The sequence below is a fragment of the Ciconia boyciana genome, chromosome 15 (genome assembly GCF_034638445.1).
Source record: "Ciconia boyciana chromosome 15, ASM3463844v1, whole genome shotgun sequence".
Taxonomy (NCBI): Eukaryota; Metazoa; Chordata; class Aves; order Ciconiiformes; family Ciconiidae; genus Ciconia; species Ciconia boyciana.
Genome location: NC_132948.1, coordinates 288,619 through 424,533, shown reverse-complemented (window position 1 = coordinate 424,533; position 135,915 = coordinate 288,619). Strand labels below are relative to the sequence as shown.

The following is a 135,915-nucleotide window of genomic DNA, read 5'->3' as shown; positions in this document are numbered from 1 at the left end:
GCCTCTGGGCTGTTTCCAGAGCCCGTGACCACCCCGCCAGCCCAGTGTGCAGCCTGGCTCCCTAGCTGGCCATTGTTCCTTTTGTGACTGCCTTTTTCCTGGAAAAAGTCATTTTCAGAAAGCCCGGGGTGAAAGTCACTTCGTCCCCCACGTTTACCAGTGCTGGCTTTTGTCTCTGTGGTTTTAAGGATGGTCTCACCACCACCCGGCTCCATTTCTCCCGCAGATCCCCCTGGTACCCCTCTCCCCAGCGCTGAGTATCGTCCTCAATATCTATCTGATGCTGAAGCTCAGCTACATGACGTGGCTCCGCTTCGCCGTCTGGCTGCTCTTAGGTGAGTGCTCCCGCGGCGGCGTGAGCCCCGGCAGGGTGGTGGCTGCTTCGGGGGAAAGGGGAGCAAGGCTTGTCCTGGCACTGGCCGCCGGCTTCGGCCGCTCTTCTCCCCTGGTGATGGGTTTATAAAGCGCATTGTGCCCCTTTCTGCCCCCGGTTCCCCTTCGGAGATGCCAGCCAAGGTCTCCCAGCATCCCCCTGACCCTCTTTGGTTCCCGGAGTGTTACGGCTTGTTCCTGTTAAGGTTTGGGTCCTCCTTCAAGCTCTGGACCAGAACCACCCCCTGCTCCCGAGGCAGCTCCCTGGGGCTTGGGAAGTCCTTCCCAGCAAGGGGCTTCCCCTCCCTGGGGACTGGGGGTGCCCCCTTGCTCTAACACTGCAAGACCCTTTTCCACCTGCAAGCAGCTCGTTTAAGCCCCCCCGGTGCTGTGGCTTGTGCTGCTCCGCTGGGATGCCATCTCCATCCGTGCCAGGTGCCGGCCTCCGCTCGAGCCTCCGCTCTCCCTGTCCCCCGCTGCAGGCCTGCTCGTGTACTTCGGTTACGGCATCTGGCACAGCAAGGAGAACCTGCGGGAGCCCCGGCCGCAGCGCGTCAGCGCCCGCTACGTGGTGTTCCCCAGCGGCAGCCTGGAGGAGAGGGTGCAGGCAGTCCAGCCCAGCTCCCAGCCGGCCGCCGGGCTGCCGGACACCGACACCGACGACTGCAAGAGATGACACCCCGGGGGACGGGGACACCTGGCTATGGGAGCATCTGACCCACTCCCCGTGGCGAGGCCAGGGACCCCCCTTCCTCCTCCTGGTCCCTTTGACAACAGAGCCACCGGGGCTGCCCTGGGCATGTGGCTCCATCCAGGGATGATGAGGATGCTCGCCCTTCCCCACCCACTCCCGCAGAGCGTGGGGAGGGGCTGGCTCCCTCCCTCCCCATCCCCAGCACTCAGGACTGGGTCTCAGCCCCCTCGGCCCAGTGCCTGCCCTGCTCATGAGGAGCCACATCCTTGCCACCTTCCCCCGAGCGCACCCAGGCACCGTGCAGCAAATCTCCTTTCCGCTGGCCGGTCCGCGCAGCCGGGGATGCACAGGGGTGCAGAGGGTCCCCGGGGCCCGCAGCCCGGTGCTGCCCGTCCTGGGTCTCATCCTGGCTGCAGCGTGGGCTCTTGCAGAAGGAGGCAGGGGCCAAACGCGCTTCCCCGCTGGCATCCCTGCTCTCCCCATCCCCAGGGCCGCTCTCCTAAAAGGCTGGGGTTGAGGGGGCCGAGGAGCAGCGGGGGACATGAGATGGAGAAGGGACATGGCCAGAGTGAGTGGCTGGGCCGGGACTCTGGGAAAGCCAGTGCAGGCTGGCACGGCAGAAGCCCGACCGCATCTTCCCAGCCGCTGGCATCGGCTGTTTCGGGGTGGGCTGGGAGCTGTGCCTGGCTGGAAGCCCGGCTGTAAAGTCATGCCAGGGCCAGGCTCTTGTCCCAGCCCTGAGCTGGGTGTAGGCGCTCAGGACCCCAGATTTGTTACCGTGTCCCCGGAGGTCCCCGGCAGCATCCCTGGGCTGGGCTGCCTGGAGCCGGCTCCCCCCTTCCCCTGCGCCCCAGCAGCACAGCCTGCACTGCCACCTGCCCCGGCATGGGGGCTCGGCCCCCCGTCATGCCCTTCCCAGGCTCTGTGTGGCTTGGGACGGGCTTGGTGGGTGCATTTCAGTATTGCCCCCTCCCCGGTGAGCATCCCCGTGCTCTGGGGCTCACCCCTGCTGCCGTGGTGTCATGGGGGCGTCCCCAGCAGCACTGCTGTGGCCACCCCTGGCTGGTTTGCCCATGGGCAGCCTAAAGTGGAAGGGAAGGGGCTTTTAGCATGTTTTGGAAGAAATACGTGGAGGAAACAATCAGTTCAGCACGAGGTTGCCGAACTGCCAGGCCTTGCAGTGTGGACACCCTGCTCCCTGCAGCCATGCTGGACATGCAATGTCATCTGCATCCTGCGAGGAGCTGGGGACCGCGGGCAAGCTGGTCCCATTGTTTCTCGCTGGCCAGTCCCTGGGGGGGCCTAGAGGAGCCATGAGGGGGGTCTCTGTACGATGCGCCGGCTCCCTGGTGAACCCCTCTGCCTGCCAGCGCTGCTCCACATCCTGCCTCACCCTTGTGCTGCCGCTACTGCTGATGGAGCGGCGCATCCCTGCCGTGCTGTGGCCCTGCTTGGCACCTCTGTGTAGTGGCTTGTGAGCAACAGGCTGACTCGGTCACCCTCATAAATACTGGTTCTGTTATGGCTCTGGTTGTTTGTGCTGTGTGTCCCCCACCAGGAATCCACACGGGGAAGCTGCTCGCCCAGCTGATGCTCAGGAAAGCCCCCTGAAAGCTTGGGGAACGTGCCACCCGCTGCAGCCCTGCAGCCACGCTCCTCCCGAGCCCTGCAAGAGCAGCAGTGGGCTGTGCCCGCGGCACACGGGCCCTGCCTGCGGCTGCTCTCTGGCATCGTGGGGCAGGAGTCGGGCACAGCGAGTCACCGGGCCGGGAGCCCGGCTTCCCAGCCGCCGGCATGTGCTGCCGGAGCAGGGCTGGCATGCATGAGCTGCACAACGCCCGGCTGGGTCCAGCAGGCACCGCTGAGAGCAGCTTTGCTCCTCTGGCACGGGCGTTTCGTTCACAAGGACGGGCTCTGGCCAGACCCCTGGAGGCTGGGACCCCCAGGGGACTGGGGCAGCCATGCAAAGGCAGCCTGGAACTTGAGCGTTACAGATGCATAAATATGACTATATGCACCCAGATGGGCCTGAACCCCTTTGTTAACAGCGAGGCTGATGCCGAGCAGTGCCGGGACAGGTTCGCTAAAGCTGCCAAGGGTTATGAGCTGAACGGATGGGAGAACTTGTGACCCAGTGCAAATAATGGGAGTTAAAGCATGAGCCACTTGAGATAACCCATAGACACCCCCATCCTCGCTGTCGCCGTTCACTAGGGAAGTTTCCTTCCCATGATAACAAAGTCATTCTTTATTAAAAAAATTAAGTATTCAACAGGTATCTGGGGAGGCAGATAGACTTAACTCTCCTTATCAATTGCCAGCTTTTAATCTCTGCTATAAATCCATTGTCAGCAGGATAAAGGCAAGTAGAAAGGACCGTAGTGATATATCAGGAGCAAGAGAGCCCAATGCAGGGTTGGGGAAGAGCAGTAAAAGTCCTAACAGAGCAGGACAGGCTGAGGTTCAAAACACTTTTCTGTTCTCTTTTGGAGGAAAGTCGATAGAAGTGGCATCGCAAAATACTTCCGGCTGTCGCCGGGGCCGGGCTCCCCCAGCGTGGGCTCTCGGTCGGCCTTTTAGACTGGCAAAGACCTAAGAGTTGTCAGATGAGCCTCATAACCATCGATATTTAATCTATTTAAAAACGTTCATTTGTAAAAATGCAGAGAAATTACTGCTAGGCTGTGCCATGAAAAGCAAGCGTGGATATGGGGTACCCCCCAGCACCAGCCGGGGAGAGGCAGGGAGCGATGGGGATGCGGCTGGCAGGGAATTAAAGGATTGAAACATAATTAACGGGAGCCTGGGAGGCGAGCACACTTGTGTGGGTTTTTTTTAAATAGGATTACAAAATTGTTCGGTTCATCTGTGCCATACACCATCCTATTGCAGTAACATGCCCTGCACAGGCGCAGAAAGTGTATTAATTGATTTTAAATTGGCTACCTGTTAAGGCACACACAGAAAAGGGGGGGTTGTCAGCAGCCATTGCCACCAAGGGAGCCCTCCTACAATGATTTGTTCCCGAAAAGTGTATTGGCAGGAAAAAAAAACACCCAAACCGAACAGCGTCAGCAGTGCTTTAAGATGGCAGCCTGTAATTGTAGGAGAAAAAACCACCAGTTCCCCCATCTGTACCCCATACGCGTGATCCAGCCAGATTTAAAACCAAGCCACCCCCGTGTGCAGCTCACAAAACCCTGTTTCACAGATCACGGGGAGACAGCAGCTTGCTGTTTTACTGTGGCTGATATTGCACTGATTTGCCATAGGAGTATCTTTCTCCACATTAGTTTAAAAAAAAAAAAAAATCATATTTTTCTGGGACTCGTGGAAACGGTCTAATCAGCCTAGCTGGGCTGCATGGAAATCAATCTAATTAAAATGCATCAGTGAAGTATGTAGGTCAGCGGTGTAATGGCCGGTGCTGGGGCTCTGGGAACCTGGCAGGGCTCTAGGGGCCACGGGGCATGAGCAGCTCCAGCACACGTGCTCCCGGGCTGGGTAAGAGGGTTAGCATGATCCTTGGATGATAATCCCCCACTTACAGCGTGGGAGTGGGCAGGCAGCGGCCAGGGCGGCCAAGGCTCAGCAGCGATGCTGCTGGACTGGGAGGACCGGTAGAGGAGCTACCAGAGCAGCGCTGGCTTGCCGTGCCCTGGGAGGAGAGTTCCCACAAAGTGGGTGCAAGGGGACAAGGAGAAACGCAAATTCCGAGGGGGAATAACACGGGATTTGCACTAGGGAGAAAATCGATGCTAGGGATGCTACCCACCATCGTTTAAATGGTAGAGATGCGGAATCAGCCTGTGTCCGTCCTCCCACAGCCCTGAAATGCCGCTTGGGAGGGGGTGTACAGACGGGACTGAGCTGATGATGATCTGGGAGGCTTCAGGAAACAGGCTCGCTGCTTTGGCCCACGCAGCCGCAGCGACGCAAGCTGTGGGAGCTCCCGAAGGGATCGCCGGGCTCTTGCACGGTGAAGCGCAGGGGGGTGGGAGTCGCAGGTGCATCCCAGCACTGTTTCAGAGACGGTTTAATCACAGATGCAATGCTGAAATAAGCAGGCGCTGACCCAGTTGCATACTTGAGCCCTGTCCGTGCTCGAGGGAGGAAAAGGGGAGCCCCGAGCACTGGAAGAGAGCGGTGGGCTGGCACCCAGGGAGAGCAGCTCAATGTCCTAATTAAGTCTCTTCCCAGCCTTGTGTTTCTAAATTATCCCTCCCCCCCCAGCTCTGAAAGCAGCACGGAGGAGCTGGAGGGCTCATTTAAGGCTGGCTGTAAGTAATCCTCTCATTATCCCCTGCGATCCTCCCCTCCTCCTCCTGCAGACACAGCCAGAGGATGAGGTAAGCACCGCGCTTCATCCCCGAGACACCAGCAGCAGCGTATCTGCTCCTTCCGCCGGCCGGAGAATGGCAGGGCATTAAAAGATGGCACAAACCCTGCATCCTGTTGTCCCCTCGTCCCTTCCCGACGCGCCGGCGGCCAGGCCAGCAGCCGGTGCGCTGAGCACAGGGGTACCCAAAGCATCGCAGGAGGGCTTGTGCTCATGCCTCAGCAGCCCCTGCGACCACGCTGCTTTGGGCCACGGCTCCTCCCTGTCTCGCCACACGGTGCAGACATTTTCTAACGAGTTGTATAAGCGCATGCATGAACAATGCGGTCCCATCTCAGCAGCAGAGGCTTCCTTCCGACAGCAGATGGGCCGGTCTCCAACCACGCAGCCACAAAAGCAAGGAGAATAAATCTTCACCACGTGCACAGGAGATAAGGCAAGAAGCAACGGACTTAAACTGTCATGAGGGAGATTTAGGCAAGAGACTAGAAACACTTCCTCACGGCGATGACAGCTTTGCCTGAGAGGTTACGAAATGTCCGTCAGATGCTGCCGGGAATGGGCTGCAGTGAGCTGCTCCTCCTCTGGAGCAAGGATAGCTAGTTTCTCATGATCCCACCTGCCCGGGCTTCCCTCGCTAGACTGGAGGCACTGTAGGGCATCACCGAGCACTGTGGGCCCCGGTCCTTGCTGGGACAAGAGCCAAGGCACCTTTGTGCATGGCAGCACACTCAATATTGTAAAGGAGATGAAAGTGTTCACGAAAAACTTCTCTTCTGCACGGGTGGAAAGCTAGGAGTCATGTTGTAGGCTCCTCTGCCCCAGCCCTGCCTCCAAATAATGCTTATTAGTAGCTACCATAGGTAAACCTTTTGTGGTCACCTATGTAACTTGCACCAGAAGAGTTTCACGTGGAATTCGGCAGCGACCTTCCCTGGAAATGAGCATTAATGCTCATTTTCCAGAAGTAATCAGGCAGCTGGAGAAGTCCCAGAGCCCTGCAGGAAAACAAGCTGGCTGATCCTTCAAAAAGGTGAAGGGGTGCAAGGAAATTCAAGGCCTCAAAAGGACACTGATCAAAATGAGAGCTGCTCAAGAATTAAGGAAAAAATATCATTAGTGGCAATTAATATGGATTTGTGTAACCTCTGGGCTTTGGTGGGGTCAGGAGCTTGGAAAGAGGCAGCAGTGCTGCTGTACCAGAGTACCTTCCGCAAGGCATCCAACTGCTACCTGGCAGTTTTGTGAAGAAACCAAAAAGGAACAATATTGAAATAACACTCGGACAAAAAAAAAAAAGAAGCCTCAGTACTGGAAATGACATCATGAACAGGGACTCAGCAAATCTTCTGGTGAGTTATTCCAAGATTAGTTCCTAACCTGAAAGAAAACACAACTGAGTTTGGAGAAGGAGGAACAGTGATACCAGCTGGGGAGGTTGCCAGGCACATTGGGAATAACTGGTATTTCGGGATAACCGTAATACAACTCTCAGTGTAACTCTCCATGTGTTAATTCCTCGTAACCTTTTGTAGCAGCTGCCAAAGCACAGCAAATTCCTACAGCTTCACACCCAAAACCTCCTGCAAGCCAGCTCCGGCTGCCTGCTCCCCCCTGCAGCCCTCCGGGAGGGCAAACCCTGCCTGCACAATCCTGCCTGCGCAATCCTGCCTGCACATGGAGCAGGCCAGTGCTCAGTTTTCCACAGCCACCTCCTGCTCTCATCAAACCTGCAGGACAACTGAATGTTCAACATACGTATCCCAGTTATATTACCCCGTAACGCACTGCTGGCTCACCTGGTATTTTTAGGTGCCCAAATGGTACGTTGATAGATTTATTGAGCTTAATTCTCACAAGAAAAAAACACCCAGCTCTGACTCCAGTGCCTAATGAATCTATATGTGGCAAATGCATCTTCTCTAGTTACACCGCTGGTGAATAAGGATGGATCTGGTGTGTAAGAATTCTTTACCCACCTTATTTTTAATACAATTTTAACTTGCATCTCTTCTTTGGAGGTCATAGGAAGGGCTAGGGGCAAAGGATGTAACAGAAACAATGAATGGTGACTAAATATTTTAAAATATAAGTACTTGCACCGATTTAAATCAAGCCCTGTAACAGCTTCTGTGGTCAATACACCGATTTTTCATCTAGAGATTGAGGGGGTGTCAGGATGGATCTGAAATTTCTACAAACCACCCATATTTACAGACCTTACAACATGGAAGAGACCTCTCCAAATGGTGTGAACAGACAGGTGTGAGTCCAAGGCACAGACATTATTTATTAAATACATAACTGTAAAATAATTTCCACATTTATAGGACAGACTCCATTAGGTAAATCATAACTAACTGCATAGAGTTATTTTCAAATAAAGAGGCTAAACCTCATCTTCTGCTGAGAACTAATGCTAACCGCAATTTCACAGGTAGGCACATTTATTAGGTAAGTGAAATACAAAAGTGAGCAAGGGGATTATAATGTTTCTCTTCTAGGGAAAAAAGCATAAGGCAAAACACAGGGCACCAGCCAGCTACTCTGGAAGGAGACTGGTAGAAGCCGTCTTGAATTTTGGCTCCTGCCTTTGCAAGCTGCCTTCTCAGAGAGGTGTCCCCACTGCCTGACAGGAGAGCACTGCCTGGATGTCCCCCTCTTTCCTACAGGCCCCCTTTAAGTACTGGAAGGCTGCTATAAGGTCTCCCCGCAGCCTCCTCTTCTCCAGGCTGAACAACCCCAGCTCTCTCAGCCTGTCCTCACAGGAGAGGTGCTCCAGCCCTCGGATCATTTTTGTGGCCCTCCTCTGGACCTGCTCCAACAGGTCCGTGTCCTTCTTGTGCTGCGGACTCCAGAGCTGGACACAGCACTGCAGGGGGGTCTCACCAGAGCAGAGCGGCAGAATCCCCTCCCTTGACCTGCTGGCCACGCTGCTTTGAATGCAGCCCAGGATATGGTTGGCCTTCTGGGCTGTGAGCGCACATTGCCGGCTCATGTCCAGCTTTTCATTCATCAGTACCCCCAAGTCCTTCTCCGCAGGGCTGCTCTCCATCCCTTTATCCCCCAGCCTGTATTGAAATGAGGATTGCCCCGACCCAGGTGTAGGACCCTGCACTTGGCCTTGTTGACCCTCATGAGGTTCACACAGGCCCACTTCGCCAGCTTGTCCAGGTCCCTCTGGATGACATCCCGTCCTTCTGGCCTGTCAACCGCACCACTCAGCTTGGTGTCATCTGCAAACTTGCTGAGGGTGCACTCGATCCCACTGTCTATGTCATTGATGAAGACAGTAAACAGTACTGGTCCCAGTACGGACCCCTGAGGGACACCACTTGTCACTGATCACCATCTGGACATTGAGCTGTTGACCACTACCCTCTGGATGCGACCATCCAACCAATTCATCCACCAGACAGTCCATCCATCAAATCCATATCTCTCCAATTCAGAGAGAAGGATGTGGTGGGGGACCGTGCCAAAGGCCTTACAGAAGTCCAGATAGATGACATCCATTGCTTCTCCCTTGTCCACTGATGTGGTAACTCCCTCATAGAAAGCCACTAGGCTGGTCAGGCAAGACTTGCCCTTGGTGAAGTCATGCTGGCTGTCTCAAATGACCTCCCTGTCCTGCATGTGCCTCAGCATAGCTTCGAGGAGGATCTGTTCCATGATCTTCCCAGGCACAGAGGTGAGGCTGACAGGTCGGTAGTTCCCAGGGTCCTCCTTTCTACCCTTTTTAAAAATGGGTGCAATGTTTCCCTGTTTCCAGTCACCAGGGACTTCACCTGATGGCCCTGACTTTTCAAATACCATGGAGAGTGCCTTGGCAACTACATCAGCCAATTCCCTCAGGACTCGGGGATGCATCTCATCAGGTCCCATAGACTTATGCATGTTCAGGTTCCTCAGGTGGTCACGAACCTGATTTTCCCTTACAGTGGGAGGGGCTTTACCCCCCCTGGTCCCCAACATGTTGTGCCCCAACGTCGTCAGTTGGTGTGCCAGTGAAAGAGGAAATCAAAACCAGCGCACACTGACATGCCTGGGGACAGACCAGGCTTGCCTAGCTGGAGCCACGGATAAAGCCAAGATTATTGCAAGCACTTTATCAACGAGGTCCACCAACCTTCAGGGAATGAAAGGCAACTATTTGTGTATAGCCACCAATAGCTTAAGGCAGCACTGCAACACCGCTGGGGTTTGCTGCCCTCTGACTGTGGGGCAGAGCTGCCTGCACCTCCAGCCCAAGCCAGACATCCAGAGCTGTTTGTGTGACCATCCTCAGCCCCTCTCCCGAACTGCAAGAAACTGCTGCAAGAAACCACTTCTTCACAGAGACCAGGAGAGGGAGAGTTAAGCCAGGCTGCTCAGAGCATAGCCATGATTCCTGCCCCCTGTCCACTGCTCCTCAAGGAGCTCACAATTTCCCCCCTCCCTGACCCACAGTGCCCAGGTGTCCCAGAGAGTGTAGGGAGGATCCACTGGGATCACAGAAAACATCCCAGGGAGGGGAAAGAGTTACACCCCATGTGCTGTTGTCATTGCTGAACTACCAGAGTGCCTATCCTATGTCCAGGCAGCTTGTAGCATCCATCCTATGTAACACTGACAAAAGCAGGAGCATGCATCCAGGAAATAAGAATGCCAGTCATGACCCAGGCCAGAGGCTCTACCCTGGAAAGCATGGGCTCCACGTGAGGCTAAGGAGCTGTGGTAGGAACCAGCTGAAAATGAGTCACCAGGGCATCTGACAGGCAATTCAGCAAAGGCAATCCTGGCTGTGTAACAGGAGAACCAGCCTAAGGCAGAGAGCATTTGTTCACAGCACATCTGTGGATAGGACTTTGCTTCTGACATTATAAGCGCACTCTCGGGCTGCACAGACCCCACTGCAGTGGGCTATGGATCCAAGCACCAGCAGCAGCTATGGCACATGATGTTCCACCAGACAAATGTCCCTACACACAAAGACAATGATTAAAAAGGAGCCCCTGGACTCTCATCCATAGGGATGCTCTTGCATGTGCTGGAAGAGACTCAGAGGTGGTCGTAGCAGAAATCTTAAAGCAAAAAGACAGAAAAAACTTCCAAGTGTCAGCAATGATGAAATAGCCAATATATGCACAAATCCTGCCTTAGCACTGCCCTGGCACGTCCTTGTGTCACGGGCTTGGTGAGTGGAACTGGGGTGTAGGCAGAGGTGCTGAATAAGCAGCCCCAAAGAGACTCATGTTAAGCCACTGTGTTCTGGGAATTACCCACCACTTTGGGCTAAGTCCGAAGGTCAACCTTCTATTGACTCTTCCTCTGCAACTTCATGTTTCCACCATGTCTGAGAAGAAGATTTGGGAAAAGTATTTTCACAGCATCACACAGCTCTGCAAGCTCTTTGTTCACAGGGATGTCCTGGAGGGAAAAATCACTACAGGTAAGTAAGCGTATGGTATGATTTACCATCCCTCAGAAAATAGATATTGCAACATATTCTGTGCTCTCTCAACCCAAACACAAAATTCTGACACAAGATTGTGAGATCTGGGGCTGTTAGCCAACACTACCATGTTACAGGCAGGTATGAGATTCAGCAAGCAGCAGCATCCTGCTCCCAGGGCAAGAAGCAAAAGAGCTAAAGTGATGGTGAAGCAGCACAGAAGTCAAAGGAAGATATGGGGTTTCATGCAAGCTGCTCACTGCACTACCAAAAGACAGTGAGCTAAAGTGGGTAAAGGTGGAAAACACCCGTCAAAAACAAGCAAACAAAGACCTGGAGAGAAAGTCAGGACAATGCCAGGATGGATAGTAAGCCCAGAAGAATGGTCTACAGGAAGAGAAGTTAAAACAGCTAGAAAGGAGGAGGTACAAGGGACAGGCACTGAATGACAGAGGAAGCCTCAACATTTCAGGGATTGTTAGCTCTCTCTTTAAGGCAGATGTCTGGATTGCTCGTAGCAAAGGGTCACAAAGAACAAGATCCACCTGATTAAATGCTGGTGACTGCAAGGCAACTGTTTCCTCTGAGCTCACCATCACAGACTCCCTATGCAGTCCACGGTGATACAGTCAATACAGAGCTGAGGTGCAAGTTTCCCCGTCCTAAAGCAGACCTCTACACTTCGGTGTGTTAATTTTGCCTTAAATACCATTGATTAAACCTCCATCTTCTATGAACAGATCTTGTGTAATCACCTCAGACATAGTCACCGACACTGTATATGAGGTAGGCAAGACAAATCCCTCCTCAATGAACAACTGAGTAACTGTCTTCTGTTTTTAGAAATTAAAAGTAGTTGCCAGCGAATTGATCCATTGGTGATTGGGCATTAGGTGGCCTGAGACAGAGCCTCTGTTCCAGGAGTGATGCTCTTTGGTAGGGCGAATGAGATGCCTTGTGCTGAGACCTACCTGGTGACAGAGGGCTGCCTTCACAGCTCTGGTACTGCTCACAAATCGCGTAGATGTTCAAGTGGAAGTTCTTGTGCCATGTAAGGGCCACTTAGCTTCATTAGAAATGGGACAGAAATCTTTCCAAAACTATGTGCGTCGTCAGAGCAGAGAGCTCAAGCTTCCCAGGGAATTTCTGAATTCACAGGTGGCCAGATTCCTCCCAGAGCTCCGCACCTTTGCACTGAGAGCTGAGCCCTGCTTCTTCCACACCCTGCTGCTGCCCAAAGCCTGAGCAATGCTCGGCTCGGTGCATTCATGCACCTTGGTGCTGCTGCAAACACACAAAGTGGGGCCTAGGCACATACAGACATGTCCATGTTTTGAAGTCAGGGGCCATTCCCTCCATATACAGTCCTCACTGGGCAGCAACAACACCAGAGCCAGAATCCCTCTGGCAGCCCTTTGTTATTCATACACCATGCGTTCAACCTCTTCCCTCCCTTCCCTCTTCTTTCTGGTGTAACACTTACTGGCAAGTCCAGGATCTCTATGCCAGTGCCAGAATTTGCCTGTAGAGCTTTGAGGACCCCACAGCAGCCTTCACTCTGCATGGGATTTCTGGTCATCTGCAGTCAGAAAAGAAACAGCAGGAGGATATGTGACATGGGGTTTTTTGTATGATCCTTGACGGTACCAGTGGTTCCCAGTGGGTGAGATACCAGCGCGGTTTACTTCAAGTGCCCGTAACAGTGGACCAAGGATTCTCAAGCAGCCATCCCAGTGCCACCCAGCATGCTGAGCTGGACACTACTGCTGCAGAAATAAGATGCTATCCATGCTGCAAGACATGACAGGACAGGCTGCAGTTCACAGAGTGGCAGGCTCACAGAAATCTCCATTCACCGAGGAAACTGCTGGATACAAGCCCTCTGTCTTCCCTGTTGCATACTGCAACCAGGGAAGCATGGGAGGAGACAGGCTGGGGCAAGCAGCTCCTTGATTTTGCTGTGGATTTGTTCTAAGGGGTTCCAATCCAGGACATACATGCACCAGTGATATTTAAATATGCATAAGAGGCTCCAATACCTTCCTAGGAAAGTTACTCACGTTCAGGCTTTTCAAAGTCTTGTTTTCTTTCAGGCCAGCTGCAACGTGCAGAGCTCCTTCCACCAAAATACGGTTGTTGCTAAAAACAGACAAAAGGCAAGCTTCTGAAGCTGAGCTGCACGTTTTCCATATCCATATTGCTCAGGCAAAGGATATGCAACTTCCTGCTTCACCCAGCACTGAAAACATGTTATATCCCGAGGGAATTTAGGGCAGCTCCTTCCAACTAAACAATTGTATTTGGGACGTTGGAAGCAGTGAGGAGTTGCCAAATGCCACAGGCTGATAGAGGTGAGGCCGACACAGCTCCATGCCCCCAGTAGTGAGGCTGACCGTGTATTTCCAATAGGCACAGACATAAATGTATGCAACGCATGCACACAGCTGGCCACACAGATCAACACAGACAGAAACACTCAACATTCACACCTCGTCCCTCTCTTTTCCCATGCTTGTTACTCCCCAGAGCACCTGGATCCCTTCCCTCACCCTTGGTTCCTCCCTTAAACATCCCCTAACAGGCCTTGTGCAATCCCCCAAATGCTCTTCCCCCGCATCCCGTAACACATCCCACAGCCCCTCGGCAGTGACCCCAAGTTTAAGGAGAGGAACTGGGATTTGGGATGAGACCAGCAGTGCTAGTATTTTGTAGCGCGCCCTCTGCCTTACGCACCTACCGCTCTCTGCGGGTAGGAGATCCAAATGGCTGCTGCCGGCTTTGCCCACCACTGCAGAATGGGAGAAAGCGTGCAGCAGGACTCACCTAATGTTGAGCTCTTCCAGCACGTTGTTGGCTTTAAGAGCCTCCCCCAAGGCAGCTGCTCCGCTGTTGCCAAAGCCATTGTAGGAAACATCCAGCACTTTGAGGAATGTGTTTGCCTGTGAGGTGACATAAACACACAACTGAAAATCTCCCTGTCAGTTGATACAACCTTGGAGAAATATCCTTTCAATGGACTACCGTCCTTTCTACTGTCATAAAAGCAGATGGAGGCTTGCTGCACTAGTGCTAGGCCGGCACATGTGATTTGCATTGTACAAGAGATGAAATTAAATTACTTCTGTGGCCCCTTTCAGCCTATGAAGGTGGAAGAACTGTTTCTTATATTAATGAGAAACTATTTTCTTTTAGTACACTAAAAACTGCATATGGAATACAAAACAATTTCTGTATTGATTTATGAATCAGAAGTGAAAGGAAACAATTCAAAACATTCATTATAGTAATTTTGACTCTAAAAAGGGAAAGAACTAGAAATAGAGAAATGAAAACATATGCAATATGTCAATAGACAATGGATGACTTTACTGTCTTAGTTCCAAGGTCTGTATCATCCCAGATCATAGATGGCTGTTGGACAGGCAAGGGCACAAGGCGAACAGCACATCTTGACATTCGCGCTTGTTTAAACAGATAAGGTGCTTCGTGTGAGTTCTCAGAATTTAAAAACAGGAGTGCAAACATCTCCTACCCCCAAGCCTTTGGCCAAGGCAGCTGCCCCCTGGCTATGGAAATGGTTCCAGCTGATTTTAAGTTCCTTTAATCCAATGTTTTCTGCTATTGCCGTTCCAAGAATTTCACCTAAGAAAGAGTACATGAAGCCAAACGGTTTAAGAGTTAAAAGGATTAAGTTTAAGAGTTAAAAGGAAGCTCCGGTTAGTTTAGGTATTTCTCTGCAACTGTCTGTATTACCTCTAGGCAGGCAATTAAAACTACAACATATTATTTTCTTGTATACCTCATTTACCAGAAGCTGTCAGACAATAAAGCATCTGTGTTCTCTAACCACAGGTTGCAAATGTAGCAAAAAAGGAGAGAAAACCACTCACCATATCACAAAGCCAGGGTCTGCTGCTCATGCGTGGAGATCTGACTGCACAGGCTCATTCTCCAGCCTGACACGAGTCTGAAAGCTGACACTAAGCAACCAGGTAGCTTCCCACAGTCTCTCACCCTTCCCCAGCTCTGGCCTCCAGCCAGCTGAAGTCTGCTCCTCTGTTCGGCCGGCAGAGAAGCCAGCTCCACTCTCTCTTTAACCCCTCCCAGAGCTCCTGTGCCATTATAAAATCTGAATAGGTTTCCTCAGCAAGTGTTCTGCGAGTATCCAATGAGGCAGGAAAGAAATTAGGTTGTCAACCAGCAGAGAAGAAAAGGAAGCCATCAGCATGCTTGAAGACCAGAAGACTGGGGAGAGCTGTTTGACTGTAAAGGCAGCAGGAGATGAGCAGGATATGGGTGGAAAGAAAAGCAGCTATTGCAGCCTCCAAAAGTAAAAATGAGGAAAAAAGCGGAACGGATTTGAGAAGGAACCAAGTGAATGGCTGGTGTGTTCCTAGTGGCCAGAAGAGGTGAGGATTATGGTCGTTTCCTCTCTTGTGAGCCAGAGAAGCCCACTGAAGACATGGAGGATCTTCAAGGAGGAGGCTGTAGCAGGTGAGATGTGTGACGATTAAGGGTTGTAAAGGAGTGGATGGAGAAAAGATGGTGGATTTTTCATGAAAGACACAACCAGGAGAGAATGTGGATCTGACAGACAGCATGGGATGTGGCATGGGAGAGGAAAAATTCAGTATCTCCCTTTTTGAGTGTGTACCCATCACAGATGGTGTTGGAAGAAGAGGGATTTGGAGCACAGTTGTAGGGTGAGACCAGGACTAGGGAGAAGATTTGTGAATCTTCAGCCTGGAGATAGTAGCAGAACACATGGCTGGGGTTGCCCAAGGACAGACATAGATGGAGAAGATGAAGCATGTGCCAGTAAGGTGCAAAAAGGAGATGAGTATAAAGGTTGATAAATCAGGGATTAGCAATGACATCATGAGGAGTGTTCTGCAGAAGTGGACACTCAGGAAGAAAGGATGGGGGAGTTCAGCCCAGCACAAGTGCGCCTGGTGAAACCAGTACAGACTAAGGCCCAGAGAGCAATAATTAGGTTTCATCCCATTACACAGCATCACAGGAGCACTGTGAACATAAAGATGTAACGATTAAATAACAGCGTGCTTAAAAATCAAGAGCCAAAGAAAAAGCCATATGCACTAACAAGGTCGAGACCAACAAGAACATGGAAAAGAAATAGCCAAAGTCATTACCAAAGGAAGCCTCCAAACCACAAGCTGTCAAGGGTGGCAAAGTATCAGGGAAGCACAACTGCCTGCTTGTTCCACTCTCACACCCTCCCCTTGGCACCTGCAATCACCTCTCAGTGACAGGGAGCTAGACAGAAGGACTGCTGGCAAACTCTGTTCTGCTGGCTTTTTTCTGCTCTTATTATGCATTTTACACACCTGTGAAAGCTGAAATAATGATCGAGAAAAAAAGCAAATGACAGTTCCGTGAAAGGAAGACCATCAGAACTTGGGAACTAGGAAGAACAGAGGAAAGAAACAGAAGAGGTAAAGCTTGCAATGCTATAAGAAAAGGCACACAATGAAGATGAATGAATGATGATAGCTTGACACTGGTTTTGCCTACAAAGAGCCAAAAATACTTTTCAGGAAACTGAAAATATTAGCCAACCCTGGTCTCCAAAGGTCTGAGGCAGGCAGCCCTCTCTGTGTAAGGTGCAGAGACAGCACTTCACCTGCTTTGTCATCAAACATGTTGTAACTCAGGTCCAGAATTTCCACTTTGCTGTTTGCTGTGATGGCATCTGCTAAATACTTTGCTGCATGATCATCAAATTCATTTCCTGAGAGCTGGAGGGACACAATTGTAGTATTTTCTAGAAGCATAGCGGAAAAGGCCTTAGCTCCTTCAACGCCTAATTTGTTGTCAGATAAATCAACAGCTGGGGAAAGAAAAAACATTATCAGATCATCAAATCATATCAGCACCTGACCTCTATGCTGCAATGGGAGAAGTAGTGCCAGACTTGGAAAATAAGGATGAACCTGATCTAACACAGTATTTTAGTAGGAACAAGTAGGAACTTAATTTTTGAATTCACAACCTGTCCCCAAGATAGACTCATTCACATTTTGCCACATGAATATGGGACACAAGACAAAAGTGCTCCTTGTACATCTGTGCTTCCCACTCCAGGCACAACCTACACTCAGCTAAGTTATAGCGGGTTTCTTGGTTCCTCGTCATGGCTTGAAAAAAAGTGTAGGCAGGGAGAGACAGCAACGCTAAATGTAAAACAGGAATGGATGTGAAGACAGACACTGAGACCCAAATACAAAAGCATGAACTTCCCTGCCCACCTAGATACAGAATGAATTTTCCTAGCACAGAAGTAACAGAACCCTAAACCTCTAATACCGAATCCAACCACTAGAGAACAAAAATAAGGAAATCCCATGTTAACAGGGGTTTCACAGCACTGAACTTGTCCCCTTCATGCATGATGACTTCCCAACAAAGCCTATGGGTTGCCTTAGTTATACAAGAGTTGTGTTCTCAGCTGTCTAAACTGACCTTGTTCTTTGTGGATAAAATACATCCTTCAGTGCAGCAACCAGCACGACTTACAGCAAAGTTCTGGCTGTATCCTAGCAGGGGCCTGGAGATTCAGACACTGAAAGAGGAGGTTAATGCAAGTGCTGGAAAATGTGACACAGACATGTGACAGGGACTCCACGCAGACCCATCCTGGGTCTCTGCTCTGCACTCTTCACACAGAAGCACAGCACAGGGACTCCTAGACTGTCTCTGCATGTAACAACCTCAGGTTTGGCAGAGTTTGTTAGTGCTTCTGGGTACGTGCTAGCACAACCAGCTATATCCCACCTAATTGCCTTCACTGCACCTCAGTTCTGTGGAGCCAGCGCAGGACCCTACCACGTGCAACCCACAACCCAGATAACCTGTCCACATATAACTGGGAGTTGCTACTTAAATTATGAAAGGCAGGAATATCAACCCTGGAAAAGCAGGGACTAAAACCATGATCTCTAGACACAACACTGCCTGACTGAGACTTAAATTCAGGAAGCGCTGCTCTGCTTTTGCTCCCTGTATCTGCAGTATCTGTAGAGGTATACTACAGTATACTACAGATGTATTAGACGTAGATGCATTAGATGTAGAGTATACTACAGAGGTATTAGACACATGAAACGTCCCTGGGAAGAGCAGACGTGTGCTGCTGCTAGAACAGAGCCTTGCAGATTCACTCTAGATGGGCCTCTCTTCCACCTATCCCTACTTAGAAGCTCCATTTTCTTAGATGCCAATTGTGCAAATTCAACTTACAAAGCCTTAACCATTATTATCCACATCCTCTGAATAGTCTAAGTTTCAGGTGGATGTTTCTGATCCACAATCAAAGCAGAAACTCGCTCTTTCTCCTGGCTTTCCAGCAGCTTCACAGGAATAACAGCACTGGGCTGACTCCAGTTAGTGGCATCCTAACTTCACAAAAGTGCATGCTATGAAAACAGGTGGAGAAAGGTGACAAAGCAGCACAGTTTTAAACACTCACCATTCAAACAGCACTCCAGTTCTGGTACCCTTTTCACACACACAGAGTCGCTATGACAGCGGGACTGGTTAAATCCACAAAGAACAATTTCCTCCTGCAACGCATCTGCCAGAGAACGGCAGACGGGAGAATACGAACCTGAAATGTAGCAGTTTTCTTTCAGCATCTCCGCAATTGCAGCTGCCCCTTCTCCCTGCAGCCAGTTGTCACTCAGGTCTAACGTGAGGATAGAGGTATCTACCATCAAGGAAAGAGCTAAAGCCTTGGCACCCTGCAACAAAAAAACCCCAAACCAGGTCATTTACAGTTTCCCTGGGTTCACAAAGCTCTTGTGAATGTTTCTGTTTCAGCTCCCCTTAGTCAGGCAGGGTGCAGGGGGGTTTCACAAAGCCATCAGCAGAATCGTGCAAAAAGATTCTCCTGACAAAATCATTTAAAGCTAGGCTGGAAAAGCAAACACTGAATACGGTTTAAGATATTTCATTTTGCTTACGTTATTAATTTCCCCTTCAACAAAATACTGAAATATGAAAAATACTTCTGCTGTCAATATTAACGACGCAGAGAAAAAGGAAAAGGTTCTGGCCCACTGTGCCTGATGATGTACCTCTCTGGACATCACTTCTACCTGGCAGTCTGTGAGTACAGCCATAGTAAGTGCCCCTTTAGTTTACTTACGGCTGCTCTGAATCCTGACCTCAACATTTAAGAAGCCTGTATTGCACCAGTATCCTGATCTCTGTCAGTGGGAATTCTTAACTTCAAAAATATTTACAATTAAACAGAAGTATGGCAATGACCTTGTGATTACTCAACAGATACTGCAAAATCAAATTATTTTCTCCAGCCTTGGATATCAGACACAGGAAAATTAACTGGAAAGGACCTCAGAGAACTATTCCAGATGAAATAAACTTAACAGAACAAAAAGGTTTATCATCAAAAACTAGTATGAAAGGCTGCACCCTTTTCATGGTCCAAACTACACATTTCCAAAATGCCATGCCCACTGAAAGAAGCATTCATGGGTGGGACTACCTGCCACGAACCAATGCGTGAATGTACAAAAGGTTTATAATTTCTTCCTAAAAATATTAATTTTAAAAATGTGGAGTACCCCAGGGGAGACAACACACTCTCAGGAAAAATTCTCAGCCCAAGGGGGAAGCGGGGTAATGACACACCTGCGCATCCCAGCCTCCCACCTCCCCTCCCGTGTCCGGGGAAGGAGATGACTCCTGTTCCTGAGCCCTGCAAAACAACCTGCTGACAAATCCCCACCGCTCGCCAAACACCAAACCTTGCGTGGCACAACGCTGGCCCCTAACCGCTATCTGAACTGCCGGCAAGGCAGGCAGAAGAGGGCCCTCGACATGTTCATGGCATAAAATTTGTGTTGCTCTGATACCTGGAGGAGTTACAACATTTTCATTAGTGGGAAAGACAAAACGGACAGTCCCTAGGTTGGGGTGTTTGCACTGGTTTCTGGTTCTGGTGAAGGACCACAGCTAGGCGTGACGGCAGGGTGACAGGGGGGGACAGCCCCGGCCGGCTGACAGGGCTTGCAGCCCCTCTGACGCCCCAGGGCCCCACGGCGGGTGTCCCTCCCTCACGCGGGGTGACGGTGCTGCCGTCCCTCACCCGCGGGCCCAGGCCACGGTGCCGCAGGCTGAGCGCGGGGCCCGGCGGGCGCCGTAGGAGGCCGGAGGCCGGGGTCACGCCGCAGGCCCGGCACGCCGCCAGGTACCGGCTCTCTCCCGCCGGGCCGCCGGCGTCCTCCTCGCCTGCGGGGAAAGAGCGTTGGAGAGTTTCACCGAGTGCTCCCACGAAGCCCCAGCGCCCGCCGCGTTGTTGCTGTTCCTACACCGCCACAGCGGGGTCGCGGCCAAGGCCCAGGCCCAGACCAGGCCGCTGCCTCCCAGGACCGGCGGGACAAGCCCGGCGTCCCCCCGGACCCACCCCGGGGACACCGCCCGCGGAGGCCGGGCCGGAGCCAACCCCAGCCGGCGGGGGCCCCTCACGCCGCACCCGAGCTCCCCCCGTCCGCGCCGCTCCCGCCGCCCCCCGCTGCCGCCGCCGCCATCTCCGCCCCGGGCCCGCCGCGCTGCTGCTATGGCGACGGGGCGAGGGGCGGGGCGGGGCTGCGAGGGGCGGGGCGGGGCTGCGAGGGGCGGGGCGGGGCTGCGGCGGGAAGCGGGGCAGGGCCGGTGGCCTGCAGTTCCCCGCCGGCCGCCATGGCGGGCGCGGCGCCGGTGGGGCTGTGCCGCGGCCTGCTCGATTACAAGACGACGAAGTTCGCGCTGACGCGGAACCGGCGGGTCGGGCTGCTGCACCGCCTGCTCCAGCTCGGCGTGCTGAGCTACCTGCTCGGGTAGGGCGGTCCCCTCCCGCCGCGGCGAGCCGGCCGCCCCCAGGGCCTGGCCCTGCCGGAGGCGGCGGGGCGGGCCGGGGGTCCCCTCAGCGCGCCTCCCCCCCCCGCCCCTCCACAGGTGGGTGCTGCTGGTGCGGAAGGGCTACCAGGACACCGACCGTGCTCCCCGCGCCGCCGTCGTCACCAAGCTGAAGGGGGCGGCGGTCGCCGAGGCGGGGGGCGCGGGCCGCCGGCTGTGGGACGCGGCGGACTACGCCCGGCCCCCTCAGGTACGGCCGGGCCCCCGCGCTGTGGGCGCTTCAGCCGCCCCGGGGGAGGGAGGCGGTTGGCAAAAGCTGTGGTAAAACCCTTTGGGAAAGGAAAGGCGACGCTAACGTTGCAAATTACAAAGCCCAGAAAAGAACATTTGTTGTTTGTTCTGCTGCTGAGGAGTGTGACGGTGTAAATCCCCTGCTGAAGGTGCCTCCTTGCCTCCTAGGGAGAAAATGTGCTTTTTCTGGTGACCAATTTCATCGCTACAGCCAACCAAGCCCAGGGCACCTGCCCCGAGGTAAGTGAGCTGTGCTGTTCCTTAGCACAGCGCTGCGGTGGGCCTAGATTTATAAAGCCAGTTAGTGCTGCTGCTCTGTAGCTGTACAGGAACTCGGCAGAACCCAGTGCAAGACCAGATAAAGGGAAAAATGGATTTTTATTCCAAACAAAATTGATTCCCCTCATTCTCATCGCTCCATAGATCTTACTCGCTCATTTGCACTTGCTCTGTCATACCTGCGTGAACCAAGACGTGTATCCAAGCAGTCTGGCCAGAATCACTTGTGGTGACCAGAAGGACAAGGGACACGGTCCGTTGGGTCCTCACCAGCTCTCTGGCCTTCTTGAGGGGTGGTGACACTCTGTGACCTTTACAGGCTTTCTACTGCTTTTGGACAGGGGATGCTTTGGGGAGGCTGAGCTGGGTTGCCCCATTGCTATTCCATCTCCACACTGCAGCTGGCATCAGCACTGCCATCCCCAGCTAATACCTCTGTTACCTGTGTTCCTTCTTGAGTCTCACACGAATTCTTGGTTTCTTGACCTGCTGCTCCATTCTCTTATCTCTGTTCTGCCATTTTTCCTGGTGCTTTTACACACACTCCATGGATACCTGTGTCATGTTTCCTTTATAACTCTTTGCTGCACGACTAGGATCCTCTCCCTCTTAGTGTTCTATTTTTAGGAGGAACGAAGCACAAGGTCTAGGTGGTTTTCCCAGTCAGCCAATGCTTAGTGGTATATGTTCTCTGAGAGAAATCTTCCCTTTAAGGCTGGATTCAGGCCAGCTGCTCAACTGAACTCTCCCAAGCTGGACCCTGCTTGGCAGACAGGAGCAAATGTCTTCATAGCTAAGCCACTGCTGGCACCTCGTGCCTGAGCCAAGCACTGTTTGTCCTAATGGTCCCTTCAGCTCTTGCTGTCGTCTTCTGTGCTGTGCCCAGCCTGATCCTGCTTCCCATCTTGCTCTGTGCTGCAGGCTGCTGGGTCGCTCTCTAAATGCAGCCCACGGGCTGCGGGACAGGAGGAGCAAACCCTGGTTTTGGGTCGGGGAAAATAGTGCTAATGAGCCCTCTTTAAAATGTTGAGAACTCCTAAAGTACTGATAGCTGCAGAAACGTCCCCAGGGGAAGACATGTGCCGTAGAGCATTTCAGCACTCTCACAGGCAGTCACGGGCATCTCTGAATGCTTATTTTTGCAGTGTGCAAGCCAAGGATAGAGAGCAGAGCGCTTCATCCCATTACAGTGCTGTGGTGTGTCTGGGTGCCCGTCACAGCCTTCACCCCCATGCTGCTCTCCAGTAGATTCTCAGTTTCTGGCTTTGGGGCTGTAGCTGACATTCATGTTTGGAAAGCTTTGAAGATTTAGCAGTGACAGCTTTTGACTTTGCAGGAAGTTCTGAATATTCTCGATTACCAAAATATTCTGTGCTGGCAGACCAGAGAAAGGTCTGTCTGGGGCCGGTGGCAGCACCCGAACACAGGATGGCTTCTTTTAGCAGCTGATGTCTATGTGGAGCTCACATCTGTGGTTGAGCTGTGACTTGCCTCTTAGGGAGACGTTTCAATGTTGATCTCAAATACTTTGAGTGGTTGGAAACCCTCTGCCTCTATTTGCAAGGTGCTCTGAAGGTTAATGAAGAAGATCAAAATAGACTTGGAGCCAGAAGGCATTAGTCAGTGCATCCACTCTGTCCAGATGCAAGCTCTGGGACTGAGGGACCGTTTCACTTAAATTATGGTCTTTAGCACATCTAGCTGTGCTCAGCTCTTACAGGTCCAGGTGCTGCTGATGGGTGTGCAGGTGAATGGCACTGGTCCCAGCCCCAGCAAGACAGGTCCGTGTCCTAAGGGGATGAGGGGGGTGCTGGATTTTGGGAGAAGCCTCATCCTTCTTTGCTCACGTGTGATACTACTGGTGGTTTACTCTCCAGGAAGGTTCACTTTGCTTCCTGCCCCCAGGTACATGGCTGCATAGCTGTCGAGGGCTGGGAATCAGCAATTGTTTCTGATAAGATTAAGAATAAAGTCATTCTCTACCCACATATTTGTGATGACAGAAAGTAAATAGAAACCTTTTAGCCCTGACGTTCCTAGTGTTTATGCATAGATCTCTGCTGTCAATGCAAGCACCTCTTTGCTGCCCCTGTCTGAAATCACTCCTGTCCCAGGAACACTAATGCTACAAACTATGAGCAGCATCTGAGCTCTGCTGTGAGCACCTTGGGGATGTCTTCTAAAAAGTGTAGTAGTTCACCTGCTTGTCAAGAAACCTGCTTTAAATGCTGGTGCGCTTATATTGCTGTCCCATTCCAAACCTGCAGTTCTTGGGTAGGTTCCTGGAAAAATTAGTTACTCCTAATTTTCCCAAGTTTTTAGACCCTTACACAACCAAGATGCAGCAATGGTTTAGAGAGTTTTAGGAGCACAGATCCAGCGCCCCGTGAGGTCTTTTAACTGAGTCTAGATCTCTTTGCTTCTCTCACAGTGCGCTTGTGGCACATGTAACCTGGTTTGGATCATGCCTGTGGAGAATGCCAACACTGACAGATTTTTCAAGGCTCATTTCCACTAAAAGGTGGTAGGGGAGGTTGAAACCTTCTTGGCCAGGTTTTAGGTTTTCTGTAACACCATCATAGAGTTCAGTACCTGAATTTCTCCCAAGCTTTGTAGCTTGCATGTCCTGGACACCCAGAAGTGTTTGTTGGCCAAGTGGCACTTGTCATATCTTGTTACCTTCAGAAGGGACTGATACGCTCTTCTGCAAATATCTGTTGTCTGGGTCCTTCTGAAGGCTGAATCCTTGACATCTGATTTGGATCCAGCATGACAAAGTTCTCTCATAAGTGCTTATTACAGCATTGTCAGGTGGGTGCTGCAAGTTATGAGTGGGCCATCAGTGGGGGTGAGGGGCATGAATCTGGTGTGACCCTTCTCCAGCAGTTGGGCAGGACTCTGTGGTCCCTCCAGTAGTCCTGCGGGCTTGCCCTTAGATACCCTGCCTTGCTCCCAGGCCACCTCCTCCCTGGCTCGTCTGGCCCGATGTTTGCTGTGAATCACCCGTTCCCATGCCCACCTGCACCCGCAGCAGCTGGCACCCAGGCACTCGGGTCCCTGTGACGACCAGTGGTCCCACTCCAGCTGCTGGCACTCAGACCCCCCATGCACACAATGTGCATACAGAATAGAGCCCCTCACCCAGGAAAGTAGTTAGAAATAGAGTTTAGTCCGAAGACAGGACAGACTGTGCTGATGGGGCAGGGCGTGGCAGGACCAGCATACTGACCAGCCAGCTCTGTACATACAACCAGTCCTCTGCATCCTTTTATCCCTCTTTTTTCCAATATTTGTTCCGTCTTGGATCACCTAGATCCCTCCTTTTCCGTGCCTTTTCTTCCTCCCTAAACATCCCATCCCCTAAACATCCTGTGCAATCCGAAAATGCTCTTCTCCTGCATCCCATAATGATTCCCATAGCCCTAGGCAGTGACCCCCCCCACCCACCCAGCCCAAAGGTGCTTCAGAGAGCTGCTCCTCTTAGCACATTGTGGTGGGTTTTACACCTGGAACAAGGGGCTGAGGCTGTCCTGGGAGGGCCTGGACAGATCCTGCTTCTTCTGACTCCACGACTGGGGTTTGCCCACCTGCCTTTGGGTCTCTGTGCCCCTCTGGGCTTGGGAAGGTGGATTTCTGATGGGCTGGTGACTCCTGCGATGGCCTGGGAGTAGCTGGGAGAGGGTGACCTGTATTTCCCCACCTGCCATCATCTCTCTGTGTTTGAATAGGAGCTTTTTGCTGCTCCTGGCAATCAGGTGGGTCAGAGTGAGGGTGAAGCTTCCCGTGTCTCTTGTAAAACTTGTGTTATGCTGTATTTAGGGTCTCTTCAGCTCTTCCCCGAGGGAACTGTGGTGGTGCTTTACAAGGTGCTTAATGGGCTCTGCCATTAAGGCCCTCCTGAACCCATGTGTGCTTGTTCCCAGTCCCAGCCGAAAGGTCCGAGCTAGCTCCTGAGGCTTCCTCCGCCTCTGAGGTGGAGGAGGCGAGTGCCCCAGAGAGTGTGGAGACAGGTGGGAAGGATTGCCCCTCGGAGATGCCTCTCTCCTTGCTGGCTGGAGGCTGCCCAGGTTCTGGACGTGGTGGATGTCTTCTGTAAGAGTTTGGGACGTGCTTGGAGAAACAGGAGCAGCAGCGCAGAAATGTGGGTGAGTGACCGCATGGCCTCAGGCGGCTGCACAGCGCAGTAACAGCACTTCTCTCTGTCTCTCTCAGAGCCCCTCTGTTCTCGATGCGATGTGCACAGAAGATGCAGACTGTCCCATGGGAAACCCAGTGGTTCGTGGCAATGGTACTGGGTGTTTTGCTAAAAAAAAAAATAAAATCATTTAATTTGTCATGTTTGGTAGCCAACAGATTCACAAAGGTGCCTGATTGTCCGAGTTCAGAGTTTTTGTAAGTGTGCACGGAAGTGCTCTCCAGCCATTTATTCTTGGCAAAACCTTACAGTGACCTGTCACAGCTGAACGAGCAGGTGCTGCGGGCGCAAGGCGCTGTCACAGCAAACACAGGGGTGCTTTGTTTCTGATGGTGGCTGCTGGAATTGAAACCAGTGTGCCATGTGACTGGCAGGTTTTCCTTTTGTAATAAAACCTGGTTTTTATTTCATGCTGATTAATATTAGCAGTCCATGTGAGTTCAGCTGGAAAAGGATACTTCAGCTCTAGGAGGTCGGTTGCCAAAGCTTTGTGTGCAGGATTGCCCCTGTGTTCCCACCCGGGGAGCAGGTTGATTCAGCAGCCATGGGGCAGGAGAGGCTGTGCTGGACAGACAGGCACTGGCAGCAGCAAGCAGCTTCTTGTCTTTGTAAAACAGCTCCTGTCGTTCGGCCTCAAGGGGAGGTTTCACAGGGAAGTTGTTGGGTGGGGAAAGCACTGAAGATGATCCCAGGGTTGTCTTTGTGGTTCAGGTTTTGAGAAGGCCAGAACAAGCCTGTGGCCAGGGCAGTATCCCAGGAGGGGAGCTGTGGAGAAGATGTTTCGAAAAGAAATAGTAAATTTCTTTAGTAGAAATACTATAGAAATAGAAATAGTAGAAATACATTGTCTCATTTCTAGGGATGAAAACTGGGAAATGTGTGATGTTCAACACCACCCATTCCACCTGTGAGATCTATGGCTGGTGTCCTGTGGAGAATAACACCCTGCCCAGGTATGGCACAGGGTCAGGGGACAGCAGGCGTTGAGAGCTTTGGTTGCTTCTCTCTGTGCTCTGTGTAACCAGGGGCCTGATTGTACTTGCCCAGGGGGGAGCCAGGCTCAGGGAGATCTTTGACATTGATCTACCGGTCAGTTAAGCCCAGAGAACTTCACGCAAGAGCATTTCTTGCAACTGTTTGTTGTAGCCAAAGTTCTGGGATCATGGAAGAGACTGCAGAGCGAGGGGAGTGGGGACATACCTTGGCTGCTGTGCAAAATTTGACTTCATTGGTGGTTGTTTTCCAGGAAACCTCTACTGGCTGAGGCAGAGAATTTCACTCTTTTTATAAAAAATACTGTCCACTTCACCAAATTTAATTTCTCCAAGTAAGTATGATGCTCCTCCAGCTGGCCTGTACATGCAACTCAGTCCAGCCTCTGTGCTGAGCTTGTCTGCCTAGGGGCTGAGCAGCCAAGGTGTCCAAGAAGCCGTGTGCCGTCCGGGACGGGTGGTGGCTTGGGCAGTTACGGTTCAGGAGGGTGTTCAGGAGAATGCCAGTCGTTTTGGCAGCACATGTGTTTGCAGATATAAGAGCAATGGGATGGGAAGCCCCTGGATAGAGGGACTGCTGAGCTCCCAGCTGTCTAGAGCACTGCAAACAGAGCACGACAAGGCCAGTCATTCCTAAGGTCTCATTTTACCCCATATACTTTTGCATTTTAGTCTCTGCAAAAGGGCTGCACTGGCCTCACAGCCCCAGACATGCTGACTGTGCTGCCTTTCTCTGGCAGGAGACATGGCTTGGGGCAGCTGAACTGCCCCTGTTATCACCCCTAGAGTTGTAACTCAAGCTGGGTCATTACATCTCAGAGCGATGGGAGCTTAGTGCCAGGAAAGAAAGAACCACAAAGGCAGAGGTGGAGGAGAGGAGCTGGGAGGGGAAGGACCATGGCAGGTGCTGTAAAGGGTGATAACTCCACATGTGATTCCTCTGGGCCAGTTTCCCTCCACCCTTTCTCCAACTGAGGCTTTAGGAGAGGCAATGACTATCTCGCTCTGAAGCAGGAGCTTTAGTGGTCCCACTCCAGCAGGAGGGTCTCCTTTCCAGTCCTGCAGCAGGGCTCCTTGTCCTCCCACAATCCACTCCACCTGTGACAGCTCCCTGTCCCTTTCCTGTCTCAGGTGCAATACTTTGCAAACCAATGACCCCACCTATTTCAAGAGCTGCATGTATGATCCGTTCTTCAGCCCCTCCTGCCCCGTCTTCCGTGTCCGTGACATGGTGGAGGCAGCTGGAGAGACCTTTGGGGACCTCGCACTGCTGGTATGTGCTTTTTCTTTAAAAGTATGGAAGATGACTGCAAATTCCCCAAGGGCATGGGCAAGGGGTGGGGGACAGGACTGACCCCTGAAATGCTAAAGGAATGAGGTGGTCTCTCTGTGTGATCTGTGAACACCTGAACAGTAAAGCACTCAGCAAGTCTCCGGTCCTCTGCTTCTCCTGCAATAAAATGTGTTTTGCAGGGTGGGAGCATTGGAGTTCGCATCGAGTGGGACTGTGACCTGGATTACCCTGCTGCCCAGTGCCAGCCGCAGTACTCCTTCAGCCTGCAGGACAGGAGGTACAATTTCAGGTGAGGGTGCTGGGACAGTGGCCAGATGGGTCTGTGGGATGAGCACGTGGCAATTGTCCGAGATCTCGGTTTTCCCGAGTGATGCTCTGAAAGGAGCAGCAGGGACATCGGGACATGGTAGCTCAGCGCAGGGTCTGTTGGTACCGGGGTGCCGTGGTAGTTCCCGCACCTTGTAGCTCTGCTCTGTTTGGAGCTGTGCAAGGCATTACCTGCCTGAGGGCAAGGATGTGTGGCTGTCCATGCCCATGCTGACCCTGGACTGGACGCAGCGGGAGCTGTGTGCTCCCAGTGACCCCGGGCTGGGTGCTGAGTGGATGCTGATGCCAAGCTAGTGAGCCATGGCAGCATGTGCATCACCCATGTCCCAGCCCGCTGGAGGACACAAGGTGTGCACAGGCATGTGGTAGCCCCAGCAATCATGCAACGCTGGCAGCCCTCTTCCCTCACTGCCTGTGCAGAGCTGCCGTGGCTTTCTGAGCCACATCCAATGTCTCCTGCAGAACTGCCTCCTACTACTGGGACTCCCAGCGGCAGCTCTACCGGAACCTGCTGAAGCTCTACGGCATCCGCTTTGACATCTCCGTGCATGGCCAGGTACTGTCTCCTCTGCAGACTCTGCATGTGCAGTCCTGGCGGCCTTGGCACCGGGACTGACTCCTCGCACCGCTCCCTGCTGCTCTCTCCTGCAGCCAGCCCCATGGCTTCCTGCTGGCATCGCTTCTCCCCACCATGGTGAGCTCTTCCCCTCTTTCCAGAGTTTTCCAAGCAGAGCAGGAAATAATGGTCTCTCCCATTTGAAGATAAACTTCTTGGTAATGCCCTGAGCAGGGAGGCTTCCCTCGTTGAGGATCGGACATGGGTGTTGTGAAGTGCTGGGTCCTGTAGGCAAGGTGAGCTTGTCGGGGCAGAGGGCCTGTGGGCATCTCTGAGGGTCTCGTAGTGGGAGCACTCTGGCAAAGATCAACCTGAATTTTTCTGAACCTGGAGAATTAATCCCTTCTTGATTACCTGTACCCTCAGGGAGAGGAGGCATGGGCATTATCATGGCTGATGCTAGTCTGTGCAGCATCACTGAAAAACTCAATACTCAACTGCGCAAGATGGAGCCTGCGTTAAGAGGGCTTGCCACCCTGAGAGATGTCCACAGCTGGTCTGTCGTGCTTAGCAGTGGTCTTTTCACCTGAAGAGGGTGAAGCATGCAGTGCAGGACAAGGGTGCACCACTTCGGGGTGGTGAGACCAGGTCTGGGAGGTGTGGAGTAGGAGAGAATAGCCAGGAGAGAGAGACAGGAACCCGAAAAATCTTTCCTCAGAGATACCCAACTCATTTGAGCAGAGGGGGCTGCATCACGTCAGGGCCATGTTTGCTGTTAGCTGGGACGTAGTTCTGTGGGTGGCAGCTGCTGGGGTCCTGCAGCAGGAGGGCAGCTCCCACTGTGCCTGCAGGGGTAGGCGAGTCACGACGGGCCTCAGTCCCTTCTTTGACAGCCAAAGGGGTTTTGAGTCAAGGCAGTAGCAGTCAGGTTCCTACAGCTGGGCATGGAGAAATGTCCCCGGTTTCCTCCAGCACCTCCCTGGCTTTAAGCACGCTGCCCAGCAGGGCTTGTCCCACAGCCCTCTCACCACTCTCCACCCTCTGTCTTCCCCCTCCACCCACTGTTTCTCACCAGGCTGGGAAGTTCAGCGTAATTCCTGCTGCCGTGAGCTTCGGCACCAGCATCGCATTCTTTGGTGTCGTGAGTACTCCAGATATGCTCTTTTCCTCTGATCCATGGGTTGGGATTTGCCACTCCTCTGTTGTTTACCCTGCCTGCCTGCCTGGGCGCAAGGCTTCCTGGGTGCCTGCCAGCCCAGGAGGGGAGATTGTCTGGCAGGGTGTTAGCTCCCCTTTTCCTGTTTGTGATCGTTAGCAGTAATGACACTGCCGGATCAAGGATCCTGAGCACTGTCAGGGGCACATCTCATGGAGGCCGGGTGTTTGTGTTGACCCTAGGAAGGCGCATCACTGGGGCATTGCTGGCTGGTCTGCTCCAGCTGTCTCGGCCAGGAGAGAGCACCTCCTCCCTGTGTTTCTCCCCTGACTCTAAAGGGAGCCAGTGTCCGGCTCCACTACAGACATGGCGCTGCAGTCATCGAGACGGGGCAGCCCCTTGTAGAGCCACCTCTGTGGCTCTTCCCTTTCAGCAGAGTAACAGGGAGCCTGGACTCCCCCACCTGCCCCCTCTTTCCTCCCAGAAGTGCTCGTCCCAGTCCCTTATGTGGCTGTGGTGGCGGCTCGCTGCTTGACCAGCCCTCACCCTGCGTCCGTGCATTGCAGCCCGGATGATCGCGTCTAACCTCCTGTGCAGCTAATGGGAGCAGGCTGGGTCAGAGAGGACTTGGTGGAGCTGCCTGGGTGGCCTGGGCCAGAGGCAGGTCAGGCTCGCTGCCCCCGTGCTGGAGTTTGGTCCACAGCCGGTTGCAGAGCTTGGTGGAGGCTGGGGGCAGAGGGCCTGGTGCTCCTGCAGGAAGTTTCAGTGCTGACTGCCCTGCTGTGTTTGCCTGTCTCCAGGCCACGGTGGTCTGTGACCTGGTTCTGCTCTACCTGGATGCGAAGGCTGACTTCTATTGGAAAGAGAAGTTCGAGGAGGTAAGGATAGGGCCGCTTTGGAGAGATGAGGTCGGAGTGAAGTTTTGTGAGCGTTTGTGAGCGTTTGTGAAGTTTTTATATGCCCTTTGGTTAAAACTCAGTTCACAAGATCTGGGAAAACCCCGGTGGAGTTGTTCTTAATCTCCACCTCTTGGGCTTGGTGGCTGGTCTGAACTGATCCTGACAGAGATTCAACTCCTACATGTTTAATGACAACAGGCGGCTGAGTGGAAGAGGGACCCAGCTGGTGCCCAGACTGCAGGGAAAGCTGCATGACCTCAACTACTGTTAGAAACAAGGAGTCCCCAAGGGGACCTTACCGTAGAAACCTGACCTAGCCCCACATTTATTCACCCTCTTCCAAACTGAATCTGTCCAAACTCCATGTGGAGAGAGGGCAGCTCTTCAGAGCATGCCCTGATGCTGTGTCGGTGCTGACGCTGCAGTTCAGTGACAGGTTTTCTTGCCGTGTGTGATTCCCACTTGGGCACTGCCCGGCCCTGGTGAATCAGGGGGCTGCAGGGTGTGGGCTGGGAGACCCCCACAGAGCGGGAAAGCTCTGTGGCTTTATCTTTGATAAAGATAAAAGATAAAGCTCTTTGGCTTTATCTGGTCAAGCCTTAGAAACCTCTGAGGACAGAGATCCCCCAGCTCCTGGTGAACTGCCCCAGGGCTGCACCATCCTACTGGGGAAAAAAAGTTGTTCCTATTGCCTGACCTCAAATCACAAGTGGAGTGGGGGTCTCAAACGATGAAGCCGGGTGCATGGGACTGAGCAGAACAGCGCAGGGCCACCTGCCTGGGCTGTCCCCTTGTCTAGTATACCAAGATGCCCCTATTCATTTCGCAGGCAAAACCCCCTAAAGGTAAGACTGAGGCTGCAGCTTAGGGACATCGGGAGTGCTCCGCCACACGCACTCTTCACTCCGGAGCAACCTCCAGGCAGATGCGATGGGGGCAAGGCTGCACTCCCCAGGTGGAGGTGGCCCAGTTCTGGCCCCAGTGTGTGCTGCTGGCGTTAGGGTCTGCCTTTCCTGGAGAAACACTTGCATCGGTAGAAGTTCTTGGCCTCTGGAGCACACATGTGCAGCTCCCAGCACTGATGGGCCAGTGACCGAGCAGAGCCGTGCTGCAGAGCTGCTGCAGGAACTAGAGCTTGCTGGGAAGTGACTGGCCCATGCTCAGCACAAGAGGCTTAAAGCACTTTGCATTTCTTCACATTCCCCATGGCCGTGGGCCTTGACTTCCCATGAAAAACAGGGATGCAATGAAATAAAGCTGTTCAGAAAGCAGGAGGTGGCTCTGCTCTCTCTAGCCCTGGGGGTGGCTCTGAAGGCTTTGTGGTGCCGCTCTTGTGCCTCACAGCACCCTCTGTGCTTCCAGCGGGCATGGCTTCACGGGAGCCCCCCACATCCTTGGGAGCTCCCCAGGGAGTAGCAGGGCTGCCCCCCGCCTCCACTTCAGCTAGGCTCAGGGAGGGTTAAGGCAGCAGCCCTGGGCTGGCACTTGCTTGCTGGGGGGTGCGGTGGCTCCTGTGACCCCTGGTTCCTGCCTCCTGCCACGGCTGATGCTCAGCGAGGACCAGTGCAGCCCTGGGGTGAGCCTGAGCCTTTCGGAGGTGCTGAACCCTGCACTCTCACCTGCCCCGGGCTGGGTTGGCCTGGTAGGGCCAACCTAGGGCCAATCCAGGGCAGGGACCAGCCTGGTCCACGTCTGTGGGGTGCTCTGGGAGCTGCCCAGCTCAAAAACACAGTGTGTGGAGGCGCAGCGGGGCTCTGAGGGCCGTTTAATGCTCCCTGCTGGGACTGACTGTGGGGAGAGAGGGGTCCCGCAGCATCACCCCTCCTCAGCTGCCTGTCCCCCCGTGCCCCACTGCCCAGGCCGTCCCCTGCCGCCCTCCTTGAACTGCCGCAGGTAGAACTGTGCCGCCAGCTGCTTGGTCATGGTCTTCAGCGCAAGGAAGGCAGCCGTGATCTCGGCGACGAGGAAGGCCAGGAAAAGGCTGTGCACGGCCATCTCCAGCGGCAGGCGGATGACATGGCTGTCTGTCAGCAGGAAGAGCAGGAGGGGGAGCTGGATCAGGAAGGAGAGGAGGAGGAACCCGGCCAGCTCAGGCACCTGTGGGAGCAGAGGCCAGCGGTGGTGTGGGGGGACCTCTCTGCCCCAGGAGCTCCCTGCATCGGCCACTCAGCTGGCCTCGGCACCCGGGTACCGGGCACGTCCCTGCCACGCAGAGCTGTGCCTGGATGTGGTCGGATGCTGCCAAGCCCAGTGCCGGAGCGTCGCACCCACAGCACAGGGGAATACAGCAGGAGAGTGAGCGGGTCCCCTTCATCCCATGCCTCCAGGTCCTGCCTGCACCCGCAATTCCCTCCCAGGACGGCTCCAGGCAGGACGCCAGGAGAAATGAGCACTCGGGTCCCGGGCATCCAGCATAGCCCCAGCTCCCCCAGCAGCGCCATCCCTCACTGAGCACAGGGGACTTGTGGCCAGGGCAGAGGGATGGCGCTTACCTTCTCCTGCAGGTTCCCCACGTAGCCCAGGTAGAGGCGGGAGCCCTCCGCCAGCACGAGGATAAGGAAGGCAGAGACCAGCAGGAACTGGTAGTGCCGAGGCAGCAGCTGGTACTGTAACGGGAACACAGCCTCATCCCAGCCGGCACCGTTCCCTGTGCCCCGTGCCCAGTTTCCCATCCCCTGCACTCTGTGCCCAGCTCCCTGTGCCCACTGCCCTGTCCCCTGTGCCCCGTGCCCAGCTCCCTGTGCCCTGCTCCCCGTGCTCTGTGTCCCGTGCCCTCCTCTCCATGCCCTTCTCCCCGTGCTCTGCCCGCTCCCACCGGTGCTGGTGCCCAGCCCTGCCCGCTCTGCCCTCCCAGTTTGACCTTCCCTGCCTGGGAAGTTCAGTGGTTCTTCTCAAGGTATCCACTTCTGGGAGCTGGAGACCAGCCATCTTGTCTTGTGGGGGACAGGGCATTTTGCTCACGTGTGCGGGGACCCATTAATTTTGAAGAGGCTCCCCTCTCCCCTGCTCAATGCCCAGGGAGGGTGGGTGGGAGCAGGCTCGCCCCCCCACCACGTGCCCCACGGGACAGTACCTTCAGCTGCAGCATCATCCCCTCAGCCAGGCACCAGGCCGGGAAGTAGTAGACGTTGAAGTAGAGCATCATCTGGAGGGGCAGGCTGGCCAGCACCTCGTGGGCTAGGCAGGGCAGGCAGGGGTGGGCAGGGCTGCCCAGCACCCCCAGGGTCTCGCTGCCCAGAGGGAACCCCTGCCTCGCAGCTAGTGGAGGGGAGAGCGATGGCCCCTGCCATGCCTGGGGACACAGCTGGGCAGCAAGAACGGCTGTTTGCAGCAAAGGCACTTATTTTTGCCCCCCTTCATCCATGGGTGGGTGCCAGGACCCTTCGGGTGCTCCCAGCCCAGAGGCACCCGGGTGCTTTGGTGATGTGCTGAGCAGGCTCGCAGTGATGAAGCAACAGCACCCCCCCCCCCCCCCCAACTGCTCTGCCGCCAAGCCCTGCTGCCCGTACCTGGGTGGTAGGTGTGGGCAGCGCCGCTGTCCCGCGTCTTGTTGTTGGTGAAGAGGGAGCTGCTGAACACCGCCAAGCCCCAGCGGAGGTTGGGGGGCAGAGGGGTGTGCGCAGCCATGGCCGCCAGCTGAGCCCCACTCGCCCCGGCCCGGCTCAGCCGGGATTAGCCAGAAGGTAATTAACAGGATGACAGGTCGGGCTAATGCGTAGGGCCACCCGGCCATTGGCTCCCCGGGGACAGGGCTGCTGAGCTGGGAGGAGGATGTGGGGAAGGAAAATTCCCCCCTGGGACACCAAGCCCACACAGGAGCCCCAAGGATACAGACAGCCTCCCCTCCGCAGCAGCTTGCGGGGGTGAGCAGCAGGCTGTACCCATCACCATGACAGGGACATGGTGGTGTCCCCCACCCGTACACCCTGCGGGCAGCACTCTGCTCCGCCACACCCTCTCCCAGCTGGGTCGTACCAACGTAATTATTGCTCAAAACTCCCCGACAGACGGGGATGCCCAGGGGATAGTGCTGATGGCCAGAAATGCTTCTTCAATGCCTCCAGACTCATGGAGCATTCTACCCATCACTGTGAGCTTCCCTGCTAACGGGCTGTCCCTGTGGGTCTCCATGCTGCTCAGCGTCCCCAAGCCCCATCCAGGCTCGGGGGTCCTGGGGAGGGCAGTGGGGATCGGTGTGTGCGAGAGGGTGGTTGAGCTGGAGGTGCATGGGAGGGACAGGGGATGGTGTTTTGGGGCCTTCATGGTTAGTCCTACCCAATAGGCATGGTCTCATCTCATGATCTTCAGCCTCCAACCCATCCCAGAAGGTGCATCAGAGCAGCTGCTGCAAATATTGGGGGAGAGAGTACCGTAAATGTGGTCCTTAAGGGCCAGGCACTGGCAAGGGACATGAGAAACCAAATAAAAAGAGGATTCTTCTGCTTGATAAAGCCAAAATGAAGCTGCAGAGCTCATTGCCATATGCTGCCAAAAAAACCACCTGGGGCCAAAAGCGTGGTTAGACCAATGCATGACTGGCTGAGTCCATCAAGGGCTTCCATGCACAAGGACCCAGTCTCTCAAGGCAGGTCCATGCTGTGAGCACAGCCCAGGGCGCGTGTCCTTTCTCCAGCTCTTCTGAGCAGCTGTGACACCACAGTGTGGCCCCACGGCCTGGCTCAAGGCAGCTGCTCCCCTGTCCTTACATTACTGGTAAAAAAAACCCCAAAAAACCTATGCAAAGTGGATTTCACAGAAAATCTAACCAAGTGTGGAAGAAATACACCCTGCTATAAGCATTGGCCTGTTACTAGATAAGGACACTGAGCTAGGGGAGGACAACAGATGAGCGGTGTGGCCCATGAGGTCCTTCTGGTCTATTTGGCCATGCCTGCACAAGACATCTGAAGATGCCACTGGTGAGAAGACAGATGCCACTGGTGAGAAGACAGTTGCCACTGCATCGGGGAGGGTGTTTAACCACAGCCTGTAACACCAAACACCTCCCAGCCTCAGAAGTGACACTGGGAAGACTTGCCTGGAGATGGTTGGCCACCACCATTCAGCTCGGACCAGCTCTAGCCAAGACAAGGGCAGACAGCTCGTGGGACAGGGGGACAAGCGTGCCACTGTGGGAAAGGAAGAAGGTGAAGCTATTTGTGTTGCCACGACCTCCTTGGGGGCTGTAAGAAGGAGCAAAGTGAGGTGTAAGTGCAAGTCCATGAGTAAATGCCAGTTCACCCAAGCAATGTGCAAGGTGCAAAAGCAAGGGCAGAAGGATGAGGCCATACTTAATGTCTGCGAAACCACCTCGTGAGGAGCAGTGATTTTTTTAAATGAAGGCTTAGGGCATGAGGGAACTAAAAATAAGCGTGTCACCTGGTGCAATGCCACAACGAGATGTCCAGAGGGGTTCTTGGGTGTGCGGGAAGGGAAGGTGTGCTGTGCCCAACACGTGGCTCCCTGGGTCCTGCCAGCACACGGGGCGAGATGCGGGCAGGGTGACAGGCAAAGCCCAGCATCTGAGGAGCAGGTGGAGGGCTCGGGGTCTGGGGGCATCACATCTGCGTGGGCAACCCAGGTGAGCAACCTAGAAGATACTTGGGCAATCTGGTGAAGCTAAATGTGGTGGGGCAATGCAGCTGGGGATCACTAACAAGCTGCACGTGCCCCAGCTGGGTTTAGCTAATGGTGCTCATTCCCGATGGGAACAGGCAGTTTCTTAAGAAGAGCTGGAAACTTTCTGTCCTGGCATGGGAGACTGCAAGATGTGCCTGGAGACGTGGCAGAGGAGACAACCCAGCCTTGCCCAGCTCCAGGATGCGCTCACCACAGGTAAGCGTTTGCCAAGGTCCTGGACGAGGGGTGCCGGGTCCAACACCATCCCGCACTGGTACAGAGGAGCAATGACCACAGGTTGGTGTCAGGATGCCCAGCAGCCCTGCCCATGACCCTGCACATGTCCTAAGGAAAGCCATGGTGGTGGCTGGGGTTTCTCGTGTCAGGGGGTGATGTTCCCAGGCCTGGCTGAAACAGCTCCTCTGTAAAAAGGGGGAATGGGACTTGTTCCCCACCCTGCAGCCGTAAGCTGGGGCAGAAGGTCCTTCCTCAGTCCCTGCATGGTCTTCAGCCCTGTGGACATGGGGGTGATATCTGCTGTGCATGGCTCATGCTTGACACTGGATGAGGCCCCAGCAGAGGCAAAAGAGTCAAAGAAAGAGTATCTTCCTGAAAAACGAAGCGCCCTGCTGATCTGCCCAGGACTCCAGAGGATGCCAAGCCTTGAGGTGAGCAGGAAGCCGGAGGCCTTGGAAAAGCTCATCCAGGCTTTGCTGGGGGAGCACATGGGGCACGGGAGCTGCCAGTCTCACCCAGCATGGAAGATGTGCCGGAGAGCCCAGGGGGAAAACCACAGAGCTCCGGGGGGTGCCACCATGCGGTGCCCCGGCGTCCCCAGGCACCCCCAGCCAGGTCCTCTGGAGAGCTGCCGAAGCAAAGTCCGACCATCCCACCAGCAAGACATGGGATGCAAAGCCACATCTCCCCAGCGAGTGTGCGGAGCTGGGGCAGCAGGCTGGGCAGCTGCCTGCACCTGGGCAGTGTGCAGGGCCCCAGCCCCTCTGCAAGAGACCTGCCCAGGGCACCAGGAGCTGAGCAGCCCTGGCCACCTCTGCCCTCCGAGAAAGCTCTTACCCGCACTGCACTGGGGAACAGGGACATCGACATTTGCCTTTTGGGACCTAAGATGAGACCTGCAAGTTCACATCCCTTTGTGGATCCAGGAGATATGTAACAGTTCAAGAAAAAGACCCTGTTCATTGCTGCGTGCTGGAGCATGCACGTCCCTGCCTACTGTCCCCTCTGGTCGCGCCACCTGCGAAAAACCTTGCAGTGAAACCAGAAGAGACCAACCAGAGATGTGACAGACGACGGGTGATGTTTCTACCCAGCAAAGACCAGAAACTCTGGAAATAAAAACAGGTGAGCTGGACGCAAGTGGGAAGCCTCCACAGACAGAAGAGGTGCTTGCACCACCCGGCTGACCAGCAGAGGTGACCCAAGGCCTTGGAAGGAATCAGAGATGATCCAGATCCCAAGAATAGTACTGCTTTAATTCACAGGGGGTGAATCAAATTAAAAATATAAATCCTCTTGCTTTGGTCTCAGGGTAAAACACTGGCTGCTGGGGAAGAAATCTCCCCCAGGACAGAGCACTGGAGGCTCTCCAAGGGGGGTTCTCGCCCCCCGGCTCTGCTGGGCTGATGGACATGGGGCTGTGGGCTGGTCAGGTCCACTCCTGAGCTGGAGGTAAGGCTCTTCTTCCAGCAAGGGACAGAAAACACGACAGCAGAGCACGAACATGGAAAGCTGAGATGAGAAATGCAGCCTTGTCACTAGGCGACAGGAGGAATGAGTGACGAAGGCCAGAGGACAGCCAGAAATACTTCTCTGGCTACTTTTCCTTGAGTAACGTTTCAGCAGCAGCACTAATCCTGCGGTAATCGTTAAGGAGAGAGACATCACAAGGCTGGCTGGAAGGACAGCCATCAAGCCTGGGGGCTGCTGTCCGGCTGTCGCACCTCTCCAGGGAGCCCCTGCTCCGCACCTCGGGGACTGACCAAGAGCTGCCAGTGCCCAAGCCCAAACCGAGCCCCGAGAGACGGGGAGCAGCGCTCCAGCCCCTTGTCTGCTCCGGGACAGGGAGATGCTGTGGGTGCTGGGACGGGGACCGATGAGCTCCAGAGCCCTTGGCTTGGGCAGGGACCCACCTCTGCTGGGGGAGCTGGACAGGGCGACCGGCCTGGAGAAGGGAGAATGCAAAACACAAACAGGCTGTACAGAGACCGCCCGGCGTGACTCCATCTCCCTGGCTACCCCAGGTGCTCCCCGGGGTGGGTGGGCACGGGGAGAGCTGTGGCAAGCGCTGCAGCTGTGTGGAGAGGGAGCGGACGTCAGGCTCTGCAGGGATGCGCATCGGAGCTCTGCCAGGAGAAAAGGGGATTTGGGAAGGGGCAACGTGCTTGAAAGCACAGGGAGCAATGGAAGGCACTCGCGCTATTTACAAGGGCAAGGGACGTGCTTGGGGCAGACCCGCCTGGGGACCCCCCGGCCCACTGGCAGCATCCACAGCCGTGTGGCGCCCGTGCCCGCTGCTGGTGCCAAACCCCGCTCTCTCTGGGGGCTGCTTTTCCAGCGTCCCATGGGAACTGCAACAGCAGAGCCCTAGCCCAGTAGGCGCTGGGGCAGAGGAGCCGCGGTGGTCTGCTGGGAAGGTAAGTGTGCAGTGACAGCCGCCGTGTTCATCCAAGTCCCAAAGGGAAATGACTCAGCCGTGGTGCTCCCGCTTGTCCCTGGAGCTGCCATCCCGTCTCCCCACGGTGAGCACAGCATCAGGAGGGCACAGCCACCAGCGGCGTTAGGAGCCTTTCCCAGTTAGCCAAGACATATCTCCGGTTCTGAAAAAGAGAAAAAAATCAGCAGTGCTGCGAGATGTTTCCCAGCATGTGCAAGCAAATGTGCTCAGTGCCTGGGCGCTGCCCTCAGCACTAGTCCGGTCACGGGTCACGGGTCCCCATCCAGCACCCGTGCTGCTCTGCGCAGAGACGCAGCCAGCCCGGGCAGGACAGCAGCACCCCTTCCTCCACCCACACTCACATGTCACTGAAACTGTCCAAAAACTCACGTGCAGATCCTCGATTCCATGTAAAACTGAGCTCAAACAGTATTTTTTTTAACTTAAAACAAGCCCTTCTGGCATTCAGCTGAAAAATTCATGGAAAGCCACCAAACGGCAGGCATCTCCCCAGCTGAGACCCAAAAGGCAGCTGCCCGTTCCCGGCAGATCTGTGCACCAACCAGCACCCTGCAAAGGGGATGTAGCAGCCATGCCCGCCCGCCCCCGGCATGGCTCCTGCCCCCCCCAGCACAGCGGCACTGCCAGCCCGCGGGGGGCGAGCGCTGCAAAACAAGCACGCAGCCACAACCAGTGTCCCCACACAGGACTTCGGGACGTGGCCCGAGCCGGGGCTGGCTGTCCCTCCTGTCAGCCCTTCACGCCCAGCACACCTGGGACCCCAATCCAAACGTACTTGCCGTGACGGACAAACAGCCTAAAAGGTGCGAAAGCAGCAGGAGACAGAGAGAAAAGACATTCAGGTTTAGGCAGTCTGGCTTCCTGTAGGCTCACCGAGCCCCACCACGGGGGCCAGCAGCTCCCCTCGCTGCCGGGCTGCCCATGAGATGCCACCTCCCTCCCAGCTGCAAACTGGGCGGCCAGCAACCATTTCCCGATGTACTGGAGATGATGGACACAACCCTGCCCCAGTCACTGGTGGCCGGGTGGTCCCTCGACATGCTCCCCATCCCAGGGGTGCCCGGGCTGTCTGAGCTGGCTCGGGCCTGCCCAGGGCTGGGAGTACTTCTTTCCCCGAGCTTTTGAAAAACTCTGCTTTTATTCCAGATGTGGAAACACCCCAGGGACAGAGACCCACATTCCCCCTCAGCTCTGATCCCACTCTAAGGCTCCTTCCCGGCTGTTATCACCTCCCTGGCATTTGCCTTCCAGCACAGCATGTTCTGCACCCACCCTCTGCACGCAGGGGTACACTCCTGCGCAAAGTCTTAAAAACAAACTGAAGGGAGAAAAAACGCACTTTGCCTGTGAGCTATGCCCCAGTGAACCGGAGGCTGAGACACCAAGGGCCGATGTCCCAGCACCATGAGCTCTCCAGGCGTTGCTCTTGCAGAGGGTTGTGCGGGGGCAGCACACCCCGCCCCTCTCTGCGGGTCCCCTCAACTGAGTGGGTGCCCAGGGGCACCCCAGCATCAGGCAGTGCTGCCTCGGTGATGTGCCAGTGCCTGGTGGCCATGAGCACCATGTCCCATCGAGTCTGGGCAAGGATTTGGATCCTGGTGTTTAAGACAAACCCCCTGTGTGCAGGATGCCAGATCTGGAGGCGGCTGGGAGGCAGCACTGGGGGGACGGAGTGAGCGGGGCAGGAAGGGAAATGCGAGAAGGGTACGGAGTGGGGAGCAGCGGGAAAGAGCTGCCCAGTGCCCGTGGGGTCCTGCCTTGGGGTGCTCAGCCCTGCCCTGCACCCCACAGCTGTGCTCGGCCCCTGCCCTGGCACTGCCGGCTCCCGCAGCACGTCTACTTACTCCACATCACGCTTCCGGATGATCCTGCTGGCAGCCAGGACCTCAGCCACCTTAGACACGATAGGGTCGTAGTTCATGCTGGCCACAGCCACCACCTCGTCGCTCCTAGGGCCGGGCAGAGCAGAGCGGTTAGGGCAGCCCCAGGTGGCCACAGCTCCATCACCCAAAAAGCAACATGCTGGAGAGAAGCGGGAAGCAAAGAGAAACACCCACTCCAGGGTCAGGGCCCATCCCAAGGCGTGAGCACCACGGGGACTGTGCTAGCGGTGTGGGACAAGGGACAAGAGAGGGCTCAGAGCTGGCACTGCAGGCTGGCCCCACTGCGGTCTCACTGATGCTCACATGCTGGCGCGGTGAGCATGACTAAGGCGCCCAGGGGACAGAGACGGCCCTGGGCACCCTGGCATCTGTGGGAAAACACCAGCAAAGGTTGGTCTGATGGTGGATAAAAACCTGGAGATCAGCAAGGATCCTGCCATCCTGCCAAGTGGATCCTGCCAAGTGGTTCCTGCCATCCAGGCAGGCGATCCCTGTGCTGCTGCCCCGTACTGAGGGGGTGGAGAAGCGGGTGGTCAGGATTTCCCTGTGGGACACTCGGTTGTGCTACTCCACATCCCTTTCCTGATCCCCACCTCCAGCTGGGCAGAGTGCCCACCTCCGAGCTGCTCCACAGGCATGCTCCTCCCAAAGCACCAGGACAGCTGGGGTGGCCGAGGCCAGGGTCCCACCAGCCCCAGTGATGAAACCCCTGTGTATATGGGGTATCCAGCAGCACGTCCCAGTCTGACTGACCATCACCCACCAGGATGCCAACGCTGGTGGCACAGTGCAACCTCAAAGGCTGAAAGGGAAACAAATGAAGCAGAAGGGAAGAGGATGTAAAAATGCTGGAGGAGCTTTGGCTAAAGGTCACAAGGCAAACAAGAAGGGTTCTTCTGCTTTGAGGTTTGCAGAGGTCAACCTGAGTGTAAATCTTCAAAGCCTGAACCCAGGAGATGACTCATAAACAGATAACTGAATAGACAACGTAAAGATCAGAGAAGGTGCGTGGGTGAGATATTAAACACTCAGGATATTGCTGAGTAAGTTGAAGAGTAGAAGCACCCAACAAATCAAGATCTGCTCTTCAATCTGCTGCCAAAGAGCTCCATGACCAACAGAGCAAAGAGCAGCCAGGGGGAGGGAGGAACATGTGCCTGATTCCCGGGAGGAGGAGAGCAGAAGCCATGTTTCAGAGGACACTTCAGGTCTGTGGAGCCATGGGAGTTGAAGCCATCTCTCATAGCTGTCTCACAAGCCACGGGGTAGCTCCATCACAGAAGATTCTTTCAAAAGGCTCTGATTCCTAAATAAGCTCTCTACAAATAAGGGAGAGCAAGTCAGAAACAGAGCAGTGGTCTGGCTTCCCCATCCCATGGGTGAGCACAGGTGTGCAGAGCAGACCAGGAGCCCAGAGTCTTCTCTGGAGCCACTGGAGCTTGTCCACAGCTTAGTTAGTCCACACCAGCCAGACCCAGAGATGGACCGACGCCGGCCAGGCTCCAGCACAGAGTGCTGCTCCACGGGAATGGCTGCGGGAAGGGGGAGCTGCTGCATTGCCAGGAGCTCTAGGACAAGACGTGGATGCCATTGGAAATCCCATCTCAAGCATCCTTGGCTCACTGCAGAGATGTGTACCTACAGCAGAGGGGATTTCTGCTAACCTGCGGCTCTTCCATCCAGCAGACGAGGTGAGAATAAGGAGTAACAGAAAGATGTTGACGAACAATACATTCACACCGGAAAACAGGCGTCCATGGCAGGCAGTGCGGACAATTAAGCATCCGAGAAGATTACAAAGCACATGTGTGTTCAGCTGAACTGCCTGCTGGGCTCTCACGTTCGAGGGCTGCTGCTGTGATTTAGAAGAGCTCTTCACTTTCTGAGCCTGCATCTTCCCTGCTGTGATGCTTGATATCCCGCCTGCTGTAAACGAGGTCCTCCACTCTCCACAGGACAGGACCCCATTCCCTAGGGATGCAACTCCGATTGTATGTGCAGGGACTCATGAATTTTCTTTACGGAAGACAGCCAGTCTCCTTCCAAGATGCTTGCAGCAGTACCTGATGGCACTGCAGTGCAGATTCCCTCTTCTCCTGTTGCCCCAAGTTCAGAAACACAAACTGCCAATGAGAACCCCGTCCCACCATGAACCACAGCCTGGGGAGACCCTACAGGCGGTTGTTTCCATCACACAGGGCCTCAGCCTTGGCTACTTCACCATTGCTTGACACCTCCAGTGCTCAGCACACAACAGGGGCTGATGCTTCAGGACTCCTGAGCGGCTCTGCACCACCTTCACACCACCCACACAGTCTTGAAGCTTCAGTGGTTTCCTCTACGTTTGGTTTCCTGAGCACAGCCAGCTCCCAGCTGGGAAACACGAAGTGCTTGGAGAGACCCATCCATTAAAACCAAACAGGGGGAGATGTGCTGTTCCAAGGGAACGAATAACCAAGGCGTGCAAAGGAAAGGAAGAACACAATCCCACCAGCCATCCACTGACTCAGCCTCAAGCCCAGCCAGTGCCTGACATGACCAGCCGGGAAGGCAGATGCGGCTCAAACATTTCCCTCAGCAAAACATAGGGTAGCTGGTCCTTTTGCGAAATAACTCATGGGGCACTGGTGAGCTGGAGCATCCCACATCAGCAGTGGCTTTTAAACATTTTGTCTGACAGATGGGGAAGCCAGGAGGAATCCCTCTTTTTCAAAAGGTCTTTAGAGGCAACAAGAGTGCCTTTCCTGAACCTGGGATGTGGAGCAATCAGAAGTCTTGGCGTAAAGCCTGAGGGAAGATGGAGCACTGTGGATGAGCACCGTGCCTACATGGTCTTCCTTCCTCTGCAGGGTTCAATGCAACGGAAGTGGGGAACCATGAAGAGGACAACCACAGCAATTCCCTGGATCTCCCAAGATCTCCAAGGTCTTAGGGGTGGGATGACATCGGTCTGTTCTGGCTGAGGTGCTGCGGTGAAGACAGTGTCCCATGGGGACATCTGCAGAGCACGGTCCCATACACCTCCTGGCACAGGGCCTCATGCTGACCCCTCCACAGCTCACACAGCTCTGAACGGGGATAAGTAAACAGCTTTCTTCTTCAAACTCTGGGGAAAAAAGAGCCTTATTGTGAAAGTCGACGCTGAGGACAGGCTCCAGGAGTGGGAACCACCAGCGGTTCATGCAACAACCAAGACAACCAGGAGAAGAGTCCAAACCATCAGGTGGGCATGGCAGAAGGAAGCAGGAGGGGATGGTTGACTTGGGACAGTGTCCTCAGTCCAAAAGCATTAGCACCAACCAGAAGAACTATCACCAAACAAGAAAAAGAGGAAGAAATGCTCCCAGTGGCCTCTCAGAGAAGCAGAGACGGGGACTTGATTACAGTCAAGCAAAGCAGCAGGAGATGCACTGGCCATCCCCCCGCCAGCCGGCACTCCCCCAGTACCTCCGGCTCTCAGCGCGGGATGCTGTCCTGGTACCCAAAAGCCATCTCCGGGAGCCCCTCCTGGGTGGCAGAACAACACAGGGCTTAGCGGCGGAGCCCCGCCGCCTGCCTGCTGGGGAGCTGCTGCCCACCGAGCCCAGCTTTCCTGCGTGCCGGCAGGTCTGCCCAGGCAGCCCTCGCCCCCCAGCAGCTGCCGGCGGCACGCTGAGCGTGGGGCCAATGCACAGAGCAGGGATTATGCACCTTGCTCGGGGCTTTCCTTTTGAACAGGCTCTACAGATGTTTAATTAAAGCAATCTGACATTTCCTTTCTAATTAGGGTTGGGATAAATAGCGAAATGCTCTGGTATGGAAAGGAGGAATAGAGGTTTCAAAGATTATATGCTGGAAAGAAATGTGTGCCAGTGCAGCTCGTGGATGCCCGGCCCCGTAATGCTGCATTTGCTGCACGTGGGGGACTGCCGGTAAGGCCAGGGGACCCGAGACAGAGCAACGCAACGGCTGCGGAGCAGCTTCGCAGGGGATGCAGTGGCAAAAGTACACACAACTCTGCAAACCACTGCAGCAAAACTGCCAAAAACGGGTTTTTATCTTCCCCTGGTTCACACTCACTGAGCAAACTGTGTATTTTAAAATGCTGCTTTGGCAGTTATGTGATTTAAATGCACTTTGAAACATTGAGAGGCTGGGAAGTGACAGCCCTGTGGCTGTGGCTGTAGAAGGGGAATGTCCCCTTGCAGCAGCTCTCCCCAGCACAGGTGGTGCCTTGGCACAAACCCACCCTTTTACGTAATTTTGGCCAAGGTGCCAGCGAGCTCAGAGGTGTGTCCACGTGCAAAGGGCCCCTGGGTGCCAGCGGATGCTGGAGCCCCATCGCCTGCAGCAGGTTTTTATCTGAGGTGCACAGGCACCAGGAGAAGGAGGGTGAGCGCCAGGGACCGGGCTGGCTCGTGCCCCGGGGTGATAAAGTGCGCCCTGTGCCTCTCCAAGCCCGACGGACACACCCAACTGCCAGGCTCCATCCTGGAGCACGGGGGCAAGCGGCCACCCGTGGGGAGGGGGACACGGAGGGGAGGCCGTGAGGGACATTGGGCAGGGGACAGAGGGGCAGCGAGCCCTGGTGAGGTGATCTCTGCAGAGCAGGAGCTGGCTCCTGCCCAGAGCTCCCTCCTGATCCCTGCTTGAAAGCTGCTGCTGAGTAGTTTGGTTGCTGAGCCAGGCAGACCTTGGCTTCCCTGGTTTCACTCTCCCCATCCTTAATATTAGAAAGCACTTGAAGAAATCCCCTCCATCTCCAGGCATGAGGAGGCTCTGTGGCCATTGATTTCAGATTGGGACAGGACAAAGCAACGAAAGAATAAACAGCAGCAAACATTTTGGGGATAAATTCATGGTGCACAGTCTTGCCAGTCTAAACAGCCAGCGTGGCTCAAGAACAGCGGAGGCAACACATCCCAGCTGTCCGCACATCACAGGAAAACGTTCCCAGACAGGCTCCCAGCCTGGGGGAGAGCTGGGTTTCACTACAGGTGTAACAAAAGCTCCTGAACTCCTGCTAACCTTCACACCTCGTTAACAGACAGAAGAGTTTTTTGAGCTTAAATTGTCTAACCAGAAGCAGAAACGGTGATGCCTGAGGTCCCAGTCCAGCCCTGGTCACAAATCATTAACACAGTGATGAGATGGGAAGGAAATTTTTGATGGGAACTGCCAGCGATAAATTAATAGAAGCCATTATCTGCTCTCAGATATTATGTGAACAGACAAAGACAGGCAGAGACATTAGGTCCAAAGACCAATTTAACTTGCTTTATGCTTAGCACATCATTTCTCTAGGGCCTTTTCTTAATGTCCTGCAACCTCAGTGTCCAGAGAGGAACAAAACTGACTGACAGAAGCTCTGGCAAAAATATTTTCCAGCCTAGCAGAGCAAGCTTAGACGAATGCCTGTGTAGGAACGTGGAGAAGGGAAACACTTACTTGGTATAAAATGCCACAAACTTCAGTTCATCTAAATCCCCCTGAATGACAACATCATCGAATCCTTCCCCGTGGCCTGGAAGGCAGAGAAGAAGAAGTGGATTCAGCAACAATTCCCCTGGATCCAGCTCTAGCCCCTAAGACCAAGTGTTTCAATCCAGAGCTACACGAAGAGCATCCTGCAGTCACCAAGAGACCAGCACCAGAAGATGAGGGTACCAAAAAGCACCCCTTCTTGTTCAGAGAAGTGCAAGTTCAGGGAGACTGTCTCTGTTCATGCCGGGCCATCCCTCGTGACCCCAGCCATCCCGCTGGCCCTGCACCCCATGGCCGTGAGCAGACGGGTTTCGGAGGAGATACCAAAACCCCCAGGAGCCAGGAAGGGAAGCAGACCCGAGGCAGAGGGTGGCACAGAGAGTCCGCAGCAAGGGAGGTGACTGTGGCTTCCCTATCCCAGGACACCAGCACAAACTGTACAGCAGCCTCGGGGAGCCCCTTACCCGCATATCGGATGCTCTTCCCGAACATAGCAGTCCACAAATACGGGACTGTGCTGATCTCCATGCCGTGGGCCAGCATGTTCAGCGCGGCTATACGGCCTGGAAGAGAGAAGCAGCAGAATAAGCGAGGAAGCTCCACGCCAGGGCAAGCATTGCAGTCTGCCTTCAGGTCGCAGCACAGCATCGACATCTCTAGTCCCAGAGTGCAGGGAAACCAAGACTTTCTGCTTAGGCCAAAAAATCCCCATACAGCAACAAGCACCAAGGAAATGCATCGCATCATCCAGGGCTGGGCTCGGACTCCTCCCCGGCGGTGCAGCTCCTACCGACTCGTCACCTCCACTGGCATGAGCGACGTGCTCGTGAGCCTGTTTCAACCCACCTTCTGCAACAGTGACAGGGCTGAGAGCTTGCTGCGTTCCCACCACAAACGGGGATGGGATGGATAAACCCCCTGAGGGCATGGAGACTGCTAGGGCACAGCCTCTGCCACAGAGGCATGTCTGGACCAGCACCAGAGGGGGCTGTGTCCAAAGGCTAACTTTGGAGCTGTGGTTCCAAACCCTCTCACCCAGGGCACCCACCCAGAGGTCAGCCTCCCCACGGGGTTGTGGCCTTGGAAAGCTCGAGGGCAGCCGGTCACGCCAGGGTTTCCAGGCTTGCTGGCATGAAGGGGAGAAAGGTCTCAGCTCTGCAGCATGCTCCTGGGCCAGCCCGGCAGCGTGGGCAGCCCAGCTGGGGATGTGAGCCCCAGCTAACATTAGGATGTGAGCTCCTAAAGTGTCCCGGGGCAAAGAGAAGATCAGGTTCCTGCAGCGACTGCAGACGCTAGGGAGCACACGGCGTGCGGGAAAGCCTGTCCCTGGGCACCTCTGTGTTGGTAACGAGGCATCATTAGGCAACGCACGTCAAGAAGGCTGACAAATGAAGGCATATCAGACAGGATAAAATATACATGCTTCGAAATGTTTAATACAACTACCCAGTTTCCCTGTTGGCAGTTGTCTCATTCTCTCGCTAGAGGCCTTGGAAATTTCCCGGGGATCTGGAAGAGGCTGTTTTCCGTAAGCCATTTGCTGTTGCAAAGTGAAGGGACCGAAAAGCACCTACCATGCATATGGGCCATCTGCCAGTGAGGGACGTTCACCTTCTTGTTATTCCTCAAGGCCAGCGGGAACGTGACAGCGTCACCCGCCGCAAAGACTCCGGGGATGTTGGTTTGCATCATCTGCAGAGGGGAAGCAGAAGTGCGTGTCGGTGGGGTTTGCACCCTACACGAACGAAACAGGGAACTGCTCTAGAGCTGCCACGGTCCCCAGGAACACATGGAGAACCTCTGCTTGGCTGAGGGACCCCCAGGTGGGATTTGTTTTAGTGTTCTTCACTTTCAAAGCAGACCACGCAGGCAGGGACCTACGGCATCCCTCTGCCAGTGGATTACCCAGTAAAAAGAGACATGGACTGGTGTCCTGGAGCCCCTTTTAGAAGACTGGGGCCTGTCAGTGTTTGCAAATAGAGCCTGGCTTATTGCACGTATGAGCAATAAGCGCTGGGGTGGGTGGCAATGAGCCCCGACACGCTCCTCGCTCACGGCACACACCACCCATCAGCACCAAGACCGCTCCCATCAGAGTCACTGGTGGTGGGGAGGAACGATGAGATCCTTTGGGATCCTTGAAAAGGTGGGTCTTTCTCAATTTCTTTCCCCACAAAATACCCACACCATTCCAGGACAGCTCAGAGCCGGACTCAAGCCACAGCATCCAGGGCTGGGATCTGCAAACCCCTCACTTGCAGGGGCGTCCCAGCCGCTCCAGCGGGATGCTCCCAGCATCTCGGCAGGCGAAAGGCCCCTGCGACAGCAGTTTGGTGCCCCAGGGAAGCTCGTCTCGGAGGAGAGCAGGCTCAGCTCCCCCTGCTCTCCCTCCCGGCAGGGGCTGCCCCCCAGGCGCTCACCTTGTTGACCACGATGAAGCCTTTCGAGTCGATGTTGATGCCACTCTGCTTGAGAAAGCCCGTCGCTGGGACTGCACCTGCGGGAGAAGGCAAGGGCTGCCGGCGCCGTAGCTGGGTGTCCCCGCAGCCCTGGGGTCTGACCCTGAGGCCAGCAACTGAGGTCTGAGGCTGAGCCCCTGCCCAGACAACCCATCTGCCCAGGGGAACGGCAGCGGGCTGCTCTGGGAGGGGGGAGCAGAGCCAGGCACCCTACAGAGCCCCACGACTCCCGCTACATTGCCCTCCGCACCCCTGGGGTCCCCACCGCTCTCCAAGTCATGAATGCACCGCTGTCATCTGCCCAGCACCTTTTTCTAATGCTTGAAGATAATTTTCAATCCACTTCTCTTTTATAGATATTTTGAAAAAAATGTATTTAAAAGGGAGCCCTTGGGTTTCCAGACAGGGCTCCTCTGCCTCCCCCACAATCTGTACCTCTTCTGCAGCTTTCATTTTCCTTTTTTGATCTTTTTTTCCCTCTAGTCTTCAGAAATCGGAGTAGTCAATAAAACAACAAAAGCAGAATTAAACTAATTCTGTGATTCTTCCAGTCCACAATATTTTGAAAAATTACAGGGTGAGAAAGGGATTTTTTTCCCCCCAAGTGTAAAGGAGAAAAATACCCTCTTCTACGGCAGCGGCAGCAATTAAAAAAAAACAGAGGAAAAAAAAAATCAGTTTGGGGAGGCTTTAAAAAAAAACAACTTGAGAGGATGAAATTGGTTTGAATGTTGGGGGTTTTTTTCTGGAAAAAACCGAAACCATTACTATTTTCCAAATATATTTTCAGTTGCATTTTGGGGTGGAGGCTCTAGAAAGGCCTTTTTCAGCTTTGCTACGCAGAGTCGTGTGCGGCAGCTGAGCGGGGCTGGCACATCGCTGCCAGCACGCCCAGCTACCCGGCCCTGGGGATCCATTGCTGCCACGTCCCCTCCAGCGTCTCCTCCACCGAGCAAAGCACCGCCAGCCTGCCGGGCTCTGCACCCTCAGCAATGGCCCCTTACCAACACCAACAACACACACATCGGCGCGCAGGACCTTCCCGCTCTTCAGCACGACCTCCTTCAGCTGCGTGAGACACAGGGGGACATCACAGTTATTTTAGGGACAAACCCCTCCGCCCCGTAGCAGCAGCAAGCCAAACTGGCAGCTCGCTTCATTTTTCACATGCAAGTTGACCATAATCCCTTATAACGGCAGCAGGAGGAGGGTGGGAGCAATGAAACCGCCCCACACGTTGCCCTGGAGCACGTTTGCTCCTGGGGGCTAAATCCAGGAATATGAATTTCAGGGGCTAGGAAAGAGTAGAGGGCAAAACCCCAGCGGCACAGGGAACGGCAGCCCTGTGGGGATGCTGCGGGGTGCCCCTGGGGAGCCCCTGCCCTCACCCTACCTTGCCCTCCTGCTCCCGCAGCTCCGACACCTCTGTCTGCATGTAGAACTTCACCCTGTTGCTCTCGAACATCTGGAGGGGGGACATGGGACAGAGCAAGGGACATCAGGACCCCAAACCAACCCCACTCCTGGTGTCCCTCTGCCCCCCGCACTGCCCTGCCCACCCTCCGGGCTCGCCTCGACCTGCGCTGCAGAGGGGTCAGCACCACCTCCGTCCCCAGCACGTGTCCAGAAGAAGGTGCTCTACAGCACGTGGACCACAAGAGGGAAGACACAGCCCGTTCTTTCTTTCTAGTGACTGCTATCATCACAGCTTAATCAATAAACGTCAAATAACAAATTAATTAGTGCAATAAGTGAAACAAGCTCTGTCACCAAAACCACCCCCCCGAAAGGGAAAGCGAGGTCACCTTCATGACAGCGCGGCCAACCCTCTCCCCAAAGAACTTCTTGAAGGGGACTTCTTCCAGCTCCACCAGGGACACCGAGTGGGCCCTCTCCGCGAGGTAGGCAGCCACCTCCATCCCTGGGGAACAGAAGCAGGTCCGAGCAGCCGCGGGACCCCCCCAGTGCTGCCCTGTGTCCTCGGCGCTGGCCGCAGCGGAGGAGCAGCCTTGCCCGCTCCTGGCTGGGGAGGTTGGAGCTGCTCTAGTAGGAGATCTGGGGTGCCACCAGACCTGGCGGCCACAAGGGGCCACACCATCTCAGGTGAGATTTATGACTGATGGCAATTTGTTCTTAGATGCAGGTTTCAAAGACCGAAGGGAGGAACTGGCCATGATGAAGTCCCAAAGTGCCCCGGAAGCTGTAGCACTTGGAGCAATGGACCTCAGATGAGGGAAACCTTCCTCTTACGGCTGGGACTGTCTCAGAGGAGGGAATGAGCTGCGGGCTGAAAGCAGCCCTTGTGACTAGCTGTTTTCTCCGATCAGAACGGGACAATTTTGGTGCTGGCAATTGCATGGGAACCTTCACCAAGACATTTCCTACCTATGGGGGTTTTTTTGAAATAGATCTTTTCGATGACCTGCAGTTTGCAATTGGCTCCCCCACACCACATGCTTTTCTGTAGATGGGATTGATTGAACCATTAAAACAGGATAATTTTTTTTTAAAAAGAAGAAAAACAAATACCAAACATTTTACAATAACTTCCCTGACTAATAACCATTTATGCTTAAGGCTTGCAGGACCCACAACAATTTTGTTAGAACCATATCAAGCAAAAAGAAGAACCATCAAAGAAACTATATAATTTTTCCTGTGTATTTTAAAAATTCACCACCCTGCTAAAAAGTAAAAGAGAAATAAACCCACAGGCTTTCACCTACCAACAAGACCCTCCCAACTGAAGCCAAATCTAGACACACTGGATTGAAACCACCTGAGCACCCGGGCTGGACTTGCCGTATGCTTTTCAGACTGGGACAGCAATATCTGTGTCCATGCAAGCTGAACAGCCCAGCCTCTTCAGTAAAATCAATTCCTTCAGCAAGGAGATGTCCTTACCACCCACCTGGAGCTGGAGGTTAGACTACCTTTAACTGGTTACTCTGACTGGGTAACCAGGTTACCTCTAACTGGGCAGTGACAAACTGGGAAGGGACTGGGACCATCTGCAGGAAGATGTGGACAGCTGAGATGCGGACACCCGCAGAGCGAGTGCTCACCCAGGAAGGATGCTCCCACAATAACCACATTCTTGCTCGTGGCCAGCTTCACGACACGGTTGGCATCTTCAGGCGTCCGGATGTTGAAAACATTTTCCACCTCCTTGCCTTTGCAGCTGAGAGCTTTGGGCCTGAAAAAACACACACCGAGGGCGATACAGGCACTTTTCTTGACCCCGTGGCGGCAATCGGGACTGTAGACCCCCTTTCCAGGGCTCCAGCAGCATCTCAGCCTTTCCTTTTTTCACCTTTCTCTGGGCTGGAGACACAACACGGAAAAACCCAAATGCTGGTGGACAACGGCCAAAGCACGACCGCAAACGCCGGCGCAGCAGGGGCTGCTCGGCGGCTGCCCCCGACCCCATCCACGGACCAATGTACCCGCAGGGCTGCGGCGAGCTCCCTGCCGGGGCAATGCAGCACAGCGCAGGACGGGCACTGCTTTGCAAGCTTGTGCTTAACTGCTGGCATGTTGTAAAATTTTCAGAAGCTTAATGGGACACAGCAAACTCACTCTGTCCTCCAGCAGACACTTTGGAGCCAGATATTGAAAGTTTCATAAGCCTCTGCAGATGCAGGTTCCGCTATCCGTTCCTAGGGGCACGCTGCTGATGCTGTACCAGTTTAATCATTTCCTCCCCATGCACTTACTGGAGCCTATATATTTTTAAATATCTGGCCCCTGCCTACCCGACTCACATCTGGAAATGGGACAGACGATCCTAAATAATTTAGGTACCTTAAAAACATTTAGCCGGTGTACCTGGAGCATGTGCATACGGATTTTGAAATTATTGCCAAAGGCTTAATGCTCTTTTGAACCTAATTAGGTGGCTGGTGCAGATGGCATTTTGGCTGCGGCGCTGCACACCCCAGCACCAGCCGTTAGCTCTCGGTGGGGCTGTTGCTGTTACCGGTGGCACGCAGGGTTGCAACGGGAGTCCCTGCTCTGGCTGTTCTACAGCACCCCTTCCCCGGATGATAAATTTTGCAGAAGCTGCATTTCTCCTACTTTGTTTTGTGCTTTGGCGGTAGGAGCACAAGGAAAGTGAGCCAGGATGCCTCATTTTCATCTTAAAGTGCCAATTTTGACAAATCCCCTATTGAAAACAAACCAACCCACTACCTCCAGGGCGCTAGGGACGATGCCGGTCTCGGGCGATGCTCTGCGCCCCAGCAGCAGCTGTGTGGAGCGGGACTGGCACATCGCTCCTGCCTTTCCCTATGGCTGGACCAGGTTTCAGTCTTGAAAACTTCCCTCCTGGGGGCAAGCCTCACAAAGGGGTCTGTTAGGCTGGGGCAACAGCAACACCTAATTAAGGCTGCAACGGAGAAGCATTAAGCTTTCATTGTCGAGAAAGATCTTAAAGGTTGGCACGAAATGAAAGATGGAAATTCAGATGGATGAATTATCTGATTGTCAGGGTTGAGTATTGTTGAGGGGTGAAAAGAAGGGCAACGTGGCAAAAATGACCTCTAAAAAAGAATTCAGGATACTTCCATTTTAGAGGCTTTTGTTAAACAAAAAATGTTCAAGGTCCTGGGCATTAATTTTAATATTCTAAGATGATGAACTCAGTGGGAATGGGAGAACTCCCGAGTCTCTCCCATACGCTCCCGAGCCAGCCCCCAGGGAACAGCACAGTGTTAGGGTGCTGCTGGCAAATTCCTCCACCTTTTCAAATCTCAGTTTTCTATCAGTTTCTTTAACATCAAACAACCCACTCACCCCAACTGCTTCAGTGGGTACTTTTTGTTAACACCCTTTTGACCTTGACGCTGACCATGAAACACCCCAGCTAGCAAATCCCGCAGCCGTCCCACCAGCCCCATGTCTGGTGGTTACCTGCTTTCTGGGTGACTCGGGTGACACAGAGGCTTTTCAGCTTTGGCTGAGCAGACATACCCAGCACAGCTTTTTATATAGATAAAGATATATAAGATATAGATATAGATATATACAGACATATCCAATAGGTGTTCCTTGCCTTTTCTGCAAACAGTCTTGCAAACAAATTCAGTGTCCGAATTCAACTGCCATATTTGACCCCTTATGCCCAGGCACAAGCTCCTCACATTCTCAGATAAAGCAGTTTCTCTTGATCTTTAAAATGTTTGTTCATAGCTTACGTATTTCCAGTTGCTATCAGCAGCTTGTTGTATTCCATCTTAAATCCATCCTTGAACACAGCTATCTTGTTCTTGATATCCACAGCCGCAACCTGAAATCATTCCTAAATAATGTTAAGGGATGAAATCCCAGACGTTCACTGAGCTCCCAGCCCAGCCCACGTGTCTGTTAGGTTTCAGTCCCCTCTGTTCCTGTCCACAGCTTAGCCAACCCAGACCCTGAATATTCCTAGCTGCCTTTTCACAAATCCTTGAAGATTGCCCAGTATAAATAAAATAATGGAGAGAAACGTTTAAACCATCACTGTCTGCACTGCTTGCAGGCCGATTATCCTAATCGGAGGCCAGTTGGTCACCCCAGATCCACATGAAGATGCTTGCAAATGGCAGGTAAGAAATGATGGTCACCACAGAGTTTGCACAGGCTGTCCTGTCCTTCCTTGCATTAACTGTGGAGTTGAACAACCACAGGCAACCTGCGCTCTGGGGCATAAAACGGGGGGACTGCGGGAGACCCAACGTTTCTGCAACAGCATCAGTGAGCCAAGGACAGAGACAGCTGCCACAGTTCCTAAAAACAGCTTTTGCATACCAGCACTTGCAGAAGACAGCCTGCAGGTACACATAGGACTCTCCTTACCTGCATTTCGGTCAGGACTTCGATGTCGTAGGTGCGGAAGAACTCCTTGGGGCGTAGGGCGATCTGCTCCGGGTGGGAATCCATCGACTGCAAAAAAAGCCATTTTTCTGTCAACCGCTGTGGGTTGAACAGGCAAGTGGAGAAATGCCTGTTACCAGCACAAGTCAGGGGTAGCCTGAAGTCAGTCCTTATGGCATGGGTTAACAGAGTTGCTCCACAGGGGCTGGAATCAAAGCCTGTTCAAGTGAAGTTTTCACAAGATGCTGGACGGGGCTCTGGTTCCTTCTCTGCCTGCTCGGCACGGGGGTGGCACTGACCAGCGAAGGCAGGACCACAGCAAGTGCTCCGAGTGTCTGCAAAGCAGCTCTAACTGCAGCTCCTCATAACACACACAAGTTCGTAGGAGCAAAAGAAAAGCCCCATTATTTGGAAAACAACCAGTTGCCAGGGGAAATGGAAGCTAAAAGAGCAATAAGAACAATCAGCATTAACACAGCAAGGGCAACACTTTCAAAAGCACCCAAGTTACACAGCACACGTTCCCTCAAAAGCTGAAGCAGGGGCATGTGGCCCATATCTGCTCATCTTTAGCTGCAAGAGAAAGGTTCTTGCTCTTCCCAGCCTTCCCTCGTCACTTGGGCGAGACCTGCATCATCTACACGCAGGGCTGAGCTCACATTTGAACCCGAGTTCATCTGTCCTCCTAACTCTGTGGACACAAGCTCAGACATAGGCTGAGGACAAGCTGAGCACCAAGTGACCTGCGTGCAGGCTGCTCCATGCTCCAGGGCATCCCTCCCTGCCTGCAGCACAGCGGGAACAGGCATGGCCACACACGTGCCACATGCCACACACGTGGCCACACACGTGCCACAGTCAAGCCCTGCAACATATCACACAGTGCTGAGCAGCAGCAGCATCTACCCGTGTCACACAGGCATGACGTTTGGGCTTGACCCAAGAGGGACGGGGATGCAGGAATCAAGGGCTTCACCTTCTGCCCCCGGGGATGGATGTGCGAGGTCCTTCTCCCTGGAGGTGGCTCGGTCAGGGGCTGGGATGAGCCCTGCAGGACGCTCCCTTACCGTGACTTCAGATAACGCTGTGCTCAGAAGAGACCTGTATCTTAGGACTTGAGGCAGGTGTAGGGTCATACAGGTTTTACTGCAAATTCTTTAAACGCCCAACGTTTACAGAGAGGAACCTCTGACCCCACGGCTCGGGAGTAGTGGCCCCCATGACAGTGTGCAGGGAGGGCAGTGCAGAGCAGTGCACAACCACCACAGGTTTTGCTGCTGCTCAGTGCTCCAGAGATGGTAACGGGGACGTTGCAACACACCAGGGAGCAGGTCATGGTCCAAAGGGGACAAAGAGGAACAGTCCGGCAGGACCTCGCAACAGATTGATAACAGGCATTCAGCAAGGCAGAGGAAGGGCAATGCTGCAGTTTCAGGAGGCAAGAAGTCTGCTGCTTACAGCTTTATGTGCTCCTCTGATGACTTCCCAGGGTTAGTCCCACTCGCAATAGGATTAAGTAAAATCCTCGTTTTTCTAGACTGTTCCCGAAAATTCTTTCTCTTCCATGGGCTTTGTGCGCCTTCCAAAAGCAACTACAGCCAGAGGTGTTTAGTGGAGAGTTTAACAAACCATGCGTAATATCTCTGGCGTGTGAGATGTTCTTACTATTTAATGGAGAGTGGAAAAGAGAGTCTAAGATTCACACGGCGGGGATAAGCGTTTTGGAGAGCTGCCTGGCTGGGACAGGGACTGCGAGCTTCTCCGAGCTCCCCCGCATGGCCTCTGTGACTCTTGGATGCAGGTTTCAGCCAGCTGCTCCTCACCCCAAACAGGTCTTGTCCAAGCACAGAAATGGCTTGAATGCTCTCAAAAAGCCACGTGCATATTTGCCCTCCTTTGAAAATCACTTTGCCTTGGGGCTGGAAGCAGAGTTAGATGCTGTGATTGCAGAGTACCAGCCCCCACAGACAAGCATCCCTGACATAGAGGGGAATACATATGTTCTTACATTACCTCCAAGCTTCAAGATCAAATGCTGCTGTCCAACCTGAGTTGCTGTCTGATATCAAGTAAGGCTCAGGAATCAGTAATAAAAAACGTGATTAGAAGATCATCCTGTGTCTACAAATTGGAACGCAAAATGGGACGTGTGCCAGAAAAAGTGATCTCTGCACTGCGATCAAGTTACCAAGTTGTGATGATGACTGACAATCATCATAATTATGGCATGGAGCATCACTGGGCAGTAAGAAACCAGGCACTAATAAAAAACCTGATAGACAATACAATTTTTTCACATGCCCCATTTCATTGCCCTAAAGATTTTGATCCAGAAACATAATAAGAAGATCCATCCAGGTATGAGCTGGCCAAGACAGCTATTGCTAAACCTATGAAGAATGCCCTTGGTTCTGTGCTGGAGTACTCTTAGTTCAGAGTTTGAAGAACTCCTCTTTTGTGTTTCATATTTCAGTCACCAACAGAAAAGAAAATTCAAGGGAAAACAGACAGGATGAATAAGGAAGAAGAAACATGCTGCTGCAATAAATAACAGTGAGGAAAGGTCCTAGAGCAAATTTTAAAACTGGGGAGGAATGTGACATACCCAAAGAGATACAAACCTTACTGAGCTTTGGTCTGTCGTAGGGCAAGTGTCTGTCCATCGTGCACATCACAATCCTGTCTGAGAAGCCCTCCTGGCGCAAGGTCTCTGCACAGACCAGTCCAGCTGCCCCTAAGGGAGAAGGAAGACCAGCAGCAGCCATGCGTAATGGGGTATTTGAAGGCCTGAACCCTTTGCTCCTAAAGCCCACGAGGGCTGACTCCAAAATCACCATCTCCATTAGCCTTGGCCTTACTTCACAGCCCTTCCCAAGCCGTCGGGGTGGATGCACCAGGCAGGAGGAGGGACCCTGTGTCTGCGGAGCATGACATTAATCCTCTGCACGACTCGTCTGCCCCTAAACTCACACAAACCCACAAAGAGCGCACCTGAGGAGCGCTGCCAATGCCTACACACCTCTCACAAGGTCAGGGGCGTGGGCGGCCGCTCAGACCCTTGCACTCCCCTAGCTGGGGAAGGCTCTTGCAGCTTCCCCTCTGCACACTCAGCTCCTGGTGAATTTACAGCCGAACACGGAAGGCAGGGAGTCCTCCGTTCTTCACGGCTGAAGTGTTGTCTGTGTGCTTCACTGTAGAGGATTTTGCATGCAATTTCATTGAGGTTTTTTTGTTTGCTTATTTTTAAACAGAGAAAAAAGGCTAAATCAAACAAAAAGGTGCCTCGGGGTGTGCTGTCCCCCTGTAGGCAGGCAGCCTGATGGGCACGTCCCTTCTTCCCTGACCAAACTGGTGAGACTTGAGAGCTCAAGTGAGAAGTCCTGAGTCTCTTCTCAACCAAGGAAGCCTTGCTCGATGATGAGTGATGTAAGGGCCACAGTTTCTGTAATACCAATGAAAGAAGATGGACCTGGACAGCATCATGGTTTGGTCCGCCAACAAAATGCTCCTGTTGATGGAGGCGGGGGACAGTGGAAGAAGAGACAGGCGGACGGACATCCAGTGCATGCTGCCTGGAGCATGCTGAGCCAGGACTGATGCTGCACTGATGCCAGGGTGACCCTCACAGGAGCAAGGGGCCATGGGCGCTTGCCCTCAGCTCTGCTAGGCATGGCTGGATCTTGGTCCTCGATGCAGGGCTGGATGGGTAGTCTCTTCCCAACACTTCCTCCTCACAACCCCAGATTTGAAATCTCCTTTCTTGTCCACGAGAACAGACCTTGGTCTTTAATAGACCTGTTAATTTAGCTGGTCGAGCCTGAGAAAGTTCCTTCAGCAATGGCTAACATTGCCTGTGCAGTGAACTTGCTGAGGATTTTGATGACTGTCCAGCCCTGCCGCACACCAGGACAGCCCAGCTGACCTCGGGGAGCAGCAGTGTCACACCCTGGCTTCCAGTCAACAAACAGCAGGGGCACAAGGAAGGGAAAAATGTTACCCAGCAGCAAGGGAAAAGCCACCCAGGCTGGTTTTCCCTTCTGCTCAGGCTGCGAGCTGCAACTTAGATGGTAGGAGCAGGAGATCACAGTGTGTTCCCCATTTCCACAGCTTGGATCTGGTGACCTGGGGCCTGTAATCAAGTAAGAACAACCCATGTGCCAGGAGCAGCCGTTCCCTCCCAGCCGGACAGATTGTGTCCTCCATTTCACCATGACATGGTCCAGCCTAGCGTCCAACCCATTCCAGAAACAGGCAAACTCAGTAAATGGGATTCACTCCATCAGGCTTTCTACAAAAATTGCATTACACAAATGGAGCTGGGACAAGAGATAGGAAAGACAGCTTGGCACTTTTGCTGTTTCATGCAGGGATTTGATATTTTCTGGGATGATGGCAGAATTTGTCTTCAGAGAAGCACCCTGAGGTGAGAGCTTTGGAGCTGCAGGCAGCTGCAAGGGGATGAGAGAGACGTGCAGGCTCCAAGAGGAAAAGGTGTATCCACATCACAGGAACACCTGAGAGGACTTTACCCTTATCAGTTGTGGAAATCTGGGGTTACTGATGTATCTGGGGAGGGTGTAGAGGGAGGAGGGTTCCGGGCACCCACTACAAAGGACTGTGACAGGGAACTACAAAGCTCCACAGACCAGAGGCACAGGGCACCTTGGGACCATTAGTGTGTAGGACAAAAAGGCTCAGGAAGACCCTCCGGTCCAACCCTTTGCACAGGGAGAGATACAGGAGGGTTGACAGAAGGTGCACGGCACACAGACACCCTGCTCTCTGCACACCCGCCCGGGAGGGGACGCACACAGCTGTCCCAGCACGTGCCATCCGATACCTGCACCGATGATCAGCACGTTGGTACTGCTCAGGTTATAGTTGCTCAAGGAGATGCACTTTGCCATCATCTTTGTCCTCCTCTGTGTCTGAAGAGCCTATACCACCACCACCAAGAAGAAAAGTCATTATCTTTTCTTAGCTTTAACCTGGGTAGCCAGGCAGGAATGGGGACAACTACACTATTGTCATAAAACAGCTTGGACAGAAAGGGAACAACTCCACCCTTGTACCCAACGAGGACTCTAAAAGCATGCTCATCTAAATACCTTTCCGCCATCCCGTGCACTACCCCCTTACAACGTACACAAGAAAAATAAATCCATCGCCTCTACAAATTCATCCAGGTACACAGAGCTGGGGAAAAAAAATAGAAAAAGCAGCCCAGGTGTGTCATTGTGGAATTCTGCAACCAACAGGTGAGATGGAAATGCAGAAGTCCTATCAGGAACTTTATCCTGCACCTGAGCAGAGCTTGTATACCTCTGATATCCAAAGAAGCTGATGGACTCATCCAACCTACCAGAGCACACCCAAGGACCTATGCCACTGTAGCCATGCTGCACAGACCCACTGTTGCCAGCCATCGGAGGCCAAAATCCATTTCTGGTAGAGGGAACAGGCTCAACCCTCCTCATCACATCCCACCCGAATCAGCTGGAGTAGAGGTGCTGCCATTCAGGTGACCTCTCTGGATCAAACCCAACTGCTATAAGGGTCCGGCTGGTTCTGAGCCGCTGGATTCACACATACGTACATACAAATGTGCATTAGAAGAAGGCTTTTCATGGAAAGAAAGATGGCAGTGGCCTGAACAGGCTTCATTCTGCATCCCATCTGGGGGCATGAGAGCCCTCCCTGCCCACGCACCAGGTTTCTCTCCAGCAAAAGGAGCTGATGTCTGGGCTCAAGAGGGAGCACAGATGACCTCCGTCATCACCGTGCCACATTCAGACCCAGCAGACAAGGCCAAAAGGCTGGAAGAGGCCTGTTTCCATGGGCCAACTAAATTAAAAGTTACTATGAGCATAGGAATTAAGGTAAGTTAAGGAAACATAGGACAAGTTCAGGACAAACACCTAGTAAGAGCTCCTGAATCCACGGACACCCCAGCTCAGGTGTCCGGCAGCTCTAGGGAGGCTGGGGGAGAGCAGGACGGAATGGGGACATAACCCCTCTGTCCTGCTCCACTCATGCCTCCGTACGAACTTCGGGCTGTTGCTTGAGAGAGGACTGGGCTAGGTGGACCTTTGGTTTACCCATGTTGGATGCTCACACATCCTTCTGTTCAGGCACTGCTTCCCCTGCTAGAGAGCCCAAAGAAAAGCATTCCCCCCCACCCCCACACACACAGAGCAAAAAGAAAAAGCATGAGCCTTGGTTTTGGGATGCCAGTGGCCCCTCACCTGCTTGCTTGCTCGGATGTACACCTTCTCCTTCTCGATCTTCACCTGAGGGTGACAGAACAGCAGAAGTTTGCAGGACAGTGAGTGCCTCTGGCGTGAAGAGGGTGATTACTCCCTCTGTGCAACAACTAACGAACAGAGCAGTGATCTCACCAGGTCTCTTGCGAGAGCGGTTCAGGCCATGGCAGGGCTCGCCCCAGCTTGAGGCTGTGGGATGCTTCCTGTCTCATATCAACTATGCACCAATGGTCAGTGTAAAACCTGATTTCTATCTCAGGCTTACGGCTGGTTTCTCGGTCCCACCCCACTCCTGCTCAAGAGACCTCCCAGACTGTGCACCTCCACCCTCAGGTGCCCAGGAGGTGTCTGGTGCCCGCGGGTGGATGCAAGGGGAGCTGCAGGTAGGAAGGAGAGCTGGGTGAGGTGCTGCTCTCCACTGGCCACCCCAGCACGTGCTTAGAAAATGTTTGCTCCACACCTTCAAAGAGCACGCTTATCCCAATGCAAACAGCCATTTTGCAGGTGACACCAAGCTGAGTGGTGCAGTTGATACTCTAGAGGGACGGGATGCCATCCAGAGAGACCTGGACAGGCTGGAGAAGTGGGCCCATGTGAACCTCACTAAGTTCAACAAGGCCAAGTGCAAGGTCCTGCACCTGGGCTGGGGCAACCCCTGGTATCAATACAGGCTGGGGGATAAAGGGATGGAGAGCAGCTCTGTGGAGAAGGACTTGGGGGTACTGGTGGATGAAAAGCTGGACATGAGCCGGCAATGTGCGCTCACAGCCCAGAAGGCCAACCGTATCCTGGGCCACATCAAAAGAAGGCTGAGAAGAAGAAAGGCTGAGAGAGTTGGGGTTGTTCAGCCTGGAGAAGGCTCTGGGGAGGAGACCTTATTGCAGCCTTTCAATACTTAAAGGGGGCTTAGAAGAAAGATGCGGACAGACTTTTTAGTAGGGCCTGCAGCGATAGGACAAGGCGTAATGGTTTGAAACTAGAAGAGGCTAGGTTTAGACTGGACGTAAGGAAGAAGTGTTTTATGCTGAGGGTGGTGAGACACTGGAACAGGATGCCCAGAGAAGTTGTGGATGCCCCATCCCTGGAAGTGTTTAAGGCCAGGTTGGACGGAGCTCTGAGCAACATGATCTGGTGAAAGATGTCCCTGCTCATTGCAGGGGAGTTGGACTAGATGACCTTTAAAGGTCCCTTCCAACCCAAACCATGTTGTGATTCTGTGATTTCCTCTGCTGCTGCAAGAACGAAGGTCTCACCTGGAACCTGGGTAAGCTGTCCAAGCCAGGGAAGTCCTCTATGTCGCCTGTGCCGATGTTGAAGCAAGCTCCGTGCCAGGGACAGCGGACTCTTCCTTTGGACAAAACCCCTGCAGGAAACGTGGCAGAGCAGAGTTGGTGCTGCCCTGCAGCTGCCTCCCGTCCCTGCCTGCAGCCCACTGAGATCGAGCTGCCGTGACCTGGCCAGGGCAGGGATGGCAGAGGCCAGGTCTCCCCGCTGCTGTCCCGGTGATGGTGGACTCCTCAGCTTCACAACAGGAATGCCACTGCTGAGCAAGGCTGACCTCCTGAAGGCTGAAGGTCGCTGCCCAGGGCCTCCTGCAGTGGCAGGAGCTCCGCTGCGCCATGCAGAGCAGCTTCAAAGTTCAGAGTCTGTGAGCATGTGCCCGTGACACTCCTCCTTTACCCAGAGGTGTCACCTCTCCTACAGGACACGTGGCAGCTGTTGCGGACCTGGAAGGTCAACAGCATCTTGGCTACTTGATGTGGAGTTCTCTTAACTTGCACATGGAACTGGTCCAGCCATTTGGGATAGAGGGTGAACACAGTCACCAACTGGGATCCCGCATGAGGGATCCCATCTAAAATGCCCTCGCTGACATTGCCCTTCCAGCACCTCTGAGCACAGCTCCAAAGCTGTCTGCTCTGCCTGGAATATAACCTCGCTCTCCATCAGGGCCTGGGGCTGCAGTCTCCAGGGTCTCGTAGTCACCTCCACAAGCACCAGTAGCACCCAGAGCAAGCAGCATCTCAAGCAGAGCATCACTTATTTAGAGCAAGCATGTTTCAGGACAGATCCCGACGCAGCAAGGAGTCTGCACACCGCCAGAGAAGGATGGGGCATGCCCAAAGCCACGAGTTCACTCCTGGCAAGTGTTTGCTCAGAGGCTGCTACCCTGGATTTCGGCTTTCCCTGCCTGAAAGAGCTGGCCCACAATGCCGGGGCAGAGCAAACGGCTACAGTTTGGCCATGGCGGACTGGTCCTGAGCTCGTGCCTTCGCTTGCCCTGGCACAGCAGTGCCACTCTCATCACCCACCACACGGGGGATGCAGGGGCAGCCCCTGCACTCACTTCTGCAGCAAATCCTGTATTCCCTAACGAGATCCCTGTGCCAGCGGCCAGCGGCCAGTCTCAGGGATGCGCCCGCAGGTCTCCGAAAGGCAGGCGGGCTTTCACCTCCGTTGGCCACCGGAGCAGCGTGAGGCTCTTCTGCCCTGCTCAGCGGGCTGCTAGCCCCAGGCAAGGGGCTGAGAGCATGGATGCCTGCACCCAGCAGTGCTGCTGGGCCAGCAATGCCTAGAGGGCACTCAGCAGGATGCTCTACTGTCTTCCCCAGGATCCCACCTCCAGCAAAGTGCCCCCCACCCCGAGTCTGGGTGACGAAATTCTCCAGCATGCAGCTGGGCCAGCTCTGCCTGCTACCATTACTCAGACTCTGGGTAGGGACCTGCCTGAAGCCCATGCTGAGAAAATGCCAGGATGCTTATTTTTAAGTGCCAAGATGGGAAACCACTGCACCTCATCCCACTTCAATCAGTAACACCAGCAACATTTCTTTTTGCTACTGAAAGGATCCCATCAGCCCAAAGAGCTTCCTCCTTCCCCCACAAACAGGATTTTGATTTACAGGGAGCTGTGGTTTTGTGTTTTTTTTTTAAGACTGAGTGGCCTGAAAAATCATAAGGTGATTTTTTTTTCCCTTTAAGACTTCTTTTTTAACTTGTCAGTGGCTGGGAACTGATAAACAGCACAATATGAAAAGCCCCATAAAATCAGGCTTTGCATAGGGACAGTGAGCTGCAGCTGTTCCACACCATCCCAGAAAGGTTCAGCTCCAGCTGAAGAATGAAGCAGTAGCCCAATTTAATGGTGCCCGTGAGTTTTGCTCTTCAAAGTCACCCAAAGAAGTCCCAGCCAGTGGCAAGCTGGGGTCACCAGCAAACCAGACCTGCAGCGAAGTGCTCCCAGGAGGTCTGTGCACCCCCAGCTTTCTGCCCATGCCTTCCCCCAGCGAGAAGATGCCAAGATGATGCTGAGCGTGCGGTACGGCACTGCCCCATGCCCGGCAGCACAGCCAGATGAACACCGGGCTGTCTTTTGCCAATACTCTGATGCCCTTGGTTAGTCTCCTAGGATGTGATGCCGACTGACCTTTGACCAGTGGAGCCCCATAGTGGGGACACTTGTGTCCCACGGCGTGGAACTCGCCGCTCTCCTTGATGAGCAGAGCCTTCCCGCAGCCCAGGTCCACTTCCCGCATCCTGGGGAGGAGGAGCACAGAAAACACATGGCAGAGCATCCGCCTGGCAGTGGACACCACCCCCTCGCCCTGCACCCCAGCCCTGGTCCCGCCAGGCTCCCCCCCTCCTTCAACTTGCTCACCACCAGCTCCAGGTGACTTACAGGTGTGGGTCACTCCTGTCACCGAGCTGGCTTTGGAGGCGGCTCTGCTGTTCCCAGCCTGGGGCGCATCCAAGCTGGGCCATTGAGTGGCAGCTTCTTCATCCATCACTGTGCCAAGAGGTGGCCCAAAGCACCTCCCCAGCTGCCCGGGAAGCACCTGGTGGTCTCCACCCAAGTCCAGGGGGTCAGAATAAAGCTTTTCAGCACATAGTGGGAGCAAGAAACCAAACTGGTTTTACTGCGACATCACCTCCCCTCCTGGCCCCAGCAGCTCAGCAGGTCCCTGCCAGGCTTGTGTTCACTCACTCAAAGCAAACACGACATTTCTGAGACCTGAAAACCAGGAGAGGCGATTCTGACCCTTTGCGTACTCCAGCCTTGGGGTCTGCCTCCCTGCACCTCAGGGGGTCGTGCTCTGGTCCTGGCCACAACCCAGGATCAACAATGTGGGTCACCTTTTCCTGATAAAACCCTCAGGACAGCAGACACCTACGTGTGACCTCCTTGCTGTTTCCCTCAGCTTTTTTTGCAGAGCAAAGCTCACACAGCGACCTGCCCACCTGCTCTGGGCTGCTGGCCCCAGCTCTGCATCACGGAGGGGCTTTGCCTCCCTGGTGCTGCTGGCACTCAGCCCCACGTTTGCATAGGAGCCAACTTAACCCTCGAGCCATTCCCCAGGAGAGATTCAGGTGCTCTTTGAAAGACCACAGTTGCTTGTGTGGTACCGTGGACAAAAGCACGATTAGCACAGCAGGAATCCTTTACGCAAAGCTTTGCAATTTTTAGGCTCTCTGGGTGACACCTCCCCAGCTGCAGTCACCTGGTCCTTGACCAGCTGAGGCAGGCTGAGGCTCCAGTCACCCCTGTCCTGGCCAAAAGCGTCTCTTTGCCGATCGTGCACCTTGTCTGCAAAGACAGAAAGAGCTACTGAGCATCCCCATCTGCTGAATGAGTGATTAATGATGCCATTAGTGCTGGAAAGCAGCATTTTAGAAAATCCTTTCTAACTCTCCTGGCTTGACTGAGAGCTGATCTGCAGCCCTCCAGCTCAGCAGGGCTGTGCTGAGCGATACACACCTCTGCACCGGCCGCAGCGTGGGAGCAGCGTCCCCAAATAGCGGGTGCACTTGCCCACAGCAGCCAGCTGCCCAGGTCTCCCCGGGAATGGCATGCCTCCTCCACAGCGGCACCCCGCTGGCTGTGCCCCATTGCTCTGCTGGGCACAGGCTTTGCAATGCAGCTGCAACATGTGCTTTTATCTGCAAGAGTTTCCAAACCCTGCAGACCATATGCAGAACTGGGCTGCATTTAGGCAGTTGCATTACACTGGGCAGGTGCACCATCCACTGAAATACGAGTCTTTCAACCACTCATCGTTTCCAGGAGGATGCCCATTGCTCCTCTCTGCAGAGTCTGGAGATTGGGATGCAGGAGGCTCCAACAGTGAGATCCCCACTCCTCCACCTGCCCAAGCATCGTTGAGTGACACTGATGTTGCTCTGCTGTAAGCAGATGTTTACCCTCTGCTCTCTCACTATCCACCAGATCTTCATCCCAACACATCCTGCCTCACCTACTTCTCTCACCACTCAGGTGCTCCCTTTCCAACCAACAGCCCTGATACACCCTGTGCAATCCATGGCCCTGTGTGAGGCACTGAACCTCTTCCCAATGCAATTATCAGCAGCCACTTCCCTACAGCAGAGCCTTCCAGCTAACCATGGAGGATGAGACAAGGAGTGAGCCCTTGTTTTGCAGGGAGCTGGGCGCAGAGCGCAGAGCTGCTGTTCCCTGGAAACTTCCCCTCTTCCAGCCATAAAGCCTGTCCCCACACGACTTGATGTTTATCTGGAAATCCTGGTTGTTCCCATTGCACGAAGTGGACCATCTCTACAGCAAGCCTGGCAAGTTGCATTTGGTGTACCGAATACACCACTGTGCACACAGCAAACGCCATGTGCTCAGGAAAGCTCCTGGCTATGTGTGATCCCTGAATGCTGTTCATGCACGATAGGTCCCAGGGTCTCAGAAGAATGGGACTCACTTTGCATGCTCATTCCTCTTTGGGTAACATTCCAACTCTATCCCATCACTTGCACCCAGGCTACAGAGACACTTATCCCGCTCTCTGCTTCGCAGTCATGGAGATGAGACCAGGGCTCAGTCCACCAGCACCCCTGCAACACCTTCAAACCCACCTTGGCCAAGTCTTCATGCTCCACCAGCATCAACTGTCCCACTAGAGTAACGGCAAATGCTCAATTTCCTTGCCACCTCAGGTGACAACACCAGCAGAGCTCATCATGCCTGCCCTTGGGAGCCGTTTTGTCCCAGTAAATTGGCAGCCCCACTCCCGAGCGATACCGCTCTGCTCCCTCCCCGTGTAGGACACTTGGCACTTGGAGGTCCTTCTGTCAGCACAAGGGGAATAGAGCAGTACAAGTCCTACTGCATTCCTCAGCTGTGCAGTACTTCAGATAAAACCTGCGGTTAAATGACAACCATAACTCTATGGGAAGATAAGATAAGATAAGTGAAAGAGTTCAAAACTTACCCAAGGAACTGTGTGATCTGAGAGAGTCACAAACAAGACCTGGTGTCTTCAAGGCAGCACACAGCCACCTGCAAGGCTCCCGATCCCACACTCACTCCAGAGCGAGCGAGAGGATGATTTACGCTGAGCTATTTACTCAGTTGGGAATTTGTCCTGTTGCCCCACTCCACTCCCCACTTGGGAAGAACCAGCTAAAACTCGGCTCTGGCCTGCAAAGGACCTTTGCTCAGGAGCTGAGGGAGCACTGGGGGCTGTTTTCTGTCTGCAGCTCATTGACCCCCCTCAGTTAGCCTGCTGGGAGGCTGGCTGGATACAGCAGTGCCAGAGTTTATCCTCCAGTATCTTTTACTGGTTCTGCTGAGACCATCTTGGTACCAGAAAGATAGAAAGGGTGGCAGAAAGAGTACCTTGTTCTTGCAGACTCCACTAACACAACGTAGAGGTGCGCGAACCCTTGTGCCAGTGCCCCGCACTGCTGCTGTGCCCCTGCACACCCCTGCCCAGCACACTCCTTGAGAGAAGCATCCCAGAAAACCCCTCTGGGTATCAAAGCGAGAAGGGACTCCTTTGGTCTGACCCGTTGCTTACACGAGCTGCGGGACTTTCTTGCAGCACCTCTCTTTTGAGCTAGACTCAGCCTGCTAGAAAAAAAGCTATTCTCAACTTAAAATGCCTAGTGATGGCAAGCGCGCTGCCGTACTTGGTAGTGTGTTTCAGTAGCTGTATACACACACGGTTGAAGTGTGAGCCCAGTTTCCAGACCGATGCCAGTTTCTAGCCCTGGCTTTAGCTGAGGAGCTCCCTGCTACAGTCGCCTGCAGGCAGGTATGTTCTCACAGACTGCAGCCAGCTCCCTCCTCACCGTCCCCATGACGAGCAGAGCTCTTCGAATCTTTTCATCTACCATACTGCATGCTTTCTAGTCAATGTATCTATTGCAGCCCTAATTTTCCAACGTCCTTCTTGCACTGGGGCACTAAAGCAGAGCACGCTCTTTTAGTAACACCCCAAACACGAAGTCGGCAGAAGCTGCCTCCGTGAACCCTTGGTGTTCAGCCATTAGGCTACGTCTCGACACTGGAACAGGACCCTTCCTGTTCAACCAGTATTTCCCAGGATAGTCTCCCCGTTTTGCTTTGCTCCAGCTTCAAGGCAATCCTGGTCACTGCCTGTGCTCTGCCCCAGGTCCCCTCTTCCCCAGCCTTGGGGTCACTGGTCACCTGTGCAGGAGGCAGTGGGTTGCCCATCACCTCCCAGAAGCAGCCCTGCAGGCACTGTGCTTGCCTTCCAGTCCAGTGCATCTCTACTGACTCCTCACCCCCACCTCTTACTGGAGAAGGCCATTCGCCTCCAGGTCCTGATGGCCCTCCAGCACTTCTCTGAGCTGCAGCAGAGCTTGCAGAGTCAGCCACACCCCATCATGTGAAGATTTAATCCAACAGAGTCCAGTGCATCCCTTTGTAGAACGGCCTAGTACGTAAATTCCCATCACAATGAAAAAACCAGTTTAGTCCCGGATGAACTTAACTAATGAGAAGAATTTATAGCCCATGAAGCCCCTTAAGTTTAGCACAAAGCAGCTTGTAGTACATGGATTATTCTAGAATATTATCACAAGCAATAGTTCAATTTAAAGCAAATAGCTGCCAGACTCTTGCTGTGTCCCACCCACCTGACACCACTCCCTCACTGGAATAAAAGCTATTTCAAACTATGTTTTCTTTCACACAAGGACAGAGCCCACTGAGATGGTGGCCATCAGACTAACGGAACATGCTGCAGAAAAGGCACATCTACCCCAGAAAAGAAACACCAGCCTGTAAAGCACGGTGACCGGGACAGGCACTTTTTAGACTTCAGAAAACTCTTAAATCAGGGTAGTGAAACTCTACACAGCTGAAGTGTGTTGCCATTAGCAAAAAATTTGGAAAACTGCATCCTTGGTGAAAGAGCAAATTGAAAGAGATGAGCTTGGCTACAAGAGCAAGGCACTGCAGAAGTGATGGAGCACACGATCTGCCCCATCAGCTCCACCCATGCGCTACTCATGCTGCTTTGTAAAACTACTAAGGCTATAAATTTATAAAAAATTGTCAGGGTTGTCTAACGCAAGCTGAGCAGAGCCTGTTGAGAAATTCTGCTACAGAACATCACATCTTTCTAAGATGAGTCCCAGGGCAGACCGTGCAAGGAACAGCAGACCTTCTGGTAAAAAACAGTTGTCGCTTGTCTGTGATGTCATTTTTTAAGATGAAAAAAAAAACTATTTTACTAAGTTAAATTATCATCTCCAGAAACTCTGAAGAACAAGATGGGGGGTTTGGTTTGGGTTATAAGGTCTCTCAAGTTTTACCTGCAAAAATTTTAGGCACTTACTGTCCATTCTCCAGGTCCTTCACGTGGCACACAGATGCTTCCACCACATCCTTTGGGTTGTGGTAGGGATTGCTGGCAATGGGATGCTCCTCGAGATGATAATGCCGGGCAGTTCCATTGACTTTGTAGATCAGGGGGCTGGCTTTCCCGTTGGGCGACATCTCCTCCTTGCTTCTCTCTTTCTCGGGTATTACAACTTCAATTTTCACTTCAACTGCAGGAACAAACAGAAATCTTCATTAAAATGAAGCTGGAAGTTTTGCTGCCATCCTGCCTCTCCCTCCTGGACTTTGAAAGGGGCTGACAGACATCAGAACAGACATTTTTTGTTGGCTTGCTTGTGAAGATAAAACTTTTAATATCAAACTCGGCCTGATTACCCGAGCCCATTATTCCACTGTTCTTTCTCCATGGGGCACCTTCGCATGCATAAAGCACATATTCTTGCAAGCAGACATTACTCATCAGTGCAAACCAACCCCTCAGTCACAGTTCCTGTTCTGTTTAGTGGAAAAAAGCTTCAGGCAGCTAAATGTGAGGCATGCCAAGGCCTCTAGGGCTCAGACAGACTTCAAAAAACCCTTTAATTGTTTGTAGATAACACTAACTGAAAGAGAAAGCCAACACCGCATGGTGTATAAAGCTGCTTCATTAGATGGAGACCAATTAATAAGGAACTAGAAAATCCAAAATTATTTCTGCATGAGGTTTTCACCATAGAGTCAATCTTCAGCATTAAGTGAGAAAAGCAAGGATTGTCCGTCTTACTTAGGTGTACACCATTGAACAGGTTTGACAATAAAAGCGTCCCTGGCCTGGGGACCATCACCTGGGGACCACCACCTGGGGACCATCACCTGGCCAGGTGACCCAAGGACACGCAGGAGCTACTTGTGCCAGTGCAGCGCATCCCCCCGACTACCAGAGGGGACACCGGAGCCAGCGGGTCCCCTCGGCCCCACTGCCACCCTGGGTGCTGTCGTGGGGCAGTGATGGAGCAAGGCAGCCCCTGGCACGGCACAGCCAGGACGCTGCCCCTTCGTCCCCTTCGTCCCCGCCTCCCCTCCCGCTGCCTCAACCAGGATGTGCTCCCGGTCATCCCCTCCCCACGCAGGGACAGAGGGGGAGCACAGGGGCTCTCCTCGGCCACCCAGGTGAAGACGTGCAGATGTTCATCCCAGCTCCCCGAAGGGCAGCGCTCACCCAGCCTCACCATGCACCCACCCAGCCGCACCCCCACCCACTGCCCCGTGCCCGTGGGGAGCAGGCTGGACACAGGAGCATCAGAGGAAGTCGGTGATGAGCTCTCACATCATAAAGTGAAAAACATCACTTCAGCTCCTAGGGACTTCATAAAACCAAAGCCATTAATATTTATAATAAACCCCAGGGGAGTTCTATAGTGAGCCAGGGGGTAAGTGCCAGAGACTGAGGAAGTGTCTCAAGTAAATGGGAGATTGCTGAGCTTTCCCCATCTTATAAATGTCATGAACAGGAAAAGCTGTGCAGAAGATAAAAATTAAAGCTCATGACCTAAACAGGTTAAGGAAAGGCAAAGAGAGGGGAACAACGTGCCCCAGAAGAGCGGGACGAGCCCGGCAGCAAGAGAGGGGTGCTGGGTCTTCCCAGCGTCACCTGTTGCCCCACGCCGTTTATTGCAAGTCCATTGAGAGGACAATGGAAGAAAAGGTCGGGGGAAGATGGTTCATTCAGGAATGGAGAAAAGCAAGTGGCCATGGCCGTCCAGGCACTGGAGGCAGGCGGTTGTTTCAAGAGCCCCGCAAGTTTCTGCTTTTTGTGCCAGCTCAGCAGGGCAGGGGGTGGGGTGGCTCTTCCCCAAAGTGCCAAATCCTCGCACTCACCGGGGCAGGATTCACCAGGGGCTCTGACAGACAGATCCAGTGAAGCAATTTTCCGTGTATCCACACTGAACCAACAGAAAATGTGAACTTCTGTTGCGTTATTGCAGCTGCCAGCTGCAGGAGTTACTGCAAGTTTGGCAATAGGCCCAGCACCATGCATTAAAAAAAAAAAAAAATCTTGCTATGAGCAAATTTGTTCCTGGAGCTCTGCAGAAGCAGCCCAGCTCCCTGCAGGTACCTAGCAAAGAGGCCGCTTTCCGTAAGCACTGTTTTCCTATGGCTTTTGGAAAAGCAGGCACGGATTTTCCACGACAGAGTGAGGAAATATAATGAACATCCGTTTATGCCAGTCCCAGTGAAATACTTTTGGTCGAAGAAACAGGAGGATCATTTCATACGATTACGCAGTTGATCAGACATTTATCTGGAGCGAACACGGCTGCACATCCTTGCAGCCAGACCCCGGAGCTGGGCAGCATGCTGCTGCTGCTGCTGCCGACTGCGTGCGGGATGAGACCGGGCTGGCACCGGCGAAGGCGGCAGCTCCGAGCTCTAACAGTGACGTTGATGCCGGTGGATTCACCCTGCAGGGAACAACCCCCATCTCTCACTTGGCCCGATGCCCCAGAGCTTTGTTTTCCAAACTACATTAGGGTCAGGTGAGCACCCAGAGCACCTGCTGATCCATGGGCGTATGAACCTGCGGGGATGAAGATGGAAATTTAGCTCCGAGCTCTTCACTTCTTTCTCGGTCAGAAAACCGTACGCAAAAAGCAGCAGGCCTCTGGCACCAGTACGTGACAGTGTTCCCAGCTGTCCCCACTCGGCACTCACCGACACTGCTGGACAAATGTCCCGAGGAAAAGAAAAAGAGGTATAAAGTCTTCCCCCCCTCATATTTCAGGCCCCACACATCACCATTTGCCTCCATGGGGTCAACTCCCACTCTCCTCTCCCCGAGCCTTTATCCCCCCTTCTCCTCCTCCTCCTCCTCATCCCCCCCGGCCGCGTGGGGTGTCCCTCTGGCAGAGACCTGCATTCCCGAGGGATGATCCCTCCAGGAATCCAGGGCTCAGCGGCACCTGAGCTGATCCAGCAAACAGCTTCAGTTGCCATCAGGGAAAATTACATTTAAATGAAATATTTATAAACCCAAGTTTAATTCTGAAACCCCGTTGGCACGGTGTGGCTGGGCCCAGCGCGCTCCACCCCTTTGACAGTGATTTCCTATAACCGCTAGAAGAGGTTCCTGACCTTAAAGCAAACTGTTTGGAAAGTTTTAGGCACGTGCCTGCAAATCTGCACGGTGGCCGACTGCTCGGGGACCAGCCAAGGCCACCACTGTCACACAGCAGCACTGCCCCAGCCTTGGCTGCAGGAACAAGGGTGGCAGCTGTAGCTTCCAGGGAAGAGCAACTGCTGCTCTCCGAGCACGTATATGTACGCATCTATAGTATAGATACAGATACAGATACAGATACAGATACAGATATAGATATGGATATATAGATATAGATATAGATACAGATATAGATACAGATATATAGATATAGATATAGATATAGATATAGATACGGATAAAGATATAGATATAGATATAGATATAGATATAGATATAGATATAGATATAGATATAGATACAGATATGCCTGCTTACCCTGTGCCACCAGCATCACATATGCACATATATATGTGCATGTATGTGTTTCTGTGTGTTCATGTACATTTTTAATATATATGTATTTTTAATCTGTATATATACACACACACACATATATATGAAGGACCAGGAGGTCAGGGCTGGAAATATTTTATAAGAATATACAAAAAAGCAGATGAAACAGTTGAGCATTAGCAGGGGCTAATACTGCACATCCACATACACCTCAGCACTGCCAGCTCTTAGTATTCAAAAATCCTGAGTCAGCTCCTCAAAATCATAGAATTGCTTAAAATACGGACTCTTGTCAAGACTATAAATTTTGATGCAATTTTTTTTTTCCTCTCAGGTTTTCAGCCTTTAGGTCGGAGCACTGCCAGGACCCCTGTGCGCACACCCAGGAACCACGTCCCAGCCCCATTTATCACGGTTGGCTCAGGTTTTTTTTTTTCATACTGTGGCCATGATGCTCTTGTACTTTGCCTCACGTCATTAACACCTGGCAGCCAGTCATTAAGACACCATTACATCTCCCGTAAATGTATTCGTTCTCCATCACTATTCACAGCCTTGTGGGACAAGTCAAAGCCTCTGCCTGCTTTTAGGCAGGTACCCAAGATACGAGGCTAGAAATGTTGGCATCAACCCCTGGGCAGGGTGCTGGCAGGTGGAGGGTGGCTGGGCTGCAGTGCAGGGCCACAGTCATTACTTTAAAAAATTAAGGCAATTAAATGACCCAAGACTTCTTTACCACAGGATTAGGTTCCCAGTATGGCTCAGTGCCCTTCTAGAGCCTAAATTCAAACTACGGGTATCAAGCCAGTTAAAGTATCATACTTAAAACGGTAGAAACAAGGAAAATACTAAGTTAATACGGCAGTGCAGGGGAAGAGAGAATTGGCACGAGCCAAGAGTTGGCTTGAATCTGGGGGAGTCTGGGTAAGATGAAGATGCCTGGCCATAGGGGATGGAGGAGCCGGGCTGGCGGAGGGGAGAGCTGTGTCTGCCTTCCCCAACCACAAAACCCTGCGATGCCTCAGGGTTTGGTGCTTAGGGGCTGCAGGCACAGGGCAAATGCGCGCTGAGGGCAGGGAACAGCCTTGTACTGGCTGTATGGTGCCGACAGCTCCAAGAGCAGTGGAAACCAGAAAAGCATCAAAGGTAGTGATGATGGAGGGACCAGCAGGGTACGGTGGGCACAGCCACTGTACTGGTTTACCCCAGCAGGGTTTATTTTCCTGCAGCCAGCACAGAGTAAATCTACCACCACGGGACATGTCTGGGGTCTCGCTCTGCCCTGCCAGAGCTGCGCTCTCCAGGCATACCCCAGGCTCGCCTGCGCTGCCTCTTAACTGCAAACCTTGATGACAACTACTTTAGGTGGTCTCAAAGAGACTCCAAACCGTTTCTATTAAAAATGACAGAGCTAATGACAAAACCATCATGTCAAACGTGCCTGGCTCTACCCTCCCTCTCCAGATGCCCTGTTCAGCAAAAACCAGGAGGTAGGACTTGCCGGCCAAGTCTGGGGGCACCCTCAGAGCCAAGCTCAGAAGGACACGCAGCCCACGCCACCCCTCCAGCAGTGCAGCATCCTGGCGAAGGGGACATGTTCCCTGCTCAGAGCCAAATGCATCCTCTGTGCGCGGGCAAAGCTCACCCGCAGACACGCCGTGCTGTGCCGGAGTTGCTGCTCTGCCCCACCGTCAAGCACTGAGCCCAGCAGAGAGTGCAAAGAAAAATAATCACAACTTTATAGGTTTTGCAAGCCGCTCTCCCGCGCCTGCTGCAGAGACGGTGCTGCTGCAGCTCACACCGAGCAGTCGCTGGCGCACAATGGCTCCCTTTACCCATCATCCTGACCTGGCTGCCTCTCCTGGAGCGGGTGCTGGGATCCCACGCAGACTGCCAGCTGGCAGCTCATCGCGTATGCATCACGCACCCGGAGAAAAAACGGAGAAAAAAAATTATGCAGAGATTGAGAACTGGGCCTTCAGAAGAGGATCCAGCGTCACGGGACTGCAGCACTAGAGATAACAGAAGATTACTTTGCTGCTTGAACATAAGCTCTTAATTAAACACTTAAATATCAGGATGGGGTCGGGCGCTGCAGCAGCAGCCAGACTTCGGCGCTGGCCTCCGGTACAGCCAGCATAGTTATTTACTGTTGCAGGATTCCACTCCCCAAAGCTCTTGTACCAGTGATCAAAAGGTCTTCCTGGCACACAGCAACGTGTGCGCAATGTCAAGGTTATCTCGAGAAATGCTGAGGAGCTCAGGGGGACTGAGGGTCTCTCTCGGATATAAGAAGATAGAGCAGATAAGCACCTTGTATACATCTTTCAAAAGTGTCTAAATAGATTCTGTTGACTTCAGGGTGCATCTGAAATATTCCCTTCATGTCAAAACAGCACTGGTGGAGAAAACAGCTCTGTTCTGTCCCTGCATGATTTGCTTCTCATTCGTACAGGGGATAGGTGGATTTTTAGAAATAGGAAAGTCCACTACTTAGCTCCGATGGTGCACGGTTCCCGCAAGAAACAGGAATGACAAACATAAAAAGGCTGTGAAAACTCTTTGCCAGAACAATCGGTATCTGCAAATGCATCTGTTTACCTCACTGCATTTGCAGGTTTTATAACCACGGAGATGAAGCACCGCTGTCAGTGGTGCGCTAACCAGGGGCTGGGGAATGGCTTGTCAAAAGCCTTTGAAGACTGCTAATCAAAACCAGAGCTGCAGCGAGAGCGTTACATTACAGAATGGCATTTTCAGTGATTTGGCCCTGCTATGCAAATACAGCTCTACATGAAAATCTGCAGTTCAGGAAATATGCCTGCAGAGTGCTTTTATTCCTGCACCAGTCCAAGATTAAACACAATTTTGCTGATGGTATACAAAATAAAGTGGAACTGCCAGCAGAGTTTGTTACAAGTTTAGTCAACAACGGCTTTTATTCCTGGATGCGTTTTTACTCCTTAAACCTTTCAAGGAAGGATATAAACAGTGTGGGTTTTCACGAAAGAAAACTTACAGTTCACAGTGCCCAATGCCATATTACCTTGGCACTGCAATGACCTGTAAAATAATCACAGTACAGGTCAAGAGCAGAAAACCACCTTCAGTTTCTCCTTGTGCCTTGCTCATTGCCACTGACCTCACACAGTGGATGCTCGGTGGGTCGCAGACACGACTTGTATCATCCCTCTGACCTTTCGAGTCCTTCAACCTGAAATCCCCACTGCCTGAGGCAATGAAGACAAATTGCTAATAAAAGGTCCCCAAAAGACATTTTTCCACCCACAAAGGCTATGTGTGGATGCTGACTGATCTGATAGAGCAGCGTGACTATCTGATTCCCCTTGTCCTTGGGCATGAGCAGGTAACGAGGACGGGGTCGTCCTTCAGCTCCCTCTTAGGTGGCCAAAACAAGCTGCAGGATGGGAGCTCTCCTCAAAGGCAGCTTCGGCAACACCGACTACACCAGCCCCCCATGCACCAGCATCGGTCCCTGGGGACCAGCGCTGGGGTGACACGGGTGCTGCCGGGTATGATGAGCCCAGGCAACCACGCCGTGCCTGCTCATGCCCACGCTGCCAGCGGGGGCTCAGGACAAGGCTTAACGTCGACACTTCCACACCAGACCTCCCTCGACCAGCCAGTTTGCCTACGCAGCCTGCACCGCAGCCCCTTCCTCTCCTACGCAGGCCCACCTTCGCCAACCCGCAAAGAGCAGGGAGCCCATCCAGCCCAGCCGTGGTGGGAGCGTGCAGGGCAAGGGAAACATCCTTGATGTCCAGGTGCCTACGGCTGCTTTCCCCACTGGAGGCAGCACGAACGGACAAGCTTCGCCAAGAAAATAAAACCCAGGGAGCGGAGCAGCCCCAGGACCTGGCCTGCGTGGTGGGACTGAGAAAGCACCAAGAAGGCAAGCAGTAGGTGGCCCTGCTCCTTCCCCGCAGGGACAAAATTAAGGGCTGGCCAGCGAGTGGCAAAGCTGCGGCAGCGAGGAAGGTGCGGGAGCCATACGCGTCCCCACGGGGACGGCTGTCACCCTGGGGACGGCTGTCACCCCAACCCACCCTGGGGCACGGGGGGGACAGTTCCGCCCCCAGGCGCTGCGGGCAGGCAGAAGCCGGGGGGGCGGTGGGGTACGAGGAGACGGGACCGGACGGGACGGGACGGGACGGGACGGGACGGGACGAGCTGGCGGCGGGCGTCTGGAAGGGGCTGCAGGGCGCGGGCTGAGCTCCCCTCCCGCCCGCCCCCGGCACGGCTGCAGCCCCGCACAGCTCCCGGCCTGGGAGCGAGGGCGCCGAGGAATTCGGGGGGATTACCGGGCCGGCAATCCGCCCCGCGGGAGCCGAGAATTAACATTCCGCCGGGCAGCGCCCGCCGCCGCTGACCTACTTCTGGCCCCGGGGAGGGCGGGACGGGGCCCCGGCGCCGGAGGGCGGTCACCTGGTTTGGGCTTGGAGAAGCATCCTCCCATGGCGCCGGCCGGGCCGGGACGGGACGCGACGGGACGGGACGGGCGGCGGCGGCGGCGGCGGCGGCGGGGGCGGGCGGGTCAGCGGGGGCGCGGGCGCATCCTCGCGTGACGGACCGCCTGCGCGCGCCGCCGCGGGCTCCAGGCGTCGCTCAGCACCTGCGTGGGGCAGAAAAGCTCCGTGAGAAGCGGCGCGGGGGGAGGCGGGCGCGCAGGGGAGGGGACGCGAAGGGAAGCGAAGCCGGCGAGCAGCGCTGCTGCCTGCGCCCAGAGCTGCAGGCGGGAGCCGGGCAGCCGGAGCACAGCGGGTGCGTGGAGCAGGGGGCAAGGCCGGGCCCCACGCACCCCCGGTGACGCGAGTGACAAGGGGAGAACGCGACGCTGCCGTCACCGTGCTGGGAGTCGCCGGTAAACTCCGTTACGAAGTGTATGAATTCAGTCGTCCTTTCAAGGTTTAAAATTACACACCCCCCCCCCCCCCGTATCATTTATGCCCAGACTTTAATAACTTTCCACAGCCCTGCCTTTGGGAATTAAATCTCTAAGCACAGAGGTCACAGCCCAAATCCAATGATTAGACCATAAATACCTTTCAGTCAGGTTTTTTTCTTTTATCATTGGGTGATGGAAAAATGAAATCTACTTTATTGCCCGGTCCTGCACGTTCCCCCTTTCCAGTAATGCTCGTTCCTGCAGAAACCCCATTGGCTTTGGAACAATTATTTATTTGAGAAAGGGTTTTCAATATCAGGCCATTTTGCACCAAAACTCAGTTTTTAATACTATTAAGATTCTTTTATGTTTAACTGGGACAGGCAAACAGTCCACTTCAAGTTGTGTTTGTCTCGTTAGCTTTGACCGATAGTGCTCTCAGACTTGGTACAGACTAAGAATTAGGATAAACCTTTTCGGTTATATTCCTTGACTGAAAACAGCAAAGATTCATGCAGCACAACTGACAATAAAATAGAACATTTAATTAATTTTACCCATTCATACCTGTCCTTGAACTGATTTACTATGGTTTTGCCGCATATTTTTCACAAAGCCTTCCGATCTGGGCAGGAAGTTAAAACCATTTCCAAAGGATATTTTAACACAGGCAAAGTAGGCTTTTCTGCAGCTTAGAAAGTGCCTCAAGATCTTTCCGATGAGAAGAAAATACAGAAGTGCCAGGAGACAGACACCAAGCACTGCAATTTCTCCCCTTTACTTAAGCACCAACTCAAAATATCGGGACGCATCCCTCCGTTTTCAGCGATATCCCTCCAAAACGCGCACGCTCCTCCCCGCACACCTTCCAACTCCCCTTCTGCTGCGCAGGGCATGACCTCCACCAAGTCGCAGGTGCGTTGCAGGAGCACCTTCAAAGCCTGAAGTGTGTTGAATAAGTAATCCAGGCTACAGAGGAACAAGAGACCGGTGCCTGTCCGTGCCATTTGATAATGGGCACTGAGGGGTACCAGTCTGGGACAGACTATTAACAGGACAAAAACCACACAAGCTTGCCTGCAGACTACGAAGAGCGATCAGATTTGTGCGGAGCTGCCGAACAAGCTCATTTGCAACGGGGGAACATTAAGTGGAGCAGAGAAGAGCCAAGAGCTCTTCTCGCAAGAGCAAGAGCCTCCAAGGAAAGCAGCACGCCAATATCTATGCAAGAGCAAATGCAAAAAAATGCCATGTAAGAAGGTGCACAGACACAGAGGAAGATTTGGGAGTGCTGGGGGAAAATGCAGCAAAGTCACACCCAGTAACTGCTGTGTGGCCTTTGCCAAAACTGGCAGGAAGAAAGGGAAAATGGCTGTGCATCAGAGAAACAGAGTCTCAAGCCATTGATGTATCAGTGATAAAGGACAATAATTTAGTGTAAAACATATAATAAAATACCATGCAAAGGCTGGCAAAAAAGGAGGCGGGAGGTGATTGGCAAAGAGGAGCAGGTGACGGGGGATGAGCTGGGGGGGACATCCAGGACGTCGTCAGCATCAAGCCAGAAGGGAAAGTAAAACTGCACCTAGGCCAGTTCATACCAAAATGAGATGCCGCTGTGAGCAGAATGTGCCAATGAGACAACGCCAGCCACACAAGGGAGAGCAAAGAGGAAGCTGAAACAAAGATACTGCCACCTACACAGGGGCTGGGCTTTCTTCTGGAAGGCAACCAGCCTGCTCCGAGGTCCGCGATAGCTGCCTCCCACAGCCCACTCACGAGCAAACCAAACCCCCTGCTAACCCGGCGCAGCTGTTTGCTGCGGGGGTCCTGCAGCAGAAAGCGGACGCTGTGCCGGCAGGACGGGCCTGCGCTCCAGGCAGGCAGTGCCCAGGCAGCATCGGAGCAAGGCCTCGGGATGCTGCGCACACGGGGGAGCTCAGCGGGGACCCCCAACCGCCCGGGCAGCTGGCGGGGTGGATGGCAGAAGGGTGGCTGCTGAACGTGCCTCACCAGAGGATGCCTCGATCTTCTCCAAACCCCGCAGAGATGCTGATGGGCAGTCCGATGGCCATGGGACTGGTTTCCAGCTGGTCTGGCTGGTTTTACGAGGGACTTTGGGGGGATGTCAGAGCTCCTGTCCCTAAGTATCAGCCATTTGTCTGAGATGTCTTTGCTTTGTTTGGACCTTAAAGATGGCAATCTGAAGCCATCCCCTCAGGCCCACTTCACATCTCCTCATTTCCCCACTGATGGTCCCCCTGGGCCCTTCGGAGGCACAGCCTGTGCTCCGGCGGACTGACCCACCCACAGCTTCCTAGAGCAGGTCAGAGCAGAGCACAGTGCGCGTTTCTGGGTATCCCTCCTCCACTCCTGGAGTTAACCAGGCCAAAGCAAAATGGTTCTTGGTAGGATTTCAGCTGACACTACCGGAGGAGAAGCCGACTGGCTGCCCACAGCCTCAGTCCCAGCAAGCACACAGAGATGTTTCAGAAAGTCACCTCCACTGCCCTGTCCTCCTCCTGGGCCAGACTCAAGCCAGCCCTGGGGCTGCTGGGGACACAGTTCAGGTTCCCAAGGTCTAAGGGCTCAAGAATATGACCATCAGTCCAAGGTAACCAGACAACAATGGGAGCATCCTGCCACCACCAGCAACCAACCTCCAGTATCCCAGGCAGTTCAAGATCATGTGCTCAGCCGGCCTTCCTCCTCTCTTGATTTCTGCTGGGGACAGGTTCACCAGGCACCACTGCCTGGACTTGCTCCCTCCCACAGCTGGAAATGCCTGCATGGTCTCTGCCATGGGTCCAACAAACCAGGCTCCAAGGCTTGCGTGCTGGCAGGGATCAGCAGGCTTGTCCTCTCCACACTCCACACAGTCCTCTCCACTGCAGCTGAACTCTCTGCTTTCTTTGCAGTGCTCTGCAGGAGGCTCTGGAGGAAACCTGGGGGGAGCCCTAGGAGGAAACCTGGGAGAAAGCCTGGAAGACCTTTGAGGAGATTTCTGAAGAGCCACTGGAATTCACGGTGACCAAGTGGGACATCTGGGACCTGCTCTGTTCCCAAGGAGATGACTTCTGTCTCTTCACTGACACCACCAGTCTGGAGGAAAAGGGCTGCACGTTCATGGAAAGCCAAGGTCCGCGCGAGTGAGGATGAGGAAGATCTCTTCTAGGACACACACCAGGATCTCAAAGCAGAGGTCAGCAAGAGATACCTCCTAAGGAAGCCATTCCCTCAGGATGAGGAAGAGAGCTTCCCCAAGGTCAAGGAAGAACTTCTCAGTTTGGAGGACTGAAGAAAACCACAATGCAGAAGGCAGGCGGCGTGGGCCCCTGGGGCGCCTGTTTCCCAAGAAGAGTGGGATAAAGGGCCTACCAAAGAGACGTGACACCACTCGGCAGCTTTTAACGCACGGAGGGCGACATGGCAGCCCCAATGCAGTTGTGGTCGTGACCACACTGGCCTTCATCTCCCATCAGGATGGCACCTCTTGCTCTGCACCTTCTGCCCAGGCAGCTCCATTGTCACTCCTCTGCCATTCAAAGGTCTCCTCCTCGCCATGCACCCTGCATGTCCAGCATTCACCCCAAGGGCACCAAGACACTTGGCAGAGGTTGGGAGGCTGATGGCAGCCTCACGTGCCTGCAGCAGGAGGTCCCGCAGCCGTTAATAACAGGCATCACAGGCTGCATTTCAGCCTTGCAGGCAACGGGCTGAATCCCACGCCTGAGAGCACTTCACTGAAGAGCTATTGTGTAGCCACAGGACCATGGAAGAATTTAGGCTTGAAGAGGTCTCTGGTGGTCATCTGATCCAATTCCAGCTCTGAGCAGGGCCAGATACCAACCTGGATCTAACCTTAATCCTGCTTTAAGCTTTGGAGAAGGGACCCAATGCCATTTGTGACATGAGAAGACCCACTAACACCCGGGGGTCCCCAAGGGTACCAGGCCTTTTCAGATGGTTATCAGTGGAAAAGGCTGAGACTCAATGGTCTACAAAGAACAAGAAAATCCATTCTTGGCAATTGGAGACCACCCCAGAGCTCCCCATCCACACCTTCTCCATTCCCACATGCAACACCCCTTAGAAATGGGAAGTGGAGATGTTCAAAGATGTTCACTTTCTCAACACTTTGGAGCACCTGCAGGGACTCAGAATGACATCCTTTCTCCTAGGCCTATCACTTCCAGAGCATTTTGCCATTCTTGGAAGCCCCTGAGATGCCTCCAGGGGAGGGAGGGAAGGGTTGGGCAGTGCTGCTGTGCCCTGGAGCCAGGGCAGCCCCAGGGCGGGCGGCAGCTCTTGCTCACATGCTCAGGGAACAGCCCACCGCCAGTTCTGGGGTCAGGAAGGAGTTTTTTCCCCTGGGCAGATTGGCACAGGTCCCCAGGGGGTTTTCGCCTTCCTCTGCAGCACTGAGCACGGATCCTTGCTAGGGCTCCTCGGGGTCATTTCTGGCCAGCGATTCCCTGCTGCTGCAGGACCAGGAGTCCAGCTGTGTCCATGATCTCTCCACCTCTCTTCCCTGTGGCAGCTTTGTTTTTCTAGTTTTCAGTCATTTATGGTGTAGGTCTTCTCAGGCAATGTCCTACAGCTCCACACTCAACAGGAACTGCTGTTTTTTAACTGCCCCTGCATACAATAAAATTTTCTTTTTATTGCATCTCGGTTCTGTTGTCTGCAAACATATGCCTATTTCTGCCTCAAGAACTTTGTCCTTCAGAAGCATTATCAGTTACTGCAGATAATTTTTGGACTCACAGCGATGTTAACACTATTTGAAGAACTCAGCACTTTCTTCCCGGGACATCCTTCGTGGATGTGTGAAGAGTCCATGTCAGAGTCATTTCTTTCCTGCTCAGTATAAGGACACCTAAAATGGGTCTCACCAACACCATTGCACTCTGCACGCTTAGATCTCACCAGCTGCCACAACGCACCTAGGTCTGAGGGAAGGCCCTATGGCCAGGAGAAGAAAGTCAACTGAGGCACCTGTACTTGGGCATACCGTCCCAAGAGACACCTGGAGTTTTAGGAAGGTCCCTGATGCCTTTTTCTACCACACTTACTGCTAAGGTGAGGGATTCTGGCCAGTTGTTGCACTCAGCTGGTTTTCCTTCTGAACTCTTTATTCTGGCCAGAATCAATCTTCAAAAACAAGAAAGCAAAACTTTCCTATCTATAAGCCTGGACACACGCTGTCCCGTGCTCCTCGGTTCCTCACCTACCAGCATGCAGTGCCATGCACACCAGGCACACCAGGGAACAGAAGACACAGGGCAGCTCCACATCTCCTGGAAGACTTGCTTGTCTGCAAACAGCCTTGCCTGCTCTGCAGAGCAAGGAGGACCGCGTGCCTTTTCTAGCCAGCGAGATCTGGCTCTGCAGGCTGTGCCCCCCCCAGCAGCAGCACAAGAGGAGGGGGTGGCTGGAGGCTCAGAGCATCTGGTGGCACTCTCCATACTTGCAGGGAAGAGCTGGCCCTGACTCTGGTCCCCGCTGTGGAAAAAACAAGCCTTGATCCCAAACCTCCGAAACCCAAGCTTGATCCCAAAGCAGAGCTGCCTCCTTGCCAATTCTCCGTACATGCAAAATATTGTCTTTAACACAAGGCCCAGCGGGAACCGTGGAGCAGTCCCAGCAGCAGACCCGTTTCGGACACACCCTACAAACAAAGTGAAGCACCAACCCCTGCCACAGCCTCTCCAGCACGTCCCGCAAAGCACAGCCCGTCCTGCAGAGCAGTCTGGGCTCTGGTCCTTGGGCGCAGGGCACCTCCCCTGCCCACCGAGTCCTGAACTTCACCGGGACCCAGAGCCCTTGTTTCCCACCCACCTCCTCACCCCACGCGATGGTACCAGCAGCAGACCCCGTCTCCCAGCCCCACCATCACACCACGCATCGCCCTGTGTGGCTCCACCCACCCTGACCCACCATATAGGCCCCCGCCACGCCACCAGCCCCCACGCACCAGACTCACACTCCTGGTGTCCTCCTAAGACAAGGGCTGCCCATTTCTCTTTCTTTTCTGGGGATTTGCTCTAGTTCGACTCCCATGGTGATTGCCAGAACTATGCAGTGAGCCATCACCCTCCACAGGGTCCTCCCACGCCTGGCACAGCAATGTTAGAAAGATTTAAGAGTGGTGATTCCACGTCCCCCTGTCCCTGATCAGTACACCCAGACTGTCCTCCTCTGTCATCTCCTGAAGGTCAGCTCCTGTTTCATTCTTGGTTGCCCTGTGCACACACTCGTGTCCCACTTCTCCTCCACCTCTGCTTGGTGGGGCAACTCCAGCCACCAGCGATGCTTCTCACCTCTGCCTCTTCAGCAAGTTTCAGCAGCATCTGCTGCTTTGTGGGCAAAGGCCATTAATAAAAATATATAAGGTGGATCCCAAGAGTTCGGGCAGCCCACCGGCCAGCACGCCTGCCTCTGCTCCAGTACCCTCCTGGGCTCCAGGACCCCTGGCATGACCCCCAGTACCCCTGCCATGCCTCCCCAGCCCTGCCAGGGACCAGGCTTCAGCCCAGAGGCCCAACAGCACCCTCGGGCAGCTGACCTCCTTCCCTCCCCAAAAGCAGCCAGTCTCCATGGGCCACCGGTTTGGAGCAGTCCCTGTCCATCCCAGCACAGCCCGGCAGAGCAGGAGCCAGCACAGACCCCGCAGCGCACAGACCACGCTCCCCACGGCACAGAGCGGGCAGTGGTGAGACAGCATTTGGGCTCTGGTTGTTGTCTGAGCACAGCCGCACCGACAGTGTCACGAGCCCACAGGCACCTTCCTGCCACCTCCACCGCTCTGCAGAAAGCGACTCCACCAAAAACCAAGGCAGCTGCTGGCACAAAGTCCTGCTGACACCCCGAGCTGCCTCCAGCCTCCCTGTCTGCCCACCCACGGGTCCATCCTCCACCCGCTGCACCACCCTGAGCATGGCCATGACCGAGCTGCCGTAGCCCATGACCACGACGAGAAACTTCCCAGTTTAGCATCAGGAGCTCCAGTTCCCTGCAACGTCTGGCTCAGCAGAGTCAAACTGTCCCATCTCCAGGACAAGCTGGGCTCTGCTGCCAAGGAAAGCAGGTCTCTCCTCTGGACGCGGGACTCTGAGCACAGCCCAGGCGTGGCCAGAGCATCGGGGGTCCCAAGGCTCTTCCCTGCGCCCCATGGACCACACTGTGCGCTCTGTGTTATCAAGGCAACACACAGCAGCCCTGCTCTGACCCCGGGGAGGTGCACAGAGTTCGCCCACCACAAGAAAACCCTGGAAAGAACCAGTGGGAAGACAACCAACTCACACAAAAGACAGCGTGACAGGGGACGATGTCGTTAGGGCAGGGAGAACTTGTACTTTTAAAATAATTTGGGGGTGAAAATAGACGGGTCTCCATCCTGAAGCTATCACTTTTTTCAGGAATTGCACTACAAAGGATGAACACAGGGCTCGCACAACGCCCCCAGCCCCAGCTCCCAGCGCTTGCACAGACCGGCCTCCCAGCACGGTGTGCCCAGCTGGGGGGAAAACACCCTCGTTGGTGTAACTGCCTCCCGTCCCTCCACCTCGAGGATGCTGCACCCACGACACCGTCACGCTGCTCACAGGGACGTGCCGAGCACCGCTGCCCGTCCCCTGCCCACGCAGCAGATGAGCCAAACTCAAGGGGGCTGGTGCACAGGAACCCCCTTCTCTCCTCTCCCCTACACCCCAACCTCCCCTTTACCTCTCCAGCTCTCCAGCCCCTTTTTCCCCCCGGACAGCTCTCCAGCCAGTTCCCCCTTCCCAACCCTCCTGCTCCCCGTTTCCTGCCCTTTCCATCCCCATCCCCACCCTGCTGCCCGGCCCCTGCTCCAGGGGTCCCCCAGCTGCTGCCACCCAGCAACTCTGACACCGTCAGAGCCCCACCGGTCCCCTTCTTCCCCTCCTGCTCCTTCCACCACCTTGCCTCCCCGGGAGCCCCCAGCCCCTGCCCACTCCTCAGCACACCCCTTCCCACCAAACCTTTACCTCTCCAGCTGCTTCCTGGCAGGGACCGAGATCTTCTTTGCACCCACCTGGAGCAAACTGGGTTTGGCTTTGCCAGCTAATTTGCTTTTGGATGGCCCCAAGAAACAGAAGCAAAACTCACGCTGCAAAACACCGAGAGCAGCTCACAGCCCTGCCGATGGGCCGCACAGCCCCGTCTCACCCAGGACGGGGAGGGACGCGACCTGGCGCACTTCACCTTGTCACCTTGTCACCAGGAGATTGTGTCAGCGGCAGCACGGAGAGCTACAACGCTGCCATTTAATGTGCCCCGCCGGCTCCCAAAGAAGCGCAGCAGGAACACTGTGTCAGACTACAATTAGCCACAATTGTTTTACTGGCTGCTGCTTCAGCAATTTATAGGCTCCAGGTTAAAGGCTCATTCGGCAGCACTGTCATTGCCACCCCTCCAAACATGTCCTCTGCAAGCTGGATTGGAAATATTCTGAAATTAATAATTAAACATGAGATTTGGTTCAGATCTCAAAGGTACGCCAATAAAAAGCGCAAATGCTGAAAATTCTCCCCAGGTGCAGACTGCCTGATGCAAAAATCAAAACGTTTCATAACACAAAAGAGTTTTAATTCTCAGTCGTTCTGTTAGGTCCAGTTAAGCCTCTCGTCTCACCAGGAGCCCAGACCTCCTCTTGCTGGCTCTCACTGCCAGCTCACGCTTGCACAAGAGAAAACCGTCGTCCCTACAGAAGCTGCAAGCGGTGCAGAAGGAGTTTATCACGGCAGTGTTTTCCAGGACTAACAGCTAAAGCACACCACCACCACATTTCACCTTCCATCCACCGCACTCGGAATTGGATGTTCCCTCTCAAAGGAGGCCGTGCAGTTACCCGCACTCTTGCTAACACCATTTCCCCACGCACTCATGCCAAGGCAGATTTGCACCCGCAGGTATCGCTTGGACCGTCTGCGTCAGCTGCCGGTCTGTGAAACCAGGGCTCTTTGCCCGGGTGGGATTACAGTCCCCCAAAGCAGGGACAAACAAACTTGGAGGGCACGCTGGGGGCGCAGGGACCCCACAACCCGGGGTTCAGGAGAAACGCGGCTCTTCCCCGACAGCAATCGCAGCCCACGTTTTGCCGCTCCGATTTCCTGAGCGATCGCTGCATCTCAAGGGAGATGAGAAAACAAGCGGCGCTCCCGCGCCGCTGCGCCGGCCACCGGCCGCCTCTCCCCCGGCCTTGCCGGCAGCTCCCGCCGCGGAGGAGCCCCCGGGCCCGGAGCGGGGCCCCGCCGCCCCCGCGCCCCCGGTCCCCCCGCGCCTGGGGGGGGGGGGGGCAGCGGCGGCTCCCGCCGCCCGATCCCCCCCCGACCGGAGGCGCGGATGCGGTCCCGGGCAGGCTGCGGGCAGCCGCCCCGCACCGGGAGCCCCCCCCCCCTCCGCTGCACCACCCCCGCGATGAGCCCCGGGACGGGGCCCCGCCGCCCCCCGCGCTTACCTGGGCAGCAGCGGCGGGTGCCGGCGCGGCGGGCGGCGGGCGGCGGGCGGGAGCGCGGCCGCCCCCGGGCGCGGCGGGGCGGAGCGGGGCGGAGCGGGGCGGCCCCCGCCCGGGACACGGCAGCGGCCGCGCGGAGCGGAGCGCGGGGTCCCCGCCGGCGCTTCCCGGTCCCGGGGCACGCGTGGCGTGGGTGGCCGCGCCGGCCCCGGGCACGCACCGAGGCATTTTTGCTCCCGCTGGGTCAAGCAGGGCTGCGCATCGCCGCCTGCAGCCGGGGCTGTTCCTGCCCTCCTGGAAATAACCTGTCCCGTCCTTTCCCAGGTCACTCGTTTTACATTTTCCTTCTGGATCCGCTTTCCTCTGCTCTCCCCTTGGAGACGGGGATCTCTTCCCCCTCCTGCCTGCCTGGCACGGTCCTGTTCTCCCCAGTAAACTATTTTCCTTCTCTGTCATACCCTGTCTGGCGGAGTGTCAGCATCTCTGTGTGCCTTTTCTTATTGCCTGCCCCAAATATGTCCTTTATTTTTCCTCCATGACTTTGAGACCACCCTGGATACAGAGGAAGATTTTTTCTCCACCAGATACAGATTGTCTCGGGTCGTTGCTGTCTTACACCCTGATTATACGACTCCCTGAGGTTGACCAGGCGGTTCACTGTCCTTCGATGCAGAGCTTTAGTTCCTTGCTCCTTGCTCCAAATGAGACAAGAGACTTAACTGGGCTGTTCAGCTGCGGTTTTCACTGCTGTTAAAAAAACTACCCACGGATGGAGCCTGCAGATGCAGGAGCTCCAGGGAGCCACATGCCTCCACAGCCTTGCGAGAGGGACTGTGGATCCTGGTGGAGCTGCCTCAGTTTTAAGGCAGGAAAAATGACACCAGGTCCACTGGGTATGTCTGCAGGCAGCAGAGCAGGAGCCACCCCACACGTGGTGCTGTGCCTGGCTGGGGCACGGTGCAGAGCTCATCCCACGGGATGCAGTACTGCTGGCAGCAGGGGCTTGTGGCAGCTGATGGCCATCTCCGTTTTGCTACCTGGCACGCAGGATTTTTGACTTCTGGTATAGATAACTGCTTCCACACAGCTGCTAAGCAAACAGCAGGGACTGGGCCTTGGAAAGAGTCGATAAATCACTTTGCAGGGAATTATCCCAACAGTAAGCTCTGTCGGCAGGCCACAGGCGGTTAGGCTCAGCTGACACTACAAGCGTACAAGATTTGGGGCTATTTCGCTGCACCCTGCAGGGCCAAGCGCACCGCTCCAGAGGAGGGACGGTGAGACACCAGCAGCACTGTGGGGCTGCGCTGCCCCGGGAACAGCAGGAGTTGCAGCTCTGCCTGCAATGGGGTGACTGGGCTAGGGCAAGGACCCGTGACAGCAGGGCACGCGGGCAGCCCCAGCCCTGAGGGATGGCTGTGGGTCCTCCCTTCCCCACAAACTCCGCAGAGCTGCTGGGCAGTGTGTGCCCCCGTCATCGCCGTCTCTTGGAGTGCAGCCTTGGGCTCTGGGCACTGACTCCATCACTCTGATGCCACTCCCATCAGGGAGTCCCATCAGGTCCACTCCCTGGACCGCAGGGTTGGTCACTGAAATGTCCTTGTTCCCCCTCTGCCCTGGCATGTTGCTGACAGGTCTTGCCCCTCCTGCCCAGCTCCTGGGCTGCCCCAGGCACCCTGGGGTGTGTGGCAGGGTGCTCAGCCGTCCTGGGGCTGCTGGTGGGTGCTGTGGCGCAAGGCCCGTGGGTCTGCCCCGAGGGGGACAGCGGTGCCTCACTGGGGGGCCGACAGGGCAATGCCAGCGGTGCCAGGCAGCTGCCCATCGTGCTGCCTACCCTTGGCTCCCTGCCAGCGCTGCAGGGGTCAGGGAGATGACAACCCGCAGCCCTGCACCTCCCACCACCCCCAAATTACCCCCCCCCACACACGCCACTGCAGCAGGGACAGGGACGGGCTGGTCCCCCATGCAGCATGGGGCGGGCAGAGCCGCGTCCTGCCCAGGCCGGGCACAAGCAGGGCTGCAGGAAAGGGAGGGCAGGGATGTGCTGGGGAGCGGGTGAAGGGTAAGCACTGGGGTGACCCTGTAACCCAGCGGGGGACCCTCTGGCACTCCCAGACCTGCTTTCCGGGCTGGAGCTACGCCTCTGCTGCACCATTCCCTTGGGAAAAAGCTCTGCCCTTGCCTGCACAGCCCTGCCCTGCCTTCCCCTGCCTTCCCCTGCCTTCCCCTGCCTTCCCCGGGGAAGGAGATCCCGGAAGAGGAGCCAGGTGGGGGAGAAGGGGAAAGGGAAGGTAACAAGGGCCAGAGGTTGTGCGAATGGAGCAGCCCAGGGGAGAAAGCCTGGTGCAGGCAGGGGAGAAAGCCTGGTGCAGGCGAGGAAAAAAGCCCAGTGCAGGCAGGGAGAGAGCCCATGCAGGCAGGGGAGAAAGCCCGTGCAGGCAGGGGAGAAAGCCGGGTGCAGGCAGGCACCGTGGACAGGAGAAGGAGCGCTCAGCCGAGGCGTGAAGGCACTTTGACAGCGGGCCAGCCCTGACGTCACCCAGCGCTTTCGGTTTCTTCGGAAGTGACGGAGCCAGAGCGTCAGATCTTCTGGGATGGCTGGAAGAGGCGCCATGGCGGAGCAGCAGCCCGCAGCTGACAGCCCCAGCGAGATCCGTGTCTTCATTAACGATATGGAGGGCAAGATGTTTGCATTGCCAGTGTCTCTGGATGACACTGTGCGGGAGCTTAAGGCCAAGCTGAATGCACAGGACTCCTCCCTGACCCCTGAAACGGGAATGCTGCTCTACAATAGCAGAGAGATGAAGGACGACCTGACCCTGCGACACTATGAAATCACACCCAACTGCTTTTTGGTTTTTTGCACCCAACTGCAGCCAACAGTGCAGGGTGCAGCGTGGCCCAAGGGAGGTGGGTGAGGATCCGTCTGGACGTGGGAGAGGGGGAGTGGGTGCAGATCGGGGTGTCTCCCGAGGAGGGACCCTGGCCAGGACCACAGGCAGGAGCCTCTGCAGGCAGGAGGGAAGGGGCAAGGCAGCTGCGGCTGTGTGTGCACCAGGGAGCTGCCAGAGCACGCTTGCACTGGAAGGTGGGAGGAAGGCGAGGGCCCAGGCATGCACCTATGCAGGAGGAAGGCAGGAAGGAGAGGAAGGACTCTATTCCTGGAAGCTGAGCACGAAATCTGCTCTCTGCATGGCGGCAGGGAGGGATGGAGAAGTGGAGGCTGGAAGCGTGTTCTCAGCCCCGCAGTGCGCTGCCCCCTGCGACAGGCAGCTGGGAGGGATTCCTGGTGCCCGGCAGCTTGGTGCGAGTGGGCACAAACTGGCAGGAAGAGGTTTCATAGCAAAGGTGTGAAGAAGAGGGAGAGGACGGGCAGGGGAAGGGATGCTCCTCTGGACATGACATGGCTCCTGAGCTCTCCTCTGCTTTGTGTTGCTGTTGCAGTGGAACGTGGTGGTGAAGCTGTCAAACCTAAATTTTTTGGTAAGATCATGCCCTGGTCCTCACTGACAACTTGGTGCAGCGGGGCTGGTGGAGCTGCACGGTGGGGAGTGTAGGACCTCAGCTCACTGCATGGTGGTGAGCATGTCCCTGCTGCGGTTCATGGAGGAGGATGTGGAAGTTGCGGTAGGTGTGGGAGCATGTGGTGGTACACGAGGGGACCAGTGCAGCTAATGGGATCGGGAAGGTTGGGTGAAGGCTGCTTGAGGATGGCTTCTCCCAAACACAAGGCAAAAATGACAATGTCTTCCTGTTGTTCCAATCACAGACTTAGCCCTAAGGAGGCAGAGCGCAAGCCTTCACGAACCTCTGACACACAAGGCCTTGAGGAGAGCAGAGGTGAGGTCTCTCAGGACATGATGCCTGAGGCTGGGGTGCCTGAATGAGGAGCACCACGGGGCTGGGGAGGAAGGCATGGCTGCAGCGCGCAGGCTCACAGCCGGCCCTGCGGATGGGGGTCCGGCATCGCCCATCGCCACCGCAGCGCTGCGCCGGGTGGCAGCTGCCCCCGGTCCCAGGAGAGGGGCCTCACCCTCCCGGCAGGCCAGGCGGGCACAGCTCCCGCGCCAGCCTGTTTCCGTCCCGCAGGAGCGGGGAGCAGGGCCAGCACTACACCTTACACTGGGAATGTTGCTCATGCTCTCAGAAGACCTCTCCTCCTGCCTCCAGCAGGCAAGCATGGCTGCAGGGGAGACTAACAGTTTGCGAGTGCTTTCCCTTGTGTTCCCCTCTGCAGGCAACCTATCACCGGCTGAAGCTGGCCTCAGCACTGGGGGAAAAGCACTACTGCTGCATGAAGGAGGTAAGGGCTTTGCTGGTCCTGGCAAGGCACTGTCGCACCCAAAGGAAATGGCACAGCAGGGAGCCTGGGACTGACCCTGGCTGTCACCTGGGAGGTTGTGTGTGCCTTCAAAACCCGTTATTTGCAGCAATTCTTCATCCTCCAGAAGAGCCTGGTCCCCTTTGGTACGCTAACTCAGGACGCGCTGCCCCAGTTTTCAAGTTTGTGGGAAGACAAATTCCATTTGCTCGCATCCCAGATGTATTCTCGCTGCTAAACATTTCGTCTGCCTGTGGCCACTGTCCTCTCTGCTCATACACCATGGCAGAGAGGGAACCGCCCAGGCTTTACTCACAAGAAAGTCAGCCGCCAACAATATTTTGTCTCTCAGGAAGCAGAAACTTTCCTAGCTGGAATTCCCCTTTGCAAAATACATCCTAAAAATCAGTGGGTGAAACACGCAGTTTGGAGCTCCGGGAGCCGCTCTGCGTGCCCACCCATTATGTTTCCTACTGATGCATGGAGGATGCATGGACTAACCGATGCCTTCACTACCCCAGTGGCATCTACCCAAGTGGGGCTAAGTGTTCAGTCCTCCTTGCTGTGCCTGCGCATACGATTTCCCTTGGGCACTCCTACAGGGATCTGCATTAAAGGGGTCATGAGCCTCAGACATGGCCAGTGCTTGTTTCGGATCCCAGGGCAGAGGAGTTGCCAGTGATTTTTCTGGCCTCTTCAATGATGAGAGTGATGCCTTTCTGGGCACCAGGCAGCAGCTGCTGATCCCCTGTTGCTGCTTGCGAGGCTCCGAGCTCCCACGCCAAGCTGCATCCCAGTGCGCAACTCCCCATTCAGTCCCAAACGGGCCACGCTTGTGTTGCAGGATCTTCCAAAAGTGATGCCAGAGATAACCCAAGACTTTTTGAAGTACCGCACCGTGTACCGGTAAGAGCTGTTAGGCAAAGCCGGAGCACCTTCCAAAAGCCCCATCCCAGGTGGCATGAGCCTGTTGTCCCTCCCACCTGCAGAGCTCACCTCCCTGGTGCAGGCGTCTTCCAGTGCTCCATCACAGGCCTCAGCTTCGAGGTGAAGTCGGCAGTGACCATCACCTACAGATACGCCACCTGGACCAGGCACCTGAGCAAGGCTGACCAGGAAATGTGGGTGCCCGCCGGACCGCTCTTCCACATCGAGGTGCAGGCCGGGGTTGTGCAGGCGGTGCATCTCCCCCACTTCATCTGCCTGAGAGATGCAGAAGCCGCAGGTACGTGGGTCTCCTAAGCCACCATCCCGCAGCCTGTCCCCCTGGGGGGGCGTCTCCAGCTCCCTGGAGACCTCTCTCCAGACAGGGCCAAATTCTCCCTTCCCGCCGAGGTCCCCTGTACTCCATTGTATTCCTCTGCTTTGCTTTGGCATCCTTCGTCCTTCTCCTACTTTCTATCAAGCCTTCGCAGTGGTGCCTTCGCCAGCTCCTGCTCCACACCGCCAGCCCCCCTTGCCCACCCTCTCCTCCCAGCTGATGTGATGACCCCCAGGGCACTACTCCAGCCCAGCTGCAGATCAGCCCCTGGGCTCCCCCAGAGAGTTTCTCAGCTCTTTGCACATCTTTGCACATCTATGGCAGCTGTGGATGGCAATGGACGTCCCTGCTCTGCTCCACTGGGACAGGAGCTGGCCAGCTGCGCCTACCCACAGGCTGGACCGCCCTGGGGTGGGATGCAACAGGTCAGAGCTGGCCCAGGCAGAAGATTAAGTGGAATGAAATTGTCCATTTTCACCCAGGCAACATGGGGAGCCGCAAGGCTTGGATCTGGGTCCTCTGTCCTGCAGTGCTCTTAACAAGCTGCTGTTAACGAGTGGAGAAGGAGCGTCGCACCCGCAGCTGGGCTGCAGAGCGTGCGGAGGAGTCCCAGTTTCCCATGCTGGGGGGCCCTGACACAGGCGCTGGGTATGCTGGCCGAGGGACTCTTCCTGGCAAGTCTGTGTTGTCTTCCGAAACAGAGCATGCTGCGAAAGGAGCTTCTTGTTGCCTGTCTCCATCTCCCACCTAGGGCCTGGCAAGCACAGCCGTGTCAGCCAACCAGTGGCTCTTCACTGACACGGCTGTGCTAAGCAAAATGCTGGAATTATATTTATCTGTCAGGTTAGCAGCAAAGTGTGCTCCAGAGATAATCCGGGTGACTGGGCATCAGCAGAGCTTTCTGACCCAGTCATCCCTGGGGATGTCACCTCGGAATGTTCAGGCTGCTCTGGTGATCAAAAACTAGAGTGACTTGTCACGCAGTGACCGTCTGCCTCCCCGGGACGTGGTGGTGTGGCGCTTGCACGCAGGATGCTGCATGAGTGCAGCCTGACAATTTTTATGGTCCCAAGCTGCCACCTTCAGATTTCCAGTTTTTTGAGCCCGCAGGAAGACTGCCAAAGGCCTGCAACTCCCTACCAAACCCCAAAAGCCCAGGGCACACATGGGACGTAAAGCAGAGCATGTCATTGTGTGTGGGCATGTGTCTCCTTTCTGCTGCTAAAGACTTAAAGCGAAGGAGGCAGCCTGAGAGGGTGCCAGGACGACTAAACAGAACCTTGTTGCCTTTGCTGTCTCTTGCAGAATTAAGTAGCATCCTGTTAGCATCCATTGCCCATTTTATATCTGGGAAGATGTTCCTGAAGGTACCGACCAGACTGACCACTTCCTCTGCTATCCTGGTGAATCCCAGCTTCTCACTCCTTGGGGTGCTTTGGAGGAGGTTACGTTCAACCTTAAATTCACTCCCTATGCACTCCTTGGTGCTGATCTTCCAGCAGCTCAGTGCTGCAAATACAACTCTTCACCTCTACCTGATCCCAGATGACAACTCCGTGAAGCAGGTAAGATGGAGGCAGCTTGACTGGGTTAAAAAAGGATGACACCTGGGGTGGCTGCAGTAGCAGGGACTGGATTTGATAAGCAGAGATGCCTCCCAGTTTTTCTGCCACCAGCCTCTGATTCACACACGGTCCTGCGCCCCATCTCCCACTGCAGGACAGCATCCTTGCTCCTGCCTCCCCCACTCTCCTCTTTCACAGATGCCTCCAGGAATCGCTTTCCATGTTTTTGGCTGGGACAGCATATCCTAGCATGAGTGAAGCCGTGGCACAGGATGCTCTGCAACACGGAGCAGATGTAGGACTTGCTGGCCGCTGCCAGGCACAGCAATAGGTGGCTGCGTACCAGCCGTTATCCTGTTGTGTGCAAGCCCTTACCCTCTTTCACAGAGTGACAATGCATTACCCTGCCCGTGTTCCTGCCTGCACACGGTAGGTTCCTGCCTGCAGCGAGTGGGAGCTGCCTGGCCCCTGAAGCTCAGCACTGCCTGTAATACACACTCAGTGGTCTGTTCTGACTGCGTTGATCTCTTCTCTTCTTGACTTTCTGAGGGCTACCTCCAGTTCACAGCTCTTCTTTTTTCCTCTCTCAAAAGCGATACTTCATGTTTACAGGCCATTGAAAAACAAGAAATGAATTGGAATGCAAAGCTTATTCCCAAGCCTCCTCCATTCAACCCTCTGTTCTTCGGCTGCATTTACCAGGTGGCCAGTACAAATTCCGTGGTGATAACACCTGAAGTAAGTAGGATTGTTCCCTTTTTTTCTGCAGTGAAATAGAAAATACAAGAAATCTCTGTCTTCAGCCATATTCTGCTACCAGGATCTGTCTTACTAGGTCTCAGAGCCAGAGGTGCAGGGAGCTGTACTGGTTACAAGTGGCAAAGGTATTTCATGATACACATCCCCAGAAAGAGCACGGAGCACACCCCAAAGCCCCAAAGGGGGTGGTTTTCCTTATGGCAGAAATCATAATGTGGGACTTGTTGGACTTACCATAGCTGCATATCAAGAAGGAATTTCAGAGGTGTTGTCTCAGGTGTGGTCCCAAGTCCTTCATCTTCATCTCCTCTGCAATGAGTTTCCTTAGCTTAGGAGCAGGACTGGAGAGAGACTTTCTCTCTATGCCATGATGTGATATGACTTCTTTCTCTGTTGAAACTCCATTTGAGGATTTCTGATTTTGAGCACCGTGCCCTGTGGCAATCAGATTGAAAGGGCTGGGAAAATCTGGGAAGATTTGGCCATTTAGTCCTTGTGGTTACTTGTTTTACACAGGAGTTTGTGACATCCTGAGAGCAGCTGATGACAGTCCAATGGCAGCTTCATGGGTGGTTATGAAAATCTCCTTTCGTGGGTCTGTACTGCACCATAACCATGAAAAGGGAATCAGAGAAACTTAGTTTGGATGGGACCTCAGGAGGTCTCTGGTCCAACCTCTTGCTCAAAGCATGTGAATTTTACAGTTAGATCAAGGTGCTCAAGGCCATGCCCAGTCAAGGCTGAATATCTCCAAGAATGGAGATACCACAGCCTCTCTGGGTCTCTAGTCCAGTGTTGTAACACCTTCATTGTGATTTTTTTTTTCCCCTATTATCTAATTGGAGTTTCCTTTGCTGCAGCCTGTGCCTGTTGCGTCTTGTCTCATCGCTGTGCACCTCCAGGAGGCTGGCTCTGTCTTTTGTTTAGTCCCCCTTCACATGGTTAAAGACAGTGACTAGTTCTCCCTGTGACTTCTCCGTGTCGAACAAACCCAGTTCCCTCTGCATCTGCTTGTATGTTGTGCACTCCATCCTGGAGCTGGCCTTGCTCCAGGATGTCCATGTCTTTCTTGTACTGGGAAGCCCCAAACTGGACCCAGTGCCCAAATGTGGTCTCACAAGTGCTGAACAGAGGGAAGGAATCCCTGACCTCACTGTGCTAGCTGTGGTCTTGCTAATACAGCCCGGGATGCGGCCAGCCTTTGCTGCCAGGGCAGACTGCTGACTCCTGTTCAACTTGCATGCCCACCAGGACTCCCCAAGCCCTTCCCTGCGAAGCTGCTTTCTGTGTCCACCCAGTGCCCAGGGTCTTGTCTGGTGCGGGACTATTCCATCCCAGATGCAAGACTCTACATTTGCCTTTGCCGAATTGCATGATCTTCCTGCTAGCTAAGTTCTCCAGCCTCTCCAGGTTCCTCTGAATGGCATCCCATCCCTCCAGCTTATTCATCATGCCCCCCTTGCAGCTACAACCCTGCTACTGAGCTGAGCACAGCCCCAGACAGCCAGGGCCTTCAGCTTAATTGAGAAACAGTCTTAAACCCATGAATCATGAGGTAGGGTTTGGTTTTCCCACTTCCTGGAATGACCAGGTAGTAACTGGGCACTCTGCCTTGAAGAGCAGTTGTAAAGATGATGGAGCCAAGCTCTCGGCAGTGTCAGGTAAAAGCGGTAAAAGCCATAAGTTGCAAGCTGGGAAGTTCAGGCTGAATGTTAGGAAAAATTTTATCACTCAGTGGAGATGCAGCCATCAGAGAAGGTTAGAAGGTGGTGAATCTCTGCTCTTTGAGGTTTTCATTAGTCAGCTAGACAAAGCCCCAGCTGAGCAGATCTAGACTTGACGTTGGTCCGTCTTAGAGAGGCAGATGAGATACAACACTCCAGAGGTCCCTTCCAACCAAAATTTGTGATACTGGCAGCATAGCAGAGCCCTGACATGTGCATCTTCCCTTGTCTTTCCTCTTGCTGTTATGGCCAGGAAACACAGGATGATGTATGCGAATTCACTGCAGCTCCCCATGGTGAGAAAGACTCAACTTGCTTCTTACCTTTACAGGCACACTTGCCATTTTGCTACAAGAGTCCAAAGGAACAGCAGCTCTTTGTCGAGATCTACATCAGGAACATGGCAGAGGAAATTGGGCTTTTTATGACAGACACACGCAATGACGCTGTGGTCTGGAGGGCATCACTGAGATCAGGTAGGAACAGCAGGTCCATCTAGGGGCTCATTCACCTTAGCAAAAGCAGAGGTGCACCACCCAAGCACACCTCACGCACTTTGTGGTCACAGTCGTGGTCCACGCGTCCTGCAGGGAAAGCAAACCCCGCGTATGCAGCAATTGGCCACTGAAGAATAGGGACCTGAAAGGACACCCCAATGTCAGTAGACCAGAGCTTCAGATTTAATGTGGAGTTTCACATTAATGCTGGGGTTTAAGAGAGCATGACAGCACTATTGGTGTCTCTCTGTTCTCTTGGCTACTGTTTGCATAGAAATCTGACTTATTTTTAAAAGTCCATTAATGTAACGAACATAGACATGCTAGTGCAACCACTGTGCAATGCAGAGGAGGTAAGGAGAATACCAAAATTTTAGTGAAAACCAGCAACATAAAAACTACGTGTTTCAGCCAGCACTACTTTTCCAGATTTGCTGGGTGCAACACCAGTGTGTGAAACAACACCCAGAGCACACAGGATCGGGGCAAGGCCAGATGGACCAGAGCCTGCCTTCACCACGCGTCTCTGCTCACAGTGGCATCATGAATGTGGCACATAGCAAGCCTGCTGATGGTGTGGGCATTGCTCTCTTGTGGCATCAAGAGACCATTGCTTACAACTATCCTGCTTTAGGGCTGACTGTACTGACTTAGGTCCCGTGCAGAACTTCAGTCAGAACAGCAGATGATGGAGGCAGAAGGAGCAGGGTCAGCGATGGCAGATGCCAAGACTCATGTTCGTGTGTCCCCTGGGAGGACAGAGGTGCACCCAGCTCCAGAGCGGCAGGTTCCTAATCTCCACGCCTCTCTGCCCAGCTGCTGCCGGCTCAGCTCAGCAGCCACCACACATGCCATTAACTTCACGTAGCAACACCCACCCGTGGGGTCCCCTGTGGGAAAGCTTGGCAGAGGAGCGGCGGGCAGCAGCATCTCACAGGCGCAGGGTACGGTACTGCTCAGCGTGCCTTGAGACCCCCTCTCTGTTAGTATAATCCAGCACCTCCTAAAAGTAACACCTACAACTGTGCAGAGCCCAGGACCTTTTATTGAGTTCTCCATAGATGGGCAGGAACAGTAGGAGGAATGGCTAATGGCTTCGTGGAGGATTAGGCACCTCAGGAAGATGTCGTGGAAGATTAGGCACCATCATTTCAGTGATGGCATATTCAGTGATCTCCCTCCTCTCTCTTTCAGGTGATATTAATCCTCCTGCCTGCGTCTCCAAGACCTTGTCAGGTCAGTACAGTGTTTCAGAGACGCATTTCTAGAGTCTGAATCTATTTCTTTGGAGCTCACCATCCTCTGGTTTAAAGCAGATATCAGCCTCTTTTCCCATCCTTATGATAGTTCCTAGACAAAAAGCCTTGAAAGCTGCAACCTCAAACTTTTATTCCCACGTTGCTGGCAGCATGCTCTGTGCCACGCCGGTGGGTAAAGTGGCATAGTGCAGGTGACCCTCCAAACTGGTTTGCCTTCTTTGGGGACAGACATGCTGTTGTTACAGACAATGAGCTGTAGCTAGTACAGTGCACGGTCCATAAATAATATTTCATTGGAGTTCTAGTAAGTGGTACAGCTGCTGCATCCATACAGCCAGCTTGGGGGCTGACAGACCCTGTGCCAAACAGGAGCCTTCTCCACGGGCATGACGCCCCTGGGAAGGAGCCTGCAACCAGGCGTTGGCAGAGGGGACAGCAGGGCCACCTTTACAGCAGTTCCAGGAGTTTCTGACCAAGAAAGCTTTGCTTTCGACTTGCTTCAACTACAGTAACAACATGCTGCCCAGCAGTTTTGCAGATATTATCCCAGCCTAATTTCTCCAGGGCCACAACACTTCATCATTACCCCTTGCATCTTGTCTTACTAATGAAAGGCCATATCCAAGAGGACATCCAGGCAGCTAAGCCACAGGTTGAGGCAGATAGGCCTGGCTCAGACAGACATAAATTTGGACATTGCAGTGTTATTCTTTTTCCTTGCCATGCATGTGGAGTCACCACACTGGCCTACAACCTGCCCGAGAGCACCAAGAGAGTAGGGTGGCAGACAAGAGCAAGGACAGGACAAGGGGCAATGGTTTTAAACTGAAAGAGAGCAGGTTTAGATTGGACATAAGGAAGAAATTTCTTATGCTGAGGGTGGTGAGGCACTGGAACAGGTTGCCCAGAGAAGCTGTGGATGCCCCATCCCTGGAAGTGTTTAAGGCCAGGTTGGACGGGGCTTTGAGCAACCTGATCTGGTGAAAGATGACCCTGCCCACGGCAGGGGGGTTGGACTAGGTGATCTTTAAAGGTCCCTTCCAACCCAAACCATCCTGTGATTCTACAAGGAGATGCCTGTCTGGGTGCCCACTTCAACCTCGCGTAGGAGGACTGGATGGAGACTTGGGAGGAGAAGCCAGGCAGCGCTGCCCACTGCACTGACCCGCGGCTTGCTCAGCACCCTGCTGGGATCGGCTGCCTTTCCAGGCTCTGTTTCTTTACAAACTGCTTGTAATCCTGCGAGATTTCAGAGCTTTGAGCAACCTGTGCTCTGAGTTAGGAGCTCCTCACCTTGCAGAGTGGGGGGCAGGACAGTAACTCCATGCCCAGACACTGTAGGAATCCCAGAGGGGACAGTTGCCTGCAGGTGATAGGGGCTGCCACCGACCTCACCTCCCCCAGCTCTGACTTCACATTCCCGCCTCCTTCCTTGCCCTGCCTCCAGTGCTCCCACCCCTGGTGCAGCAGGTGCCCATCCTTTTTGGTGGAGGGATGGAGGGTGCATGTGGCTACGGGACAGGGTGCACAGTCATGGTGTCCACTGGTTTAGGATGCCACGTACAGCAGCATGGCACTCGCCTGCGGCTGCCTGGCCGTGTGCAGCACAGTAACATGGGCTTGGTGTCTGCTAGGCGCAGCCTTCATGAAGAAGCACAAGACCGAGCTTTGCTCCAGGATGAGACAGCTCTCCACCATTCTGCTACACTTACGGGAGGCAAACGTCATCAACAGCGATGAAGAAGAGGAGGTGCGAGGTAAAGATACAAGTCAAAGGAGGAACCAAGTTTTGCTGGAGCTAGCTGAGAAGAAAGGGCTGGAGGCCCAGGAGCAACTCTACAAGATCCTCCGGATGAAAGACCCGTACCTCATCGCAGACCTGGAGGAGTCCAGCTAGGCCTGGGAAAGCAGACTGCTTTTGCTCACATTGCCCATCTTAAGGGAACAACGGAAGGGCAGTCAGGTTTACCAGCACCTGAATCCTGACCTTTCAGTGCAAAACCCACGGTGCAAAGCAGCAATAAGCCACCTGAACTGCCCAGTCTCAGGCCTGCCTTGCTTGGCTGACTCGGTTGCCAGCAGTGGACAACCAGTGTCACACCGACCACTGGTGAGAAGCTGTTGGAACAAGAGACCTTGGTTCCCAATCCAGTGCCAATACCTTGGACTTCTCTGCCTCCCTGAGACAGGGCCTCTGCCTCTGCAGAAGCTCCAGGCAGCTGCTAGCAGAGGAGCTCCCATCACAACAGGTACCTCCAGCTCAGCCTCCCCGTCCTCAGTGTCCGTGGGCACCTCTCATGTCTGGAAGAGGAGAGCTGCTTTACCACGCAGAGCTGTCTGCAAAGGCTTGTTCTCACGCACAAGCCACAGCAAGCCATAGATGTTGATGTGAACCCATATCAACATCAAACCTTCCCCTCGTTTTCCTCCAGCCTAGTTTACCCAAATGACCAAAATTCACTGAAGGACCAAACAAGCATCCTGACCCCAGCAGCAACCGGGGGTGAAGAAGCTCCTCCCAAAGAAGCCATGAAAAATAGCAAGGGTAAGAGATACAGGTTCATGCATCTTCAGGGAAAGTCTGACTCAATAGCAGCTGCTTTATGTTCCAAAGAAAGACAGCAGATTATTTTTAAATCACATTCTTCGCATCCACAAAATCAGTTCCTTTCTGGATCATGTGGATGCCTTCACTGATGGCATCCTCCTGCTATTGGACACGCCAATCAGGGCAGGAGCACTCTGCTCTGGTGTCCAGTATCTAAGAAGGGATTTTTTGGGTCAAGCTCAGGTGAAATTCAGACTTGCCTAAGTGGAGACAGCAACTTCTGGAAGCTCAAAGGAGCTCCCAGGGAGTGTTGAGTGAAATGGTCACCACCACGCACTCCATGGCTTTGTGGGGTGGAAATGAGACTGCTGCTTTATATTTATTTCTTCTCTTGAACACCAGGACAGCACATTGCTGCTGAAACATGCTATAAGAGTGTGTCTCTGCTCTGTTAAGGGTTGAGGACCTTCAGTGCAACCAGGGATAATACGAAAAGGAAGGGTGCTGGGAACAAGACCCTGCAGGGACACAGACCTGACCGCCAGATGACAAGGGAGGCAGTGAAGGGGACCAGGCATCACCGCTCACACTAATTCATGGGCTATCCAGAAAGCACACTGGGGCTGGCCCTTCCAGGAGGATCAGCCTGCGCTTTGCAACTGCTGAGCGTGTGAACCAGGGGGACCCCGGACACGGGCTGGGAGGGGTGCGGGAATGGACCCGTGGGGACGGGAAGGGGTGCCAGGAGGACCAAAGCTGGGGGAGGCAGGGAGGGGTATAAAAGGAGCCACTCAGGTATAAACCAGGGCCAGTTTGGCTGAGCCGTGTCCCTGGTCACCACAGTCTGTCCTATCTTTTTATGTTTTCTTATTAAAAGTTTTCTTAGCTATTTCTCTGCGTCATCTCACTCTCTATCCTGTGTGAGTGTGTGCTGCAAGGACCGAGTGCCAGCTACTGGTGAGACCTGTGGGTGCGTCAGGGGATTTGGTGTCACCTTGTTGCAGTAGTCACTCCAGCGTTAGTATCAAGGCTTGCTGAAGCCTTAGGCCGCAATCTGTGGACTTTCGCCTGGACCCACTGATGGTGCACTGAACTTTTACTTGGCTACATGAAGGAAGGCTCTGAAACCGGTGCAAAGCAGAAAGATAAGGAGGCTTCCACCTTAGCAGAAGCTGCAACCTTAGAGATAAGAGAAGAATCGCCCTGCCTAGACACAACGAAGAGACCCAGTGAAGAACGGGAAGACCCCAGACCCTGCTACTACTATTGGGCCAAACTGCCTCCTGAGGGGAGGGGAATGTAAATTGTAAGGGTGTAATTACCCAGGGATTTCTTTGTTCTGGGTCCCTCTCCAGAGGCACCCAGCTCGAGCTGTTTTCACCGTTGTACCAATCAATAAATTCATCTGGCGTACATCGTATTCTGGAAACCTCTGCTTCAGGAAACCTCGGGTCGAGCCAGAGGGGAGAGGAAGCGCCCGAGAGCGAGTGTGTGTGTGCGTGAGAAGTCGAACAGGGGCACCCGTCAGCTCCGTGGAGCTGCCGCTGCGAAGGGACTCCAGTCCGAGCAGTTCAGGTCTCGGGTGGTGAGTGTGCGACTCCCTGAATGGCGTGTGAGTGCTCAGGCAGCGGCTTCTCCTTCAACAACCTACGAGAATGAGTGGGGTCCCAGTGCAGCTACTGGAGTGAGTGGGGTCTTTAACCTCCAGCCACGGGGTGGGAATGGTGTCCCCAAAACTAGCTACTGGGGGGGACCAATGTGAGGTGAACGAGGGGCTCTGTGCACCTGGAGCCGAACCGTGTGTCACAGCCTATGTGTCTGGTGGGGAGCGAGAGCATCCCCCCCAAACCGGGTCTGTGTGGGGTGTGCCTGTGCATTCCCCAGCAAAATTCAAGCTGGACCAGCTGGAAAGTCAAGGACCCATCACGGGGTGCGTCTGAGGGCCGGGGTCCAGGCAGGGGGGCCAGGAGGACAGAGGGGCCATGCCGGTGCTCGGGGGACCCACGAGTGTGTGTGTGCCTGTAATCGTGAGCTCCCACCTCTGCCAGCCCGGAGGAGGAGGGGACGGGGCTGGTGCGTGATGTGGGTCCTGTGCGTGGGTGCTGATGACGGCAGCGCCTTGCCTGTGGCCGTCTGTGTGTCCTGTGTCTGCGTGTCCATGCGTGTGTCTCTGGGACACGCGCTCAGCTTCGCTGCTGGCTGAATCCGCAAAGGGGAAAGCGGCAGCCACCTCCCTCAGCCTGGGCAGGTCCCTGGGCTCCAGCGGCCGGGCAGGGAGATCCCGGCGGGGAGTGCCGGCGGCGGCCACGCCGTTATGTCTCTGCGCACAGGCACGGTGTGCCGGCCTGCTCCTCCACCTCTCGGGCTGTGGGAGAGCTCCCCCGGCATGCCTCAGTCGGCCAAGGGGCAGTCAGCTTCGCAGCCAGGAGCGGGCAGCGGGCTGCCTCCGCCGCACACCCGCAGCAGCCGCTCTGCCCCAGCAGCCGCGGGGGCCGCCCCCGCCCGGGCCCGTCACGGGCAGCCCCGGCACCACCGGCACCGCCGCTGGGCGGGCAGGGCCCGGCGGGAGGGGGGCGCCCGGGGGCGTGGCGCGGCGCGCCGGGGCGCTCCACCCCGCATTGGTGGGAGCGCCCGCGGGGGAGGCGGGGCCGCTCTCTGATTGGTGCTCTCGCCGCGGGGCGGGGTGGCGGGGGTTCGCTCTCGCGGGAACCGGGCTCAGCGCGGGAAATTCCTTCCGCGGCGGCGCGCCGGGCCGGGCCGGGCCGGGATGGGGCTGCGGGGCGGCGGGGGGCGCGCCGAGCCGGGCGGCGGCGGGGACCCCGAGGGAGCGCGGCGGGGGCGGCGGGCGGGCGGGCCCCGGGAGCCGGCGGCGGGGGCTGAGGGCGCGGCGTCTGGCAGGGACGATGGCCCCGCGCTGTCCGCTCTCAAGCGCCTGGAGCGATCGCAGCGCACGGACCGGCTGGACGCGCTGTTCGGCTTCGAGCGGCCAGCGGAGCCCGGCGAGCGGACGGGCTGGCTCATCAACATGCACCCGGTACGGACCGGCGGGGCGGGGGGCGAGCATCCGACCGATGGGGCACGGTGGGGGGTCCCACGGAGAGACCCGGTAGGGCCCGGGGGGAGGTCCCGTGGAGGGGCCCCAGTGGGCCTGAGGGGTCTCACGGAGGGACCCCGCTGAGTCCATGGTGCCCGTGGGCAGACGGAGGTGCTGGACGAGGACCGGCGGTCAGTGAGCGCTGTGGACTACTACTTCATCCAGGAGGATGGGAGCCGCTTCAAGGTGGGTCCTCGGAGGGGCTGGGCGGGGTGCAAGGTCCCACGAGGGGACCCACCGCTGTCACCCATCTGCTGTCTCGTAGGTGGCCCTGCCCTACAAGCCCTACTTCTACATCGCCACCCAGAAGGTGAGGAGGGGACCTAGGGAGGGCTGAGGCCCCCAGGGAAGGGGACAGCAGGTCCCTGGGGAGCTCAAGACCTCCTGGGCATCCTGCTTTGGGACGGTCTTCTTCCCAGGGACAGAGCCACGCTGCTCAGCCCCAGGGTCTCTCGGCAGGGCTGCGAGCGAGAAGTGTCCTCCTTCCTCTCCAAGAAGTTCCAAGGGAAGATTGCAAAGCTGGAAACTATTCCCAAAGAAGACTTGGACCTGGTCTGTATTCCTCTGCCCTCTGTGCTCTTGAGTAGTGTGGTTTTTTTTTTTGACCTTGCACAGCTCTAGTGAAGTAGGCAGGGACTGAGTAGTGAAGGGAAACAGTGTGCTTGACTTCAGTCTCCTAGTGCTGCTTGTGGTGCCTATCAGAAACGGGTTAGGTATGGCTAATTGCTTGTCGGTAGTAATTACATTCCTCTCCTTGAGCACATCAGCTGTTTCACAGTGTGTTCAAGATGTCTAATTGCAGAGTTAAAGAACGATTGGAGGAGGAGAGGGTACTGTGGGAGGGGGGTGCTGCTCATGCTTGACCTGCTCTTCCTCCTCTTCCCCGGGTGAATCCTGCTCGTGGTCCTGCCTGCACAGGCAGCAGGGCTGGCTGGGCCCTTGCTGTGCAGCTCTTGCACTTCTCCCTGACGTGCCCACCAGAGCCTCTTCTCGGTGCTTGACTCTCCCACCCATTGGCACCTCTTTTTTGGCCAGTTCTTCCGCCTGCCTTCCCCACCCTCTCTTTATGGTGGCCATCCTTCAGTACTGTCTCCCCTGTTGTCTTGCTGCTTTGCAGCCAAACCACTTGGTGGGCCTGAAAAGGAACTACATCAAGCTGTCCTTCAACACAGTGGATGACTTGGTGAAGGTGCGGAAGGAGATCTCTCCTGCTGTGAGGAAAAACAGAGAGCGAGACCAGGCGAGCGATGTCTACACGGCCATGCTGTCGAGGTGGGAGCTCTCCTTGGGGCGGCTGGTCGGTCCCTCGTGTTAATAATTAGGCTCCCTTGATTATTTCTTAGCTGTCCACAGAGCGATGTTATTCTGCCTGGGGTCTGACCCCAGCTATGCCTCTCTGCCACCCATCTCTGAGGTGGTTCTTCCAGCTCAGTGCTGCACATCACGAGGCCTCAGAGCCTCTGGGATGTGATGTGCTGTGGTGGTACCTCTGCCCGCCAGTCAAAGAGATTCCTTGTCCCCTGAGAAAGGATACTGAGAGGCACTGGGCAACCTTACTTCTAGCTGTGACTAAAGGGGGAAAAAAACCCAACAAATATTTTCTATCTGAATAAAAAGCCAGGCACTTGTTTACAAGATTGGAAACAGTTGCAGACAGAGAAAAAATAAGAAACTTTGTTTTTAAAGTCAACCAGAATATACACATGAAAAATTCGCCCCTCTCTTTGGTTTCCTGGCCCTGAAGTCTGATTTCAGTTGAAACTTGAGGGAGAAGAATCAAGCAAAATGAGTGCTCCCTGCTCACCTGGAATGTGTACTGTCCCTGTTCAAAGGGATTCCCAGGTTGCCTCGTGATGCTTAGACTTGTTACCATATTTATAAATCCAGTGCTGTAAGAACTGTTCATTACACAGGCACGTGTGGGTTTTGTCTGCCTGTACTTCTGCGCAGACACAGCTCACAAACATGAGAAAGGTGAATTTAGACAGGAGCGACGGGACTGTGTGTGCTGTCCATCCCAGGGATGCCTCTGCAAGCAGAGTGTGGTTGCATGGCGGGGAAGCGTTTCCTATCTGCTCCTCTCCTGTCACTGACTCCCGCTGCCGGGTGTCACCAGTGCCGCGTGGCTGTCCCTCGCAGCCGAGCCTGCAGAGATGCGCACTCAGGTAAGGCGGCTGCTTTGCTCCACTCCTTGCAGCGCTCTGAGCGGAGGCAGCCTGAGCACGGATGAGGAAGGGGCCTCCAGAAAGGCTGCCAACCAGATGGACAACATTGTGGATATGCGGGAGTACGACGTACCCTACCACATTCGCCTCTCTATTGACCTGAAGATCCACGTGGTGAGTAAGGAATAGGGAAGCTGGAAGAGCTTTGCTTTCCTGCTGCTGTACTCCTGAAGTGCAGGCAAGGTGGAAAGGTTTTCTCTCGAGGACCTTTGCAAAGGTGTCAGTGATGATGAGTTCATGTGTAAAGCTTACACCCGTACTGCTGTGCCTTCTCCTTAGTTAACAACACGCAGAAGGGTTAAATGATTGATGCACAGCCACAGTTTGAGCCTTTCTTCTGGGCTGCATTTAATTCGTGCAGCTCTGTCCCCAGCTGCCGAACAGAAGTGATGCAAGGAGCTGGCCCTGCAGTAAGGCACTGCCCGCCCTCCTCTCTTGACAGGCTCACTGGTACAACGTGCGATACCGGGGCAGCACCTACCCCCCCGAAATCACCCGCCGAGACGACCTCGTGGAGCGACCGGTGAGCGTTGATTGGGCAGGTGTCAGTCTGTCCCGGTGCATGGCTGGTGTGTCCGCCCTGAGGAGCTGGTTTCCAATGCGCTGCCGGTGTCATACCATGGTGTGCAGCGGAAAAGCTTTGTTTCTGGGCTTGGGTAATGATTTTTTCATTGATAAAGCAGAAAAATGATTACTGGGGAGGGTCTGGTTTGCTTTCTGGGCTAGCACTGGGCTTAATGGGAATCCCTCTTTAACTCCTTAATGCTTTAGAATATTTTCTAATGGATTTGGTCCTGTTCAGGATCCGGTCGTTCTCGCCTTTGACATTGAAACTACCAAACTCCCTTTGAAGTTTCCTGATGCGGAGACAGACCAGATCATGATGATCTCCTACATGATTGATGGGCAGGTAAGGGACAGCAGAGTGGTTTCCTCCATGCTCCAGCAGCGAAGCTGGGGAGCAAGCCAGCATTTCGCCTCCAACCCAGCTCGCTCCAGGCTTGCCTTGCTGCTGGCTGCTTGCTGTGTGGCTGTGAAAATGAAATTAATGTCTGAACGATGCATAAGATATTTAGTTTCATGGTACCCAGCTCGGGTTGCTGGTGCTCCTCTGAGGGAGCAGTAGTAACCTAGAGAGCACAAGGACAACTCTGCTGTCCCATGTCTCCCTGTGGCCTCCTTAGCCGATGGCCAGCGATGGTTCAGCAGATGACTCCCAAACAGTTGTTTCCCCTTGACAGAAGCTCTGGCTTTCAAGAGGAAAATGTCCCTTCATTTGGACAGCATTTTCGGGTTGTCTGCAAGTCAAGCCCTCCTAACTGCCTCCTTGTCACCTCCCTAGGGCTACCTGATCACAAACAGGGAGATTGTCTCTGAGGATATTGAAGACTTTGAGTTTACTCCCAAGCCGGAGTATGAGGGTCCATTTTGTGTCTTTAACGAACCAGATGAAGTAAGTCAGTTCTGCCCAGCAGACTTTTTACCTGCCTGGGGCTCTTCTTGGACAAAGAGAGCTAATCACTTGGTAGGCTGCCTCGCTGGTGAAGGTGGTGGGTCCAGCAGGGCTGGTCATGCTTTCATTTCTTGGTAATAAGGGTAAGAGAGGCAGGTTTGGGTTAGGTGGGGAGGAGAGGGGAAGGGTGGAGTAAACTGTATGGTATCCACCACCTCTCCGTGGAAAAGATTAAGTTACTTTATATATGTATCTTTTCTACTCTTCTGTTTCATCCTAGGCTCATTTAATCCAGAGGTGGTTTGAACATGTCCAGGAGACCAAACCCACCATCATTGTCACGTACAATGGAGACTTCTTTGACTGGTAAGATCAGGAATGAAAACTAAGCTGGCAAGGTGTCACCTGAGCTGTGGGTAGGGTCAGGTACCAGCCTCTACGTCATTCCATAGCTCACACAGTGTGTGATCCATGCCGACTGTCTGGCCGGTTTGAGCACCTCACCAAATCCTGTGGTCATTGGCTTGGAAGTAGGAGCTTCTGTAGAGTCCTATCTGCTTGTCTGAGCTGCTTTAAACCCTTGTCCATGTGGCAATGCTGGATGAGCCCAGTCTTGGGAGGGCAGGAAGAGGGTCAGAAGAGACCAGGAGGATATTGGGGAAAGGGGCGCAGGCAAGCCTTCAGAAAGCAAGGGGAGAGGGACCACATGCCTCCACCTCCTGGTACAGGATGTAAGCAAGCAGCTTCGCTTCTTGGGTCGTGCTGCAATTCTGTCCTGCAGGAAGTTCTCCCCATGGCCAGATACCACAGATAAATCACAAGAAAAATTCTTTAGGTAGTTTGTAACAAAGCAGTTGTGAAACCGTTGTCAGAGATGAAGAGAAATGGCTGTTCTGTTCCTTCTCTTCACATTGCCTCTTTCCCCAGGCCCTTTGTGGAAGCAAGAGCAGCAGCTCATGGAATTAATATGTATCAGGAAATTGGGTTTCAGAAGGACAGCCAGGGAGAGTACAAAGCATCCCAGTGCATCCACATGGACTGTCTAAGGTACCAAATGCTCCCCCTCTACCATATAACTGCATCTTTATCTCTTGAATTTATACAGAATACCTACAGTTGTATTTGAATACTGTCCTCCTTCTGTCTGTTGTCGCACCTCCTTAGACGGGCGTGATAGTTCATTGTGCTGCTTCCCCTTGGCACTCTGCATACTGCAGAAGCTGCCAAGCATTCCCCATGAAGGGCTACCAGGGCTGTCTCTCTCCCTGCAGCCTGCTGGTGGCTGACCTCAGGCATCTGAGGTCTGATTTGGGGGAGTGGAGAAAGGGTGGGATAAGATCAGGCCATTGGAGTGGGGAAGGGACCATATCCTAACCCAAGAGCCTCCTGGCACAGCCAGAAGAGTAAAGGACACATTGTGCATGCATGGGAGAGAGAGAGAAGTTGGAGTTTTTATGTGGGTTTCCTGCACTGGAGCAGTGTCTGGACTTTGGAGGGTGGCTGGCTGTCCTTGCAGTCCTGGTGGTGTCTCCTCCAGTGGTTAAATGTTTATCTTAAAGCCACTGAGGGAGTTGGAAGGTGGTAATTCTGAGTAGTGGTGATGGTATGGATAGTAGGGTTTGTCCTGGTTGGGATTTAAGTGCATTGGTAGAGATGCAGGATATCTAAAGCTGGGTAGCCTCTTACTTCTCTGTGCCTGGATACTCGGCTCTTGGCTGTCCTTGGTGCGAGGTTCCCTTTGCAATCGAGGTCCTGTCTGCAAGCCTGAGCCCCTTTTTGAAGGGCAGGGCTGGTTTCTCTGCACGAACTGATATTTTCATGATTCTGTCCAGGTGGGTGAAGAGAGACAGTTACCTCCCAGTGGGAAGTCACAACCTGAAAGCAGCAGCTAAAGCAAAACTGGGTTACGATCCAGTGGAGCTGGACCCCGAAGAGATGTGCCGGATGGCTACGGAAGAGCCTCAGGTATTCCCTCCTTACATTCCCTTATGTATCTCCTCTGAGCAACTGGAAAATGAGCCTAGAGCAGCTGCAATATGATTGAGTCTTTAAGTTAAAGTGTTTAAAAAATGTTTTTGCTTAATGCAGTGGGTTTTGAGAAATTAACTCAATCTGTCTCCCCAGATTGCCGATGCCATAGAAGCACTTGAGCTTGTGGGGAGAAAGAACAGGATTTCTTTGAAGTGGTTCTAGCACTGGCATTGCACTGTGTATTTTCTTTATTTATTTACATCAATGTGAGGTTGCAGGCACCACCTAAATCAGAAACACAAAGAGCCATGACTTGCTGGAGGGACAAGAAATAGGCTTAGTGCTCCAGGTGTCGTGGGCAGAGGATTTCTGCTGAAGCCCTGGAGCAGCCTCCTGATTCCCACATGGGGCGGCATCTGTGCCATGAGCTCATCCTCCCCGTTTCTTCTCATTCAAAGCTGATGTATCGCTGTGTAATTAGAGCTAGAGCAGGATGTCCTCGGAAGCAAACAGATTATTCTTTACAACCTAGGATATGGAGAAATACACCTTTGCCTTCTTCCTGCTGATAGGAGCGTGTCCAGCAGGAAGCAATGAAAGATTATTGTCACTGAGCTGCTCTATCACATGTGATTGGGATTAATTTGCCTCTCACCTTTCCCTGACAGACCCTGGCCACGTATTCAGTGTCTGACGCAGTTGCTACCTATTACATGTATATGAAGTATGTGCATCCTTTCATTTTCGCCTTGTGTACCATCATTCCCATGGAGCCTGATGAGGTGGGTGCACTCCTGAAATTATAATTTCTTTTGCTGGATGAAGAGCCACGTCTCCCATGCTGCAGGAACGCTCTGGCCACAGACCTGATTCCCACTGCCCAGGCACTTTCCCATCCATGTCAGGGAGGGAGGAAGGGTGGATCTGGAGGCTACTCCTTTCTCTCCATAGCCCTGGGGTGTTTTGAGGTGCCTCAGAACAAGAGACCTGAGGGCTGGCAGTACAGGGCTGGAGCAAGAAAGTATGGCTGATGCTCCATGCTCAGCCAAGTTTACTTGCAGTCATGGTCATGCAAAGCTGGGTCTCCTGATGGCTGTTGTCAGCTGTAGGGAGGATGGTTAGGAAGCTGTCTGTGCTAAGCATGTAGGAAATGTCCCTCTGTCCCCACCTGGTTTAACTTACAAAGGCGCTTGACAGTGGATAGTGTCAGGAGATGATGGCAGCAGAGGTCTGGAGGTCTTTGCACTGCTCCATAGCCCATCATCCTTGCTGTGGGCTGCAGCATTGCCCGCTGTGCAGTCACACGCGTGTCACCAGCTGAAGCTGTCCAGCTTGCTGATGTGGCTGTAAGGCCAGTCCGGTCCTACCAGCGCTGGTACAGTGCTTCTTGCTGAATTATAGAATAGTTTGAGTTGGAAGGGACCTTCAGAGATCATCTACTCCAACCCCCCTGCCGTGGGCAGGGACACCTTCCACCAGATCAGGTTGCTCAAAGCCCCGTCCAACCTGACCATGAACACTTCCAGGGATGGGGCATCCACAGCTTCTCTGGGCAACCTGTTCCAGTGCCTCACCACCCTCATAATAAAGAATTTCTTCCTTATATCTAATCTAAATCTACTCTTTGAGGTTAAAACCAGCTTTGATGTCTCTCCTGCAGGTGTTAAGAAAAGGTTCTGGGACACTGTGCGAGGCACTGCTGATGGTTCAGGCCTATCATGCCAACATCATCTTCCCCAACAAGCAGGAGCAGGAATTCAACAAACTTACAGAAGATGGCCATGTGCTGGACTCGGAGACGTACGTGGGAGGCCACGTGGAAGCGCTGGAATCTGGGGTCTTCCGCAGTGACATCCCCTGCCGCTTCAAAATGGTAAGGGGCCACGCAGCCAACCCTTGTCCTCACGGAGCATGGTGGTGAGTAATAACCCTCTGCTGATGTTAACACCTCCTGTGTGTCCCTGCTGGGCTTGGGCAGTACCTGTCATACTTCAGGAGACCTTGAGCACCTGAAGCTGCATGGAGCTGGGCTGGGGAGGGATGGGAGGAGGCCTCTGAGTGGCCATCTGTGCTTCACTGGGAGAGCAAGCGTGATATGTATCGCATACTGGAAGCAAGCCGGACCTTGTTGACAGCAAGGGAGAGTGGTGAAGTGGGGTTTTGGGTTTGGTTTCGAGCCAGTGGTTCTCGGAAGATATGCCTCTGTCCCCTTGGGGTCCTGTCCTCCCTCTGCCCTTCTCACACCTGAACTAAGCTCCTTCTGAACCCTTCCTGGGCGTCTTTCACCTGTTTCTGGTTCATGCTGCTGTCTCCATCACCTCCCCCTTGCCCTGCTTCATGCCTGTGTTGTGCTCACAGACTCTTAAGTTGTCAGAGGCAGCTTCACTCTCTGCTGTGTGATGCATCGCACTTAGTGCGGGACATTTTGGTGGATATGATCTAGTGAATGATCGTGGGGGAGCATGCACTGGGTGTATAAAAGGATCTGGACTAAGTCTGAATCTTTGGACGCTTGCACCAGCCAGCATGCAACCATGAGAGGTGCTGCACTACCAAACACAAACGCAACTGGCTTCTCGTTACCTGGCCTTGTCTCTTCTCTCTTCCCTTTGTTGCTTTTTTTTTTTTTGACCTGGTGTCAGTGGTCTAGACACTGCCCGTGCCTCAATATGCTGCCCTATGCTGCAGGGCCATGCTTAGAGCTCCCCAAGTCAGGCAGGGACATAGGCAGCAGGGCAGGAGCTGCCAGCCTGCAGCCGGGGACTGCTGCCCATGGTCTCAGTGCTGACCCCACGCCCCTGCAGAATCCTGCTGCCTTCGACTTCCTGGTGCAGCATGTGGAGAAGACGCTGCGGCACGCCATTGAGGAGGAGGAGCATTTGCCGTTGGATCAAGTCACCAACTTCCAGGAGGTATGTCGCCCGTCGCATGGCTGGGCTTGGCAGGGAGGGCTGAGCTGCCAGGCTGAGGCTGCAGCTTTAAAGTGCCTGTTTACGTTCATTTTATGCTCTACGGAGTGAGACCAAGAAGCCCATCTATGGGTACCTGCACAGTAGATATTGTTAAGGGATGTTATAAGCAGCCACCACCTCCAGCAGCCCGAGCCAGAACCCCCCTGCCCAATTACTGGAGCCCAGCCTGGGGATCCAAGGTCTCTACCCTGGCTGAGGGACGCAGTTCCTGCTTTCCCCTTTGCAGGTTCAACCAGGAGCAAAGCTCTGAGAGATCTGGGAAGAGATTTAGTGAGAAGACAGACCCCTCAGATATGCCAAATATTCATGTTCTTCTTGTTCCCTGCTTCTTATTGGCTACAAAGTGCAGGTCGCCCCTCTCCAAGCCGAGTCTGGAGTTTCTTTGAGGGCATCATCAGTCAGTGACTGGGGGACTTGGGGTCTTTGCTGTTGTCACCATTAACCCATTTGCACTGAAAAGATCATTGATCGAGTGAGCTTTAGGAAGTAGCTGCTCTCACCTTCCACATGCCCCTACAGATAAAGCCTACCTTGGAGGTCCAAAACAAAACCTGAAGTACTGGTGGTCGAGGAGTCCCTGATGCTGCTCCTTTGGTCCTTTAAATCCTTCCCCAGAGTCAGTGGCAGGTGTCCCTGTGCATGAGTAAAGAACCAAATTCAACAAGTATTTGACTCATTAACTCCTTCCTGTCTGAGTTTCACTTCTTTTTGTCTCACCACAGGTTTGTGATGAAATCAAGGTCAAACTGAATTCCCTGAAGGATGTTCCAAACAGAATTGAGTGTCCCCTTATCTACCATCTAGACGTGGGGGCCATGTACCCCAACATCATTCTGACCAACAGGTTGCAGGTGGGTAAAGTCAACCTCATCTCTCCTAATTTGTCTTTCAGATGACCTTGGTGGTCCCTCTGATTGGATCCCCTTAATGGCAAGGGCTGAACTTACTGCTCAGGGCAGGGGGATCAGATAAGGCTGGGTATGAAATTCAGTCAAGCTGCCACAGATGCCAGGTCTGCAGAGGCTGAGCTACAAGTTTAGCTAGGACTCTTCCCCACAAAAAAAGCTATTGTTTTTGCTGGTTTTGTGTTCCCAAAAGGCTCTGGAAAGGAGAACTCACTGAGTACCATCTCTGATGTTCATACCTATGCTCTTCTGCCACCCAGCGCCTGTTCTGGTGTGAGCCGTTGTTTGGAGAGCTGTCCCCTCTAACACCTGTGTGTCTCTTACTTGCGTCCAGCCCTCAGCCATGGTGGATGAGGCCACGTGTGCTGCCTGTGACTTCAACAAGCCAGGTGCCAACTGTCAGCGCCGGATGACTTGGCAGTGGAGAGGAGAGTTCAGTAAGTACAGTAAGGACTGTGCAGTCCAACCCACAGAGATGGAGACGAATTCCTCCCTCTGGGAAACTGATAGCTGTCCTTCTCCGCAGTGCCTGCCAGCCGCAGTGAGTATCACCGCATCCAGCAGCAGCTGGAGTCGGAGAAGTTCCCCCCGCTGTCCCCTGAGGGAGCACCCCGTGCCTTCCACGAGCTCTCCCGGGAAGAACAGGCCAAGTACGAGAAAAAGCGACTGGCAGGTAAAAAAAAAAAATCAACAACACAATCTGGAGCGGTGTTTGCAACCTAGACTGTGAGCGGTGCTCACCATTAATTACCTCTCTTACGGCTGTGGGGTTAGTTCAGACTGGGTCTGCTCTCAGACCACGCTTTGGCAGGCCTGCTCCAGGATTCCAGCAGGCTCCTGCGTGCTTCCTGAAGAGGAGCCAGGCACCAGTGCCTGTGTCAGTGTTTCTCCTTTTGACAGTTGAGAGCCATGGATTTGAGCTGAAACATGAATGCCTCCATTTTTTTGGAAGGCTGCTAATTAAAGCCTGTTAATGAAAGGGAAACATAACGTTATCCCATCACCTGGAGTGATGCTGTTCAGCAGAACCATCCAGCTGGCTGGGGGCAGAGTCTGGGCATGCAGATGGGCCATACGTGCATCATTATGAGTTTATTTCCCCCACGTGTCCCTCCATCTCCATAACGAGGTGCTGCTTCTCTCCATGCTGGTATCTTCCTTCCCCTCCCTTTGCAGTAGGACTGTCTCCCCACTCACCCGTGCCTGATGCTTAGATGTCTCTCTGTCCAAACTGTGCCCATCCCTGAGAAGCTCCCTCTGCTTCTTCCCTTGGCTAGATTACTGCCGCAAGGCATACAAGAAGATCCACGTCACCAAGGTGGAGGAACGAGTCACCACCATCTGCCAGCGAGAGAACTCTTTCTATGTGGACACAGTGCGAGCTTTCAGGGACCGCCGCTACGAGTTCAAGGGGCTGCACAAGGTACCGAGCTCAACCTCTGATTTAACTTGTCTTGCCAAGGCTGGGGACCTCTCATCTCTTACTGAAAACCCAAGCCCTAAAGGATTGCTCTATTCAGCCTTTGTATTCGAGAAGGACATGGTGGAGCTCCTGACAGCTGTGGCTTCTCGCTGCCGAATCTTCAACGGCTGCTGCCACAACATTTACTGCCTCTGTGTGTGCTGTTGGAAACAAAGCTGCATCTCCAGTTTTCACGGGGTTTAAAAAATCCTCAGCTAGTCTCTGTTCTGATATATCTGGTCTGGCCAGGTTCAGCCTGGGGCATTCTTCCTACATGGAGAAAAGAGACAAGCTGAGAAGCAAGGTCTAGACCTTGGGTTAAGGAACAGTTGATTCCAGGAGGACGTTCTAGTTCTCTGCTGGTTATTCTTGGAGTGTGTTGAAGGTCCTGGGACTCTACCTCTGGCAGAGTTAATTAATGAGCTGTTTGCTTTGTGGTTACTCCCAGCTGCCTCTTCAGCTGTGAATCACGGAGCTGGCCGAGAGGCTTTTTCTACACAGGTGGTTCTGCTGTTTAGCCAGACATCACCAATTGCTGTAGGCAGCATATTCGGTTCTTGCCTGCACACATGTGCTGCAGCACAGCTGATGCAGGTGGGCAGCGCTGCCGGTGCTGGTTGAATTCTGCTTGTCACAGTCGGAGTTATGGTTGGTGCTGCAGGTCCTTCCCACCGTATGGCAAAGTGCCTCTGGCCAACTCCTCCTCTCTTGCAAAAGAAAAAGGAATGTTTAGCTCGTGCTACTGATCTTTGGCAAAGATACTGTTCTAGAGTTGTAATGCTATACTGGGACTGAGGGGGAACCTGTTGAATACCACCAGTAGTGATGTGTGGGATCATCCTGACTCTGTCTGCGGCTTGCAGGTGTGGAAGAAGAAGCTGTCTGCAGCGGTGGAGGCAGGAGACGCCTCTGAAGTGAAGCGCTGCAAGAACATGGAAATCCTGTATGACTCCCTGCAGCTGGCCCACAAGTGCATCCTCAACTCTTTCTATGGCTACGTCATGCGGAAAGGGTGAGTCTCCCCCCTGGGCCATGCTGGGGTCCTCTGGAGAGGACCCTTGGAAACCGGGACTGTCCTAGGGAGGCTGTCACTTGCTTCACCTGCTTCTGAAGCACCAGGATGAAGGTGGGTGCTGCCTGCAACACTCTCCTCTTGCTTCCACTAATGACTTCTCATCCTGGAGACTCCTGCCAGACATTAAGTGTTGGGTGTAAGTGATGGGAATCTTATCTGTTAGTGGGTTTCCAGCTTTTCTGAAGCATCGTAACTAGGGCAAGGAGAACAATCTACTGAGGGCCATTGTTGAGGTGTTTCTTGCCCTTCTTCCTCTGGAGATCCTCCTGCCCTTTCCATAGCTGGGTCTGGGAGAGAGCACTGCATGCTCTTCAGTTTGACTCCTCTGCTCACAGAGCTCGCTGGTACTCTATGGAAATGGCTGGCATCGTCTGCTTCACGGGAGCGAATATCATCACCCAGGCCAGGGAACTGATCGAGCAGATTGGGTGAGTATGTGCTGAGGTGAGGAAGAAAGGTCTGTCTGCATCTGGGACAGATGTGGGAGCACATTAAACACATGAGCTTTCAGCAGTTAATGTTGAAGGTTCAGATTTCTGACACTGCTGTGGTTATTCTGTTGTATTATGATGGTTCACTTTGCAGAAGGTACTGGAGAGTGGATGCAACGGGCTGCCTCCGCCTTTATGGGGGACATAGAGCTGATCCTCGCCTATCATCCACTCTCCTCCTGACGGTGACCTTCTTTCCTTCCTTAGGAGACCTCTGGAACTGGATACCGATGGGATTTGGTGTGTCCTCCCCAACAGCTTCCCAGAGAACTTTGTCATCAAGTCAACCAATGCCAAGAAGCCAAAGGTGACAATCTCCTACCCAGGTGCCATGCTGAACATCCTGGTGAAGGTGAGTCTTGCACCCATCCAGGCCAGCTCTGCAGTCTGGGGAAAAAGGAGGTGGAGGACTGACAAGGGAGGAGGGCCTCTCTTCCATCTCTACTCCTCATGTAGCGAGCGGGACGTTGGGGCTGATGGCCCTGCTTGCTGCACAGCTACTCTCTGCCCCGGAGAGCATCTGAGCGGAGGGAGAGGCTCCAGTATCCCTGCAGCAGAGGGTGGTGTGTAAGAGGCCAGGGTTGGTGAATGCTCATCTGTGCAGGCTGGGAGTCCAGACTAGAGCAAGGTCCAAACCCATCCTCTGCTTGTTCCAGCTTCTGTAAGACAAAAGGAATATAATTTTAGGGTCCAAAGCATTTTTCTTCTCAACAGGCAAGTCAGATGTTTTGATTTTTGAGTCCTAAATTGTGCTGTAGCTTTCAGAGGGGTGCTCAGTGATCCCTTTGGGCAGGGCGTGCCTGAGGTGCATCTCCTGGTGTACCAGACCAGCTGTTGAGTGAAGCTGTTCTCCTGGGGCTGTGCCTGTAGGAAGGCTTCACAAATGATCAGTACCAGGAACTGCAGGACCCAGCCTCTCTCACCTACGTCACACGCTCAGAGAACAGCATCTTTTTTGAAGTGGATGGACCATACCTGGCCATGATCCTCCCAGCTTCCAAGGAGGAGGGCAAGAAGCTGAAGAAAAGGTGAGACTTCAAAGCTTGAAATATTATCAATTCCCCCAGGCAACAGATTGAGGTTCTCTTTCCCTTCGTGCACGTGGGGCACGTTGGTCCGTGCCCCTGGAGCTGGCAGCATGCTTGATTCGCTGGCTTTAAATGGCAAGTTCCTTACACCAGATCATCTCTGAATCCAGCTGTGTGCTTGCCTCCAGTGCCATACTATGGCAATAAATTTTAGAAGATAACAGCAAAACAACATTTGTCCAACTTGGTGACCAGACACAATCTCTCTGTTTGGCTGTGAGGTGTGCAGGAGAACTTTGACTTTCCTGCTGAGGACTTCTAATACTGCTTATATTCAACCTAATCTGTTTAAACTCGCCAGTTCCTGCCTTCCCATCTCTCAGAGTTCACAGACCTCCAGTAATGCTTCTCCTAGATGTTTCCCCTTCCTTCTCCATCTGGAAGAAGGAACAGGTCCTGCCATTACTGTCACATTATAGGATAGTTGTACTCAAACTTCACTGATTTCTCTGCAGCCTCCTAAACAGGGACACGAGCTAGAGCAGTAGCAACCACTAGCTAGAGGGGTGCCCACAGACCTGGGTCTGGCTCCAAGAAATGCTGTTGCTGCCCTCCAGTACCCTCTGTCCTTACAGCTCTATGCTTCTTTGTGCTTAATGCCCCATTGGACAAGCTCCAGCATCCACCGTCTCCTGTCAGTGCCCTTCTGCAAGCACTGAATCTCTGCCACAGGAGTCGAGGTGATGCAAAGCACTGAGGGGGCTCTGCTCGTAGGACTCTTATCTCAGGGCCTCTTGGTTTCTTGTCGTTTAGGGATGTTAGCAAGCGCGTTTATTTCTTGGTCACTCTCCAACCAAAACAGCCTGGAGGTGACTGGCAGGCACCACTGTCAGTGGAGGAAGAGAAGGCTGTGCCCACAGAAACATGGTCAGGTGGGAGAAGGGCTGGCCAAGTGATGTAGGTTTGAGTATCCCCTCTCTTCTCTTAGCTGATGTTCCCATAAGGTTTTTCTTGAGACATACAAATAATTGGCAGGGCTGTGAAATGAAAAAAACAAAACAAAACAAAAAACAAAACAAAAAAAAACCAAGAGAAAAGGAGAGAGGAGTGTTCCTATAGTTGTGTCATGGCTACATCCAGTTTCCTCTGAACCCCTTTGCCAGCATCTGAGCTGACAAAGTTTCCTTCTCTCTAAACCCCTTCCTAACATCTTCCTCCATTTCCCCACCCGGGCTCTCACCTCCCACCCTTTACTTGTGTGCAATTAAGATCATTCTCCCAGTCGGTATGGATGAGCTGGGGCACGAGCTGACGTGCTTTTGCAGACCAAGTTGAAATGGTTGGTAGAGCAGCTGTGGATATTCCAAGATCATCCTAGTGCCGAGCACTGCGGCTCCGTTAAACATGCCAGATGATGGCGTGGTGGCATGGAGAGAAGTGCCCTGGCAGGAGGGACGCCAGCGGGATCCTGAAGGACGTGTCCCTTGGCACAGGCCTGGTTTTGCCCACGCTGTGTCTCCTAGGTATGCGGTATTCAACGAGGACGGGTCCCTGGCTGAGCTGAAGGGATTTGAGGTGAAGCGCCGGGGAGAGCTGCAGCTGGTGAAGATATTCCAGTCTTCTGTATTTGAAGCCTTTCTGAAAGGCAGCACCCTGGAGGAGGTCTACGCTTCTGTGGCCAAGGTGGCCGATTACTGGCTAGATGTGCTCTACAGCAAGGTAAACACAGCTCAGCACATCTGTGCTCCCGAGGTGGAGCCGGAGAAGAAGTGTCAGAGCTGGTCGGGCACTGTGGGGAGGGTGGACTTGACTTGCACAGAGTAGGTGGTCCACCGTGCCTCTGATGGTCACTTCCATCTTATTTCTGCTGGTTTGGTTTTCTAGGGCTGCTGTTTAGTGTCTTTTAGTTCAAGGGCTCTTCGTTCAGCTGTAACTGTGGGTGAGTGGTGTCCTTCTCCAGTCACCTCCTTCATGGAGCTGGTCTGGTGGCCCTCATCCCCCAAGGATGTTGGCTAAGGGCGTTCGCTGAGGCAGAGAATGACAGAGCCGCTTGCCTGCAGAGTGTTTTATGAGGACCACAGAGACATCAGCTATACAATAACTGGGGAGAGCAGAAAAAAAGGAAGAAACTGGGGGATGAAAGGTACCGAGAACCTGGCTGGGTCCTTCCATTTTGCAATGACCTTGTACAACAAGTTCTTGGTGAGCCCAACTACTTTGTGCAACACAAAGCAGTGCTGCCACAGCCAAGCCGTGGCAAGCCTGGCAAGCCTAAACCGATGCAAGCCTCAAACCCACTATCTCTTTTCAATACGTCACATTGGCAGCTGCAACAGGGAGCAATTCCCAGGCTGCCTGTAAAGAGCCATACCAACTGGGTGTAGGTGCTCCCCGTATCTGACAGCAGCAAGGTTTGATCATTAGGTTCTTGCTAGCTTTGGGGTTTTTTCTTCCTCCCTTTCAGGCTGCTAACATGCCTGATTCGGAGCTGTTTGAGCTGATCTCGGAGAACCGGTCCATGTCACGCAAGCTGGAGGACTATGGGGAGCAGAAGTCCACCTCCATCAGCACTGCCAAGCGCCTGGCAGAGTTCCTGGGGGACCAGATGGTGAAGGATGCAGGGCTGAGCTGCCGGTTCATCATTTCCAAGAAACCAGAAGGGTCTCCGGTCACTGAGAGGTAACCCTGTCTTGAGGGGCCAGGGCTTTTGACAGTGTGGGGGCAACCAAGAGGGGAAGGGTGGGGTAGCAGGAGGTGAGCGAGCTGGTGTGGTGTGGCCAAGTGATAACCTGTCTACTGGCTCAGACTGTGAGCAAGACTAGTGATGGGTAACGCCGTACAACTGCTGCGTGGTGGCCTCGCAGGGGTGGGAGGAGAAGCCTGGAGGGTCTCCACAGGCTGGGAGGGGGGATTGTGTGCTGCCGGGACCTTGCTCCGGGTGGGTAATAAGTGCTTCCCTGCCTTCCCAGGGCCATCCCCCTCGCCATCTTCCAAGCCGAGCCCAGCGTGCGCAAACACTACCTCCGAAAATGGCTGAAGAGCCCCTCATTGCAGGACTTCAACATCCGTGCGGTGAGTGGGCATCCCTGCAGATGGCCCCGGCTCCGGGACAAGGGCTGGTCCCTTTGGAGGCATGACCTGGGCAGCAGCTACTTGCGCTCACAAAGCGGAGTGCTGGGGACAGGGATCCTGGGGAGATGCTTGATCCTGCATCTGGTGGCCTTCTGCTCAGCTTTCTTTGCTACCTGCTGCTCTGGCCTCTTCACAGATCCTGGACTGGGACTACTACATCGAGAGACTGGGCAGCACCATCCAGAAAATCATCACCATTCCCGCAGCCCTGCAGCAGGTATGGGCCGGTGAGGGGCAGGAGGAGGGCTTTGGTCGGGGGACTCGGTGTGATTTGGAGATGCTCTCCAGGTAAAGAACCCAGTGCCGCGGGTCCGGCACCCAGACTGGCTCCACAAGAAACTCCTGGAGAAGAACGATGTGTACAAACAGAAAAAAATCAATGAGCTCTTCACTTCGGAAGGCAAGAGACAGGTAAAGAGGGTGAGGGAAAGGTGCTGGCTGTGCTGGTGGGGCTCTTCTCCTGCAACCCACATCCTCCTGCTGTCCTTGCTCCCTCAGGTCCTCACCAACCAGCCCCTGGAGGGGACATCCAGCTCACAGATTGGTGACATAGAGGACTTTGGGGCTGCCAAGACCCTTCAGCCACTGGTTCCCATTGCAAATAAGCGGAAGCGAGTCCCTGCAGCAGAGGAAAGCCAACAGATGTCCCAGTACCTGGAGCTATCCCAGTCCTGGCGAGAGATCCTGGGTCCACCTCCGCCCCTGGGCACCACCAAGGTAGGTGAAACAGACTGGGCAGGAGATGCCCTGGGACTGTGCTCGTCCACCCAAGCAGCTTGGGTGCTGCCAGGAGCGAGCTGTGGGTCTTCTGAAACCCTCTGTATGCCCATGACTCAGGGCTACAAGGAGAAATACAACCAGGAGATGGAGAAATATAACCACTGATGGAGAAAAGGGGGGCAGTGGTGGCTTCACAGCTGGGGCAGGAATGCGATGTGGGGCTGGGGGATGGAGGGCTCGGCTGCATGGCACGGCGGGGAAGCCTGTGCTGGTTTCTGGCTCAACTAATGTGCGCTGTCACTCCACTCAGGAAGAGCGTCTGGTCTGGCTGCGCTACCACCAGAAGAAGTGGGAGCTGCAGGCTCGGCAGCGGCGGGAGCGGCAGAAGAGGCGGCGTCTGGAGGATGGCGGGGTGACAGCAGGTGGAGGAGTGGTCCGCGATGTCTTCTCCAAAGGGCTGAGCAGCTACCTGCGCAGGACAGCGCGCAGCATCCTGGACTTGCCCTGGCAGATCGTGCAGGTACCAGGGAGGGGACCTGCCATGGAGGGCAGCCTGGGGCGTAAGCCTCGCATTTACACTATCTGTGGTCAAATGGTGAAGTTCAGGGACTGCTGATCCCAACGCCACTCTGGTGTTAACCCTGGGGAGGCCACGTGGGGCTGCAAAGCCTCAGGGTCACACATGTCTGTATGGAAACGGGAGCCCACGTGGTCATTCGTGATGGTGAATTGGACATGTGTGTAGATCTGCCAGTGGGGCAGCTCCAGTTCAGCCCATGGGCAGCACTGTGCAGTAGTCACAGAACCACAAAAACACCAGTTGAGGCTGGAGGCAGCTCTGGGGTCCATCTGGTCCAACACCCTGCTCAAGCAGGGCCACCCAGAGCCAGTTGCCCAGGACAGTGTCCAGATGGCTTTTAATTATGTCCAAGGTGGGAGACTCCACAACTTCCCTGGGCAACCTGTGCCAGGGCTCGGTCACCCTCACAGTGAAAAAGTGTTTCCTGATGTGCAGAGGAAACCTCCTGTGCTCCAGTTTGAACCCACTGCCTCTGGTCCTGCCACTGGGCACCAGTGCAATGAGCCAGGCTCCATCCTTTTTGCTCTTTCCTTCAGATATTTATATACATTGATGAGATCCCCCTGAGCTTCCTCTGCTGCAGGCTGGACTGTCCAAGCTCTCCCAGCCTTTCCTCACATGAAAAATGCTCCAGTCCCTTCTTCATCCTTGTGGCCCTTCACTGGACTCTCCATTATGTCCACGTCTCTCCTGTACTGGGGAGCCCAGCACTGGGCACAGTGTGCCTGTGATGGACACAGGATTCCAGTGACGCCTGGAAGCAGCCGGCGTACAAACGCAGAGTGGGGTGGTGCCATCCAGGCATTTCCTTTCACAAATCCTCGTTATGCATGGCCATCTGAGCCCAGCCCCTTGTCACCCACTTCATCTTCCGGAAAGGTCTTCAGAGCAGCAGGCAGCCCTTGTGCAAGCACAAGCTTGAGATGGGATGGCTGGTCCAGGACATCAGTGACTTGGCTGATATCAAGGGTCAGCTCGAGTTGGCTGGCCAGCCTTAGCCAGAGAGTTTTCTCCGTGGTGCCCTGGGACAGCAGCAGGACATGGAGACTCCAGCGCTGAGAGCGATGACTCTTTAAGCCCCCTGCTCTCTTTGTGGCCACCAGCTGGCCATATAGATCCACAAAGTGCTCCGCAGCTTAGATGTAAGCGCTGATAACACGTTGGATCTCCCTGCTAACGCTAACTTTGTACCCCTGTGTCCTGCAGATCGCTGAGACCAGCCAGCCTGGACTGTTCAGGCTGTGGGCGGTGATCGGGAGCGACCTGCACTGCATCAGGCTGAGCATCCCCCGGGTCTTCTACGTCAACCAGCGCGTCCCAAAGCCAGAGGAGGGAGCAGCCTACAGGAAGGTGAGGACCTGCCCCTTCTGGAAGGGGGAACAGCTGCTTGCGTTGAGATAAAGTGCTTTACCTGGGCTGCAAGGAGATACTACAAGCATCTGCCTTGCAGGGCCTCACTTTCCCACTCCATGGACGTACCTCATCCAGTTCCCGGTCCCTCTGCTAATCCCAGCTTCCCCAGAAAGCGGGTTCCTCTGTTATGGGAATTTGTAACGTGCATGAGCACAAACCACTGACTTCCGCAGGAGAGAGGAGCAATCGGAGCAGGGCTGGCCCAGACCCCAGCTCCTTGTAGCCCTTAGAAGTGCTGCAGCTCCTGGCAGCAGTGCCGCGTGGTGTGACGTGCACCGCTAAGCGTGTCCCTTGCCTCGGCAGGTGAACAGGATCCTGCCCCGCTCAAACTTAGTTTACAACCTGTATGAATACTCTGTCCCTGAAGACATGTACCAAGAGCACATCAACGAAATCAATGCGGACCTCTCTGCTCCAGACATCGAGGGAGTGTACGAGACGCAGGTAACTCCTCCGGGTGCTAATTTTTAAGGATTGCTGAGTGGTAGCTTGCTAGTCTGAGTACCAGTGGCACAGGAGGACACTTGGCACTTAAAAATTCAACAAGTTGGTGAGACACAAAAATCAAAGACCCTGCACAGCAGGGTACTGGGGAATATACCCACGTTCGTATGGGCAGAAATACTGAGTATCAGCATGTGGTTAAGGCATGTCAGGGAAAGGGGGTTTGGTTTATTTGGAGTTAAGAAACTTTGGGGAAATAAGGTATTTAAGCAGAAAGGGTGATCTTCCTCTAAACCAAACCAGAACCAGCCTGCTGGTGTTTGAACCAGAAAAGATAAGGGGTATTTAGAGTAAAGATGGGGGAAAACCCAACACGTGTGGAGTCGCACATAGGTCTGGGTGCCCTGTCCTCTAAAACGAGGTTATAAAAGCTTTAGAAAGAAGAATAGGATACAACTTGAAAGTTTGGGAAGAGCAAGAACAACATAAATGAAGTTCAGTACAAAGCAATCAAGCCAAAATTAAATTTACCAGTGCTATTAATGCTGAAAGCCTGAAAATGAAGATGGGAAACTGGGATGCCTGCTTCTAATGAGAGCACTGGTTTGTTCAGCAGCTCAAAGCTTGGTGACAGGAATTTAATCAAGAAGACATTGTAGTGTCAGGACCTGACCTATATGGAAGTGGCAGAGTAGATAGCACCATTGTAAGAGTGAAGCTGTATGTTAAAGAAAGCATAAAGCCAAGTGAATTTGCTACTAAAATGCAACGTAGTATTATTATGGATCAGAAGTCTTGGCTAAGTAGGACAAGCTTGGTGTGAGCAGTGGTGCCATTAGCTAACTACAAAATGCTTTGTGAGACGCAAGAGGCTGCAAGGGCAAAAAGAGCACCATAAAGTTGGGAGACTTCAGCTACCAAAGTTATTGGTATAGCCTGGAAAGTGTTACAGTGGGTCATGATGAAAGAAACCATTCTTAGTCAAAATAGATGATCAAGGGGTTGCAGCATCTGTCGTGCAAAGGGAGGCTGAGTGAGCTGGGACTGTTCTGCCTGGGAGGAGAAGAGGCTCAGGGGACCTTCTTGATGGGAGGAGTAAAGGGGAGGAGCCAGGCTCTTCTTAGTGGTGCCCAGGGAGAGAACAGGAGGCAGCGGGCACAAACTGAAACATGGGAAATTCTGTGCAAACATCAGAAAAAAACTTCTGCAAGGATGGTCAAGTGGGTTGCCCAGAGGGTTGTGGAGTTTCCATCCTCAGAGATAGAGAACCCAACTGGACACAGCCCTGGGCAAGGAAAGATCTTCTTTGATCTTTAAACATCTGCAGTGCAATTCTGAGCACAGGCTCCAAAAAATGTAGCAGGACTAACACAGGAGAATGATGAGGAGGATGCGAGGGAGGAAACGGCTTCTTTGCAGGGATGGGACTTGGAGACATGGGAATGCTTTGGCTTGCTAAAGAGATCTGAAAATGGGATGTACTAGGGGTCTATAAAATCAAAACTGGCATGAGGGAAGCGTGATTAGGCAAGGAATGTTTATTGCTTCTCACTGTTTTGGGACTAGGTCCCACAGCAAGTCATTCAGGAGGGGTCTTCTGCAGCAGTGGAGTTTACAGCTGTAGGGTTAATAAAACAGGGTGAATCCATGGTGCCGATCAGGTAGTCCCACTGTGCCGATTATCTGGTGGTTCAGATGAAGCCTTTGGCTCAAGGGAGTGCCAAACCCCAAGTTGCAGAGCTGCAAGATTGCCCAGATATTGCTCCACACATCCTCCAAAGTAACTGCTGCTGCCCTTGATGGTGGCATCTGGGGCTAGATAGGAACACATGTGAATTAAGAACTAAGATACCTGTTCTGTATCTCCAGCACTGGCAAGGGTGATAATACCAAACTCATGCTGGAGGCACCTCAGGTATGTCCTACCTGTGGTTTTTAAGCTGGGTTGTTCTAGGTCTGAAACCTGAGAGGAGCTTGGTAGCGGAATGTTGTTCCACCACATCTCTCCCCATCATTACAGGTGCCACTCCTCCTCCGTGCCCTGATCCACCTGGGCTGCGTGTGCATGGTCAGCAGGCAGCTTGTCAGGCACCTGGCGGGGCGAGAGGCTGAAACCTTTGACATCGAGCACCTGGAGATGCGCTCGCTGGCCCAGTTCACTTACCTGGAGCCAGGTGAGGCACCCTGGGAGAGGGGCTCATGGGGCACCTGGGACCTGGTGCCCGCGGGTACCACTGATGCTCTGTGCTATGTCCCTAGGAAGTATTCGCCACATCTACCTCTACCACAGCTCCCAGGGCAGCAAGGCGCTCTTGGGCCTCTTCATCCCCTCGCAGCGCAAAGCTGCCGTCTTTGTGCTGGACAAGGTAAGGTGGGACTTTGGAGGCTGGGGGATCGGCGGTACTGGTGGATGAAAAGCTGGACATGAGCCGGCAATGTGCGCTTACAGCCCAGAAAGCCGACTGTATCCTGGGCTGCATCCAAAGCAGCGTGGCCAGCAGGTCGAGGGAGGTGATTCTGCCCCTCTACTCTGCTCTGGCAAGACCCCACCTGCAGTGCTGCGTCCAGCTCCGGAGTCCGCAGCACAAGGCGGACCTGTTGGAGCGGGTCCAGAGGAGGGCCACAAAAATGATCAGAGGGATGGAACACCTCTCCTATGAGGAGAGTTGGGGTTGTTCAGCCTGGAGAAGGCTCTGGGGAGGAGACCTTATTGCAGCCTTTCAATACTTAAAGGGGGCTTAGAAGAAAGATGCGGACAGACTTTTTAGTAGGGCCTGCAGCGATAGGACAAGGCGTAATGGTTTGAAACTAGAAGAGGGTAGCTTTAGACTGGACGTAAGGAAGAAGTGTTTTATGCTGAGGGTGGTGAGACACTGGAACAGGTTGCCCAGAGAGGTGGTAGATGCCCCATGCCCGGAAACATTCAAGGTCAGGTTGGATGGGGCTCTGAGCAGCCCGATCTAGTTGAAGATGTCCCTGCTCATTGCGGGGGGTGGGGTGGGGGGGGTGGGGGGGTGGACTAGAGGACCTTTAAAGGTCCCTTCCAACCCAAACCATGCTGTGATTCTATGATGGGGGTCAGGCAGCGGGAGGTTTCTCTGCGCATCGTGCATCCCTGCCACATTACGGCAAGGCTTGGTGGAAGGCATCTCATGATGCGCGGAGGGGAGAGCCCCCTGGGATCACGTCGCCCGGTGTCTCTCTCCCCCCGGCTCTGACCCAGTCTCCCTTGGGCACAGGTGCGCAGCAACCAGATGCCGAATCTCACCACCCTCTTCTCCATGGAGCGCAGCGCACTGCTGGAAAAGGCGGGTGAAGAGCTGCTGCCCCCAGACAAGCACACCTTCGAAGTGCGCGCAGAGACCGACCCCAAGGCCGTCTATAGAGCCATCCAGCGGCTGCTGCTGGGCTACAAGGTGAGATGAAGGTGTGAGGAAGGTCCCTGTGGGACCTTGTCCATGCAGGCATGTGGAAAGGGGAGGACACTGTGGAAGGCACTGGTGCACCAGTTCCAACAGCGCCTGCATGTAGCTGCTGGCCCAAAGGTCAAGGGTATAAGTGGGTGTTGCTCAAGGGCTTTGTCTTGCTTGGGGTAGCTTGCCTATGGCAGTACCAGCAGCGAGGCCACCTCAGTATCTCTCCCCATCCCTGCACTCATCTAGAGAGGTGGTTGCATGGAGGCGGGTGCTTCAGGAGTGCTGGGGTGTGCTGTCCCCACCATGGGGACCTGCTGCAGGGACGGGGCATCTGGCACTGCCAGTTTCCTGCTGAGCAGAGGCACTCGCTGGAGAGGCGCACCAGGACATGTCCTCTTCTCCTTTGCGCAGGACGAGCGCCGGGGCCCCACGCTAGTCGCTGTGCAGTCTAACTGGGACCTGAAACGGCTGGCGAGTGGGATCCCCATCATCGAGGAGTTCCCCTTGGTCCCCATCCGGCTGGTAGATGACATCAGCTACTCGGTCCTGGACTGGCAGCGCCATGCTGCCCGCCGCATGATCCGCCACTACCTCAACCTGGACACCTGCCTCTCCCAGGCTTTCGAGATGAGCAGGTGCCCGGGGTGGCCATGTTCCCTGGGGCTGCCATGCCCTTGATGGGACCACAGGAGGCTGCTTCATCCCTTGAGGGGACAGGGAGGGGTCTCTGTCTTCTCTGCAGCTGTGCTCACCCTGATGACCGTTCACCTCTCTGTGCCCCAGGTACTACCACATCCCCATTGGGAACCTCCCAGATGACATCTCCACCTTTGGCTCTGACCTATTCTTCTCACGCCACCTCCGTCGTCACAACCACTTGCTGTGGCTCTCACCCACGGCCCGCCCAGACCTGGGGGGTAAGGAGGCTGATGACAACCGCTTAGTCATGGAGTTTGATGAGAGAGCCTCTGTGGAGATAAACAACCCCGGCTGCTACTCCACAGGTGAGGAGGGAGTAGGGTGGTAGCGCTGAGCGGGGGCAGAGCTGGATCCTGCTCTGCAAGCCCTGTAGAGGGATGGATGCGGTCTCAAAGAGTCTCTCTGTTGACAGTAGTCACCAGCAGCTTTGGTGTTTCAGTAGCGATCTGGGTAAGGTGCATGCAAGGGGCATGTCCTGGGGCAGGGAGGTCTCACCTGCAATGTGTGCAGGCATCTGAATGCAGATTCTTTCCCAGTTCATGGCCACCACCAGCAGCACTCAGAAGACCACCTGCAATGTTTCAGCCCAAGGACAGACTAGCCCAACTGGTCATCCCTGGTGACCCTAGGACAGGCCTTTCTCAGAGGCAGAAGCAGCTTGAGTGGTAGTTCTTCTGAGCTCCTCTGCTGCAGCTTCCAGAAAAAAAGGGTGGTCCCCAGAGGGTTCGTAGGTCCAAGTCTTGTTGGAAGACAAGTCCTGGTCAAGACAGTCACGCCTGTGAGGGCATCTCCCACTTGGTGCGGCAACACCTATAGCTCACCCTTATAACTGTGAAAAGTACATCTGGCAGAGGGGCAGGGAGGGTGTCCTTGTTGGTCCTTTGCCCTGCCTGCCTGCTGAGAGGTTGTTTGCTGTTAGTGTGTCTGGAGCTGGATATCCAGAGCCTGGCTGTAAACACGGTGTTGCAGTCCCACCACATAAACGACATGGAAGGAGGCTCCAGCATGAGCATCAGCTTTGACGTGATTCAGCAGGCGTCCCTAGAAGACATGGTGACAGGGAACCAAGCTGCCAACATCCTGGCCAGCTATGACGAAACTGCCCTCTGCTCCAACACTTTCAGGTATGGCTGTAGGAGCCAGCAGGAGGTGGAGCATCTGGTCTCCATCTTGGCAGGTCCCCTTGGGGGTCCTGCCTCTCATTCCCTTCTGGCTTTAGCCTTTCCCAGACTTGTGCCAGCAATGGGGCTTGTGGGGTGCTCTAAATATAAATTCAGGTCTCGAGGGCAGGGCAGGCATCTTCTCCAACAGACTTCTGAAGATCCTGGGCTCAGAACTGCCTGGTGGCTCAGCCAGCAGATGTATGGGGATGTTGGTGAAGACTCTTCCCTTTCCTGTTTCTCCTTTCTTCACGCTCCACCAGGTTATAGAGGCACATATTTAGCCTCTATAAGGGCTAAAGTGCCGAGGGCTTATATGTCTCTGCTCTGGCAGAGTTCCTACTCTGAATCCTCCAGCATATCTGAAAACATGCCCTTGTCTGGAAGGGGGAAGGGGTTGCTTGTGGCTGGTGGGGTGATGCTGGTCTCTGCTCCCTGGCAGGATCCTGAAGAGCATGGTGGTGAGCTGGGTGAAGGAGATCACACAGTATCACAATGTCTACGCAGACAACCAAGTCATTCACTTTTACCGCTGGCTCCGCTCTCCTTCCTCCCTGCTCTACGACCCGGCACTGCACCGCACAGTCCACAACATGATGAAGAAGCTTTTCCTGCAGTAAGTGAGACCTGGAGCATGCCAGGCTGGTGAATGGGGAAGGGACACGTGTGGCGTTAGTGACCAGGACACTGTTGGCACCCACAGTTGCTCCTCTCTGCTGCAGCCTCCAGAGAGGTGGGCAGTAGGTTGGACCTCCCGTACTGTTTGGGTGAGCTCCCTTGTGTGGCACTGCCGACATGCTTGACTCCTGACTGTGCTGGATCAGCACGTCCTCCAGATTGCGTCTGCTTCTCGGGCTTTGCCTTCCTGCCCACTGACTCCCACTCCTGTGCCCTGCCTGCAGGCTGGTGGCTGAGTTCAAGCGTCTGGGCTCCTCGGTGGTTTATGCCAACTTCAACCGGATCATTCTGTGCACCAAGAAGCGGCGCACTGAGGATGCCATCAGCTACATGGAGTACATCATCAACAGGTGGGGTGCGCTTGCCAAGCCAGGCCTGGAGATGAGGCTCCTGGATTATGGAGCTGAGGCAGGACTTGGGGCCGGGAAGGAGGATGCTGATTTTTTGCCTTTTGACGGGCCTCAGTACTGAATTTCACTTTTTTGGGGGGCAAAGCTACTGAAGGGACAAGGCTGCTCAGTTCTCCTGCTGTCATACCTGGAGTTAGGGATCTGTCCCTTAGCTGTCCTCTATAGGTAATATTCCAAGAATACTCATAAGATTCAATCCAGAAGAGAGCTTCAGAAGAACTTGAAGTGCCCAGCACCTCATCCCCTGGCTGGCTCTCAGCATCCCAGCCATGGTACAAGCACCTCGACACAAGCATAGCAAGCCAAGACTCCTTGGGCATGGCTTCCCCTGGGGTCCCCACCAGTGGTTGGATGGGAGAGGAGAACCCCCTCTCTCCTTGCCAGCACCACCTCCTCCCCACAGTGTCCCATGGAGAAGGCTCTGAACTAGGGACCATGCCAATGCTGTGGGTGACTGCAGTCTCTTCCCTCCAGCATCCACTCCAAGGAGATCTTCCACTCTCTGACCATCTCCTTCTCCCGCTGCTGGGAGTTCCTGCTCTGGATGGATCCAGCAAATTATGGAGGTATCAAGGGAAAAGTGGATTCTCGCATCCACTACGGGGAGGTAAGAGACTGGAAGCGCTCAGTCCCCCAGGAGCAGGGTGCTGGGGGTTGAGCTGAACACAAGGAACCACTGTGATATCGCTGGCTCCTCCAGAAGGACACCAGCAAGAAGCAAGTGTTGGAGGAGGACGACAGTGAGGAAGAGGAGGTGGCAGGGGAAGAAGAGGAGGAGGAAGGGGAGCCAAATGTGGAGGAGTTGCTGGAGAACAGCTGGAACATCGCGCAGTTCCTGCCCCAGGCTGCCTCCTGCCAGAGCTACTTCCTGATGATCGTGTCGGGTGAGCTGTCCCAGGGAGGGGATGAGGTCGCTTGTGCCTCCCTGGTGCCAGGGAGAGCCTGCAGTAGGGCGGCTGCTGGCACAGGCTGGAGCTGGAGCCTTGTCTGTGTTTCCCCAGCCTACATTGTGGCCGTGTACCACAGCATGAAGGAGGAGCTGCGGCGCAATGCCCCCGGGAGCACCCCCGTCAAGAGAAGAAGCACCAGCCAGGTGTCCCAGGAGGCGCTGGGGGAGATGGGGGCCATGCCTGGTGAGTGCTGAGCCACAGGGCAGCCCTGGTGCAGGTGGAGAACCACCCACCTTGCTGTCCCCATATGCCACCATACGGCTCAAGTGCTCTCTGTTCCCTCTCTCTAGGCATGATCACCTTCTCCCAGGATTATGTGGCGAATGAGCTCACCCAGAGCTTCTTCACCATCACCCAGAAGATCCAGAAGAAGATGGCTGGTTCTCGTAATGCCACTGAGCCTTCAGACATGTTCCCGGTGCTGCCTGGCTCCTACTTGCCACTCAACAACCCGGCTCTGGAGTTCATTAAATATGTTTGCAAGGTCAGCGGGGTGGGCCAGGCCCCTTTTCTGAATGTTTGCAGTCAGGGCTCAAATTCTAGTCCTTAGCCATGGCTCAGATTTGCCGCAGCTTTCCTCCAGGAGTGATCTACAACCAGTTTGTCTTGTCCCGCATCCATATGAGGTCATGAGGATATGAGCTGTCCTGGTGAGAACACTCTCTTCTTCTCTGCTGGTAGGCTCACCTGGCTTTTATCCTTGTAGGTCCTCTCCCTGGATGCCAACATAACCAACCAGGTGAACAAACTGCGCCGGGACCTGCTGCGCCTTATTGAGGTGGGCGAGTTCTCAGAAGAAGCCCAGTTTCGGGACCCTTGCCGCTCCTACGTGCTCCCTGAAGTCATCTGCAGGAACTGCAACTTCTGCAGGGACCTGGACCTCTGCAAGGACCCTGCCCTCTCCCAGGTGCAGCCTCTTTCCTGGGGACACCAGTGACCCCAGCATGGCAATGCTGGATGCTGGTCAATCACATTACCCATCTTCTCTCTTAACCCCTTCGCTTTGCAGCTCTGCTTGCTACCAGTGATCAACCTCACCTAAAGGCCATTTTCTGTTCAACTCCTTTTCTAGCTGCTTGTGACAGGTCTGAGCATCCCTTGGCTTTGGCTGATGCTCCATCCTCTCCAGAAACCGGTTCCACCATCCCAGTGCTTGGGACTCTTGGTGCTCACCTCCCTCCTCTTTGCCCCTAGGATGGGTCGGTGTTGCCCAGTTGGGTCTGCTCCAACTGCCAGGTGCAGTACGACTCTGATGCCATCGAAACAGCTCTGGTAGAAGCCCTGCAGAAGAAGCTGATGGCCTTTGTGCTGCAGGACCTGGTGAGTGCAGGGCTCCCCTGCTCTTGCCCATCCCCCTGGCTGGCTGAGGCTGGACACACGCACTCTGCCCCTGGCAGAGAGGCTTGGCCTCATCTCTTGGCCCACCTAAAAGTCCTTGGCCTCCAGGTGTGCAAGAAGTGTCATGGTGTGAAGGAGACGCATATGCCTGTGTACTGCAGCTGTGCCGGAGACTTCACCCTCACCATCTCCTCCCAGGTACATCTGCACCCTCCTGCCTAGCCCAGCCCCATGCCAGCAGCTCCCAGAGGGACAGCAAGGAGCCCTGTGGTGCCCTGTTCCTCCTCTGCCTCTTCTCTAACTGCTTCGCTCCTGGGACCTGCCGTGCTGCCCTCTGCCCTACTGGCCCTGCCTGGCCACCCCCTTGGAGCCCCCTTGCTGCCCAGGGGTGCTGGGCAGCCTCCTTTACTCCCTGCTCCCTTCTCCCCAGACCTTCATGGAGCACGTCAACATCTTCCAGAACATCGCCCGGCACTACGGCATGGCCTACCTGCTGGAAACCATTGAGTGGCTGCTGCACACCAACCCCCAGCTCCGGCAGTGAGGTGGTGGGCTGCTCCTCCTGCCTGCACTGTGCCGGTCGGGACACCGGGGCTCTGCTCACATCCACAGGAGAGTGGTCATGGACCCCCTTGGCCCTGCGCTGGACCTCAGAGAAGCCGTGCACCCCTCCTGTGGCGAGGGAGGGAAGGCAGGAGCCGTGCCATGGACTGGGCTGTCCTGCCTCGAGCTGCCTTGGGGGCACCAGGGGCTGGAGCTGTGCTCCACAGGTCGGTGCTGGCCCCCAGGTGTGGTTTTAATTTTGAATTTCTATAAATAAATGGATTGTAGAAGACAGGTGTAGTTTCTGGGGACGGGGGAAGCAGGGCCTGTGGCCGTGGCCACATGGGGGAGGCCTGCAGTCCTTGAGGTCTGTGTCCTTGCTGGGCAGGAAGGACCAAGGACCTGTCCCCATCCGATCCGTACCTGCTTGTGGGCAGGAAGGCTGCAGCCTGGCAGTACTCCCCGGACCCGGGGAAGGAGCTGCCAGCACCAGAGGGGCAGCACTGGCCCCTACTGCAACAGCAGCTCCCTGCTGTTGAGTGTGCATCTGGCTGTAGCCTGTGCTTCGGTACATGCCTCTGGGCTGTCGCTGCCTCCTGCTTCTGCCCTCCTGGGGGGAAAGAGGCCCCAGGGCTGCAGCCAGAAACCTTCCTGTGCTTCCTCGGGGCTTGGGTCTGCTCTCCAGACGATGACAAGGTGCAGTCAGGGGTCACCTCCTCCTGTGGTATCACTGCGCTTCAGGGGGCAGGGCAATGCCACACAAATCAAGGCAGCGTGCCCTTGCCTATCCCAGCAGGCCCCTGCCTTTGTCAGGCTCTGCAGGCAGCCTGGGGGCAGGGATCATGCCCGTAGGGCCGGGGGGGGACCCTGTCCTGTTCCCACATCCCTCCAGCTCCCTACCCTGGCTGGGAGATGTGCACATCCCCACCATGGCACTGCAGGGCTTGAGGATGGGGACACAGCCACCAGCTGTGACACCCATGTCCCCTCCATTTTACCTGCAGCGAGCAGCCCCAGGCAGGGATGCCAAGCACTGGGATTTATTGACAGGCCCGGTACTGGCAGCAGCGGCAGGTGGCTGTAGAACACGTCCCACTCATCCACAGGCGCAACTCCTCATGGGGGCAGCAGGTCACTCAGAGCTGGGGGGGACTTGGATGATCTCAGGTAGAGTGAGCATTATCCCACCCTGCCATGGTGGCCCTTTCCAGCTCTGTACCTGAGGAGGGTACCTGAGGAGGGACAGGATAGGATGGGCTGGCCCAAGGCCGGAGCACCCCAGGGCGATGCCCCTGCACAGAGGAGCATCCTCAGAGGAGACCAATGGGCGCTGTGGTGACAGTAGGACAGGGCTGGAGAAGGACAAAGGGCAGCAGGGCCAGGGCGGGGACAGGGCCATCACCTGTAGTGGTAGCCAGGGGAAGCCAAAATCCTTTTGGGGTGGAGGCAGCAGGAGTAGCAGTGGTTGCACTCACTGTTGGACAGGTCCAGGGTGCAGTTCTAGCAGACACGTGCACTGATCATCCCACCCTGCAGCAGGGATTGGCAGACCTCGCACAGCACCAGCACGCCACAGGCACAGCATCCCAATAGGCACAGCACCACCACGGGCATGGCAATCCCACGGGCACCGCTTCCCTGTGGGCACAGCATCTCTGCAGGTATGGCATCCCTACGGGCATGGCACCTGCCACAGGGACAGCATCCCCCCAACCCACATTGCTCTCACCCAGCCACAAGCACAGCCCCATCCTCACTGCCCCAGCAGGACGGGGCTGGGTTGCCACCAGTGCTGGGCCACAGGCCCTTGACAGGGATGCTGTTGGCACTGCCTGCTTGCCCAGGAGCGCTCTGCCCCAGGAATGGGCTTCCCAGATAAGCTGGCTGGGCACCAAAGAGCAGCTCTAGAGCCAGAGTGGAGGATCCCAAAAGATGCTGGGGCTGGGCAAGGGGTGCAGACACCAGAGGCGAGATGGAGCAGCGCTGGGTTTCTCTCCTAGGTGGGATTTATCTGCTCCTGCAGGTGCAGAGGGCAGGCAGGGCTCCGTGGGGATGCTTGGCTCCTGGGCCACTGTCACCCATCCCCTGCAGACACGGGAGGTAGTCCCTGGGAGGCCGCACTGCCCTATTCCAGCCATGTCTGATGCCCGGTCCCCCGCACCTCACGCCAGCCCGGCTCCCAGGGACACCGGCACGGGCAGGCCGTGGGCAGGAGGTCTCCGAGCCCGCGCTCCCCCGCCGGAGCGGAGCCGGACGCGGAGCTGCAGCGCCCGGTGCGCGGTGCCGAGGGGCCGGTTCCTGCCCACCATCACCTGCGGCTGCAGGACCCGCACCGCGCCCGCAGGCA

The 135,915-nt window shown here is 54.4% G+C and overlaps 7 protein-coding genes across 16 annotated transcripts in view; 4 read left to right on the top strand and 3 right to left on the bottom strand.

The window, feature by feature from the left end:
• The window catches only part of SLC7A4 (solute carrier family 7 member 4), a 6,371-nt gene extending 3,801 nt beyond the window's left edge, over positions 1 to 2,570 (top strand). For both annotated transcript variants that reach the window (XM_072879936.1, XM_072879935.1), the window contains 2 exons: positions 227 to 335; positions 855 to 2,570. In XM_072879936.1, coding sequence (XP_072736037.1) covers positions 227 to 335; positions 855 to 1,048 — 303 coding nt within the window. In that variant the 3' untranslated portion in view covers positions 1,049 to 2,570. The remainder of the gene's footprint in view (positions 1 to 226; positions 336 to 854) is intronic.
• A 5,110-nt stretch (positions 2,571 to 7,680) lies between these two features.
• Positions 7,681 to 20,449, bottom strand: LRRC74B (leucine rich repeat containing 74B). Of its 2 annotated transcripts, XM_072880267.1 has the most exons (9): positions 20,357 to 20,449; positions 19,970 to 20,112; positions 18,467 to 18,599; positions 16,484 to 16,690; positions 14,372 to 14,481; positions 13,663 to 13,778; positions 12,900 to 12,978; positions 12,323 to 12,418; positions 7,681 to 10,814 (listed from the first exon to the last, which is right to left on the bottom strand). In XM_072880267.1, the coding sequence occupies exons 1-9, from the start codon at positions 20,409 to 20,411 to the stop codon at positions 10,701 to 10,703; spliced, it is 1,053 nt and encodes a 350-aa protein (XP_072736368.1). In that variant the 5' UTR covers positions 20,412 to 20,449; the 3' UTR covers positions 7,681 to 10,700. The 2 variants fall into 2 exon arrangements, with proteins under 2 accessions (XP_072736368.1, XP_072736369.1); XM_072880268.1 differs by lacking the exon at positions 16,484 to 16,690.
• A 452-nt stretch (positions 20,450 to 20,901) lies between these two features.
• On the top strand, positions 20,902 to 31,971 carry P2RX6 (purinergic receptor P2X 6). 2 transcript variants are annotated; one of them, XM_072880289.1, is made up of 11 exons: positions 20,902 to 20,968; positions 21,178 to 21,249; positions 25,212 to 25,433; positions 26,343 to 26,436; positions 26,730 to 26,810; positions 27,607 to 27,748; positions 27,949 to 28,058; positions 28,559 to 28,652; positions 29,728 to 29,793; positions 30,609 to 30,686; positions 31,537 to 31,971. In XM_072880289.1, the coding sequence occupies exons 4-11, from the start codon at positions 26,345 to 26,347 to the stop codon at positions 31,573 to 31,575; spliced, it is 702 nt and encodes a 233-aa protein (XP_072736390.1). In that variant the 5' UTR covers positions 20,902 to 20,968; positions 21,178 to 21,249; positions 25,212 to 25,433; positions 26,343 to 26,344; the 3' UTR covers positions 31,576 to 31,971. The 2 variants fall into 2 exon arrangements, with proteins under 2 accessions (XP_072736390.1, XP_072736389.1); XM_072880288.1 differs by lacking the exon at positions 25,212 to 25,433 and adding an exon at positions 25,501 to 25,576 and having other exon boundaries at positions 20,908 to 20,968.
• Positions 31,972 to 32,522: 551 nt separating this feature from the next.
• On the bottom strand, positions 32,523 to 34,334 carry LOC140660031 (transmembrane protein 17B-like). Its single transcript, XM_072880412.1, has 4 exons — positions 34,217 to 34,334; positions 33,781 to 33,884; positions 33,200 to 33,313; positions 32,523 to 32,759 (listed from the first exon to the last, which is right to left on the bottom strand). The coding sequence occupies exons 1-4, from the start codon at positions 34,332 to 34,334 to the stop codon at positions 32,523 to 32,525; spliced, it is 573 nt and encodes a 190-aa protein (XP_072736513.1).
• A 4,293-nt stretch (positions 34,335 to 38,627) lies between these two features.
• Positions 38,628 to 77,565, bottom strand: AIFM3 (AIF family member 3). Of its 3 annotated transcripts, XM_072880368.1 has the most exons (20): positions 77,535 to 77,565; positions 69,552 to 69,765; positions 64,370 to 64,479; positions 62,196 to 62,305; positions 60,925 to 60,969; positions 59,520 to 59,616; positions 57,301 to 57,413; positions 54,662 to 54,748; positions 54,022 to 54,113; positions 51,892 to 52,022; positions 50,632 to 50,747; positions 50,220 to 50,291; positions 49,831 to 49,894; positions 48,788 to 48,864; positions 47,942 to 48,059; positions 46,832 to 46,930; positions 46,332 to 46,407; positions 40,866 to 40,970; positions 39,797 to 39,817; positions 39,124 to 39,163 (listed from the first exon to the last, which is right to left on the bottom strand). In XM_072880368.1, the coding sequence occupies exons 1-20, from the start codon at positions 77,563 to 77,565 to the stop codon at positions 39,124 to 39,126; spliced, it is 1,818 nt and encodes a 605-aa protein (XP_072736469.1). The 3 variants fall into 3 exon arrangements, with proteins under 3 accessions (XP_072736467.1, XP_072736468.1, XP_072736469.1); XM_072880366.1 differs by lacking the exon at positions 39,797 to 39,817 and having other exon boundaries at positions 38,628 to 39,163; positions 69,552 to 69,774; positions 77,526 to 77,565; XM_072880367.1 differs by lacking the exon at positions 39,797 to 39,817 and having other exon boundaries at positions 38,628 to 39,163.
• Positions 77,566 to 90,081: 12,516 nt separating this feature from the next.
• On the top strand, positions 90,082 to 102,101 carry LOC140660067 (NACHT, LRR and PYD domains-containing protein 1b allele 2-like). Of its 5 annotated transcripts, XR_012045311.1 has the most exons (13): positions 90,082 to 90,385; positions 90,920 to 90,958; positions 91,245 to 91,315; positions 91,713 to 91,778; positions 92,641 to 92,702; positions 92,786 to 93,021; positions 94,363 to 94,622; positions 95,235 to 95,360; positions 97,437 to 97,581; positions 98,797 to 98,838; positions 100,496 to 101,110; positions 101,294 to 101,406; positions 101,866 to 102,101. XR_012045311.1 is itself a non-coding variant. In XM_072880482.1 (11 exons), the coding sequence occupies exons 1-11, from the start codon at positions 90,088 to 90,090 to the stop codon at positions 100,756 to 100,758; spliced, it is 1,608 nt and encodes a 535-aa protein (XP_072736583.1). In that variant the 5' UTR covers positions 90,082 to 90,087; the 3' UTR covers positions 100,759 to 102,101. The 5 variants fall into 5 exon arrangements, 2 of the variants coding, with proteins under 2 accessions (XP_072736583.1, XP_072736584.1); XR_012045309.1 differs by having other exon boundaries at positions 101,294 to 102,101; XR_012045310.1 differs by having other exon boundaries at positions 100,496 to 101,406.
• Positions 102,102 to 104,176: 2,075 nt separating this feature from the next.
• Positions 104,177 to 133,852, top strand: POLE (DNA polymerase epsilon, catalytic subunit). The gene is made up of 48 exons (XM_072880411.1): positions 104,177 to 104,443; positions 104,609 to 104,689; positions 104,769 to 104,813; positions 104,963 to 105,055; positions 105,621 to 105,775; positions 106,701 to 106,842; positions 107,171 to 107,251; positions 107,531 to 107,638; positions 108,071 to 108,181; positions 108,462 to 108,547; positions 109,109 to 109,228; positions 110,014 to 110,146; positions 110,821 to 110,934; positions 111,813 to 112,025; positions 112,957 to 113,064; positions 113,847 to 113,975; positions 114,364 to 114,466; positions 114,556 to 114,702; positions 115,307 to 115,452; positions 116,355 to 116,503; positions 116,902 to 116,994; positions 117,265 to 117,409; positions 117,928 to 118,085; positions 119,609 to 119,804; positions 120,550 to 120,764; positions 121,055 to 121,157; positions 121,354 to 121,434; positions 121,506 to 121,628; positions 121,716 to 121,934; positions 122,248 to 122,457; positions 123,724 to 123,867; positions 124,234 to 124,374; positions 126,395 to 126,548; positions 126,634 to 126,740; positions 127,614 to 127,790; positions 128,202 to 128,425; positions 128,574 to 128,794; positions 129,409 to 129,613; positions 130,092 to 130,265; positions 130,552 to 130,677; positions 131,212 to 131,344; positions 131,438 to 131,621; positions 131,739 to 131,870; positions 131,978 to 132,171; positions 132,394 to 132,594; positions 132,882 to 133,007; positions 133,134 to 133,223; positions 133,456 to 133,852. Exons 1-48 carry the CDS (start codon positions 104,177 to 104,179, stop codon positions 133,567 to 133,569), a joined length of 6,921 nt encoding a protein of 2,306 aa, XP_072736512.1. The 3' UTR covers positions 133,570 to 133,852.
• Positions 133,853 to 135,915: the final 2,063 nt, after the last annotated feature.

Bases quoted from the DNA above. Each gene is read 5' to 3' on its own strand.
- POLE (XM_072880411.1), top strand. From the start codon at position 104,177: ATGGGGCTGCGGGGCGGCGGGGGGCGCGCCGAGCCGGGCGGCGGCGGG. The intron at 126,549-126,633 runs GTGAGGCACCCT...CTATGTCCCTAG, and splicing joins GTTCACTTACCTGGAGCCAG to GAAGTATTCGCCACATCTAC. The intron at 132,172-132,393 runs GTCAGCGGGGTG...TTATCCTTGTAG, and splicing joins TCATTAAATATGTTTGCAAG to GTCCTCTCCCTGGATGCCAA.
- AIFM3 (XM_072880368.1), bottom strand. From the start codon at position 77,565: ATGGGAGGATGCTTCTCCAAGCCCAAACCAG. The intron at 48,865-49,830 runs GTAAGGGGCCAT...CTTCTCCCGCAG, and splicing joins TGTGTGTGTTGTTGGTGTTG to GTGCAGTCCCAGCGACGGGC. The intron at 46,408-46,831 runs GTAAGGGGCTCC...TCTGCCTTCCAG, and splicing joins GAAGAGCATCCGATATGCGG to GCCACGGGGAAGGATTCGAT.
- P2RX6 (XM_072880288.1), top strand. From the start codon at position 25,522: ATGTGCACAGAAGATGCAGACTGTCCCATGGGAAACCCAGTGGTTCGT. The intron at 28,059-28,558 runs GTGAGGGTGCTG...TGTCTCCTGCAG, and splicing joins GACAGGAGGTACAATTTCAG to AACTGCCTCCTACTACTGGG. The intron at 28,653-29,727 runs GTACTGTCTCCT...GTTTCTCACCAG, and splicing joins ACATCTCCGTGCATGGCCAG to GCTGGGAAGTTCAGCGTAAT.
- LOC140660067 (XM_072880482.1), top strand. From the start codon at position 90,088: ATGGCGGAGCAGCAGCCCGCAGCTGACAGCCCCAGCGAGATCCGTGTC. The intron at 90,959-91,244 runs GTAAGATCATGC...TTCCAATCACAG, and splicing joins TGTCAAACCTAAATTTTTTG to ACTTAGCCCTAAGGAGGCAG. The intron at 97,582-98,796 runs GTAGGAACAGCA...TCTCTCTTTCAG, and splicing joins GAGGGCATCACTGAGATCAG to GTGATATTAATCCTCCTGCC.
- LRRC74B (XM_072880267.1), bottom strand. From the start codon at position 20,411: ATGGCGGCGGCGGCAGCGGGGGGCGGCGGGAGCGGCGCGGACGGGGGG. The intron at 12,979-13,662 runs GTGAGTCCTGCT...GTCTGTTTTTAG, and splicing joins CTGGAAGAGCTCAACATTAG to CAACAACCGTATTTTGGTGG. The intron at 12,419-12,899 runs GTGAGTAACTTT...TTCTGACTGCAG, and splicing joins AGACTTTGAAAAGCCTGAAC to ATGACCAGAAATCCCATGCA.
- LOC140660031 (XM_072880412.1), bottom strand. From the start codon at position 34,334: ATGGCTGCGCACACCCCTCTGCCCCCCAACCTCCGCTGGGGCTTGGCG. The intron at 33,314-33,780 runs GTACTGTCCCGT...TTCCCGTTACAG, and splicing joins GGATGATGCTGCAGCTGAAG to TACCAGCTGCTGCCTCGGCA. The intron at 32,760-33,199 runs GTAAGCGCCATC...TTCCTGATCCAG, and splicing joins TGGGGAACCTGCAGGAGAAG to CTCCCCCTCCTGCTCTTCCT.